Source organism: Microtus pennsylvanicus, chromosome 7 (genome assembly GCF_037038515.1).
Source record: "Microtus pennsylvanicus isolate mMicPen1 chromosome 7, mMicPen1.hap1, whole genome shotgun sequence".
NCBI classification, from domain to species: domain Eukaryota; kingdom Metazoa; phylum Chordata; class Mammalia; order Rodentia; family Cricetidae; genus Microtus; species Microtus pennsylvanicus.
Window position 1 is genome coordinate 77,867,095 of NC_134585.1, and position 111,406 is coordinate 77,978,500.

Consider the following 111,406-nt stretch of genomic DNA (forward strand, 5'->3'; position numbering starts at 1 on the left):
TTGGATAACCCTATGAACACACTCCATTATAAATCAAGACACCTGCATGCATAGAGATCAGAGTCCCCATGTATAATATTTTCCAGGAAGATGGGAGAAGACATTAGTAGGACAAGGAGCTGAATCACAGGTCCATGGCCTGAAGAAGGCAATGTTTAAGTTCATGCAGATTGAAATTTTAATGGGGCATTTCCAAACTTTAATAGTTGGCACTGACAACATAATAACATAATGACAACTAAGGATTATGTAGAGCAGTAACTTTAAGAATGGAATTTTATGATGATGGGTAATCTACAGATATCAAAAGTGTTTTAATGATTTATCTCTAACCATAAACTTATACCATTCCTTTCCTCTTATTAGCAACTATATTTGAAATCCTGTTGACTTTTCCCCAAGCAAAGTAAAGATTATTTTCCCATATTTTTGACCAACTCTTAGTACTAAGGACTATATATAAACTATATCCCAACTACCAGAAGTGCAAAGTAAGTGCTAACAGCTTGTAAAGGGACTGAGAACTTTTGGGGGGGGTTGGTTCAATGGGCAAAATGCTAGCTGTGCCAACATATGGATGTAAATTCAGATCCCAGCATCCTCAAAGCAAACTAGACATTGTAGTACATACCTGTAACCCTAGCAATGAAGTTGGGGAAAGATAGAGAGGAGTACCCTTGGGGTCTACTAGCCAGCTGGCCTAGTCAACAGATGGGCTCTGGGTTCACTGAGAGACCCTGTTTCAAAAGTAATATGGAAAACACAGTCATATTGTTTACTGGAAGTAGATATGACCAGAGATAATTATATTATGCAAATTAAATCAGTCTCAAAAGACAAATTTATGTTTTATTTGATATACACGTCCTGCCTATTTATAGAGACATTAATTTAAGTATGTCTAATGACACAAAAGATAGAGTGAAACTATCTAGAGAAACAATGGGGACTAGTGGAAGGAGGAGGATGAGGAGAAGGGAAGAAGGTACTGGGGTATGCTAAACAACAAGATATGATTATATGAAAATATCCCCCTTTGATAGAGCACCAGGTGTAATGAATCTATGCAATGAATATCATGAAAACCATTTGTGATCAACAAAGAAAAATTTTAAAATATGCATTCTGACAACTCCATCTTAAGAATTCAAATAAATCAACCTAGAAGAAAAGTGTAAAGCACTAAACTCATTATATTTGTTACTCCTTGGTTGCTGCAACAAAATATCCGGCAAAAGCAACTGAAGGAGAGAAGGGTTTATTTTGGCTTTCATTCTGTTATTACTGTCCTTCACAGCAGGGATATTATGGCAGCAGGAGTTTTAGGAAGCTGACCATGTTGCATCCACAGAGAGGAGACTGAGAGATGAACCCTGGTGGTCCAATCAATTTCTCCTTTTTATTCAGACAGAAACTCCAGCTCATGAAATTGTCTGTCCACTGTTAGTGTAGTCCTCACATCTTCATTAACCCAATCTAGAAACTCCCTCACAGACATGCCTGGAGGTGTGTCTCTTGGATAATTCCATATCTTGTCAAAGTAATAATCAATATGACCAACTGTCACACTATATTAGGATAAACAAGATCACCTGAATTATATCTTCTTAACATGCATTTATAGATTACAAATATCTAAAAGCTAATTTTCTGCATCCAGAAGGCTTTCTTTTAATGCACATGCAAAGAAGAAATAATATGAATTCAACAGAGATTCTTTCAGAAAATATGAGTAGGCATTTCCTAATTTATTTCATGACAATAACATTGTTTTCATGCCAAAGTCAGTTTTAAAGCAGTACAAATCAGAAAAATGAAAATGAACATTTTTAATAAACTGAGATGCAAAACTCCATGAAAAAATATTAGCCAACAAAATCCAGGAATATAATGAAATGGTTTACTTACATCAGGCAGGGTTTATCCTAAGGTAAAATGGCTGAAGAAACACATATAATTTATTACACTGAAAGTTTAAGAAAACAAAATGAAATGGTGGCTTCCTTAAACAGCTACATAATAATTCTGACACAGCATGCAAATCCAGATTCAATAAGAAAGTCTGTTTCAAAAAATAAGTTGGCCAACAATCAAGGAATAGATACCCAATGTTGATGTCTGGCCCCATTATGCACACATAGACATGCTTACAAGAAATACATGGACCACAGATTTTACACACGCACACACACACACACACACACACACACACACACACACACACCCCTCATCTCAGTTAACAAATAAAATCTGAACTTCAACTATTTCAATATGCTAACAATGAGCAACCATAAATCAAAATTTACAAAACAGTAACTACAGGAAAGGTAAGATATTTATCTGTAAATTTAACAACACATATATGATCTCTATGTTGAAAATTAAACTAAAAACAGAGATTTGCAGAAAAACTCATATTGCACAAATCTCAGAAAGGGACACCACACCTGAAGTATGGCAAACACGGCACTGGCCTTGAAATTCTTCCCCATTTCCTCTGCTTATAGGTAAGCCTTGAGATTATATCCCTAAAATTTGCCCCCCAAAGTCTATTCCCTTATTTAATTACTTCCTCCTCCTGAGACTTACTGCCAAGGGTCAACTCTCAAAATATTGAAAACCAGCAATCAAAAGCTCCTACTGGCTCACCTAAATGGAGAAAGTACCTGCCCCAGATGTTCTCAAGGATACAAATCGAGACATTACATTTTTAAATATCAGCACATAGTTAGGAACAATGTTGTCCACATATGTGATGAGTCTGATGGGCAGGAATAATCAGTCTCATTTCCTATAATGTAGAGTTCTCCATTCTTTCAAAAGTGTTCAAATTTTTAGCAAGGGAATGATTTGTGGACACTGCTGATGGTTAAAACTGTGAACACCCTCAATTATAAATCAAGACAACTACATGGAGATCAGAGTACCCATATATAATATCCTCAGGAAGATGGAAGAAGATATTATAAGGACAAGGAGCCAAATCACAACTCCATGGACTGAAGAAGGAAATTTTTAAATTAATTTTTATTGAGCTTTACATTTTTATCTGTTCCCCTCCCTGCCTCTCCCCTCCCCTGAAGAAGGCAATGTTTAAATTCATGCATTTAAATTGTAATGGGACAGTTCCAAACTTTAACAGTTGGCACTGGATACATAATAAAATGATGACAACTAAGGATTGCATAGATCAGTAACCTTAAAGATGGTTTTCTATGATGATGGGTAATCTATAGATATAAAAAGTGTTTTAATAATTTATCTGTAACCATAAATGTACACTATTCCTTTCCTAATAGCAGCTATATTTGAAATCCTCATGATTTTGCATTCTGATGACTCCATCAAAATAACCTAACAATTCAGATAAATCAACTAATTCTTCCAAAAACTATAAAGCACTAAACTCATTATATTTGTTACTCCTTGGTTGCTGCAACAACAAACATGGCAAAAGCAAGTGAAGGAAGAAAGGGTTTATTTTGGTTTACATTCTGACATTACTGTTCATCACAGCAAGAATATCAAGGTGGAATGAATGTGATGAAGCTGGTAATTTTGTATTCACAGAGAGGAGACAGTGAGATAAACACTGGTAGTCCAATCAATTTCCCCTTTATCCAGCTCATGAAATTGTCTGTCCACAGTTAAGGTAGTCCTCCTACATCCATTAAATTAGAAACTCCCTCACAGGCATGCCTAGATGTGTGTCTCTTCGGTGATTCCAGATCTTGTCAAGGTAATCATCAATATGACCAATTGTTACACTCTTTTAGGATAAACAAGGTCACCTGAATTATATCTGTTCAAGCAATTTGATATATAGTTTAAAAATATCTAAAAGATACTTTTCTGCATCCAGAAGGCTTTCTTTTACCACACATGTGAAGAAGAAATAATATGAATTCTACAGAGAAAACATTCCCAACCTAAAGAAGGATATTCCTATGAAGGTACAAGAAGCATACAGAACACCGGATAGACTGGATAAAAAAAAAAAAACAACAGCCCCTCACCTTATAATAATCAAAACACAAAACATACAGAATAAAGAATATATAAAGGTAAACTTATCAGAATTACACCTGACTTATCTATGGAAACCATGAAAGCCAGAAGGTCTTGGGTAGATGTGCTGCAGAAACTAAAAGACCATGGATGCAAGCCCAGACTACTATACCCAGCCAAGCTGTCTTTCACCATCAATGGAGAAAATAAGGTATTCCAGGATAAAAACAAGTTAAACAATATGTATCTACAAACCCAGCCTTACAAAAAGTAATATAAGGAAAGTCACAACTCAGGGAACCCAACAACACCCACAATAACTCAGACATCTAACAACCCTCCACCAGCACAACTCAAAGAAGGTAACACAAAAACTGTACCACCAAAAAATAACTGGAGTTAACAATCACTGGTCATCAATATCACTTAATATCAATGGACTCTATTCACCTACAAAAAGGCACAGATTAAGAGAATGGATGCAAAAACAGGATCCAACATTCTGCTGCTTACAAGAAACACACCTCAACCACAAAGACAGACATTTACTCAGAGTAAAGGGTTGGGAAAAGGTTTATCAAATCAAATGGATGGTAGAAACAAGTGTGTGTGGCTATTCTGATATCTAACAAAATTGACTTCAGACTAAAATCAATCAGGAGATGGAGGGGGACACTTTATACTCATGAAAGTAACAATTCATAAGGATGAAGTCTCAATCCTGAATATCTATGCCCCTAATATAAAAGCACCCACATATGTAAAAGAAACATTACTAGAACTCAAAACACACATCAAACCCCACACACTTCAACACTCCTCTCTCACCAATGGACAGGTCAACCAGACAGAAACCTAACAGGGAAATAAGAGAATTAACAGAGGTAATAAATCAAATGGACTTAACAGACATCTATAGAACATTCCATCCAAATAGGAAAGAATATACCTTCTTCTCAGCATCTCATGGAACCTTCTCAAAAATTGATCACTGAGCTCCCAAGGTCCAAATGAGGAGCAGATAAAAGGAGAACATGAGCAAGGAAGTCAGGACCACGAGGAGTGTACCCACCCACTGAGACAGTGGGGCTGATCTATTGAAAGCTCACCAAGGCCAGCTGGACTGGGAATAAAAAAGCATGGGATAAAACTGGACTCTCTGCAGCCCCAAAACTTTTGTTTCTTGGGAAACTATTAAAAGATATTATAGATGATGGTGACCAGTCATTTGGGATGTATAAAAACACAAAGAAATTGATAAACCTTCAGAGGTACGAATGGCCCTGCCTTTAAAATGGTTAACTGAGAAACCAATATCGGTTAAACAGTGGCCTCTAGCTAACCAAAAGCTGCAGGCTTTAGAACAGCTGGCACTGGAGCAACTAGATGCTTGAGATATTGAAGAACCTATCAGCACTTTGAATTCTCCTGTATTTATTGTTAAAAAGAATCTTGAAAATGGAGAATGGTGATAGATCTTACAGCTACCAACAAGGTTATTCAACCTATGGGCCCTTTACAATCTGGAATCCCTCTGCCTTCTCTTTTACCAAAGGGATGGAGTCTCATAGTTACTGATTTAAGGGATTGTTTCTTCACTATACCTTTACAAGAAAAGGATAGAGAAAATTTTGCCTTCAGTGTGCCTACTTATAACAATTCCCATCTTACTACGAGATATAAATGGATTATCCTTCCACAAGGAATGCTCAATAGCCTCACCCTGTGCCAATACTCTGTTAGCCATCCATTGGAATTAATATTTAAGCAATTTCTAACTCTATAGTCTACCATTACATGGATGACATTTTGTTATCTGATTCAAATCTAGATACTTTGGAAAGGATGTTTGAAGAAGTAAAGAAAGTTTGGAATAAATGGGGAATACAAATTGCTCCTGAAAAGATGCAAAGAGGAGATTTTGTTAATTACCTAGGTTACAGAAAAAGTTTGCAGAATATTAGAACACAAAAGACACAAATTAGGAGAGACTAGTTGCAGACTCTTAATGACTTTCCAGTGTATGACAGGCTGTTTGGGATAACACCTGATCTAATAATTCATTTAACAAAATCCTTAGTTGTTGATAAAGACTTGAATAGTCCCAGAGAATTAACAGCTGAAGCAGAAAAGGAATTGACAGTTGTTGAGGAGAAACTACCAGAGGCACATGTGAATAGGGTGAATCCAAATCTTAAGTGTATTCTAGTCATACTGCCTTCTAGAATCTTTAACAACTTCAAGAATCTGTAGAACATGGCATTTAAATAACTTAGGGTTCTATTGACATGAGACATGATTGCTCTTGACAGTACCAATCTATTCCTGAGAGAATATTGAACACCAATGACACTCCACTTGGAGTTTTGTTTTTTTTTTTTTTTTTTTTGCTTCTTAGCACAATTGGCCTTTTGGCAAAGAACTGTCCATAACTCAACCACTGACAAAATACATGGTATCTGTAAATGGATAAGCAGGACAAATGGAAAAAGACTGTCAAATCTTGCCAAGACAGGGTAAGATTGTTCTGAAAATTTTCCTGCCTCTGAAAATTGTCTGTTAGTTACTCTAGGCCTTAGCCAAATTTGATTGCTTCAGCATTACAGATGAGACTTTGGGCTATTGCTCAGGTAGCTAATTGTCTCTGTTACATATTGCTCGCTTTGGAAGCGGTTTGATTGCACTTCCTGCCTACTCAAGCAATATTATCTTCTTTCTCAGGCCTTCAATGCGGTTGAATTAGATGGTCATAGTTACTACCCTCTTATGATCTAATCAAGCCATTTCCAATACAAGAGTTAGACTCCTTAGGATAGAATGTTTATTAAAACATTTAGCATACATTCTGTGATTAATATTGTTTATGCTGGTTGTAATTCTAATCGTATACTTGATATCTGTTCCTAGTGTATATAGTTTTGTATTGGGTTTGGAACTCTCTTATTTAAACAAAAAGGGAAGGTGTTGTGGGAGCACATTCCACTCCTTCAGCCAATAGCATTTAAGATACCAGCTTACTTGAGCATGGTCTCTTATAATATAAATGGAGCTGTAAAGCATGTGCTTGATCTCTTTCTTTCAGCTCTCTTTTCCAGCTGTGGGATTCAATTGCTTTACCAGCAGAGGATTGTGATCTCTGAGTTTACCCTTAAAGAAATAGCCTTCTATTCTGAGTTAGTGTGGGATTTCTTTTAAACATCCTTCTTCTGTTATTAGCTGATGACAAATTGTTTTTCTAATTTTCATCGTAGCATTCATTGAACATGGTCCTGTGTCATAGGAGGATATTTTTATATATGCATATCTTGTATATTTAGCATATCCTCATACCAACTAATCTTATCTTAATTCTTCCTCCTTTAGTAGTCCTCCTTGTGTCCCTATACATTAGTTCTACTTGATTCACTTTGACTTTCATGTCACATAAACAAAATAATTTTATGTCTCTATAAGCTGTCAGGAGGTATATATTAAAGAAAAAATATATTTGCATTTCTCAGACTGATTTAATTTCCTTAATGTGATTTTCCCTGGTTGCATCCACTTTCAACAAACAGCATCACTTCATCCTCTATTGCTCTCTACTTATTTTAGAGACAGAGTCTCTGAGAATGGATAGTGTAGATATGATAAGCTAGAAAGGTAGATTATTGAATCAACTCTAAAAAGAAATGAGGGTATAGATATGAAAAGATAAGGTAGATTATTTAATCTGCTTTTAAAAAGAAAGCACTAGTTTTACATATTTTATATATTTGATTGGTCTTTTCTTTACTATATACAAATTTTTGTATATTGATACAAATTTGAGATTAATTTTTAAAAAACATACAGTACATACATTTCTACTCTGGTTCAAGGTATTGTACTTTTACAGCTCATTTAACAAGGTAATACAAACTCCTTGTCCTTGATAGTTTTTATTACTAATTATATAGGAAATACAAGTTAGTAATTAGTCATATATTATAATCAAATTTGTAGTCATATTAGATACATCTACAACATCAAACAAAGACATATCTTAAATAGACAAATAATCTTCAAACACTTCAGAGATCTACAAAATACAGCAGTTTAGATATTTTTATAATGTAGATTATTTTTATGACTATGAAACATGTCTGCTCCTTGCAACACCAATCTACTTAAGAGAAGATAATGAACATTGAAGAAACACCATATGGACTTCACTTTCTTCGTGGCAAAAGTATGCCATTGGGCAAGAAAATACCCTTACAATGATTAATGACATAATGCTACCGAAATTGGACAAGCAGGGCACAAAAGAGAATAACTACACAACCTGTTCATGATGGGACAAAATTCTTCAAAAATACTGCTTTACAGAAAAGTCTCTCAAATATTCTAGACCTCTAGCCTAAAGATAGATACACCAAATGTTGAAAAGGAACCTTGGATATGTTTAGGCAGCCAGTTGTTTGTTTCATTTCTACATTTTTGGAAGTCAATTGCTTGCAGTTCTTGCTTACTCATTTAATATTATCTCATTCTTGGGTCTCTAATAGAGTTAAAGATTAGGTAGTTCTAGTTATAATTTTCCTTGTTTACCAGACTAAGAAAAGAAACCCACTAAATAGGCATAAAGTGTAAAGTATTGAGAGACATTAAAAGATAATTTGATAATGCAAATTGGAATAGAAAATTAATTAGGCACAACCTTTTGGACTCATCAAAAAAGGATAAATATGGAGTATTTTCTCTGAATTTGTCAAATACAACTAAACTAAACATTATTTATGTATTGATTACATATATATTGTTTATAATTATTGTACTTATTGCATATATTTTTCTTATATTATATATAGCCTTCTTTTATATTTTGGATAAAAAGCAGAAATACAGCAGCATTTTTGTGTGTTTTAATAAATAAACCTTGCCTGAAGATCAGAGAGCAAAGCAGCCACACTAGTCAGCCATACAGCCAGGGAGTGGTGGCACACACCTTTAATCTCTGCAGCCACATCAGTTATAGAGGCTGGGTGGTGGTGATGTATGCCTTTGATATGAACACTAGAGAGGGATATAAAATGGTAGGAGAGAGGTCTCACTCTAAGTCCCAGTCTGAGGATTCATGGATGCAGGGTCACCATTACAGTCTGGGGTAGAGGTAAGAACCAGTGGCTGAATGCATTGCTTATCTGATCTTCAGATAATGCCTCTATTTCTGTGTGCTTATTATTATTGCTACAGATAGTGCATCCTGTTGCCTAGGCTGGCTGGCTAGTGAGTCCCAAGGATTCTCCTGTATACCCCTGCCCCAAACTCAGTTCTGGGCTTCTAGGTGTGCACCACCATTTCTGGTTTGTTATGTGGGTGCTGGAATCTGAATTGAAGTCCTTATGTTTGTACAGCAAGCACTTAATTTTAGCCACTGAGACACTACCTACAGGTTTGTAATCTTTTTAAGAGAACTTCACCACTTACTTTGCAAATTGGCAGTTTGGATACAGTTTATCTATACCACACAGTACTAATAGTTGATCAAAATCTGGAAAATAATCTTTATTCTGCTTAGGAAAAAAATAAATAGGATTTCAAGTACAGATTCCAATGATAGGAAAATATTAATGTAAGTTTAGTTTGCATTCCCATCAGCACTGTGTACAGTCTGCAACCTCACTGTTGTCACCTGCTTCTGCATGGCAGAAGTTCTTACCAGGCTGATGATGTCACTCTGTGCAGGTTCAGTTGCCAGTACCTCTTTTTGGAACAAGAAGAAATTTTAAACAAAAAATCAGGAAACAGAACAAACAACAGGATAAAATGAGGAATATTAAGATGAAAAATAATTTTGATTATTCCATGATATGAAAAGTCTAAGTACACTGGCTTCCTCCCCTGCTTTCTCAGGGCAGAATCTTACAGATATGGGTCAGACCATCTCACATTCAGAACAAAGTATAATCCAAAATAATAGAGATGGAAAAGTCTAAGAACATATGTTCTTTGTACAATGAAGTACAAGTTTTGGATGTCACTGCCATTTCTGTAGATCTGCAGGAAGTGCTTTGAAGTAACCACAGTGAGGGTACATATGCCATACTTAGTAATAGAATTAGTTTTCAATATAATGCTTGAGAGAGTCTTCATAGAAATCATATAATTGTACTGTGAATGGATTTTCAGGTCTTTTGAAGAGATGAAATTAAAATGTCCACCTCTCCAAATGCTCATATGTTTGGACATTGGTAATCATCTGCTGATGCTGTTTTGGGAGGTTATGAAACAGTGGGAGATGGGGCCTAGCCTAGGACATAGAACTGGGAAGGGAGGAGGCTGCAGACTTGTAGCCCAGCCAGGCCCTTTCATATCCCTGTCAACTGAGATATGAGCCAGCATATGTTATGCGATCCCACAGCATTTCCTGATACCAACCTCCCCTCATATGATGGACTGTATGTCCTCAGACCATGACCCCAAGTCAACCTTTCTGTAAGTTACTTCTTGGCAGATATGTTGTCATCATGATAAGAAATGTAATTAACTCAGAAAATTGGTACCAAGAAATATATCCTTGCTGTGGTTTCCTGAAATCTGACCTGGTTTGTTAGACCAGAGTATAAGACTTTCAAGTTGCAGGTCAATGAAACACTGGAACACCAGAAACAGAGCACTGTTTGAACTATTATGAAGGGAGTAGGGAAGACCAGAAGGCAATAAGTATGTAGATGTAGAGACTGATTTTCAGGGAACTATGATGCATCAGGAAGACGCAGAGGCTGTAGTGGTGTGACCAGTGTATGAAGCAGAAGAGACCAACTGTCCTGGTTAGGTGATCCTTTGGTTGAGATAGGAGAACAAGCTTCCACAGCTTTGCCATAGGCTCAGTCCACTTCAGCTTCTATTATTTCCATCTGGAGAGTAAAGAGAGGCTATTTCTGCGACAGAACAACGTGTCCCACAGGGTCTTCATCAGCATCCGGCTACAGCCATTCTCACCTGTGTTGTAGCTTCACTTCTGTATCCGAGGAAGATATCTAGCAAATAAAGAGATGAAAACTGCATAATGCCATGAGTCACAAAGAATAAAATGTGCTATCGCTGCACACCCAGAAAATGAGAAAAGGCAGACATTATCTGGTGTGATTATCTGGAAAGAATACAAATATGTTCAAACATAAAACTGCATGGTGGTGTTTATTGATGTTGTCACTCAATGCTCATGAAAATGACCGAGAAAAAACTTGTACATAGTGAAATGAAGGTTGATGCAAGATTTTGTAGGAACTGTTTATTGTATTTTTGAAAGGGTTCCACTGGGTAACCCTGGATGTCTAGGAATTACTATGCAGAATGGTCTGCCCTCAGATTCACGTAGATTCTCCTGCTTCTGCCCCCCAAGTACTGATATTAAATGAGGGTGCCAAAATACCCAGTCGACAGACCTTTACATGATAGCTAAAAATAAAACATGAGCAAGGTACAAGGACCCACATGAGGAGTCCTAACTGTTAGCCTGAGTCAGGAAGAAAAGTAGGCATGACCATCTTTGACAACACATTCAGGCCCCTGAAAAAACAAAATAAAAAGTAAGAGTAGAAAAGGAGAAAAAAGAGAGAGAAATAATATCACTATATTGGTCCAATTTAAGTGTTGAATGGGGATATGATCATAGTGAAATCCTATAAAGAATTATTCATAGAAAAGATGAATAATCAACAACTACCCATAACTTATAAACTGTTCTTGAAAGTGTAATGCTGAGAGCTGGTCTGTGGTCAGTTCATATAAAACATCATAAAAGGATGACAGTCACCTATTTTTTAAATATCTATCTATCTATCTATCTATCTATCTATCTATCTATCTATCTATCTATCTATCTATCTATCTATCATCTATCTATCTATCATCTACCTTTTATAGTTTACATCCAGGCCTTAGTTTCTTCTCCTCTCAGGCCCTTTTGCACCCTATTGATTCCCGTAGTAAATTCACTCATCCTTAGTTTATGATTAGGAAAGGGGAGGCCTCCCATGAGTATAAGCAAATCATGGCATGTCAAATTCCAGTAAAATTGTTCTGACTGTTAGGAGTCCATACGAGAGAACCAAGTTACACAACTGTAACATATATGCAAAGTGCCTATGTCAGTGTCATACAGGTTCACTGGATGTTGGTTCAGTCTCTGTGAGCCCTTATGTACCCAGGTTAGTTAATTCTGTGAGTTTTTCTGTGGTGCACTTGACTCATAGAGGCTTCATCCAGTAACTGATGGAAACAGTTAGATTTACAGCCAAACATTTGGTGGAGCTCAGAGAATCCTGCAGGAGATAGGAGAAAGGATTTTAAAGGAAAGTAACCATTGATGGGCAGAACAGAGACTATACATCCTGAAAAGGAGCAAGAATAAACTAAAGCACTGATTATGTCCTGGTATGATCCCAGTATTGTGAGCTGAGTGGGCCTATCATGGTTATTGGACTCTCCATGATAACCTGAGTCAACATCCTTAAAAAAATCCTTTCTCATTAGCTATGTCAGTGCATGCTTTTAGGCTATTAATTCTGTGCTTCTGAAGGGTGTATAATAATATAGCCTATAAAGTCAGGCACAATCCTTTTTATTTTATATAGAAAGAATTCTACATGAGGTGTTTCTGTTTTATATTATCTAGAATGCTCATTTTCAAAGAGTATGAATTTTCAAAAGAAAATTTAGGCAAAACACTAGTGACAGCAACCTAGAGATGTTCATGATGTTATACATGTTGTACTCTTTGACATTTCTCCCCATAGGTTTGGCATGTAAGTAACTTTGTCCAGTATGCACAATCCCTGGTTTCCAAACCCAATAACACATTAATAAATCAGTGTGGAATAGATATCTGTTATTCTAGAACATGAGAGGTAGAAAAAGGAAGATCCAAAGTTCAAAGTCATCCTATACTATATAGCTTTTTTGAAGCCAGCCTGGGATATGGGAGACTATGATTCAAAAAAATTAGAAACAGAGAGAGAAGAGAGGAAATGTGTCCAGAAGAAGCACATAAATCAATTTTGAAATTGAAGAATATTTTGATACTTAATACCATCACATTTTACATGCTCAATAAAAGCCTAACAGTATGTGTTGACCTCTAGGTACATTGCCTCTATTTGGTATCATGAACATTATGAAGACAGTATATATATGCTAACTATAAAGAAAGTGAGGCACAGGGACATCAAAGCTGGTAAGAGCACACTCGTTCTTATGCTTGCTGTGTCAGCATCTCCCTCTAGTGATGAATATTCTTGACCCACATAGGAACTTAAAAGAGTCCCTGACAGCATGGTGGGTTAGACATCCGTCTTGCTCCCCATTTTGGTGTCAAGATCTTTCATATTATTTTTTCAGACCCGTTGTCTCACTCCTTGAAGCACACAGGAGAATGAAGAAGACAGACAATTGTCTACAGAGAGAGCACATCTATACTTGGAAGGACTCTGTCTTTCAGGTTTACCAATCCCTTCATTTGGTGAGGAATTCAGCATCTAGTTATCCCTTCCCTTAACACCACAGTCTTTTATCTTCCTGATTCTTAGCCTCTCTCTATTTGGAAACACCTCTGAAAAGACTTACCAATGTCATGTATATATGCTGGTATGGTGCAATAGACTTGTAGTCACTGTACTTGGTGTGTTAAGGCAGGGTTCTATTAGTTCAAGACATAAATTTATGTCTCTATAAATGGAAATAGGCATGATGTGTATATCAAAGAAAACACACATTTGTCTTCCTGAGAATGAGTTAATTTGCATAGTATAATTATCTCTGGTCACATCTACAGTAAACAACATGACTGTGTTTTCAATTATTCTCCATATTACTTTTGAAACAGGGTCTCTCAATGAACCCAGAGCCCATCTGTTGACTAGGATAACTAGCTAGTAGACCTCAAGGATCCTCCTATCTACCCTTCCCCAACTTCAGTGATAGGCTTACAGGTATGTACTACAGTGTCTAGTTTGCTTTGTGGGTGCTGGGATCTGAATTTACATCCATATGTTGGCACAGCAAGCATTTTGCCCATTGAACCAAATCCTGCAAAAGTTCTCAATCCATTTAAAAGTGGTTAACCACTTACTTTTCACTTTTGGTGTTTGGGATATGGTTTCTATATAGTACAAAGAGCTGATTAAAATATGCATAAATAATTTTTATTCTGCTTGGAGAAAAATCAGTGGGATTTCAAATATAGCTGCTAATAAGAGGAAAGGAATAGTGTAAGTTTATGGTTACAGATAGATCATTAAAACACCTTTTATATCTATAGATTATCCATCATCATAGTATTCCCTTAATAAAGTTACTGATATACATAATATTCAGTTGTCATCATTTTGTTATGTAGCCAGTGCCAACTGTTAAAGTTTGTAAATGTCCTATTACAATTTAAAGGCATAAACTTAAACATTGCCCTCTTCAGAGGAGGGTAGAGGCTGGGACAGGAAAAAAGAAAAATGTATAGTTCATTAAAAATCAGTAAAAAAATTCCCTTCTTCACTCCATGGACCTGTGATCCAGTTCCTTGTCCTGCTAGTGTCTTCTTCCATCTTCTTGTGTATATTATATATTGGAACTCTGATGTCCATGCAGTTGTCTTGATTTATAATGGAGTGTGTTCATAGGGTTAGCCATCACTAGTGTCCACAAATCATTTCCTTGCTGAAAGTTTGAACTCTTTGGATATAATAGAGAACTGTACATTGTAGGAGATGAGACTTACTATTCCTGTCCTTCAGACTCATCACATCTGTGAACAACATTGTTCCTAATTATGCACCAATATTTAAAAATGTGAAAAGTGTCAATTTGTATCCTTGAGATCATCTAGGGAAGGTACTTTCTCCTGAGCAATGCTGTTGATATATCTCTTGTGGTAAACACATCATTGGCATCCTTGGAGCACAATCATATTTGAAGATAAACATGATTTCAATTATAAAAATGGACATTTTTGCATATTTTTAGATTATTGTTTCAACTGAAGTGACTCTCATTCCCAATTCAGCTCTGCTTTGACTGGCAGAATGACACAACTCTTTAGGCCTTCAGCTTATGACACATTTGTTTTGCTTTTCATTTTGCAGTCTTTTATATTTCTCCCATAGGTCTGCGTATTTCTGAAAAGTAACAAGTAGAAACAATGAATCATTACACTGATTTGATCCTTATGTTCTGTGCAATTTTAATAATTTTTCTTATTAATTCCTTAAAATTTTCTTAAGGCCTAATTTGTATCATGATTTAAACATGTTTTTATTTATGAGTAAATTATACTGTTCAGACTTTCGCTTTTGCTTTTCCTTTATGGATGTTTTTAGCCTCTTCTTCAAATTATGTCTTTGTTTGGGCAGCTGTGGTCACAGTTCTTGTGGGTTCTTTTAACTAATAAACAGTTTCACTGATGAAATTTAGTTACCAGTATAGATTTTTCTTCATCAGTTGTCTATATCCTCTTTAATCTTAATCATGTGCTTGTCTTCAAATTTAATTATTAAAAACTTTAAATACCTCCCTACTCAAGCCTTGTATAAACATGCAGCACAGGAATCAATTCTGAATATCTAACTAAGGCTCTGAATCTTAGTGTAAGAAATGGAGCCTGGGGTGGGGGCATGGCTGGGTCAGAAATATGCCTGCTAGAACCCCAGGTATTCATGAAAGAGCTAAAAATATCACTGTTCTCTAATATCAGACATGGAAGGCAGATATAGGCAAATCCTTGAAACTTAGCAGCCAGTGGCCAACAAGATTAGCCCCATCAGTGAGCTTGAGATTCAGTAAGAGACCATCTCAAAAACTACAGTAGAGGGTGATGGAGGAAATTGGAAGTAGATCTCTGGCCTTCACATCCATGTGCGCAGATGAACAAGCACTAACATGCACACACATGTGTGCACTCAGAGAAAGAAAATAGAGAGGAGGGATGGGAAGGAGAAATTTAGTGTAAACTCCCACAGATTGGCAGAAGGGTGAAGATGATTGGTAAGAAAATCAGTGTCCCATTCTGATGACAATGAATTCTACCTCCAACTCACAACTGAACAGAAATTGAAAACAAAGTATAGGATAAAGGAAGGACAGACACTCATGTAGTTGTGAGCTTTGAGGAGTTCCTTTCCTCATTATCTCTCTCTTAGGAATAAACTCATAACAGGTGAGACAGAAAAACTACCTTTGCAGATGACACTACGGGAAAAAACAGCCTAGTATGTTGTATGTCTTTTATAAATAGTGATTTTGAGGCAAGGACTATTGCCCTTGTGGATTGTAAAATTCCTGTATAGCTGAGGATGATTTGGACCTTTTGATCCTCTTGCCACTACTACCAAAAGTACTAAGATTATGTATTTTTTTGTGGATGTATTTTTTCTTTTTTTAAATTGATTTTTATTGAGTGCTACATTTTTCTCTGCTCCCCACCCTGCCTCTCCCCTCCCCACTTCAAACCTCCCCCAACGTCCCCATGCTCCCAATTTACTCAGGAGATCTTGTCTTTTTCTACTTCCCAAATGGATTAGATCTATTTAAGTCTCTCTTAGTGTCCTCATTGTTGTCTAAGTTCTCTGGGATTGTGGTTTGTAGGCTGGTTTTCTTTGCTTTTTGTTTAAAAACCACCTATGAGTGAGTATATGTGATAATTGTCTTTCTGTGTCTGGGTTACCTTTCTCAAAATAATGTTTTCTAGCTCCATCCATTTTCTTGCAAAATTCAAGATGTTGTCATTTTTTTCTGCTACGTAGTACTCAGTTTGTGTAAATGTACCATATTTTCCTTATCCATTCTTTGGTCGAGGGGCATTTAGGTTGTTTCCAGGTTCTGGCTATGACAAACAAAGCTGCTATGAACATAGTTGAGCATATGTCCTTGTGGCATAATTGAGCATCTTTTGGATATATACCCCAAAGTGGTGTTACTGGGTCTTGAGGAAGGTTGTTTCCCAATTTTTTGAGAAATTGCCACACTGACATCTAAAGGAGTTCTACCAGCTTGCATCCCCACCAGATATGCAAAAGAGTAAACAGAGAACTCTCAACAGAGGAATCTAAAAATGACTGAAAGACACTTAAGGAAATGTTTAACATCCTTAGTCATCAAAGAAATACAAATCAAAATAACTCTGAGATTCCATCTTACACCTGTAAGAATGGCCAAGATCAAAAACACTGATGACAAGTTATGCTGGAGAGGCTGTGGAGAAAAGGAAAATATTGTGTACTTTTTAACCTTAAGGATACCTGTGCTTCTTTCTTCTACATAATAGGATACAGTTCTTGGTTCATAGAAGTCTTAAGAAAGAAATAAAGCACAAGGGGCATAGTTGCCATAATACAACATATATATTCCTAAATGACTTAGTGTTATGCCATTACTTAATGATCACTTCATCACCAGACACGGGCAACAGACAATCAACCAGATCTTTAGCAATTAACAGAACATGGGATCAGGCTTGGTCAGCCTTTAGGCTTCAGTAAATTTCTTGATGAACAGAAATGGAGAGAACAGGAGTCTGGTTAGATGGCTCAGTGATAAAGAGTGTGTTATAGACTGAAATTCAGTTCCAAGCATCCAAGACAGGAGGCTCACAAACACCTATAACTAGGTCTAGGGGATCTGACTTCCTCTCTCGCCCTTTACATGTATTACGTGCTCATGTGCAAATGTACACACATACCAACACACACACACTTTAATGTATTTTTAAAATGAAAAGAGCACTAAAGGTAAAGCAGTTTAAATACCGCTTTCATTTGCTCCTCCAACATATGGACCTTTCTATTTGCCAGCATCTCAAGAATATGTTTCATGAACTCCTCATTACTCTTCTCTTTCTGTTGCAGTAGAAACTGTTCCTTCTTCTGGTAAGTTTCTCTCATCTTGGCCTGTTCCTTCTTGAAATTCTCAGTCAACTCTGTCAACTCCTTCTCATGACTCTTCTCTTTCTCTTGAAGCAACTGTTCATACTTCTGTAACTTTTCTTTCAATTCAGACTTTTCCTTCTCCATCTTCTCAGTCAGCTCTTTCAACACCTTCTCATGACTCTCCTCTTTCTCTTGCAGCAACTGTTCCTGCTTTTGTTGCTTTTCTCTCAACTCGGCCTTTTCCTTCTCTGTCTTCTTAGTCAAATGTTTCATCTCTTTCTCATGACTCTTCTCTTTCTCTTGCAGCAACTGTTCCTGTTTCTGTTGCTTTTCTCTCATCTGGGCCTCTCTCTTCCCCAATATCTCAGCCAACTGTTTCATGAGTTCCTCATGACTCTTCTCTTTCTGTTGCAGCAACTTTTCATTTCTCTGTTGCAGTTCTCTAGTCTCAGCCTGTTCCTTCTCCAACTTCTCAGTCAGCTGTTTCAACTCTTTCTCACGACTCTTCTCTTTCTGTTGCAGCAACTTTTCATTTCTCTGTTGCAGTTCTCTAGTCTCAGCCTGTTCCTTCTCCAACTTCTCAGTCAGCTGTTTCAACTCTTTCTCACGACTCTTCTCTTTCTGTTGCAGCAACTGTTCATACTTCTGTTGCATTTCTCTAATCTCAGTATGTTCCTTCTCTATCTTCTTATTTAACTGTTTCATGTATTCCTCATGACTCTTCTCTTTCTTTTGCAGCAACTGTTCATACTCCTGTTTCATTTCCTCTTGCATTTTTGCTACAGCTTTGGAGGCTTCAGCTCTCACATGCTCCACTGAAAGGAAATTGAGAGGGAAGATGTAAATGCACCATGTGATGCTCTCTTCCTCACCTGATCCATTGTTACTGCTGATGTCATAGTAATACTGTGCCTGATACTAGCCGTTTAGACACGGCATTATTCTTTAGGTCTTCTTCAAGGTCCCAGGTTTACAAGTAATCTAAACATTCCACAGCTTTTGGGAGCAGTTAGCCCTTTAACTTGTGCCTTACCTTCAATCTCCTTTTCCTTTTCTGTCAGAGTCTGGTCTGCCTGTAGAATTGCATCACCTACTTCTTCCTTTGACTGCAAAAAATTCCGCAGAACATCTTCAGCCTTCAAGTTCAGAGAACATGAAGTTAACAGCAGGAATGACTGGAAACTTTTGTGCCTGTCTCCCTATATCCATTTCCTCTAGTCACACCTCTTGTTTTTAAAATTCCCAGGCACACAAAGGGGCAACACGGTTCAGGTTGAACCCCACTAAGAAATTCTTTTATGGGAGGCCTGTGTTGGACAAAAATTATGGTCCTTCTAGACTGTGGGCTCTAACTTTGGAGTTAGTGGTGCTATGGAGATAAATAGAGTGAGTTTGTTGTAGCTTTATAAAGAACAAGTAAATCTGAGGACATGAGAAAAGGCAGTATCGTTAGATCCCAGTTAGCAACATGAAGTCCATTTTGTCCCTGGCCAGTCTGCCCTAATCTGTTATCTACTATTTACTGAGGCTGACCTGCAATCCCAAACTCCCTTGCACAGGTGTCTATAATAATGCTATACCACATATATTTTATCCCTTTATGATTGATTGGTTCTGGCACCAGTGGCAAATACAAACCCACAGGACTTTCTGATAGACTGAAAGCATGCCCCCATGGAAGGTCCCAACCTGTTTCTTCCAATATTACATTATGATTGGATGGGACTCAGGAACTGTCTCTTTCTGGTTTTCCTTCATTAAACCTGACTGTTGCCCCTGTCTTGGTTACATTGTATGGATGCTGATATGGCTCCCTGATATGTCAGATTTTTAAATAAATATTTGGCCTGATCAAACACAGCCATTTTGGTGAATTATTTTCAGATTCATAGACCCTAACATTTGGAGCCTTTTCCATTAGCTCATGGTCCCCTGGCTCGAGTCTCTGGCTTGGTTGACTTCTCCTGACTCATGTAGCAATATCCAGAGGTAAACACTAAAGGTTTTGTGGTCTGTGGCATCTTCTACTAGGACCCACAAGAGAGGAGACTAGGTGAAATATTGCTTCTGAAGTCAGAGGGAGAAGAGAGTAATCTTATCTCCTCTTTGGGCCTCCAGGAGTTGGGAGTGTCTGGGACATCTGGTTTCTGAAATTCAGCCAAAAAGGTGACTGATCCACCTAGGTCTAAAGAGAACCATGTTGTAGTACAACCCTTGGACTCCATTGTTTCACTGTGGTCTCTCTGTTTCTGTCAAGTCAGACTCTTGATTTCACTTTGTATACTCACTATTGGTACCCTCTCTTACTTCGAGATCTTGTGGCAAACTCCATCTTTGGGTCAAAATTCTCCCTTGTCTTATAGACCTTGTCTTATGGAACTTTTATGACTTCAACAGGAAAGCCCAGGTATTGGAAGATTCTGTCTCCCCCCAGAAAGTGCCACATAGTCTGTGACCTCCAGTGACTGACTTTTGGAGTCAACTGACCTCCCAAGGACACTTTTAAGCTCTCTATTTCTCTTGCAGTCCACACAATAGTTTTTGGCAGCCCAGACCACCCTGACCAAATGCTGTATGTAGTGTACTTCTGGGTGCTCCTCTTGGAAGATACCCCCCAAAGAAGCTCCAGTTCCATCTGCGAAGTTAATTGGAGGGAATCCATACTGTCTTCCCTGATTAACCTTGGGCTCCTATATTACCTTCCTTTGGGGAGTACTCCCTTTAACTTCCTTATGAGTATATTCATAAATGGGGAACATAGAGAATGTCCTGGTTCTCTCCCCCACTGGGGCTTCTTGAAGATTATGGTAGAAATGACCCTGATATTAAGGACTGTAATTAATTAAATCTGGGGTAGAAGCTTACCATCATGGCATCATAGTCAGTGGAGAGTCTCTTGAGAAGTCCCCAAAGATCCTCACAGATAGGTAACAAATGCTCATCTCATGCACTATCAGGCTTTACTGCTAAAATGACATAAAATAATCTTTTCCCAACCGTCCATATTCAATCCATTCTCCATGCTGTCTGACAGCGTGGGAGAGTCCCTTCATGACTGTATAGACATACTATCCTGCTTCCAGAATATTAGGACCAACCTGACTGATGTGCCAGGACAGAAGTTTGCAAGGACTGCTCTAATTACTTTGAGAAAGACACTAAGAACTGAAGTCCTCCTGTTTACACTTCAACTCAAAAGGCAGAACTGATTGCATTGACTATGGCTCTAAATCTGAGAAAAGTAAAAAGGATTAATGTTTTTACTAGCAGCTGCTATGCTTTTGTAATGTTCAATGTCTATGGGGCTGTAGGGTAAAATGTTCAGTCAGTAAAATTGACCCTGACCCTGAATTCAGAGACAATGATATAAACACACCTGGGACCTGAAACAGAATCAATAAAAGAAATCCAAAGTGGCCCGGAAACCACAGCCAGTGAAAGAAACACATCATAGCAATGAACAGAGAACCAAATTTTAAAAAATACACTTTTCTGTGAAACAAAAACCAAATAATTATACTCTAAGCCTGAAAATAGAGCCAAAGAAACACACTTTTGTGTTGGAAATGGAACCAACGAAAGAAACCCACTGTAGCCCTGAAATTAGAGCCTAAAGGCCAAAATGGACCAGTGGAACAAATACAAACTGGTCATGATACTAGAGCCAAATCCGTCCCTGACCAACTGAGCATAAAACCTTCCAATACCTGTGCAGGAAAAACAATCAATCCCTGAGGCAAAAACAAACAAACAAAACAAACAAACAAACAAAAAAAACCCAACCAATACCTGAGGACAAAATCAAGTCCACTCTGAGCTTTTTCAAGCTCAAGGGGATCAAAATCTGACCAATTCTCTCCCTGAAAATCTCCCTGGAAAGCTCTGCCTCTAAAGAATCCTAAATATCCCCTGTGCCTGTTCAGTAGTCAGAAGCCCTTCTCCAAGCTGGCAGAGCAGCCACTCTCCTGGGTTCCTTCTTCCCAAATATACCTCAACAATGAGATTTGGGGTAAATAACTTATTTCCCGGGAGTGGAGAAGAATCTCTGCTGGCAAATGCTCTCTAGGAGCAGAGAATCAATGGACCTCTCTGCTAGGAAAATCCCTTAGGGAAATGGAGCAGAAGTAACAAGTTTTGCAGGCACTGGAGCAGAATGCTACATTTCTGCTTTGGTTCCTTCCTTAGCAGAGTGAAGCAGAAGTAACAACTGGGCCAGAGTTGAGAAGAAAGCACCCTCACTGGTGGGAAACTCCCTTAGGGGAGTTGAGCAGAGCTCTGTTATAGGGGCCCTCTCTTAGAGATAAGAAGGATTTTCACATTCTGTGGGGAGCCCAACGCCCATCAGAATCCAACTTCAGGTATCATCTGTCTTCCCAACAAGTCAGGATTTCTTTCTTCTCACAATTGTAGGATTCCTGGATACCTTCCATTTACAAATATAGGTATGGTCTGTCTTCCTGTAAAGTCAGTATGCCTGTCTTTAAGAGCTGAAGTTGGTATCCAGGATACCTTCCCTTCACACCTTCAGGTATAGCCTGATTTCCCACAAGTCGATATACTTTTCCTCCCAGGGCTATAACTCTTTCAGGTGTAACCTGACTTCTAACAGTTGGGATATCTTTTCCTCCAGAACAGTAACGTTTGTATGTATAAACTGACTTCCTGACAAGTCAAAATACCTTTCCCTCCAGGGCTGTAACTCTTGCAGGTATAGCCTGACTTTTAACAATCAGGGTATCTTTCCCTCTAGTGGTGTAGAGGTTTAACACTTGCAATGGCCATATACAGAGAAAAGGTCCTCCTTGGTGCAAATGGTAAATCAATCAAAAACAGGGAAGTAATTCTTGATCTCCTAGATGCTTTCTGGAATCTGGTATATCAGGCCGCTAGGGAAGTGGCCCAACTGACTCTGACCTCAACAATGATCCTGCTGTTGGCTCCAACACTACCAGAACTGCCTACATATTTAATTAGCCATGATGACTTTTTCCACAGATGGGTTAACTAAACGGGGATAGTTCAACAGATGCAAACTCTGGGAAGGGCTTTAATCAAACAGCTCATGAGAGCACCCATCTTGGTAAAACAGAATTATTCATGTTGTTATCTAAAATCTATCTCCTTTTCCCCTAAATTTTATGCTTTAAGACATTGTTTCAAGATGTCTGGCCTGCCAGGATACCCATTCTGGACCATGGCAACACCAGGAGCACAGTAAATAGGAAAGAAGTATGGTGCAGGAGTCTTGGAAAATAGACTTCATTTGAGGTAAGGCCCAGGCCCTATGGGTTTAGATATCTGCTAGTACTGGTGGGAGGCTTCTTGGGTTGGGCAGAAGCTTTTACAGTAATAAGAGAGGCTGCTTACACAGTAGCCAGAAGAAGCTGATATAGGAGATCATCTACAGGTTTCGAATACATACTGCACAAATATCAGAAACTGGACCAGCTTTAGTATCTCAGATTATACAGGAATTGTCTAGGACTTTGTGGATAAATTGGAAACAACATTGTGCATATCATCCCCAGAACTCAAAACAGGTAGAAAGAATGAATTGAACCTTAAAGGAGACCTTCACGAAACCTTGAGACTCACACGGGCCGGATGGCAATCTTCCCCTTTGCTGTTCTTTGGGTGATAAATACTCCTTAGAAGTTGACCCCTATGAGATTATATTTGGGATCTCCCCTTGTGTCCTAGCTTAGATATGTAATCTTATATTACATAAGTTGATAGAGGCCTGCAGCTTACCCAAGACGGGTTATGTCTCCTGGTATGGCACATATATGGGCTTCCTCCATGCCCCAAAAACCTCAGAGCTGCAAGACAGGAGACTTCATCTGGGACAGATATCACCAGAAGGAGCCTTGTATCTTCTCTGGAAGTTACCCCACACTCTTATCCTGATTACCCCATCAGCTGTGAATGTGGATAAAATTAGGTCCTGTGTATATCACTCCAACTTAAAGCCAGTTACAAAAGGACAAGCAAGCAAAGACAAAATCAAAAGGTGTACTGTATGATTCCACCCACAGGACCCATTAGAGCTAAAATTCATTTCTTTCTGACTTTCCTTTTCTCCACAATGGGATTGATAAATGCCAACAACCCATATATGTCAATCCCAATGTTATGGGGGAACAATGCTGCTTGTATGCTAACCAGAGGGGAGTGATCACAGACATTCTGAGCTTAGTTAGACAAAGATTAATGAAACGGGAACAAACCCAATCAGTTGCAAGGGGATTTTTCAAATCCCTTTTCAGGGGGACCCATGGATCACTACCCATGGATAACAGTTATAATTCTAGTAATCATGCTATGTGCAACTTCCCTGCTAAACTCTATCTCCTGCTTCATTCAAAAGAGGATAAATACAGTTGGGCTCCTAGTCCTGGGGGTTTAGTATGATCACTTACAGGACTTGCATTTCTGCTCTCAATGGTAACCCACTCAAAGAGGGGGGAATCATAAATGGTGTAGGAGGCCCTTCTGTATTTGTATTGCTTTCATTTGTTATTAAAGAAATTGCCTTGACCTAGTTGATAGGGCAGAACTAAGGTAGGTGGGGAAGAAAGCAGAGACAGGCAGATGCCATGGTTCTCCTGCCTGAAACGGATGCTGGTTAGACTCATGCTGGCAAGTCACAGTCAAGTGGCGATACACATTAATGGAGATGGGTTAAACTAATGTGTGAGAGTTAGCCAATAAGAGACTAGAGATAATGGGCTAGGTAGTGATTTAATTAATACAATTTCTGTGTGATTATTTCGGGTATAAGCTAGCTGGGCAGCCAGAAAAAAGGGGCCCGCTTTCAACTACAGTTAAATCCTAGAGAGTCGCATGAATTCCATTTTTACCCCCAGGCCATTCTTTCCTGAGCTGTTACATACGGTTTTTGAGGCTGAATTTAAACTTCAAACTCCCTTGAACAGATGTGTAGAATAAAGCTATACCACAAACATTCCACCCCCTTCTGAATGGTTGGCCAAATATAAACCACAGGACTACCTGATAGGCTGAAAGTGTACTGCCATGGAAAGTCCCCAGCTGTTTCTCCCCATATTCCATTATGGTACTCGGGAGCTGTCTCTTTCTGATTGTTTTCATTAAGATTGACTGCTGTTCACCAAGGGATCTAGATACTGAAACTTGACTCCTTTCTGATTTATCACCTTTTAAAGTAAGTTTTTGGCTTGCTAGAACCCTGTCTTTGTGGTAGGTAACTCTCAGATTCTCAGACCACAAGAGTACGGGGCTGGGGAAGACTGATAGATAAAGAGACATGGATGACAGACCTGATTGTCTTTTAAAGCTAATTTGAAGCCCACACTGATGAATTGTAAGTTTTGTTTTTAAATCCTTTGCAAGACAAGGAGACCAGCTGAAACACAGGCTGATAGTCATACTGGTGGATAATGTGATTGCTATGAACTCAAGTGTTAAGTGAGTGCATTGTCTCTGATGAGTAAGCAGGACATATCCAGTGTCACAACCTTCACATATGTAATGTTGAAAAAGCATATGCCTGGAATGCAGACCCTCTCATCATGATGCTTGGGGTCACTCTGCCTTCTCATAGAGGTCAGCAACTTCCCAGAACATACATGTAATCTTTCTTACCTGAATCCCCTTTTGGGGTTCTTCATAATACATTTTCTTCAACTCCTGTATCTTCTTGATAAAAAGACGATATCCCCCTGGTTTATAATAAATTCCCTGTTTCACATCTTCTTCTAGTGGACTGAAAATATCTTGCAGCAGTGTTACGCAGCGATCTACAGATTCCTGTACATTCTTCTTGAGGAATTCCTCTAGCTTTTTTTCTAAAATAGTCTTTGATGTAAAAATGAAAAGAAAATAATTAAGAAGGGAAAGAAACCCGAGTTTACCAGATTTTGACTGACATCATTATTGCTCCTTGAATATAGAGTTCAGATCAGAGATTTGCACCTTTAAAGATAAACTGCTCTTTTCAGACTGGGCCAGAGGTGCCACATGGCTACATGAAATAAACGTGATTCAAAGTTCATTTGCCTCTAATATGTCCCACTTTTTTTCTTTTCGTTTAGATATTAAATTAGTCAACTTACACTGGGCATGAAACTTCATCAGATACACTAATTATTTCTCAGTACTTAACAAACAGAGAATGTTACTAGCTTATATTGAAAGGACAGATATTCTCTGTTCAGTTCAGTGCCCCATTTTTTAATTGGGTTAATTAGCATTTTAAAGTCTAGTTTCTTGAGTTCTCTATATATTTTGGAGATCAGACCTTTGTCTGTTGCGGGGTTGGTGAAGATCTTCTCCCAGTCAGTAGGTTGCCTTTGTGTCTTAGTGACAGTGTCCTTTGCTTTACAGAAGCTTCTCAGTTTTAGTAGGTCCCATTTATTCAATGTTGCCCTTAATGCTTGTGCTTCTGGGGTTATACCTTTGGATGTTCACCTTCCTAGATATGGACGGAGGGGGGAGGACCTAGGACTTACCACGGGGCAGGGAACCCTGACTGCTCTTTGGACTGGAGAGGGAGGGGGAGAGGAGTGGGGAGAAGGGGAGAGGGGTGGGAGGAGGGGGAGAAGAGTGGGAGGAGGGGGAGAAGAGTGGGAGGAGGGGGAGGGAAAGGGGAGGCTGGGAGGAGGTGGAAATTTGTTTTTTTTCCTTTATTCTTTTATCAATAAAAAAATAATCAAAAAAAAAAAGAAAAAGAGGAACTGGATAAATGGAAAAAAAAAAGAAAGGACAGATATTTCACAACTTTGATTCTATGATAATCCCTTTGTCCAATTTAGTATGATTATCAAAGGGTGGATGTTACTACTTTAAAATCTAGGAACAGCTGCCTTCCTCCAGCATCAATTTCATTTATCCATAGCATTTTGCCTTCAAAAATCTACTTCCAGGTAACCTTGAGAGGAAAATTACCTCTAGTTGTGTTAGGAATACTTGATTAATGTCTTTGAAGGAATTTTGCATGAAAATCTTGATGGCTTCTTTCTCACTGGCCCTGTGCACACCAGTCAGCTCCTGGAGGGTCTCTGTAGGCAGCTGCAACTTCTGGCTCATCTGCTCATCATAGTGAGCAATGGCTTTTTGCACTGCAGCCGTATTCTCTGTCTGGGACAAAGCCAGGACAGCATTCTCCATACAGAGCTGACTCTCACTGCTGATGGCGTTGACATAGGTTATCACCAAACTCTCTAGTCCTACAATCAGGAAACAGTTGAAAACTTTTGGTACAGATGGCTGAAGACAACACTATTACATGTAATTTTGGATATGCCACTCCTTGATGCCTTAAGCCAACAGTGTCCTTATAATCATTTGGAAGAACAATAGACAGAAACATCTCAGTCTCTACCTAAGACTGATGGGATTAGAACTTCTCTGTACAAAGATCCACTGATGAGATGTATGGGCCCCCAAAGGCTAAGCTTGCTCAGTAAAGATTACATGTTTTTTTGTCTATTCAATGTTTGTGTCCATTTTAATGAAAGCACCATGAGAACATGCTCCATACCTTTTTCATGTTTGTCTGTGTTACCAGCCCTGTCCATACTAAGCATTTTATTCCAATTCAGGAATAAAACCTGTCCTCACAAACAGAAAATTTTCATCCAGATGACTAGAATAAATTTCTTTATTAGTATAAATAAACATACTATTTGTGCTAATGTGACAGCGACTAGTTCTGTGTGAATTTTATTGACAGAGTCAATAAGACAAAAAAAGATAGTCTACTGAATGGATAAAGAGCTTCATCAACCACAAATCAGACAGAAAACTGATCTCCAAAATGTATGAACTTAAGAAATTAGACACAAAAATTCCAAATAACCCAATTAGAGAAAATGGTCTACAGAACTAAGCAGAGCCTTCTCACCAGAAGTATCTCAAATATCTTAAAGCCATTTAAAGTTATGTTCAACAACCTTAGCCATCAGGAAAATGAAAATCAAAATAACCTTGAGATACCTTCTTACACCAGTCAGAATTGCTAAGATCAAAACACCAATGATAGCTTATGCTGGAGAGGATGTGGAGTAAGGGGAACACTCATCCATTGCTGATAGAAATGCAAACTTGTACAACCACTTTGGAAATCCGTATGGTGGTTTCTCAGAAAATTCCAAACCAACCTACCTCAGGATCCAGTAATACCGCTGTTGGGTTTATACCCAAAAGATGCTCAATCATACTACAAAAGCATTTGTTCAACTATGTTCATAGCAGCATTATTTGTAATAGCCAGAACCTGAAAACAACCTAGATGCCCCTCAATGAAAGAATTGATAAAGAAAATGTGGCATATCTACACATTAGAGTACTACTCAGAGTAAAAAACAGTGACATCTTGAATTTTGTATGCACATGTATAGAACTAGAAAACACCATCCTGAGGGAGGTAACCCAGACCCAGACAGATGAATATGGTATGTACTCACTCATAAGTGGATACTAGCTATAAACAAAAGATATTGAGCCTATAGTTCATGATCCTAAAGAAGCTAAGTAACAAGGTGAACACTAAGACAAACATATACATCAGCCTGGAAAGTCAAAATAGACAAGAACATCTGAAAAAACTGGGAACATAGGGGAGGGGGGAGAGGGAGGGTAGAAGTAGAAGATGCAGGAAGAAGGGAAGGGGCAAGGAGAACTTAAGAGAATGGGAGAGTTGAGATGGAGGAATGACAGAAATAAGAGCAAAAAAGAGATATTTTGATTGGAAGGAGCCGTTATTGCTTAGTAAGTTATGGAATAGTAAGAAACCTTGCTATAGAGAAATTTTCAGGAATCCACAATGCTAAGACTCTAAGCAATAGAGAGGGTATCTGAACTGGCCTTGCCCTGTAGTCAGACTGATGAATATCTTACAAATGGCCAAAAGACACTTAAGTTCAGGCTCAACCTCCTTAGCGATCAGGGAAATGCAAATCAAAACAACTTTGAGATACCATCTTACACATGTCAGAATGGCTAAAATCAAAAACACCAATGATAGCCTTTGCTGGAGAGGATGTGGAGGAAGGGGAACACTCATCCATTGCTGGTGGGAATGCAAACTTGTGCAACCACTCTGGAAATCAGTGTGGCAGTTTCTCAGGAAATTCAGGATCAACCTACCGCAGGATCCAGCAATACTACTCTTGGGAATATACCCAAGAGATGCCCTATCATATGACAAAAGCATTTGTTCAACTATGTTCATAGCAGCATTATTTGTAATAGCCAGAACTTGGAAACAACCTAGATGTCCCTCAAAGGAAGAATGGATAAAAAAAATGTGGATTATATACGCATTAGAGTACTACTCAGCGGTAAAAAACAATGATATCTTGAATTTTGCATGCAAATGGATGGAAATAGAAAACACTATCCTGAGTGAGGTAACCCAGACCCAAAAATATGAATATGGTATGTACTCACTCATAAGCAGATTCTAGCCATAAATAAAAGACATTGATTGTATAATTCATGATCCTAGAGAAGCTAAATAAGAAGGTGAACCCAAAGAAAAACATATGGTTATCCTTCTGGATGTTGGAAGTAGACAAGATTGCCAGGCAAAAATTGGGAACTTGGGGGTGGGGTGGGGTGGTGGTAAGGGGAAATGGGGAGAGAAAAGTGAGAAGGGGAAGATGGGGAGAGCTTGAGGGAATGGGATGGTTGGGATGGAGGAGAGGTGGATGTGAGAGCAGGGAAGTAGATATCTTAATTAAGGGAGCCATTTCAGGGTTGGCAAGAGTCTTGACTCTAGAGGGGTTCCCAGGTGTCCAAGGAGATGTCCCTAGCTAGTTCCTTGGGCAGCTGACGAGAAGGAGCCTGAAATGGTCATATCCTATTGCCATACTGATAAATATCTTGCATAGAACCTTCATCTGGCGATGGATGGAGATAGAGACAGAGACCCACATTGGAACACTGGACTGAGCTCCCAAGGTCCAAATGAAGAGCAGAAGGAGGGAGAAGATGAGCAAGGAAGTCAGGACCGCGAGGGGTGCACCCACCCACTGAGACTTTGGGGCTGATCTCATGGGAGCTCTCCAAGGCCAGTTGAACTGGGACTGATGGAGCATGTGATCAAACCGGACTCTCTGAACGTGGCGGACAATGAGTGCTGACTGAGAAGCCAAGGACAATGGCACTGGGTTTTGATCCTACTGTATGTACTGGCTTTGCGGGAGCCTAGCCTGTTTGGATGCTCACCTTCCTAGACCTGGGTGGAGGGGGGAGGACCTTGGACTTCCCACAGGGCAGGGAACCCTGACTGCTCTTTAGACTGGAGAGGAAGGGGGAGAGGAAGTGGGGGGATGGGGGAGGGAAATGGGAGAAGGTGGAAATTTTTAATAATAATAATAAAAAAAGAAAAAAATATCATCATAGAACCTTCATCTAGCAACTGATATAAACAGATCGGAGCAATAGACTGAGCTCCCAAAGTCCAGCTCAAGAGTGGGAGGATTGAGAATATGAGCTATGTGGTCAATACCATGATGGGGACACCCACTGAAACAGTCTACCTGAGCTAATGGGAGCTCACCAATACCAGCCAGACTGGGAAGTAACAAGTATCGGATGAACATTTTCCCTGAATATGTTTGATGGTTTCATGGCTGGGACAGAGTCAGGGACTACTGGAATTGGTGCCAGGATTTATCCCTAGAGCTTTTACTAGCTTTTTGGAAACTTATTCTCTTTGGATACCTTGCTCAGTCTAGATATAGCAGGGAGGGCCTTGGACCTTCCCCAAAGCAATGTGCCCTACCCTCTCTGAGGAGTAGATGGGGGTGGTGTGGGAAGGTAGGTAGACGGAATGGGAAGAGGAGAGGGAGTAGGAACTGGGATAGGTATGTTAAATGAGAAAAGACAGTTTAAAAATATATTTTAAAAATGTTTAAAAGAGTCATACCTGTTTATTCTGTCTATTGAATGTAGGTTCAGTTTTCTAGCATAATTTGAAAGGCTTTATTTCTTTTGCCCTATATATTTTTATTCAAAAAGAAAAATTGATAGACAAATACTATTGTAAATGCTAGTATCATCTCAGCTTAGTACTACAGTGCAGATAGGTGTACGTTTTTTCAAAGCTGAAGAAGGTCATTGCCATCTCATGATACTGTGGCCTACACAGTGAGCAGAAGGACTTGGAAGAGACTCACGTGGTCCATTGACCCTGATGCCTCCTGAGAGCATTTTAACCTTTGAACAGCTGAACACATAGGAGCAGAACTCTGTCACTTGTTCCACAAAGTCTGGGTCAAAGTCTTCATCCTGCAGCGATTCCAGCTTGCCAAGTTGCCTACCATTTGCTGGTCGTTCAAACACAAAGCATTTCTTCTTTGGGAAGAGCCTCTGGATACAGAGCCGAGGCAAATTTAATTCTTTTTCTTTATTTCTTTGGCAAGTACCTAGATGGAACAAATCAGGATTTTCAGTCAAGATAAAGAAGGGGAGTGTACAATTTTAAATGTGGTCATGGGTTCTTTTATAATTCTAGCATGTTGTAAGCTTAGGCAGGAGGATTATAAAATAAGGCCAGCCTGGGTCAGACAGTGAAAACACAAAACAAACAAAAAGAAAGAACGAGCTGCCCGGTGATGGTGGCACACGCCACGCCTTTAATCCCAGCACTCGGGAGGCAGAGGCAGGTGGATCTCTGTGAGTTCGAGACCAGCCTGGTCTACAGAGCTAGTTCCAGAAAGAATGAGAGAAAGAAAAACAGAAAGGTAGTGGTGGTGTTTAAGAATTTTCAGTCTAGGAATGGCTGAATGCTCTGTTAGGCTTCTCAGGAAAGGGGGCTTCATTCTCAGTATTCAAGCCATTTAGTGTAATTGAACTGTGTGCAAAGACTATGTAAACCCTCAAGTACAGCGTCATTTCATTTCAAAGACATCTGGCAGCACAACAGCTGCTTGGTGCCCACACTGTTCAACAGTTGAACTAGGATTCTGGTAACACTTACTCTAGCTTTTGAAATCCATCTTCATGTGTACCATATTTTCTGTTTCAATATAAAAACAAGTCTGAAGTAAAGAGATCAAACTAATCACTGTAAAGGAAAAGGTAATGAACAAATAAATTTGTTCCTAGTACAAAAGAGAAAATGTTTGAATCAATCTATTAAATCATATATTAAACACTAGTTCTTAGGAATCATTAGCAAAAAAATAGATACTGTAGGTGCAAGAAAATTATAGACAGAAAAATCTGAATTCTTGTGGGTTTAATGATCATACTCATTTAGCAGTTGTAAGTCTCTTACCATATATGGGTCTCAGGGAATGCTCTAGGTATTCATCTGGGGAGGCGGGTTTTCCATCTACTTTCAGCTCAAGAGTAAAATCCATCAGAGTCCACACGAAATCCGGGAAAAAGCTCACAAACTCATCTGAAACGTCCACCTCATGCTGGTCAGATGAGGATCTTGTTCTGATTCTGTCTGTCAGCTCTGTCACATAGCTGAACAGATAATTAAGGAAAACCCCAGAAACAATCAGAGCACCAACCACAGCTCCATTGTCAACATCCTGTATTAGTTCCACATCTTACTTGAGCCTAGCCCCAAACCTTCATTTGTTTTGTTTGTAACCTCAGAATGAACATTGTAGCTATATGTACATGAGATATTTTTATATTCTGTGCTTCATTAATCAAGAACCAGAGTCATGGAGCTGGTTTAGGAGGCTAGGTCACCCCACTTGCCCTGTCAGGTGCTGTTCTGACCCTCAGAAAGGATACTGCAGCTGGTCCAGGGCCTGCTGGTTGATGGCTCCCATGCTGTTGTACACAAAGGTGCTGCTTAGAAGTACAGCCAGGGCAAAGATCCAGCAGTCGTTCTGGTTGTCACCCTGGAAGTAAGATCACACATGACTAAGGAATATGTCTTGTTCTTATATCACTTTCCAGATTAGTAATGCTAAAATATATTAACCCCATTAGAGAGGATTTTATTCTTAAAAACATTAAACCCTCTATGAACTTTGTACCTATGCAAGGTACAAAACCAAACAAAAATGCAGCAATAAACCTACATACAATGTCCACAGCATTAAAAGGTGAATGTTGATTTGGTTTGTGATTCTTTTTCAATGATTCTCACTAGTCCTGCTTTGTTCATTGTTAGTGTTTCAATACTACAACCTACCACACTTCTTTTTTAGAGTCACTTTGTACTATTTCCCTCATCTTTTTGGTTGAAGATAAATATATGTCATTTAAATAAAAAAGAAAATGATGAAGTCAAACACTTCTTCAAAAATTATGGAAACAGTGAGAAGGCTTGGTGTGTATAGAAAGCTTGCTGCCCAACCTTAGAGTCTGAGTTCAAACCCAAGAAATCTCATGGTGGAAAATAGAACTGAGCCTACATGTTATTCTCTAACCTCCACATGGGTATATTGGCACATGCACCACGGCACATGCAACACACATGCAGACACACGCTCTCTCTCTCTCTCTCACACACACACATAAAGTAAATAAATTTTTTAATGCAGCATATTCAACAGTGTAGAATATTCAAAGATGGGGGATGAATTGCACACTGAGCCCTCAATCCTTACTTTCTCAACATCGCCCAGGACCTCAGTGTCAAGCAGAACTAGAGTGGAGCCTTCCTTCTGGGGATGAGGTAAACACCACATCCAGATCCCTTTGGTGTGAGACTGCACTGTGGAGCCCAGAGAGAAGCCTGAAAATCAGAAAGTTAAAGAGACATTAGACTTGTGGAAACAAGTGCTTCAAGAAAGTGATACTAAAATTAGCATAATCAAACTGCAAAGATGACTCAGTGGTTAGGTGTGCCTTCTACTCTTGCACAGGGCAGAGTTAAGTTCTCAGCATCTACAAAGCAGGTCACAACTATCTATAACGCCAGTTTTCGGGAAACTTATTCACCCTTCTAATATCTGTGAATGCCAACATGCACACATGACATACAGACAAAATACTCATACATATACATACTCATACATCTAAAAATTAAAATAAATAAATATTTTTTGAATAATCCACAAAGAAGGTTGGGAGAATTAATTTAACCAAAGCTAGTACTTATCATACAATCAGGGACATAGCAGAAATTCAATTTTCAGATATTCAGTCCCAAGACTTCCAGGCTTGTATCAAGGTTCCTCAGAAAATGTTAAACAGGATCAGTGCATCATGTGCTTCTCCTGATCTTGCTGTTTGTGAGGCTGTAACAGAAGGAACCTTGAAGCAGTGTCCACAAGCTGACATTGTCTATAAAGTTCACCACATGCCCTGCCCACTGAAAATGGAACTACAGGGTTGTTGTTTGCCCTGCTGGGGTCCAGTTTTGCTATGCCATGCTCTTTCCTTCCCGTTCCCATAAACACTGAAAACTGGTAAATTTGTTCTGTACCATTGCATACTACAGATAAATAACTTAAAATTTTATTTTGCAAAAGCTCACAGGCAGATGGTTGCTTGATTCTCATATGAGACTGGCTGTTATTGTCCATAGTGAAAACTCTGAGACAATAAGGACTTTCAAAGGCTGACAAACTGCATTTTGTAGCCAGGAGCAAAATGCTATATTTTGAATGTAAAATGTACTTCACAGGTTCATGTGTTTGCATACTTAATTCCCAGTTAGTGGAACTGTGTGGAAGCATTAGGAGGTAGGACCTTCCTGGGAGGGAGCAGGCCTTTGAATATTATAACACTGGATTTGCTTGTAGCCCTCTGATCAGGCATAAATAAGACACAAGCTCCTTCCACTATACATACAGCCACAAAGTCCTGTCTCCCCTACCATAGTTGTCTGATATCCCCTTAACTGTGAGCAAAGTAAATCCACTTTCCTTACATTGCTACTGTCAGTCATTTGATCAGTGATGAGACTGATAGAACACCTGCGAGTCTGGTCTCAGACAGGTGTCTCTCTAGCCGTCCTCATGTCTGCATCATTCAGAGTGCCCAGCTGTCTTCTCCACAGCTGAATAGATAAGGCAGTGGTAGACACACTTTATCACTGAGCCTCAAAAGCAAGAAAACTTTGACACACGTTCTCACAGTGACAGACTTTAAAGGTATCATGCTAAGTGAAAGAACCAGTAACGAAAAATACCATATTTTATATAACCTACTATTCCTAGGACAGTAATATTTATAGATATAGTACATAGAATATTGGTATGGGTTGGGGAAAGAGCTACTTCTAGAGATGCATGGTGGAGACACAAATGTATAATTTTTTTTATGCCACAGAAAATGCCATAAATAAAATGCCATACATCAAAGAAAATGCCATATATAAAATCAGTCATAAAAATAAATGCTATATAAAATACACTAATAAAAAAGTCAATACAGTGTGGGTGCATCCCTCGCTGAGACAATGGGGATGTTGTACTGAGAACTCACCAAGGCCAGCTGGCCTGGGTCTGAAAAAACCTGGGATAAAACTGGACTCACTGAACATAGCGGACAATGAGGACTACTGAGAACTCAAGAACAATGGCAATGGGTTTTTGATCTTACTGCACGTACTGGCTTTGTGGGAGCCTAGGCAGTTTGGATGCTCACCCCACTAGACCTGGATGGAGGTGGGTGGTCCTTGGACTTCCCACACGGCAGAGAACCCTGATTGCTCTTTGGGCTGATGAGGGAGCGGGACTTGATTGTGGGAAGGGGAGGGAAATGGGAGGCGGCGGTGGGGAAGAGACAGAAATCTTTAATAAATAAATAAATTTAAAAAAGTCAATACATAAGCTAAAGATAATTTTTTTTAATCTTAAATACTTTTAGAAAATTGCTGTTATATAGGAAGATGTATCAATTACTTAAAGCTAATTAACACATAGATAATGTTTACTACTGCCTTTCTCCATATAGTAAGTAAAACAGTTGTAGTTTAAGAAGGTAAATAGAAACTAAATGTGGTGATGCAGGACTGTAATCATCTCTCAGAAGGCCACGGCAAGATCATGAGTTCAAGATCAGCCCTGATTACATACTGAGCTAAAGACCTGCTTGGACTATATAGCATGACCTTGTCTCAAAAATGAAAGCAAAGAGACAAAGCAACAACAACAAAAAGAACCCAACAGCAAACTGCAAGCAGAAGATTAAATTCTTCACCCTGTCATGCAGGAAGCAGACAACGTCAGTGTGCTCTTGGACCCAGCACAGCTGTGCTCGTGGCCCTCACCTGATTTCTTCCCAGCCAGCTTGTTCATCAAGTAGGATTTGCCTGTGCGGTAGAAGCCCACAATGGCCACCACTACCACAGGCTGTTCGATGTTAGACAGGATCTCTAGAGCTTCCTGGTTGGCTACCAGTTGTCCATTTACATTCTCAATGAGGCACACAGGGCCTGGCATATTGACTTCTGAAGTCATTGTGCTTGCTTTTCCTAGAGGGAAAAATAAGATTTACTAGAATCAGCCCTTTTAACTCAGAAGATAGAGATATAAAATCCTTTGAATAATACAACAATGCTGTGTGCATCAGAGACATAGATGAAGGAGAACCTATATAATCTTAGAGTCCTATAGAATATTATTAAAGATTTCATTAATAATTTAACAGGCACAACATCCTGCTCTTCTAGGAACACAAATATTCCTATTAATTTTACATAGAAAACTTACATTATTAAAGATTTTTAACTAGACATCAAATGGAAATAAGAATCAGATTTAGAGAAAAGATTTTCTATTACAGTTACATATAATTAATTAAATATTCATTTGTTTACCATTATAATGAATAAAGAATTGAATTTCATTTTTTCATGCATATCTTTATGATAATTTCTGGAGGTCATAAAATATATTCATTCTAACTACTCTAGTAGTTATACTCATGTTGTGGGCATGTGTCTCTACCCACAGAATAAATTACATAACCAACATGAAACTATATAAAATTATACATTTATTTTGGGTGTTTTCTTTTTTTAGTTTTTTTTTAGGTTTTTTTTTTTTTTCAAAATTTAAGACAATAAGTGACAGTGACTCTTCCAAGGACATGTTTCACAAGAAAAGTGAACTGAAAAACAGCTACACAACAAATGAGTCTATATGCAGAGAAGGTTTTAGAGCAACAATACAAATACAGGATATTGTAGAAAGCAACTGATAAATACCTTCAGTGCATAGGCAGGATGCAAGATCAACTCAAAAAAATCAGTAGCTCTCCTATACAAAAAGGATAAAGAAGCTGAGAGGGAAATCAGAGAAACATCAGCTTTCACAATAGCCACAAATCACATAAAATATCTTGGGTAACACTATCAAAGGACATGAAAGTGCCATTTGACAAGAACTTTATGTCTTTGAAGAAAGAAATTGAAGAAGATACCAGAAAATGGAAAGGTATCCAATGTTCTTGGATCTGAAGTTCAACATAGTAAAAATGGTAATCTTACCAAAGGCAAACTATAGATTCAATGCAATCCCCATCAAAATACCAACACAATTCTTCACAGACATTGAAAGAATGATACTCAACTTCATATGGAAAACAAGAAACCAATGATAGCCAAAACAATCCTGTACAATAAAGGAACTGCTGGAGGCATTACCATCCTTGACTTAAAGCTCTATTACAGAGCTACAGTAATGAAAACAGCTTGGTATTGGCATAATAACAGAGACGTTGACCAATAGAATTGAATTGAAGACCCAGATATTAATTCACACACCTATGAACACCTGATTTTTGACTAAGAAGAAAAAAAGATACAATGGAAAAAAGAAAGAATCTTCAACAAATGGTGCTGACATAACTGGATGTCAACCTGTAGAAGAATATAAATAGATCCATATCTGTCACCATGCACAGAACTCAATTCCAAATGGATTAAAGGCTTCAATATAAATCCAACCACACTGAACCTGATAGAGGAGAAACTGGGAAGTAACATTCAATACATGGGCACAGGAGACCACTTCCTAAATATAACCCCAGTAGCCCAGACAATAAGAGCATCAATAAAATAAATGGGACTTCCTGAAACTGAGAAGCTTATGTAAAGCAAAGGACACAGTCAATAAGACAAAAAGGCAGCCTACTGAATGGTAAAAAATCTTCACCAACCCCACATCAGACAAAGGACTGATCTCCAAAATATATAAAGAACTCAAGAAATTAGACATTAACATTCTAAATAACCCAATTAAAAAGTGGAGTCCTGAACTAAATGGAGAGTTCACAGCAGAAGAATTTCAAATGGCCAAAAGATACTTAAGGACATGTTCTTCTTCCTTAGCTATCAGGGAAATCCAAATCAAAGAAAACAACTTTGAGATACCATCTTACACCTGCCAGAATGGCTAAGATCAAAAACACTGATGACAGCTTATGCTGGAAAGGTTGTGGAGTAAGGGGGATACTCATCCATTGCTGGTCGGAATGGAAACTTGTGCAACCACTTTGGAAATCAGTGTGGCAGTTTCTCAGAAAACTTGGAATCAACCTTCCTCAAGATCCAGCAATTCCACTCTTGGGAATATATCCAAAAAGATGCCAGTCATACTAAGAGCATTTGTTCAACTCTGTTCATAGCAGCATTATTTGTAATATCCAGAACTTGGAAGCAACCTAGATGCCCCTCAACTGAAGAATGGATAAATAAAGTGTGGTACATCTACCCATTAGAGTGCTACTCAGCAGTAAAAAATAATGACATCTTGAATTTTGCATGCAAATGGATGGAATTAGAAAACATTATCTTGAGTGAGATAACCCAGATCCAAAGAAAACCGAATATGCTATATACCCACTCATAAGTGGATACTAGTCATAAACAAAGGGTAATGAGCCTATAGTTCAGGATCCTAGAGAAACTAAGTAATAAGATGAACCCAAAGAAAAACATATATAGACCTACCTGAAAATTGGAATCAGAAAAAAATTTGGGAGTAGAGGTGGAGGGGGCAGAAGGAAGGGGAGATGGGAGGTTGTGGAGAACTTGAGGGAATGGGATAGTCACAGATATGAGAGCAAGGAAAGAGATATCTTGATTGAGGGAGCCATTATGGAGTTAGCAAGAAAGCTGGCTGTAGGAAAATGCCCAAGAACCCACAGGGATGACCCTAGCTAAGACCCTATCAATAGAGTAGAGGGTAACTGACCTTACCCTCTAGTCAGACTGATGATTATCTTAAATATCACCATAGAACCTTCATCCAACAACAGATGGGAAACAGAGGCAATGACCCACATTGGAGCACTGGACTTAGCGCCCAAGATGCAGATGAAGAGTGGAAGGAGTGAGAGTATGAGCAAAAAATTCAAGACCATGAGGGGTTCATTCACTGAAACAGTTTGCTTGAGCTCACCAACTCCAACTGGACTGGGCGTGAATGAGCATAGGAACAACCAAGCCCCTCTGAAGAGGGTAGACAGCTGGGGAAGACTGAGGGGCCACTGATAGTGGCACTTGGATGTGTCTCTACTGCATATACCGGCTTCATGGGATACTGTTCTCTTTGGATCTAAACCTTGCTCAACCTAGATGTAGTAAGGAGGGCCTTGGACTTTCCACAGGGTGGGGTCCATGGCACTCCCTTAGGGTTGGAATCTGTGGAGGGAAAAGGAAGGGACTGGGAGGAGGAAGGAGTGGGAATTTGGACTGGTATTTTTTAAAGTAATAATAGATAAAGAAAGAAAGAAAAAAACAATAAAAAGAGACATCAAAAAGAAGTATATGCATATAAAGAACAAACCAGTCTTTCCACTGAAGGAGGAACATCACTTGAGCCAAGATAAGATGTGTGAGTGTCACTGCCTGTTGGGATCAATGAGTCCTGGCCTTCAGCTGCTTTTCCCTCCTAGAACCTTCTAATATAAGTTACTAGAAGTTGTGCCTAGTTAGAGGATTAGATGAAGGGATTATCACCTGTTGACCATTGACTGCAGTGTATTTAAGTCTACATGGTGTTAATAAAGAGGGGCTTTTGTTATCAGTGTTAAAAGGTCTGTGTGTCAGTCTGTCTCTGCGTCTGTATTCTCAACCCCTTGCCCGAAGCTCTCCAACTGAGTTCTAGCACACAGAGCGCAGACACGGGGGCGCAGTGTGCGGCAACTGCCCATTCTTCCTCTTTCACTCTAGGGTTCAGCTGTGAGCAGAGGTTCCCAGAAAACAGTCATAACTGTGTCAATGAACTTAGAAGACTGACAAACAGACTGACTAGAATTCATGTTATGGTGGGGAGCTGGAATGTTGTAAAGTCTAGAGCCAGATTTTCCTGGCTTATCTTTAGCTGCCTCCATAGCCATTTCTTACATCAGAAGGCCTGTAGCAAACTCCCCATTTGCCATAATCTACCTGTTTCATTTTGCCACTAATGTATTTTAAAAGTACCTTGAGCTATGACTTTCTTCGTTCTTTTACAAGAGAATCTTTAATAAACGTGCCAAGCTGGACCAAGTTGTGTGTGGTAAATTGAGCTAGTGTTCCTGGCCCATTGATCATTCAGCTCTTGAATAGACCATATATCTTATTCCCTTGAATTGTTCTTACATCAACACATTTCCTCTATTTGTTCTTCACCCAAGTGGTGGCTGTTTACCCTGCATCTCTTTCTGTTTCCCGTCATGAAAATCAGACACAAGCTGCCTTTTCAGTAGGAGTGGGAAGGCATCGGCTCTGCTCCATCACTGACAGTAGTTGTTTAACTGTGCCATCAGCAGAGACAGAGTGAGCACAGAGAAAGACAATTCCAGTGCATTTCTATGGTTTAGAAGGTCCTTCTGTTTATGTGTTGCTTTCAATGGTTAATCAATAAAGAAACTGCTTGGCCTGATAGGTCAGAATTTAGGTAGGTGTAGAAGACAGATATGAATTCCGGGAGGAAGGAAGCAGAGTCAGAGATATCCACCAAGGAGATGCCAGGTCAGACATGCTAAATCTTTCCCGGTAAGCCACGACTTCATGGTGAACACAGATTAATAGAAATGGGTTAAATCAAGATGTGAGAGTTAGCCAAAAGGAGGCTAGAGCTAATGGTCAAACTGTTTTAATTAACAGTTTTTGTGTGATTATTTAAGATGTAAGCTAGCCAGGGTGGCGGGACAAAGGACCTGTGCTCCCTGTAACATTTCTAACCCCTGGTAAAGCCTCATAACTGCAGATCCCTAACTCAATGCAACCCAGTAGTGGCCCGCAGAGACTGGCTTCCCTGATAAGATCACCCTAGGTTCATCTGCTGTTGTGTCACAGCCTATGTCCAGGAGCAGCCTTTTCTAATCACAGCAGTTATAAAGAAAATCAATTAACCCACAAAAATGCCATCTCATTCCTTCCCACGATGGTCATCCCATGCTCTAGAGCAGAACTCCCCAAATCTAGCAAGAGCAAACGTCCCTTCTTACCTCCTCTTTCTGCTCAGCGCAGGTGGACAGCCTCTGCCACTTGTCTTTTATTTCCTCCTGCAATCTTGTGACACTTCCTGGATTTCCCCTACTGAGCAAATGTTGGAAAGCCCTGTGACCTTTGTAGTGGGTTGAAGTACTAGAAACTGAAACCATGGAAGTAAACTGACAAAATGGTACAAAGGTTTCAGGCTGTGTTAGTTGTATGGTTTATCAGCATTTCCCAATCAGAACCTTCAGTATTCAGTTCAAAGAGACCTCAAAGTCATTTGTTGTTTAAAAACTTTTACATGTGATATAAAATATATGTGATTATTTTGAGATTTGTGACAGTTGGAAAAGCTTAGATGAGGAGTATGTATATAATAATTTCAAAGTCTAATTTCTGTAAATAATGTTACAGGTCCCTTACTCAATATCCTTCTGTAGGCTTTTAGTTGTTCCACAGTCTTCTCATTGAGCTCTCATCCTGGGAAATTTTCTCATTTTTTTTTTTATCTGAGCACAAACCTAGCATCTTGCTAAGACATTTGAGCCAGGTTTTTGAGTGTAGGTATAACATACCTTGGTCTCAGCAACTCAGAAAGTTTTGTAGACTTCAGATTAGAAGCCTGGCAAACATCAGTTCCCAGAGTTCTGAAAATTATTTCTGGGAGAATGATCTTTCCCTATGAAATAACCTGTGGGTTTTAGTTTTCCATTTTTATCCTCTTTTTCATCTTGGTTGTACCATTCAGTCTCTCTCAGGCAACAGTAGTTCACGGTATGTCCTCAGAATATCAATATGCCCCTCTGGTCTTATGGTTATTTGCAGGAAGCCAGGCCACTTGCTCAGTTACCTCTTCTCTCAGTGGAGTCTCTTTTTGATCTCCTTGGCAGTGGAGGAGAACAATTCATAGGGGAATCCAAAAAGCCTCTGGAAGGGATCAGATTATCTCTTTGTTCTGAATGTCCTCCTCTGTAGTAATAAGGGTGGCGGGGCTGTGTCCCAAACACCCCAGCCGCCTGCCCGGCTAGCTCAGTCGGTATAGCATGAGACTCTTAATCTCAGGGTCGTGGGTTCGAGCCCCACGTTGGGCGCCATTTGTAGTAATAAGGGCGGCGGGCTGCGTCCCCAACACCCCAGCCACCTGCCTGCTAGCTTATGCCCCGAAATAATTACACACAAACTGTATTCATTTAAACACTGCTTTGGCCCATTTCTATCTAGCCTCTTCTAGGCTAATTCTCACATATTAATTTAGCCCATTTCTAATCATCTGTGAGCACCGGTCTTACAGGGAAAGATTCAGCATGTCTGACCTGGCGGCTTGCTTCATCGCGTGCCTCTGCCCAGGAGCCGGGAGCATGGCATCTCTCTCTGAGGCGTTCGCTCTGGAGAGGAGAGCTGTCGAGTCTGACCTCACTTCCTTTTCCTCCCAGCGTTCTGTTCTGTTTACTCCTCCTACCTATCTTCTAACCAATTAAATGGGCCAAGGCAGTTCCTTTATTAGCCAATGACCTTCCTCCATCACTCCTCCCCCATTGGTGAGAAGCCCTCTTTGTTTATCAGTCATATAGTGGACATGCATGGTAGTAAAAGAATACTGGTTGTCTGTATGTACACTGGTGGAATTTCATTTTCCCCATTTGAGAGCCTGGATCAGACAGATCATTTTTAACCTCTGGGCTGTGGAACCTGACTTGAACCAAAATGATTTTGGTTGAAATTACTACTGCAGCTCCCATGAACTTTCATCTTTCACCTTGTGACAGTCACACATGAACACCTTCAAGTTGGCATCAGTGGAGAGGATAGAAGGTCTGACGGTGGTGATCAAACCAGATCGAGCATGGTGCGGGATAGCCTCAAACTGGGTCACACAGGCAGTAGATAGCCAGAATTTTGCAATCCTTTGAGAAGGGCCTCAACTGTGTCATAGAGTATTATGTGTATAAGATCAAGATCCAGTGACAAAATTAACTTCATTTCTGTTGTTGTTGTTTTTGCGGGTTTTTGTTTGTTACATTTTCTTTTTGTTTTTGGTTATTGGACTAGCCATAGCTGCCACAGTTCTTAGACAGGTGGGCCATCCTGTGGCAACAGTGTCTAAATCATTTAGACCAGTGTGCCACAGGACAATTCCATGGCCAGAATGCACATTTTAAAAATTTTCTTTGTTGATCACAAAAGTTTTCATGGTATTCATTGCATATATTCATTACACATGGTATTGTATAATAGGAGGATATTTTCATAATCATATCTTTTGTTAAGCATACCCAAGTAACCCACTTCCTTTCTGCTCATCCTCCTCCTCCCGCTGGTCCCCATTGTTTCTTTAGATATTTTTACTTTATCTTTTGTGTCATTATGCATACATAAATTTATGTCTCTATAGACAGGCAAGTGTGTATATCAAAGAAAACATACATTTGTCTTTCTGAGACTGATTTAATTTGCATAATATAATTATCTCTGGTCACATCTATGTCCAGTAAACAACATAATTGTGTTTTATTGGTCTCCATGTTACCTTTGGAACAGGGTCTCTAAGTGAACCCAGAGCACATCTGTTGACTAGGCTGACTGGCTAGTAGACCCCAAGGATCCTCCTTTCTACCCTTCCCCAACTTCATTGCTAGGCTTGCAGGTATGTACTACAGTGTCTAGTTTGCTTTGTGGGTGATGGCTCCGAATTTCATCCTCATGTTTGCACTGCAAGAATTTTGTCCATTGAACCAAAACCCGCAGTAGTTCTCAATCCCTTTAAAAGCTGTTAACCTCTTACATTGCACTTCTGGTAGTGGGGATATAGTTTATATATAGTCTGTAGTACTAAGAGCACATCAAAAATACAGGAAAATAATTTTTATTCTGCTTGAGGAAAAATCAACAGGATTTCAAATATAACTGTTAGTAACAGGAAAGGAATAGTGTAAGATTATGGTTACAGATAAATCATTAAAACACTTTTGATTTCTACAGATTACCCATCATCAAAAATTCCATCCTTACAGTTACTGCTCCTCATAATCCTTAGTTGTCATGTTATTATGTAGCCAGTGCCTGCTGTTAAAGTTTGAAAATGTCCCATTAAAATTTCAATCTGCATGATCTTAAAGATTACCTTCTTCAGGCCATGGATCTGTGATCCAGCTCTTTATCATGCTAATTATTTCTCCCATCTTCCTGTGAATATTATATGCAGGGACTCTAATCTCCATGCAATTGTCTTGATTTATAATGGAGTGTGTTCATAGGGTTAACCATCATCAGTATCCATAAATCACGCCCTAGCTAAAAGTTTGAACACTTTTGATATAATAGAGAACTCTGCATTGTAGGAAATCAGACTGACTATTCCTGCCCTTCAGACTCATCACATCTGTGGACAACATTGGTCCTAATTATGTGTCAATATTTAAAAATGTAATAAGTATCAATTTGTATCCTTGAGAGAATCTAGGAAAGGTACTTTCTCCCGAGTAATGCTGTCTGTACCTCTCTTGTGGTAAGAACATGACTGGCATCATATTTGGAGACAAACGTGATTTCAATGTTCACACTGAACACCTTTGCCTATTTTTAGTTTATTTTTTCAACTGAAGTGACTCTCATTCCCAATTCAGCTCTGCTTTGAATGGCAGAATGATATCACTCTTTAGGCCTTCAGTTTATGACAAAATCGCCTGTGCTTTGCCTTTTATCTTGCATTCTTTTATATTTCTCCAATAGGTCTGTACATTTCTGAAAACTAACAAGTAGAGACAATGAATCATTACACTGAGGTGATCCTTATGTTCTATGCAATTTTCATAATTTTTCTTATTTATTTCTTAACATTTTCTCAAGGCCTAATTTTTATTATAATTTAAACATGTTTTTATTCATGAGTAAATTTTAATGTTTAGAGATTTGCTTTTGTTTTTCCTTTTTGGAAATTTCTAGCCTCCTCCTCCTTTTCAAATTATGCTTTTTCTTGGGCAGCTGTGGTCACATTTCTTGGGAATTCCTTTAGGTAAGAAAATGTTTCACTGATGAACTTTAGTTCCAGTATTGATTTTTTTCTTCATCAGTTTTCTAATATTGCTGTAATCTTAATCATGTGATTATCTTCAAATTTTAACATTATAAATGTTTATGCACCTCCCTACTCAAACCTTGTATAAACATACAGCACAGGAATCAATTCTGAATATCTAACTAAGACTCTGAATCTTAGTGTAAGAAATGGAATCTGGGGTGGGGGTATGGCTGAGTCAGGAATATGCCTTCAAAAATCCCAGGTTTATGTTAGAGTTATATACAGCACTGTCTGTAATACCAGGCATGGATGGCAAATAGAGGTAAATCCTTGATACTTAGCCAGTGACCAGCAAGATTAGCCCCATCAGTTAGCTTGAGGTTCAATAAGAGACCATCTCAAAAAATACAGAAGAGGGTAATGGAGGAAACTGGAGATAGTTCTCTGACCTTCACATACATGTGTGCAGATTAAGAAGCACTAACATGCACATGCATGTGTATAGTCAGAGAAAGAAAAAAAAATTAGTGTAAACTTAAAGAATATTGCTAGAAGGGTGACAGATGATTGGTAAGAAAATCAGTGTCCCATTATGAAGAGAATAAATTCTACCTCTAACTCACAACTGAACAGAAATTGAGAACAAAGTATAGGAAGGACAGACATCTGTCCTGCAGCTGTGAGCACTGAGGAGTTCCTTTCCTCATAAACTCTCTTTTAGGAATAAACTCATACCAGGTGAGACAGAAAAACTACCTTTGCAGATCCCACTATGGGAAAAGTAGCCTAATCTGTTGTCTGTTTCTTATCAATAGTGATTTTTGAGGCAGGGGCTATTGCCCTGGTGCATTTTCATTTCTCTGTATAGCTGAGGATGCTTTTGACATTTTGATCCCCCTGCCTCTACTACCAAAAGTACTAAGATTTTATATTTTTTTAATCCTAAGTGAACCTGTGATTCTTTCTTCTACATAATAGGAATATAGTTATTGGTTCATAAATCTTAAGAAAGAAATAAAGATATAACACAAACAGCATAGCTGTCATAAAGCAACATATATATTCCTAAATGACTTAGTATGATGCCATTGATCACTTCATCACCAGACATGGGCAATAGACAATCAACCAGATAGTTAGGAATTAAAAGCACAGGGGAGCAGGTTTGGTCAGTCTTTAGGCTTAAATAATTTCTTAATGAACATAAATGGAGAAAACAGGAGTCTGTATAGATGGCTCGGTGATAAAGAGTGTGTTACAGACTGGATTTCAGGTACAAACATCCAAGTCAGTTGGCTCACAAGCGCCTATACCTCTAGGTCCAGGAGATCCGACTTCTTCTTTGGCCCTTTACACATATTACATGCACATGTATACACACAAACACACACACAGGCATATGTACACACACTTCAAACTATTTTTAAATAAAAAGAAGAATTTAAAGTGGTGCAATTTAAATACCTCATCTTTGTAATTTATTTGCTTCTCTACTATCTTCATAACCCATTTCACGTTCTCATTACTCTTCTCTTTCTGTTGCAGCAACTGTTCGTACTTCTGTTCCATTTCTCTCCTCTTGGCCTGTTCTTTCTCTACCTTTTTAGTCAACTTTTTCACGAGTTCCTTATGACTCTTCTCTTTCTGTTGCAGTAACTGTTCATTTTTCTGTTGCATTTCTCTTCTCTGGGCCTGTTCTTTCTCTACTTTCTCAGTCAACTTTTTCACAAGCTCCTCGTGACTCTTCTCCTCCTGTTGCAGCAACTGTTCATTTCTCTTTTGCATTTCTCTCATCTGGGTACATTCCTTCTCTAATTTCTCAGTCAACTGTTTCATGTGTTCCTTGTAACTCTTCTCTTTCTTTTGCAGCAACTGTTCATACTCCTGTTGCATTTCCTCCTTCATTTTTGTTGTAGCCTGTGCAGTTTCAGCTCTCACATGTTCCACTAGGAAGAAAATCAAGAAGGAAGATGTAAATGCACCATGTGTTGCATTCTTCCTCACATGCTTCAATGTTACTGCTGACATCATAATACTACACAGCTTTGTTCTTTTTGCTCAGCTTCAAGGTACCAAGTTTACAAGTAATTCAAACATTCTGCAGCTTTAGAGGGCTGTTAGCCCTTTAACTTGTGCCTCACCTTCAGTCTCCTTTTCCTTTTCTGTCAGAGTCTGGTCTGCCTGTAGAATTGCATCACTCATTTCCTCATAGGATTGCAAAAATTTCCGCAGAACTTCTTCAGCCTTCAAGTTCAGAGAACATGAAGTTAACAGCAGGAATGACTGAAAACTTTTGTGCCTGTCTCCATATATCCATTTCCTCTAGTCACACCTCTTGGTGCTAAGATTCCCAGGCACACAAAGGAGCACATGGTTCAGGTTGGACCCCAGCAAGAAATTCTTTTATTGGAGGCCTGTGTTGGACAAAAAGGATGATCCTTCTAGACCGTGGGCTCTAACTTTGGAGTTAATGGTGCTGTGGAGATAAATTGGGTGAGTTTGCTGAAGCTTTCATTAAGAACAAATAAATCTGAGGTAATGAGAAAAGATAGTAGTAATTTTAGATTCTAGCAGCATAAAGTCCTTTTAACCCCTGGCCAGTCTGTCCTAAACTGTTATCCACTATCTCCTGAGGCTGAGCTGTAACCCCAAACCCTCTTGCACAGATGTCTATAATAAGGCTATACCACAAATATTCCATTCCTTTCTGATTGATTAGTTCCAGTACCAGTCACAAACACAAGCCACAGGACTCCATGATAGACCGAAAGCATGCTCCCATGGAAGGTCTCAACCTGTTTCTTCCAATATTACATTATGATTGGATGGGACTCAGGAACTGTCTCTTTCTAGTTTTCCCCATTAAAACTGACTGTTGCCCCTGTCTTAGGTACATTGTAAGGATGCCTCTCTGATATATCAGGCTTTTAAATAATTTTTGACCTGCTCAAACCCTGCCTTCTTGGTGGATTATTTTCAGATTCATAGACCTTAACATTTGGGGTTTTGTCTGTTATCTGATGGTCCACTGGCTCGAGTCTCTGGCTTGGTTGAGTGCTACTGACCCATGAAGTAATCTCCAGAGGTAATCACTAGAGGTTTTGTGGCCTGTAGATTCTTTTACTAGGACCTAAGAGAGAAGAGACTGGTTGAAATATTGCTCCTGAAGTCAGAGGAAAAAGAGAGTCAAATCATCCCCTTTTTGAGCCTCCATGTTTGGTAGTGTCTGAGACATCTGGTTTCTGGAATTCACCCAAAGAGGTGACTGATCTAATTAGGTCTGAGCAGGACAATATTCTACTAACACACTTGTCTCCCTGGACTCCATCTGTGTCACTGTGGTCTCTCTGTCTACTCAGACTCTTGATTTCACTTTGTATACTCACTTTTTTTTAGTCTTTTTTCTTACTTTAAGATCACGGAGAAAACTCCATCTTTGGGCCCTAATTCTATCCTAGACCTTGTCTTAGAACACATTAAAGGTTTCTAGAAGATCCAGGAATCAGGAGACCCTGTTTCCCCTAGAAAACTCCAGCTCTATCACCTCGAGTGGCTGACTTTTGGGGTCAACTGACCTCCCAAGGGCACCTTTAACCTGTCTATTTCTCTTGCAGTTCACACAGGAGTTTTTGGCAGCCCAGCTCTCCCTGACCAAATGCCTTAGGCAGTGGCCTGTGTGCTCCTCTTGGAAGACACCCCTCAAAATTACTCCAATCTCACCTGTGAGGAGGGAATCCCTACTGTCTGCCCTATTAAACCTCAGGCTCCTGTCTTACCTCCTCTGAGGAAGATTCATTCTCTCTTCCTTATGAGTGTATTCAAAAAATGGGGACCTCAGAGGCTATCTGGGTTCTCTCACACTGCTCAAGCTCCCCCCCCCATCCCACCTTCCCTCTACTCAAAAGCTGCTAGGGTTGAGGACAAGCTGGCATCCTCCCCCAACTCTGTTTCCCCTTCCTCTCTCCCTGACACCCACTCTAGGACACCTTACAAGCTCACCTATGGATGTCTGGGACCCATGTTCCTGTCCTTGCTGGAGGCCCTTCCCATACAGGGGATCAAACAAGGGGGAAACAGTACCTGGAACCTTATTGGGTTTCCAATCCCTTCATGCTTAGTCACATTTATCATTGGAAAAAAGATTCTCCCATTCTCCTATAAGGCCCAAGGCTTCCCTGTTGGAAACACTTTTTCACACTTACCAACACACCTGGGATGACCATTAGCTGTTTCAGCTAATCCTCTTTGCTTATTGATAAGGGGAAATAATTTCAAGGGACACTAGGAAACTGGTCCTTGGAGATGATGGCAACTGACCACTATACCCACAGTCTTTCCAGCAGCCCTCTCTTTTCTCTGGCCCAGCTGGGACCCAAAATTATGTTGTGGTAAGGAGTACCTGAGGGTCTGTCTCCAGACTCTATTGGGTGATCTCTGGGTGGATGCAAAGTGCCCCATAAATTTGTCTAAAATCAGTCAGGTAAAACAGAAAAACAATGAATCCCCAACTGCTTCCCTGGGATTGTATTGGTTGATGGGAGTGTATCTTGTCTATTCTATAAACCCAGAGCAGAAGAGAATAGGGTTATCAATGTAACTTTTATGACTTAGTCTGCACTTCACATTAGAAAAATAAGCTTCAGAAATTGCAGGTATTTGAGGGAGAAAATCTCTCAAAGTGGAAATAGCCACCAGAGTATACAACAATCTGGAGGACCAGGATGATAGGAAGCCTTGGAATAATGCTGAAGTAATGTTGGCCACAATAAATGAGGACCCAAGCTGAAAGACCTGACAGGCCCAGGGGATGTCAGATTAAGGAGGCAAGTCCTTACAAGATTGAAGACCCATTGGGGACAGACTCCTGCTTAAAAAAAAAATCAGTGTGTTATTTGTAAGGAGTTTGGACATGGGCACAGCAAGTGACCCAATTGGTAAGAAAAAAAAATCTCCACCAAAGTTCCCAAACTTGAGGAAGACTGAGGAGATCAGGGTTTGGTCTCCCTCCCTGGAACCAGAGTAACTCTCAAAGTGGAGGCAAAGTTTGTAGACTTCCTAATAGGCAGAGAGCTTCAGATATCCCTCCTAAGGAAGCCAGGGGTCCACTAACCACCCAACAGACTTTGATCCAAAGAGCCATGGCTACCAAGATTTAGCCAAGAACAACTGCAAGAATGGTCAATCTAGGTAGAAGCACAGTAACTCATTCCTTCATAGAGACCCCCAAATGCCTTCATTGCTTCCTGGGGTGAGATTTACTACACAAATTGAGAGCTCAGATTATCTATAAAGCTGATATCACAAACATAGACTTGCCTTGGGAGAAGGTTCCAAACTCTGGAATCTTTGTTACTCCCCCTTCAGGGAAGAATACCTCCTTGATCTCCAAGAGCGGGAAGTTCTAAAATGCCAAGTGAATCCCTTATTGAAGGACCTTCACTTCTGTAGTGAAGCCCCCACTACTGTAGGCAGAGAATAACCTGCCTGGATTACTACAGCACCTACCCCTAATCACAGTGCCACTAAAGTCAAGGGTTTCACTTTCTGGGGATAAACAGCATCAGGACTCACATTGACTGTCTTAAGGAGGTGGGTATTTTGGTCCCCTGCCAATCTCCCTGGAGCAACCCACTCCTCACAGTCAGAAAACCTGGAGCCAATGATTTCAGGACCTCTTGCTTATCCTATTAAACCCAGAAAAGAAGATCTCTACAGTCTGGGACCTGAAGGACATCTTTTTTAGCATCTGTGTGTTTAGGCAGGAACAGCCGCTGTTTGCTTGTCCAAGCTCAAAGGGATCAAAATTTGACCAAATCTCTATCTGAAAAATCTCCCTAGAAAGCTCCATCTCTACAAAATCCTATATAGACCCTATGCCTGTTCAGTTGGCAGCTGCCCTTATCCAAGCTGGCAGAGCAGCCACTCTCCTGCATTCCTCCTTCCCAAATACACCTCTTGAATGAGTTTTGGGGTAAAGACCTTATTTTTAAAATATTCTCTTTGCAGAGTGGAGCAGAGAAGCAATGGACCTCTCTGCTAGGAAAATCCCTAAGGGAAGTGGAGCAGAATAACAACTTTTTGCAGGAGCTGTTTCAGATTGCTACATTTCTGCAGGGGTGCCTCCCTTAGCATAGCGAAGCAGAAGTAACAACTTGGGCCAGAATTGAGAAGAAAGGGCCCTCATTGTTGGGAAACTTCCTTAGGGGAGTGGAGCAGAGTTCAGCTGCAGTGGCCTTCTCTCAGAGAGGAAAAGGATTGTCACATCCTGTGGGGAGACCAAACCTACCCCCACCAGAACCCAGCTTCAGGTATAGTCTGACTTTCCAACAAGTTGGGATATCTTTCTTCTCACAGTTGTAGAATTACCAGATACCTTTCCTTCACAAATGTAGGTATAGCCTGACTTCCTGTCAAGTCAGTATAGCTATTTCTCAGAGATGTAGTTGGTATCTTGGATACATTCCCTTCACAGCTTCAGGTAAAGTCTGACTTCCCAAAAAGTCAGGATAGTTTTCAGGTAACTCTTTCAGGTGTAACTTGACTTCCACCAGTCGGGATATCTTTCCTTCGAGAATAGTAAAATTTGCAGGTATAACCTGACTTCCTGAAACGTCAAAATACCTTTCCCTCCAGGGCTGTAACTCTTGCAGGTATAGCCTGACTTTCAACATTTAGAATATCTTTCCCTCTAGAAGTATAACACTTGTAGTGTCCATAAACAGAGAAATGTTTAAATGGTAAATCAATCAAAAACAGGCAAGAAATTCTTGATCTCCTAGATGCCCTCTGGAATCTGAGATAGCTGGCCACTAGGGAAGTGGCCCAACTGACTCTGACCTTAACAATGCTCCTGCTGTTGGCTCCAACATTACCAGAACTGCCTACATATTTAATTGGGGATGATGACTTTTCCCAGGGATGGCCTAATGGATTAACTAAACAGAGATAGTCCAACAGATGCATAGACCTACCCCCTGACCCTGGAAAGGGCTTTAATCAAACAGCTTCGTGAGAGTCCCATCTTAGTAAAACAAAATTATTCACATTGTTGTCTAAAAGTTATCACATTCCTTCCCTAAATTTTATGCTTTGAGACATTGTTCCCAGATGTCTGGCCTGCCAGGCTACCCACAGTGGACCACAGCAGCACCAGGAGCACAGTAATAGGAAAAGATGTATGGTGCTGGAGTCTTGGAAAATAGAGTTCATTGAGGTAAGGCCCAGGCCCAATGAACTTAGATATCTGCTAGTACTGGTAGGAGCCTTCTTGGTTTGGGCAGAAGCTTTCATAGCAAAAGGAGAGACAGCTTCCACAGTGGCAAAAAAAAAGCTGCTATTGGAGGTCATCTACAATTTCGAGTACACACTGCACCAATCTCAGACAATGTGCCAACTTTCGAGTATCAGATTATTCACGAATTGTCTAAGACTTTGGGGATAAATTTTAAACTCCATTTTGTGTATCATCCCCAGAACTCAAAGCAGGTAGAAAGAATGAATTGAACCTTAAAGGAGCCCCTGATGAAACCTTGAGACTGGCAAGGACTGGATGGCAATTTTCCCCTTTGCTGTCATTTGGGTTATAAATACTCCTTAGGAGTTGACTGCCTGTGAGATTATATTTGGAATCCCTCTGTCCTAGGATCAAATCTGAGGCCCTACCTGAGATATCTTATCTTACTTTGCTTAAGTTGGTATAGGCCCTGCAGCTCACACAAGATGGGCTATGCCCTCTGCTATGGCACATATATGAGCTTCCCCACCCCCTTCCCAAAGCCTAAGAGCTACAAACCAGGAGACTTCATCTGAAACAAACATCACCAGAAGGAGCCTTGCATCCTCTCTGGATGGTGTCCCACACTGTTATCCTGACCACCCCATCAGCTAAGAAAGTGGATAAAATTAAATCCTGTGTATGTCACTCCAACTTAAAGCCAGTTACAGAAGGACAAGCCAACAAAGACAAAAACAAAAGGTGTACTGTATGACTCCACCCACTGGACCCACTAAAGCTAAGATTCATTTCTATCTGACTTTCCTGGTCTACATAATGGGATTGATATATGCCAACAACCCACATATGTCAGTCTAATGTTATAGGAGAACAATTCTGCTTGTATGCTAACCATAGGGGAGTCATCACAGACAGTCTGATCTTAGTCAGACAAAGGAAAGAGAACATACCCAATCAGTTGCACGGAGCTGATTTAAATCCCTTTTCAACTAGTCACCATGGATATTTACCCTGATTAGAGGAATGATTATAATTCCAGTAATCATACTATGTACAACTTCCCTGCTAAACTCTCTCCTGCTTCATTCAAGAGGATAATTGCAGTTAATCTTCTAGTCCTGGGGGTACAGTATGGCCACTTACAGGACTTGAATTTCTGATATCAATGACTTGATGATCCACTCGAAGGGGGATTTCTTTGGAACTTAATGATTGCAGGAACCAGGCAGGACAGGAAATCCTGACAACAAAGTCCCCTACTGCATCTCCCCATATTACATTACGATACTCAGGAGCTGTCTTTTTCTGATTTTCTCCTTTAAAACTCGATGCTGCACCTCAAAAGATATAGACACTGAAACCTGACTCCTTCTTAATTTATCACCTTTTAAAATAAGTTTTTGGCCTCCTGGAACTCTGTCTTTGTGGTAGGTTATTCTCAGATTCTGAAACCACAACAGTATGGGGCTGGGGAAGAGTGATGAACAAAGAGATATGGATGATAGACAGTCGTCTTTTAAATCTAGTTTGAAGCCCAACCTGATGAATTATAAATTTTGTGTTTGAATCCTTTGTAAGACAACAAGACCAGCTGAAGTGCTGGGTGACAGTCACAAGGGTGGTTAATGTGATTGTCCAGTGTGAACTCAAGTGATAACTGAGTGCACTGTCTCTGATGAATAAGCAGGACATATCCATTGTGACAACCTTCATGTATGTGATATTGACGAAGCATATGCGTGGAATGCAGACCCTCTCACCATGATGCTTGGGGTCAATCTGCAGTCGCAAAGAGGTCAGCAACTTCCCAGAACATACATCTAATCTTGCTTACCTGAATTCCCTTCCTGGGTTCTTCATAATACTTTTTCTTCAACTCCTGTATCTTCTGGATAAAAAGAAGATATCCCCCTGGTTTATAATAAATTCCCTGTTTCACGTCTTCTTGTAGTGGACTGAAAATATCTTGAAGCAGAGCCAAGCAGTGGTCTGAGGATTCCTGTTCATTCTTCTTAAAGAATTCCTTTTGCTTTATTTCTAAATTGGTCTTTGATGTAAAAAAGAAAAAAATAATTAAGAAGGGAAAGCAGCCTGAATTTGCCATATTTTTACTGACATCATTTTTGCTCCTTGAATGTAGAGTTCAGATCAGAGATTTAAATCTTTAGAGATAAACTACTTTTTTTAAGACTGGGCTAGAGATGCCACATGAAATAAATGTGATTCATTGTTCATTTGCCTCTGATAGTTTATGCTTAATTTTTTGTTTTGTTTTGCTTTTGGTTTGAATATTGAATTAGTCAACTGACACTGGGCATTGAGTTAATCAGACACACTAAATACTTCTCTATACTTTACAAAAGGGGAATGTTACCAGCTTATATGGAAAGGACAGATATTTTAAAGCTTTGAGTCTATGATAATCCCTTTTTGCTACTTAGCATGATTATTAAAAAGTAGCTGTTACTATTTTAAATCTAGTAACAGTTGTCTTCCTTCTTCCAGGACCAATTTCATTTCCTCACAGCATGTTGCCTTGCAAAATCTACTTCCAGGTAACCTTGGGAGGACAATTACCTCTAATTGTTTTAGGAATACTTCATTAATGTCTTTGAAGGAATTTTGCCTGAAAGTCATGATGGCTTCTTTCTCACTGGCCCTGTGCAGGTCCAGCAGCTCCTGGAGGGTCTCTGTGGGTAGCTGCAACTTCTGGTTCATCTGCTGGTCATAGTGGGTAATGGCCTTTTGCACTGCAGCTGTATTCTCTGTCTGGGACAAAGCCAGGACAGCATTCTCCATGCAGAGCTGACTCCCACTGCTGATGGCATTGACATAGGTTATCACCAAACTCTCTAGCCCTATAACCAGGAAACAGTTGTCAACATTTGGTACAGATGGATGAAGACAACAGTATTACATATAATTCCAGATATGTCACTCATAGATGCCTTAAACCAACAGTGTCCTCAGCATAATTTGGATGAAGGACAGACAGAAACATCTCAGCCTCTAACTAACTTTGATGGAATAGGAAATTCTCTGTACAAAGTTTTTCCATGAGGTGTGGGACCCCAAATGCTAAGCATGCTGGATAGAGATTACATATGCCTTTGTCTATGAAATGTTTGCATCCATTTTAATGCATGCACCATGAGTACGTGCTCTGTACTTTTTCATGTTTGACTGTGTTACCAGCCCTGTCCATAGTAAGCATTTCATTCCAATTCAGGAGTAAAATCTGTCCTCCCAGACATAAATTCTCCATCCAGATGACTAGAATAAATTTCTTTATTAGTATAAATAAACTTTCTGTATGTGACAATGTGACAATGACTAGCTCTGTGTGGATTTTATTGCATTTATATTTCAATGTTATGAGTCATACTTGTTCATTTGCTGTTGTCTGTTGAATGCCAGTTTAGTCTTCTAGAGTAATTTCCTTTGCCCCCTTTTCTTTTTATCCAACAAGAAAATATGATAGATAAAGCTATTTCAATGCTGGTACCATCTACAGCTTAGCATTACAGTAGAGATAGATTTACATTTCTTCAATGCTAAAGTAAGTCATTTCTATCTCATGATACTGTGGTCTAGACAGTGAGAAGAAGGACTGGGAAGGGACTCACGTGGTCCATTGACCCTGATGCCTCCTGAAAGCGTTTTAACCTTTGAACAGCTGAACACATAGGAGCAGAACTCTGCCACCTGTTCCACAAAGTCTGGGTAGAGGTCTTCATCCTGCAGTGATTCCAGCTTGCCAAGCTGCCTACCCTTTGCTGGTCGTTCAAACACAAAGCATTTCTTCTTTGGGAAGAACCTCTGGATACAAAGCCGAGGCAAATTTAATTCCTTTTCTTTATTTGTTTGGCCAGTACCTGGGTGTAGCAAAAATAGGATTTTTAGCCAGGATGTGGAAGGGGAGTATACATTTTTAAATTTGTTCATGAGATCTATTGTAAAATTTAGGCAGGAGGATTATGAATTAAGACTAGCCTAGGTCAAACAGTGACACCCTGAAAACAAAAAAACAAATAAACAAAAAGAAAAAAAAAACAGAAAAATAGCAGCAATGTTTGTTTTAAGAATTTTCAGTCTAGGAAAAGCTGAATGCTCCTTTAGGCTTCTCAGGAAATGGAGCTTCATTCTCAGTATTTAAGCCTCTCACTGTAGCTGGACTGTGGACAAAGACAATATGTACACCCCTGAGTACAGCGTCATTTCATTTCAAAGACACCTGGCAGCACACCAGCTACATGGGGCCCATACTGTTTCAACCGTTGAACTAGGATGTTAGTAAAATTAATCTAGCCTTTTCAAATCCATCTTCGTATGTACCATATTCTCTGTTTCAATATAAAATAAGTCTGAAGTAAAAAGATCAAATTAATCACTGTAAAGGAAAAGGTAATGAACAAATAAATTTGTTCCTAGTACAAAAGAGAAAATGTTTGAATCAATCTATTAAATCATATGTTAAACACTAGTTCTTAGGAATCATTAGCAAAAAGAAATAGATACTGTAGGTGCAAGAAAATTATAGACAGAAAAATCTGAATTCTTGTGGGTTTAATGGACATACTCATTTATCAGTTGTAAGTCTCATACCATATATGGGCCTCAGGGAATGCTCTAGGTATTCATCTGGGGAGATAGTTTTCCCATCTACTGTCAGGTCAAGAGTAAAGTCCCTCAGCGTCCACACAAAGTCTGGGAAGAAGCTCACAAACTCATCTGAGTCCTCCACCTCTTTCTGGTCAGGTAAGGATCTTGTTCTGATTCTGTCTGTCAGCTCTGTCACATAGCTGAACAGATAATTAAGGAAAACCCCAGAAAGCACCAAGCACAACTCCAGGACCCCCATCCTGTATTCATTCCACATCTTCCTGGATCCTAGCCCAAAGCCTCATTTTTTTCCTAACCTCATGGTGAACATTGTAGCTACATATACATGAAAGGTTTATATGTTTTATAGTTCATTAACCAAGAGTCAGAGTCATGGAGCTGGTTTAGGAGGCTAGGCCACTCCACTTGCTCTGGTGCTGTTCTGAACCTCAGAAAGGATACTGCAGCTGGTCCAGAGCCTGCTGGTTGATGGTTCCCATGCTGTTATAGACAAAGGTGCTGCTTAGAAGTACAGCCAGGGCAAAGATCCAGCAGTCATTCTGGTTGTCACCCTGGAAATAAGATCACACATGACTAAGGAATATGTTTTGTTCTTATGTCACTTTCCAGATCAGTAGTGCTAAAATATATTCACTTTATTAGAGAGGATTTTAGTCGTAAGGACATTCAACCTTTTGTGACTTATGCAAGGTACAAAACAAAACAAGAGAAACAGCAATAAACATACAGCTGCCATCCACAGAACTTGCAAGTTGAGTGTTGCTTTGGTTAGTGATTGTTTTACAATGGTTCTCACTATGCTGCTTTGCTCATTGTTAGTGTTTCAATACCACAAACTACCACATTCCTTTATTTTTTTTTTGAGCCACCTTGTACTATTTCCCTCATCTTTGTTGGCTGAAAATAACTATATGTCATGTAAATAATAAAAGAAAATGATAAAGATCCAATACTTCTTTAAAAATATTGGAAACAGTGAGAAGGCTTGGTATGTATAGAAAGCTTGCTGCCCAGCCTTAGAGTCTGAGTTGAAACCCCAGAAAGCTCATGGTGAAAGGAGAACCGACCCTACATGTTCTCCTCTAACTTCCACATGGGCATTGTAGCACATGCACCACGGCATATGCAACACAACACAGACCCAGGCGCAAGCATGCACGTGCACACACACACACACACACACACAATAAAGCTTTTAAAGCAGCATAGACAAGAGTATAAAATATTCAAAGATGAGGGGCTGAATTGTACCCTGAGCCCTCAATCCTTACTTTCTCAACATCTCCCAGACCCTCAGTGTCAAGCAGAACTAGAGTGGAGCCTTCCTTCTGGGGATGAGGTAAACACCACATCCAGATCCCTTTGGTGTGAGACTGCACTGTGGAACCCAGAGAGAAGCCTGAAAATCAGAAAGGTAAAGAGACATTAGACTTGTGGAAATAGGTGCTTCAAGGAAGTGATAATAAAATTAGCATAATCAAACCTGAAAGATGACTCAGTGGTTAAGTTTGCCTTCTACTCTTGCACAGGGCAGAGTTAAGTTCTCAGCATCTACATAGCAGGTCACAACTATCTATCACCCAGTTCCAGGGAAGCTTATGTGCCCTTCTAACACCTGTGAATGCCAGGCATGCACATGGCACATGGACAAAATACTCGTATATACACATACTCATACATCTAAAAATTAAAATAAATAAATCTTTTTTGAATACTCAGCATAATGAAGGTTGAGAGAATTAATTGCATCCAATGCTAATGCTTATCATACACTCAGAGTCATAGCAGAAATTCAATTTTCAGATATACAGTCCCAAGACCTCCAGGCTTGCTTCAAGGCTCCTCATAAAATGAGTAGCAGAGTCAGTCTCTCATGTGCATGTCCTGAACTTGCTGTGTGTGAGGCTGTAACAGCAGGAACCTTGAAAGCAGTGTCCACAAGCTGATGATGTCTAGAAAAGTTCACCACATGCCGGGCATACTGCACATGGAACAACAGGGTTGTTTGCCATGCTGGGTTCAGTCTTGCTATGCCAGGCTCTTTCCTTCCTCTTCCCCTAAACACTGGAAACCAGAAAATTTGTTCTGTACCATTTCATATTACTCATACGAAAATTAAATTTATTTTTCCAAAGCTTACAGACAAATAGTTGCCTGAATCTCAACAGATTGGTTGTTGTTTATTGTGAAACTCTAATACAATGTGGATTCTCAAAGTTTGATGAACTGTCGTCTTGTAACCAGGAGTAAAATGTTATGTTTTGAATATAAAATGTTCTTCACAGGTTCATGTGTTTGAACACTTAACCCCAATTACTGGCCTTATGTTAGTACATGTAGAAGCATTAGGAAGTAGGACATGGTTGGGAGATAGCAGGCCTTTGAATGTTATAACACTGGTCTTGTTTGTGGCCCTCTGCTCTTTTCTTCCTGGTCTGTCTTCAAAACCCACAAGCTCCTTCCACTATACCTACAGCCACAAAGTCCTGTCTCCTACCACAGTTGATTGATATCCTTTCAACTGTGAGCAGAGAAAATCCTCCTTCCTTACATTGCTGCTGTCAGTCATTTGATCAGTGATGAGACTGATACAACCTAGAAAACCTGAGAGCCTGGTCTCAGACAGGTGTCTCACTAGCTGTCTTCATTTCAGCATCATTCAGCTGTTTTGTCTACAGGGAAATGGATAAGGCAATGTTAAGATTACTTTATCACTGAAATTCAAAACTGAAGAAAATTTTGACTCACATTTTCATAGAGACAAACTTTGAATGTATTGTGTTAAGTGAAAGAACACATAACAAAAATACTATATTTTGTAAAAGTTCACTCACATGGCATTCCTAGGACAGTAATATTTGTAGATATAGCACAGAGAAGAATGGTATGGGTTGAGAAAAGAGCTACTTCTTGAAATGGTTGGTGAAGTCACGGTTGTATAATTTTTTTTAATGCAACAGAAATAGATAAATAAAAGCAGTCATAAAGATACATATTCTATAATTTACAATAACAAAAATCAATAAATAAGCTAAAGAAAGACTTTTTAACCTTAAAGATCACAAAAATTGCTGTTGCACAGGAACATATATCAGTACTTTAAAGCTAATTAACACTTATATGATCTTCATTACTGCATTTCTTCATCTAATAAATAAAACAGTTGTTGTTTAAGAAGGTAAATAGGAACTAAATGTGGTGATGCAGGACTGTAATCATCTCTCAGAAGGCCACGACAAGATCATGAGTTCAAGATCAGCCCTGATTACATACTGAGCTAAAGACCTGCTTGGACTATATAGCATGACCTTGTCTCAAAATCGAAAGCAAAGTGACAAAGCAACAACAAAAAGAACCCAACAGCAAACTGCAAGCAGAAGATTAAATTCTTCACCCTGTCATGCAGGAAGCAGACAATGTCAGTGTGCTCTTGGACCAAGCACAGCTGTGCTCGTGGCCCTCACCTGATTTCTTCCCAGCCAGCTTGTTCATCAAGTAGGATTTGCCTGTGCGGTAGAAGCCCACAATGGCCACCACTACCACAGGCTGTTCGATGTTAGACAGGATCTCTAGAGCTTCCTGGTTGACTATCAGTTGTCCATTTACATTCTCAATGAGGCACATAGGGCTTGGCATAAAGCCCTCTGAAGTCATTGTGCTTGCTTTTCCTTAGAGAGAAAAATAAGATTAATTAGAATGAGCCCTCTATACTCAGAAGGTAGAGCAATAAAATCCTTTAAATAACACAATTCTGTATGCATCAGAGACATAGATGAAGGAGAACCCATATAAGTTTAGAATATTATAGAATATTATTAAAGATTTCATTTATAATTTAACAGAAACAACATCCTGCTGTTCTCACAATGCAAATACTCCAAATAATTTTGCAAAGAAAACTTTCCTTATTAAAGATTTTAACCAAACATCATAAGGCAAACAGAAGCAGATTTAGATAAATGATTTTGCAGTTGTATATAATCAATTAAATATTCATTTGTTCATTTGTTTACCATTATAATGAATAAAAAATCCAGGAATTGTGTTTCATGTATATCTTTATGATAATTTCTGGAGATTATAAAGTATATTTATTCTACCTATCCTAACAGTTATACTCATGTTGTGAGCATGAGTCTCTACCCATGGAATAAATTGCATAACCAACATGAAACTACATAAGGTTAATCATTTATTTTGGGTGTTTTCTTTGTTTTTTAGCATTTTTCCCCCAAAATTTATTTTAAAAAAAGTGACAGTGACTCTTCAAATGACATGTTCCTAAGAAAAGAGAACTGAAAAACGCCAATACAACAAAGGAGGCTAAATGCAGAAAAGATTTGAGAGGAACAATACAAATACTGCATATTGTAGAAAACAATGGTAATGTAAATAACAAGAGATCAGGGAACTGTTCAAGACCACTAGACAGGAAGTAGTTCTAATAATTCTATCCTGCCATTCTCCTTTAGATTTTCTGTGTAGTTTTCATTTGGCAAAGAAAGGAAAAAGCAAAGAAGAGGAAAAGAAGCACTGGTAATCAGAGACTAGGAGTTGACCAGGCAGAACAAAGCTATCAGGAAGACTGTGATGAGTGAGAAAGGTGACTGGATTGAAATTCTGGATTCCGGGAGGCAGGAACAATTGCCTGAGGGCTTGGCAGTGGGGACAAGGTAAGCAGAGTTTGTTCTCAGACTTCTGTGCCCAGGGTTCTTGTAAGAAAGCCCTTCACTACAGTCTAGAGGCAGATCCTGCAGGACAGGGTTAAGAAGTACATGGGCTTTTTCAGACCCAGTCCAGCTGGCCTTGGTGAGTTCCCGATAGAACATCCCCATTGTCTCAGTGTGTGGGTGCAGAAAGCATGGGATAAAATCCGACTCTGAACATAGCGGACAATGAGGACTGCTGAGAAGTGAAGAACAATGGCACTGGGTTTTGATCTTACTGCACATACTGGCTTTGTGGGAGCCTAGGCTGTTTGAATATTCACCTTACTAGACCTGAAAGGAAGTGGGAGGTCCTTGGACTACCCACAGGGCAGGGAACCCTGACTGCTCTTTGGGCTAAGGAGAGAGGGGGAGGGAAATGGGAAGTGGTGGCAGGGAGGAGACAGAAATATTTAATAAATAAATAAATAAAAAATAATAAAAAAAAAGAAGTACATGGGCATGAGGAATAAGCCTGTCTTTCTACTGAAGAAGGAAGTTCACTTGAGCCAAGATCACATGTGTGAGTGTCACGGCCCATCCTTCATCTTTCACTCTGGGGTCCAGCTGTGACCAGAGGTTCCCAGAAAACAGTCACAACTGTGTCAATGAACCTAGAAGGCTGACAGACTGACTGACTAGAATTCATGCTATGGTGGGGAGCTGGAATGTTGTAAAGTCTAGAGCCAGATTTTCCTGGGTTATCTTTAGCTGCCTCCATAGCCATTTCTTACATCAGTAGGACTGTAGCAAACTCCCCATTTGCCATGATCTACCTGTTTCGTGTTGCCACCAATGTATTTTAAAAGTACCTTGATCTATGACTTTCTTCAGTCTGTTACTAGAGAATCTTTAATAAACTTGCCAAGCTGGACCAAGTTGTCTGTGCTAAATTGAGCCCATTGATCATTCAGCTCTTGAATAGACCATATATCTTATTTCCTTGAATTGTTCTTACATCAACACATTTCCTCTATTTGTTCTTCACCCAAGTGGTGGCTGTTTACCCTGCATCTCTTTCTGTTTCCCGTCATGAAAATCAGACACAAGCAGCCTTTTCAGTAGGAGTGGGAAGGCATCGGCTCTGCTCCATCACTGACAGTAGTTGTTTAACTGTGCCATCAGCAGAGACAGAGTGAGCACAGAGTAAGACAATTCCAGTGCATTTCTAACCCCTGGTCAAGCCTCACATCTGCTGGTCCCTAATTCAATGTATTCCAATAGTGACCTTACAGACTGGCTTCCCTGATAAGATCACCCAGGGTTCACCCGCTGCTGTGCCACAGCCCATGTCCAGGAGCAGCTGTTTCTAATCACAGTAGTTCTAAAGAAAAATCAATTAACCCACAAAAATGTCATCTCATTCCTTCCCACGACGGTGGCACCATGTTCTAGAGCAGAACTCCCCAAACCTAGCAAGGGCAAATGTCCCTTCTTACCTGCTCTTTCTGCTCAGCGCAGGTGGACAGCCTCTGCCACTTGTCTTTAATTTCCTCCTGCAATCTTGTGAGGCTTTCTGGATTTTCCCTACTGAGCAAATGCTGAAAAGCCCTGTGACCTTTGTAGTGGGTTGAAGTACTAGAAACTGAAACCATGGGAGTAAACTGACAAAATGGTACAAAGGTTTCTGTAGGCTGTGTTAGTGTATGGTTTGCCAGCTTTCCCAACAGAACTTTCAGTATATGTTTTAAACAGCTCTCAAAGTCATTTTTTGTTTAAAAAATTTTCCATGAGATATAAAATATATATGCAATAATTTTCAAATTTGTGACTAGATGGAAAAGCTTAGATAAGGTGTATGTGTATAATAATTTCAAAGTCTAATTTCTAAAAATAATGTTAAAGGTCCCTGAGTAAATATATTTCTGTGGGTTTTTATTAGTTGTTCCACAGTCTTCTATTTGAGCTTTTCTCCTGGGAAAGGGGTCTCAGTTTTGTTTTTACGTGACCACAAAACTGGCATCTGGCTAAGACATTTGAGCCAGGGTTTTGAGTGTAGGTATAACATACCTTGGTCTGAGCTACTCAGAAAATTTTGTGGACTCCAAATGAGCAGCCTGGCAAGCATCAGTTCCCAGAGTTCTGGAAATTGTTTCTGGGGGAATAATCTATCCCTATGAACTAACCTGTGTGTTTTGGTTTTCCATTTATCCCCATTTTTTTCCTCTTTTCCATCTTGGTTGTACCATGGAGCCTTTCTCACTAGTTCAGGGTATGACATCAGAATATCAATAGACCCCTCTGGTCTTATGGTCATTTGCCAGGCAACCAGGCCAGTTGCTCAGTTACCTCTTGTCTCAGTGGAGTCTCTCTTTTTTTTAATCTCTATCACAGTGGAGGAGAACAATTCATAGGGGATTCCAAAAAGCCTCTGGAAGGGATCAGATTATATCTTTGTTCTGAATGTCCTTCCCTCAGAAGTGAGAAGCCCTCTTTGTCTAAATCATATCAATTCATGGTAGTAAAAGAATACTGGTTGTCTGTGTACCATGGTGGAATTTCCTTTCTCCCATTTGAGAGCCTGGATCAGACAGATCAGTTCTAACATCTGAGCTATGGAACATGAATTGAACATAAATGATTTTGGTTGAAATTACTACTGCAGCTCCCATGAACCTGGTTTCATCTTTCATCTTGTGACAGTCACACATGAATGAATACCTTCAATCTGGCATCACTCTAGAGGGTAGAAGGTCTTAATGATGTTGGGTTTCTCAAACAGATTGAGCATGGTGCAGGAGTAACCTCTGACTTGGTGATCTGGTCACACAGGAAACAAATAGCCAGAATTTTGGAATCCTTGAGAAGGGCCTCAACTGTGTCATAGAGTATCATGTGTATAAGACCAAGATCCAGAGACAAAATTAACTTCATTTCTGTTGTTGTTGTTTTTGCGGGTTTTTGTTTGTTACTTTTTCTTTTTCTTTTTGGTTATTAGACTAGCCATAGCTACCACAGTTCTTAGACAGGTGGGCCATCTTGTGGCAACAGTGTCTAAATCATTTAGACCAGTGTGCCACAGGGCATTTCCATGGATGGCCCCAATGTTTTGGTTAAAACCCCTTTTGTGATGTCTTTTGTTTCATGGACAAACAGATGAAAGGGATTTGAGGCATCTGTGAGTGCTAGTGCTGGGGCTGAAGTCAGAACTGTTTTATAAGCCTCAAATGTTGTTTCTCGAGTCTTAGTCCGGTCTAGGAGCTCAGGGAAACCCTCTCCCTTGTGCTCATGTACAAAGGGCTTGTTTTTCCTGCAAACTCTGGTATCCAGAGCCAGCAATACCCAGCTGTATCTAAAAGTCTAAAACTATCTCTTTGTCTTTGGAGTTGGGACATGAAGGACTGTAGCCATCCTACTCTGAGACATGCTCCCCTTGCTGCCTCTCAACTGGTGGCCAAGATAGGTAGCCTCTGACATACAAAGTTCTTAGCTGATGATCTGCAGCCCAAGGTCTGTAACTCTTGTCCCAGTCCCTGGGTAGTTCTATTATAATCACTTTCCTAGGAAACCTCTGAGGGAAGAGCAGACGGTCAGCATTTGGAGTCTCATCAAACATGACTGAACAAATTCATTAAGTCCTATGGCAACCCAGTTCCTGTAAGTTGCCCACTGTAACCTTCCTCTGGATCTGTCCTTTTAAAAGCAAAGATGGCTCGAATTACTTCTGCTAATGGGAGACTGCAGAATGCATCTTTCAGATCCAAGACAGTGTATACCTGCTTCTCTGGAGGAATAAGACTCATGAGAATTACAGGTCCCAGGCTTCTTAACATACAGAAAAGAAGTATTTTAGGGTGACTGGCAGGACACCAGGATACCTCTTTCTTCAAGCCAGGAAATATGAACTTCATTTGCTCTGGGACAATGGTTTGTACTCTGTAAATTGTATTCAATAAAATGCTGATTGGCCAGGAACCAGAAAGGATGTAGAGGCAGGACAATGAGAACAGGAGAATTCTGGGAAGAGAAAGATTCAGTCTGCAATCATCATCCAGACATAGAGGAAGCAATATGTGTCTTCCTTAACAAAAGAGGTACCAAGACCCGTGGCTAAAACAGACAAGAATTATGAGCTAATATAAGTTATAAGAGTTAATAAGAAGTGTTAATAATAGCTACTAGGCTATTCAGTTTGTGATTGAAGTAGACCTCTGTGTGTTTATTTAGGACTAAACGGATGTGGGTAGCATGGCTAACTTAGAGGAACTGGGAAGGACAGAAAGCCCAGTCATCATTAATTTTCCCTTTTTTTCTATTCATTATGTATGTTTCTGTATTTCTCGTCAGAGAAGTGCAGTGCCTTTCAGCTTGTTCAAAAGATCTTGTCTCAATCAGTTCTCTGCTGGTAAACACCTTTTGATCTACTTCTAGCAATGAGGACTTACTTATGTCTTTAAATTTTTCTAACTTTTGTAACTTTTTTCTAGTATTTGTGTCTACCTGGGTGACAAAAAGGGAAACTGTTTCAGCAGCTTTCTTTAAACCCTCTAAAAAAGGTCTTGTAAGAATTGTTTAAAGTCTCCGTGGTCTTTGTTAGACTGATAACAACAACTCTTGTGTCTAGACTTCCTTTTTAGTCAGCATCCTTTTTTCCCTCATCCCATTGCAGTTTCTCTTGTTTTTTTCAGAGAAACTTAAATTTTGCATTTTCCCAGTGTATGAATTAGTGGTTGAAAAGGTCACAAAAATTAAAAAGAAGGATTAAATCATTTCTTTTTCTTCCTGTGGCTGGTTAGAGCAGGCAGTGATCTTGACAATCTATTTCCCCTCCTTGTGCCTTCTACTGCGTGCACGCCCCTGTGTACATTATACTGTGTGCATCTAATGTATGATGACCCTGTGTGCATTTCCTTGTATGCATTCATGTGTGCATGCCACTGTGTGATGCCCCTAAGTGCATTCCCCTGTGTGCATGCAATTGTGTGCCTTCCACTGTGTGCATTCCACTGTGTGCATGCCCCTGTGTGTCTTCTACTGCATGCATGCCCCTATGTGATGTGGGGCCCTCAATGAGATTCTCAACCTCTCCCTCACTGCATATAGGAAGCAGTACAGTTTGGGATCCTGACAGGATTCAAGCAACAAAACAAGCAACAGCTCTGGAGTGATACAGGCAGAGGTTTTTTTTTGTTGTTTGTTTGTTTGTTTCTCTGGGTGATCTGGAAAAGCCAAAATGATTAGGATCTCAAAAGATGGATATGGGTCTTAAGTCTAGGAGTAGAGTCTCACACTATAAAATTGCTGTTTAATACTGGGATATGAAACTGTAGAAACACATAGAAAGACACACAGACACAGTAAAGACAACCAGGGGTGGTCATCACACACTGACAAACCTGAAGCTTCTAGTGGGTATCCAGTGACATCTCACATTATTCCTGGGCACGGAATCAACACTTGCATCCAACTGTTTGTATATGTACAAACAGAAGGCACCTTAACCAGACCTACCTCTGAGGTGACAGCCCAGGCTACTTTCTCATTTGTTCCTTTTGGAGGTAAAGATGTCAGACTCCTGTGAGGCTTTAGGCAGCAGTTGATCAAAGGAGTCGTGGGGACCTTGAACACCCAATATATTGAGTACCCCTAGGACTGTCTTGATTACTACACTTTTCCCTGCTCTGAGACCCACATAACTTGGGGGTTTGGACTTTGGGGATATGCATGAGACCCCCTGAAATGCTGTGTGGTATCCACCAGAGAACACCACTTGGGTATAATTTTAAGCCAATAGGAAGTCTTTATTAGCTGTCCTGCAGCTACACTGGGTATTCAGGATCTCAGTGTATTGTTAAGCCTTTCTCAAGGTAAACTTTTAAACTTGAAATTTATATTCTGAGATAATATCCTTCAGTTTTAAAGAAGAATTAGCCTTAAGTGGAACTACAGAAGCCAAAAAGCATTTAGACTTTCCCAAAACTATGGACTTTGATGTTTTCATTTTGGCTGGTGGTATAGTCTGTGTGCTGAATTTAACAGCCTAAATGGTACTTACATCATGGAGTCAGTTGTGCTAAGGTCTGGGACCCGTTACATTATTTTCAAAAAGTAGACTTAAAAAGATTATATACTTTCTCCTCAACCATGTCTTTCCAACTAGCCCAAAAATCTGAAAATTATCACGTATATTTCATATCATATGAAAAAGTTTTTAAACAACAAATATCCTTGAGATCTCTTTGAACTGAATACTGAAGGTTCTGGTTAGAAAATGCTGATAATCCATACCACATACACAACCTACTGAAACCTTTCCACCATTTGTCAATTTACTTCTGTGGTTTCGGTTTCTAGTACTTCAACCCACTACAAAGGTCACAGGGCTTTTCAACATTTGCTCAGTAGGGGTAATCCAGAAAGCCTCACAAGATTGCAGGAGGAAATAAAAGACAAGTGGCAGAGGCTGTTCATCTGCGCTGAGCAGCAAGCGCAGGTAAGAAGGGACATTTGCTCTTGCTAGGTTTGGGGAGCTCTAATCTGAAATAAAGGGCCATCACCCTGGTCTGGGATCACCTGGTATTTATGTGGTTTAATTTATTTTCTTTATAACTACTGTGCTTAGAACAGCTGCTTCTGAACATGGGCTATGGCATAGCAGCGGGTGAACCCTGGATGATATTACCAGGGCAGCCAGTCTCTGAAGGCTACTACTAGGTTGCATTGAGTTATGGACCAGCGAGTGTGAGGCTTGCCCAGGAGTTATAAATGCACTGAAATTGTCTTTCTCTGTGCTCACTCTGTCTCTGCTGATGGCACAGTTCAACGACTATGGTCAGTGATTGAGCAGAGCTGATGCCTTCCTATCCCTACTGAAAAGGCTGCTTGTGTCTGATTTTCATGAGGGGAAACAGAATGAGATTCAAGATAAAAAGCCACAAAGAAGAACAAATAGAGGAAATGTGTTGATGTAAGAACGTCTCAAGGGAATAAGATATATGGTCTATTTGAGAGCTGAATTATCGATGGGCCAGGAACACTAGCTCAATTTACCACACACACTTTGTTCCAGCTAGAAGGTCTCTTAAAGTTTCTCTAGTAAAAGAATGAAGAAAGTCATAGCTCAAGGTACTTTTAAAATACATTGGTGGCAACATGAAACAGGTAGATCATGGCAAATGGGGAGTTTGCTACAGTCCTTCTGATGTAAGAAATGGCTATGGAGGCAGCTAAAGATAACCCAGGAAAATCTGGCTCTAGACTTTACAACATTCCAGCTCCCCACCATAACATGAATTCGAGTCAGTCAGTCTGTCAGCCTTCTAGGTTCATTGACACAGTTGTGACTGTTTTCTGGGAACCTTTGGTCACAGCTGGACCTCAGAATAAAGATGAAGGATGGGCAGTGACACTCACACATATGATCTTGGCTCAAGTGAACTTCATCCTCCAGTAGAAAGACAAACTTATTCCTCATGTCCTTGTACTTCTTAACCCTGCCCTGCAGGATCTGCCCCTAGACTGTAGTGAAGGGCTTTCTTACAAGAACCCTGGACACACAAATCTGAGACCAACGTCTGCTTACCTTGTCCCGAGATCCAGGACCTCAAGCTGTTGTCCTTGCCTCCTGGAGACCAGAATTCCACCCAGGCACCATTCTCTCTTATCACAGTCTTCCTGACAGCTTTGTTCTGCGTGGTCAGCTCCTAGTCTCTGGTTCTCAGTGTTTCTCTTCCTCCTCTTTTCATTGCTCCTTTCTCTGCCAAATGAGAACTACACAGAAAATAAAGGAGAGTGGCAGGAAGTAATTCTTTGAACCAATTCCTGTCTAGTGGTTTTGACTAGCTCCCTGATTTCTTGTTAGTTACATTACAGTTGCTTTCTACAATATTCAGTATTTGCATTGTTGCTCTCAACCCTGCTCTTCATTTATATTCATTTGTTGTGTAGATGTTTCTCAGTTCTTTTCTCTTGTGCAAAATGTTCTTAGAAGAGTCACTGTCACATATTTTAATAAATTTTGAAAAAAAAAAACCTAAAAAACAAAAAAAATACCCAAAATAAATGAATAACCTTATGTAGTTTCATGTCGGTTTTGTAATTTATTCTGTGGGTAGAGACTCAGGCCCACAACATGAGTATAACTACTAGCATAGGTAGAATGAATATATTTTATGATCTCCAGAAATTATCATAAAGATATGCATAAAACCCATAAAGTATTAATTCCTGGGTTTCTTTATTCACTATAATGGTAAACAAATGAATATTTAATTGATTATATGCAGCTTCAATATAAGATAATTTTTCTATACCTGCTTCTGTTTTCCATTTGATGTCTAGTTTATAATCCTTAATAAGGAGAAGTTTTATATGCGAAATTAATTGGAATATTTGTGTTGTGAGCATTAGAATTTTGCTTCTGTTAAATTATAAATGAAATCTATAATAATATTCTATAAGATTCTAAAATTATGTAGGTTCTACTTCATCTATGTCTCTGACACACACAGCATTGTTGTATTATTTAAAGGATTTCATATCTCTATCTTCTGAGTTTAAAGGGCTGATTCTATTTAATCTTATTTTTCCCTCTAGGAAAAGCAAGCACAATGACTTCAGAAACCTATATGCCAAGCCCTGTGTGCCTTATTGAGAACATAAATGGGCAACTGGAGGCTAACCAGGAAGCTCTAGAGATCCTGTCTAACATCAAACAGCCTGTGATAGTGGTGGCCATTGTGGGCTTCTACCGCACAGGCAAATCCTACTTGATGAACAAGCTGGCTGGGAAGAAATCAGGTGAGAGACACCAACACAGCTGTGCTGGGTCCCAAGACTCACATTTTCTACTTCCATACAACAGGGTGAAGAACTTAATCTTCTGGTTGCAGTTTGCTGTTGGGTTCTTTTTACTGTTGTTGCTTTGTCTATTTGCTTTTGTTTTTGAGACAAGATCATGCTCCAAGAAGATCTTTGGTTCAATATGTAGTCAGGTCTGATCTTGAACTCATGATTGTCTTTACCTTGGCTTCCTGAGAGTTGATTACAGTCCTGCCTCACCACATCTAATTCCTAGTTTACCTTCTAAAACCACAACAGTTTTATTTAGTAGATGGAGAAAGGCAGTAATAAAGATCATTTACATGTTAATAAATCTTCATGTACAACAGCAAATTTCTAGTGGTCTTTAAGGTTAAAAAAGTCTATCTTTAGTTTATGTATTGATATTTATTGTTTAGATTATATAACATTTATCTTTATGCCTGCTTTTATGTATATAAGTCTGTGGCATGTATCTCCACCATCCATCTCTAGAAGTAGCTCTTTTCACAACCCATACCACTATTCTATATGCTATATCTACAAATATTACTGTCCTAGGAATGCCATATGAGTGACTTGGACAAAATATGGTATTTTTGTAACTTGTTCTTTCACTTAGCATGATACATTCAAAGTTTGCCACTGTGAGAACATGAGCCAAAGTTTTCTTGCTTTTGAGGCTCAGTGATAAAGTGTGTCTACCACTGCCTTATCTATTCAGCTGTGGAGAAGACAGCTGGGCACTCTGAATGATGCAGACATGAGGACGGCTAGAGAGACACCTGTCTGAGACCAGACTCTCAGGTGTTCTGTCAGTCACATCACTGATCAAATGACTGACAGTAGCAATGTAAGGAAAGTGGATTTACTTTGCTCACAGTTAAGGGGATATCAGACAACTATAGCAGGGGAGACAGTACTTATGTATAGTGGATGGAGCTTGTGGCTTATTCATGCCTGATCAGAGCGCCACAATCAAATCCATCTTTATAACATTCACTTTATAACATTCAAAGGCCTACTCTCTCCCAGCCAAGTCCTACATCCTAATGCTCCCACATGTCCCGACAAACTAACTGGGAATCAAGTATTCAAACACATGAACCTGTGAGGAACATTTTACATTCAAAACATAGCATTTTGCTCCTGGTCAAATTAATGCAGTTAGTCAGACTTTAAAAGTCCCCATTGTCTTAGAGTTTTCACAATGGACAACAACATCCGGTCTCATATGAGAATCACGCAACCACTTGTTTGTGAACTTTTGCAAAATAAAATTTTAAATTACTTATCTGAAATATGCAATGTTACAGAATAAATTTTCCAATTTCCAGTGTTTAGGGGAAGAGGAAGGAAAAAGCATGCCATAGCCAGACTTGCCCAGCAAACAACAACCCTGTAGTTCCATGTGCAGTATGAGGGCATGATGTGGATATTTCCAGACAACGTCAGCTTGTGGACCCTGCTTTCAAAGTTACTGCTGTTACAGCCACACACACACCAAGTTCAGGAAATGCACATGAGAACTGACCCTGCTACACATTTTCTGAGGAACCTTGATGCAAGCCAATAGGACTTGGGAATGTGTATCTGAAAATCCAATTTCAGCTATGTCTCTGGTATTGTGATAAATACTAGCTTTGGGTTTAATTAATTCTCCCAGGCTTCATTGTGCTGTTTATTCAAAAAAGATTTATTTATTTCAATTTTTAGATGTACGAGTATGTGTACTTATGAGTATTTTGTCTGTGTGCCATGTGCATGCCTGGCATTCACAGGTGTTAGAAGGGCACATAAGCTTCCCTGTGACCTGCTATGTAGGTGCTGTGAACTGAACTCTGCCCTGTGCAAGAGTAGAAGGCACAACTAATCACTGAGTCATCTTTACAATTTGAGTATGCTAATTTTAGTATCACTTTGTTTTTTTTAGAATTTTTTTCTTTTTCGTTGAGAAAAGGAAAAAAAAAGTTTCTGCCTCCTCTCAGCCTCCCATTTCCCTCCCCCTCCTCACACTCTTCTCCCCTCCCCTCACTCCTCACCCCCTCCTTCTCCAGTCCAAAGAGCAGTCAGGGTTCCCTGCCCTGTGGTAAGTCCTAGGTCCTCCCCCCTCCATCCATGTCTAGGAAGGTGAACATGCAAACTGGCTAGGCTCCCACAAAGCCAGAACATGAAGTAGGATCAAAAACCCCGTGCCATTGTCCTTGGCTTCTCATCAGCCCTCATTGTTCGCCATGTTCAGAGAGTCCGGTTTTATCCGATGCTTTTTCAGTCACAGTCCAGCTGGCCTTGGTGAGCTCCCAATAGATCAGCCCCACTGTCTCAGTGGGTGGGTGCACCCCTCGTGGTCCTGACTTCCTTGCTCATCTTCTCCCTCCTTCTGCTCCTCATTAGGACCTTGGGAGCTCAGTCCAGTGCTCCAGTGTGGGTCTCTGTCTCTATCTCCATCCATCACCAGATGAAGGTTCTATGGTGATATGAAAGATATTCATCAGTATTGCTATAGGATAGGATCATTTCAGGTTCCCTATCCTCAGCTGCCCAAGGAACTAACTGGGAACATCACCTTGGGCTCCTGGGAGCCACTCTAGGTTCAAGTCTCTTGCCAACCCAAAGGTGGCTGGCTCCCTTAACTAAGAATTGTGCTTCCGTGCTCCCCTATCCAACCTTCCTTTATCCCAATCACCCTGTTTCCCCAAGTTCCCCCCTTCCTCCCCTTCTCATTTTTCTCTCCCCATCTCCCCCTAACCCATCCCACCCCACCCCCAAGATCCCAATTTTCTCCCCGGCAATTTTGTCTACTTCCCATAGCCAAGGGGATAACTATATGTTTTTTCTTGGGTTCACCTTCTTATTTAGCTTCTTTAGGTTCACCAATTGTAGACTCCGTGACCTTTATTTATGGCTAGAAACCAATTATGAGTGAGTACATCCCATGTTCATCTTTTTGGGTCTGGGTTACCTCACTCAGGATAGTGTTTTCTATTTCCATCCACTTGCATGCAAAATTCGAGAAGTCATTGTTTTTTACCGCAGCATAGTACTCTAATGTGTATATATTCCACAATTTCTTCATCTATTCTTCCATTGAAGGGCATCTAGGTTGTTTCCAGGTTCTGGCTATTACAAATAATACTGCTATGAACATAGTTGAACAAATGCTCTTGTCATAAGATAGGGCATCTTTTGGGTATATTCCCAAGAGTGGTATTGCTGGGTCCAGGGGTAGGTTGATCCCGAATTTCCTGAGAAACCGAAACACTGATTTCCAAAGTGGTTGCACAAGATTGCATTCCCACCAGCAATGGATGAGGGTACCCCTTCCTCCACAGTCTCTCCAGCAAAGGCTATCATTGGTGTTTTTTATTTTAGCCATTCTGACAGGTGTAAGATGATATCTCAAAGTTGTTTTGATTTGCATTTCCCTGATCACTAAGGAGGTTGAGCATGACCTTAAGTGTCTTTTGGCCACTTGAACTTCCTCTGCTGAGAATTCTCTGTTCAGTTCAGTGCCCCATTTTTTAATTGGGTAAATTAGCATTTTAAAGTCTAGTTTCCTGAGTTCTTTATATATTTTGGAGATCAGACCTTGTCTGTTGCGGGGTTGGTGAAGATCTTCTCCCAGTTAGTAGGTTGCCTTTTTGTCTTGGTGACAGTGTCCTTTGCTTTACAGAAGCTTCTCAGTTTTAGTAGGTCCCATTTATTCAATGTTGCCCTTAATGTCTGTGCTGTTGGGGTTACACATAGGAAGCAATCTCCTGTGCCCATCTGTTGTAGGGTACTTCCCACTTTCTCTTCTATTAGGTCCAATGTGTTCTGACTGATGTTGAGGTCTTTAATCCATTTGGACTTGAGTTTTGTGCATGGTGATAGATATGGGTCTATTTTCATTCTTCTACAGGTTGACATCCAGTTATGCCAGCACCATTTGTTGAAGATGCTTTCTTTCTTCCACTGTATACTTTTGGCTCCTTTATCAAAAATGAGGTGTTCATAGGTTTGTGGGTTAAAATTCGGGTCTTCTATATGATTCCATTGGTCGACTTCTCTGTTTTTATGCCAGTACCACACTGTTTTCATCACTGTAGCTCTGTAATAGAGTTTGAAGTCAGGGATGGTAATGCCTCCAGACAATCCTTTATTGTATAGGATTGTTTTGGCTATCCTGGGTTTTTTGTTTTTCCATATAAAGCTGATTATTGTCCTTTCAAGATCTGTGAAGAATTTTGATGGGACCTTGGTGGGGATTGCATTGAATCTATAAATTGCCTTTGGTAGAATTGCCATTTTTACTATGTTGATCCTCCCAATTCAAGAGCAAGGGAGGTCCTTCCATTTTCTGGTATCCTCTTCAATTTCTTTCTTCAATGCCTTAAAGTTCTTGTCAAATAGATCTTTCACTTCCTTGGTTAGAGTTACCCCAAGATATTTTGTGCTGTTTGTGGCTATCGTGAAAGGTGAAGCTTCTCTGATTTCCCTCTCTGCTTCCATATCCTTTGTGTATAAGAGGGCGACTGATTTTTTGGAGTTGATCTTGTATCCTGCCACATTACTAAAGGTGTTTATCAGCTGTAAAAGTTCTTTGGTGGAGTTTTGGGGGTCACTTATGTACACTATCATATCATCTGCAAATAGCGAAAATTTAACTTCTTCCTTTCTAATTCGAGTCCCCTTGATCCCATTATGTTGTCTTATTGCTAGAATTTCAAGCACTATATTGAAGAGGTATGGCGAGAGTGGACAGCCTTGTCGTGTTCCTGAGTTTAGTGGGATGGCTTTGAGCTTCTCTCCGTTCAATTTGATGTTAGCTGTCGGCTTGCTGTATATAGCTTTTATTATATTTAGGTATGACCCTTGTATCCCTAGTCTCTCCAATACTTTTACATAAAGGGATGTTGAATTTTGTCAAAAGCTTTTTCAGCATCTAATGAAATGATCATATGTTTTTTTTCTTTTAGTTTATTTATATGATGGATTACATTGATAGATTTTCGTATGTTGAACCAGCCCTGCATCTCTGGGATGAAGCCTACTTGATCATAATGGATAATTTTCCTAATGTGTTCTTAGATTCGGTTTGCCAGTATTTTGTTGAGGATTTTTGCTTCAATGTTCATGAGTGAGATTGGCCTGTAATTCTCTTTCCTGGTTGAGTCTTTGTGTGGTTTTGGTATCAGAGTAACTGTAGCTTCATAAAAGGAATTTGGTAATGACTCTTCTCTTTCTATATTGTGAAATACATTAAGGAGTATATGTATTAGGTCTTCTTGGAAGTTCTGGTAGAATTCCGCAATGAAACCATCTGGTCCTGGGCTTTTTTTGGTAGGGAGGTTTTTGATAACAGCTTCTAATTCTTCGTGACTAACAGGTCTATTTAGATTGTTCACCTGGTCCTGGTTTAACTTTGGTATATGGTATTTATCTAAAAAAGTGTCCATTTCTTTCACATTTTCCAGTTTTGTGGCATACAGGCTTTTGTAGTAAGATCTAATGATTCTCTGAATTTCCTCTGTGTCTGTGGTTATGTCCCCCTTTTCATTTCTAATCTTATTAATTTGCATATTCTCTCTCTGCCGTTTGATTAGTTTGTATAGGGGTTTGTCAATCTTGTTGATTTTCTCCAGGAACCAGCTTTTTGTTTCATTGATTCTTTGGATTGTTTTATGTGTTTCTATTTTGTTGATTTCAGCCCTCAGTTTGATTATTTCCAGTCTTCTACTCCTCCTAGGTGAGTCTGCTTCTTTTTTTTCTAGAGCTTTCAGGTGGGCTGTTAAGTCTCCAATGTGTGCTTTCTCAGTTTTCTTTAACTGGGCACTTAGTGCTATGAACTTTCCTCTCAGGACTGCTTTCATAATGTCCCATAAGTTTGAGTATGTTGTTTCTTTATTTTCATTGAATTCCAGGAAGACTTCAATTTCTTTCTTTATTTCTTCCTTGATCCAGGTGTGGTTCAGTAGTTGACTGTGCAGTTTCCATGAGTTTGTAGGCTTTCTGAGGGTAGCATTGTTGTTGATTTCTAACTTTAATCCATGGTGATCTGATAAGAGACAGGTGGTTACTAATATTTTTTTGTAACTGTGGAGCTTTGCTTTGCTACCGAGTATGTGGTCAATTTTCGAGAAGGTTCCATGAGCTGCAGAGAAGAAGGTATATTCTTTCCTCTTTGGGTGGAATATTCTATAGATGTCTGTTAAGTCCAATTGATTCATTATCTCCATTAATTCTCTAATTTCTCTGTTAGGTTTCTGTCTGATTGACCTGTCCATTGGTGAGCGAGGAGTGTTGAAGTCTCCTACTATTAGTGTGTGCGGTTTGATGGCTGCCTTGAGTTTTAGTAATGTTTCTTTTACGTACCTGGGTGCTTTTATATTAAGGGCATAGATATTCAGGATTGAGACTTCATCCTGATGAATTGTTCCTGTTATGAGTATAAAATGTCCCTCTCCATCTCTTCTGATTGATTTAAGTTTGAACTCAACTTTGTTAGAAATTAGTGTGGCCACACCTGCTTGTTTCTTAGGTCCATTTGCTTGATAAGCCTTTTCCCAGCCCTTTACTCTGAGTAGGTGCCTGTCTTTGTGGTTGAGGTGTGTTTCTTGTAAACAGCAGAATATTGGATCCTGTTTTCGTATCCAATCTCTTAGCCTGTGCCTTTTTATAGGTGAGTTGAGTCCATTGACATTAAGTGATATTAATGACCAGTGGTTGTTAACTCCGGTCACTTTTTTAGTAGTATAGTTTGTGTGTTTCCCTTCTTTGAGTTGCGTTGGTGATGGGTCTCTAGATGTCTGAGTTATTGTGGTCATTGTTGGACTCGCTGGTTAGTAATTTTCCTTCTATTACTTTCTGTAAGGCTGGATTTGTGGCTGCGTATTGTTTAAATTTGTTTTTATCCTGGAAAATTTTATTTTCTCCATTTATAGTGAACGAAAGCTTGGCTGGGTACAGTAGTCTGGGCTTTCATCCATGGTCTTTTAGTTTTGCAGTACATCTATCCAGGACCTTCTGGCTTTCATGGTTTCCATAGAGAAGTCATGTGTAAGTCTGATAGGTTTACCTTTATAAGTAACTTGGCCTTTTTCCTTTGCTGCTCTTAATATTCTTTCTTTATTCTGTATGCTTTGTGTTTTGATTATATATGGTGTGGGGATGTTTTTTTTTTTATCTAGCCTATTCGGTGTTCTGTATGCTTCTTGAACATTCATAGGTACATCTTTCTTTAGGTTGGGAAAGTTTTCTTCTATAATTTTATTAAATATATTTTCTGGACCATTGAGCTGCACTTCTTCTCCATCTTCTACTCCAATTATTCTTAGGTTTGGTCTTTTTATTGTGTCCCATATTTCCTGAATGTTTTGTGATGAGAGTTTGTTGGACTTGCTGTTTTCTTTGATCAGTGCGTTTATTTTCTCTAGGTTATCTTCAGAATCTGAGATTCTTTCTTCTATCTCTTGTATTCTGCTGGTTATGCTTGTTTCTGTAGTCTCTGTTCATTTACCTAGATTTTCCATGTCCAGCCGACCCTCTGTTTGTGTTTTCTTCTTTGCCTCCATTTCAGTTTTCAAGTCTTGAACTGTTTCCATTATCTGCTTGATTGTTTTTCCTTGGTTTCCTAGGGTATCATTCACTGATTTACTCAATTCCTCGAACTTTCTGTTATACTTCTCATCCATTTCTATAAGGGCATTTTTTACATGCTGTTTAAGGGTGTCAATCAGTTTCATGAAGTCAATTTTTTCTACTTCTTCTTGATTAAGGTGTTCATGTCCTCCTGTTGTGAGGTCGCTGGCTTCTGGTGGTTTCATGTTTTTTTTCAGATTGTTGGGTGAATTCTTGCATTGGTGCCTGCCCATCTCTTCCTCTCAATACTCCCCTATGGACCTTCTTTTATAGGATCAGGTCTCCTTGCCCACTGATGTAGCTTCCCAGTGATATCACTCCCCAGTGATGGCTCTCCTGGTGCCCAGATCGGATCTCCGTGCTGCTTGGGTAGCTCGTAAACAAAGGGCCTACCTTGCTTGCTGCAGGCAGGCTATTGAGACAAAGGAACTACCGCCCTCCCAGTTGTCCCCCCCCCCCCCCCGATTCGGATTCGGTCCCAGCACCCAAGTAGGCTCTAGTATCACTTTCTTGAAGCACTTGTTTCTACAAGTCTAATGCCTCTTTACCTTTCTGCTTTTCAGGCTTCTCTCTGGGCTCCACAGTGCAGTCTCACACCAAAGGGATCTGGATGTGGTGTTTACCTCATCCCCAGAAGGAAGGCTCCACTCTAGTTCTGCTTGACACTGAGGGTCTGGGAGATGTTGAGAAAGTAAGGATTGAGGGCTCAGGGTACAATTCAGCCCCTCATCTTTGAATATTTTACTATGCTGCTTTAAAAACTTTATTTTGTGTGTGTGTGTGTGCTTGCATGCTTGCGCCTGGGTCTGTGTTGTGTTGCATGTGCCATGGTGCATGTGCTACAATGCCCATGTGGAGGTTAGAGGACAACATGTAGGGTCAGTTCTCTTTTTCACCATGAGATTTCTGGGGTTTCAACTCAGACTCTAAGGCTGGGCAGCAAGCTTTCTATACATATCAAGCCTTCTCACTGTTTCCATATTTTTGAAGAAGTTTTTAAATTTCATCATTTTTTTAATTTACATGGCATATAGTTATGTTCAAACAGCAAAGATGAGAAAATAGTACAAGTTGACTCTAAAAAAGGAATGTGGTAGTTTGTGGTATTGAAACACTAACAATGAGCAAAGCAGGACTAGTGAGAATCATTGAGAAAGAATCACAAACCAAATTAACATTCATCCTTTAATGCTGTGGACGGCATCTATAGGTTTATTGCTGTTTCTCTTTTTTTGTTTGTACCTTGCATAGGTCACAAAAAATTGAATGTCCTTACGATGAAAATCCTCTCTAATAAAGTGAATATATTTTAGCACTACTGATCTGGAAAGTAACATAAGAACAAAACATAATCCTTGCCCATGTATGTTCGTACTTCCAGGGTGACAACCAGAACGACTGCTGGATCTTTGCCCTGGCTGTACTTCTAAGCAGCACCTTTGTGTACAACAGCATGGGAGCCATCAACCAGCAGGCCATGGACCGGCTGCAGTATCCTTTCTGAGGTCCAAAACAGCACCAGAATGAGTGGGGTGACCTAGTCTCCTAAACCAGCTCCATGACTCTGGTTCTTGGTTAATGAAGCACAAAACATAAAAAACATCTCATGTGTATATAGCTACAGTGTTCTTCCAGAGGTTTGGAACAAACAAATGAAGGTTTGGGGCTAGGCTCAAGGAAGATGTGGAACTACTATGGGATGTTGACTCTGGATCTGTGGTTGGTGCTCTGGTTGTTTCCGGGGCTTTCCTTAATTATCTGTTCAGCTATGTGACAGAGCTAACAGACAGAATCAGAAAAAGATCCTCATCTGACCAGCATGAGGTGGACGTTTCAGATGAATTTGTGAGCTTCTTCCCGGATTTCGTGTGGGCTCTGAGGGACTTCACTCTTGAACTGAGAGTAGATGGAAAATGCATCTCCCCAGATGAATACTTAGAGCATTCCCTGAGGCCCATATATGGTAAGAGACTTACAACTGATAAATGAGTATGATCATTAAATATGAGAATTTAGATTTTTCTGTCTATAATTTTCTTGCACCTACAGTCTATCTATTTCTTCTTGCTAATAATTCCTAAGAACTAGTGTTTAATATATGATTTAATAGATTAACTCAAACATTCTCTTTTGTACTAGGAACAAATTTATTTGTTCATTATCTTTTCCTTTGCAGTGATTAATTTGATCTCGTTACTTCAGATTTGTTTTTATATTGAAACAGAGAATATGGTATGTATGAAAATGTATTTTAAAAAGCTAGAGTAAGTGTTATCAGCATCCTAAGTGTACTGTTGAAACAGTGTGGGCCCCAAGCAGCTGGTGTGCTGCCAGGAATCTTTGAAATGAAATGATGCTGTACATGAGGGTTTACATATTTTATTTGCACACAGTTCTATTACACTAAGTGAGTTGAATACTGAGAATGAGCCCCTTTTCCTGAGAAGCCTAACAAAGCATTCGGCAATTGCTAGACTGAAAATCTTTAACGTAAACATCACTGCTACTTTTCTATTTTTCTTTTCTCTTTCCTTCTTTTTGTTTGTTTTGTGTTTTCAGGGTCTCACTGTCTGACTCAGGCTGACTTTAATATATAATCCTCCTACCTATGCTTACAACAAGCTAGGATTAGAAAAGATCACATGACCAAATTTAAAATTGTACACTTCCTTTCAATATCCAGACTGAAAATCCCGTTTTTGCTCCATCTAGGTACTGGCCAAACAAATAAAGAAAAAGAATTAAATTTGCCTCGACTCTGTATCCAAAAATTCTTCCCAAAGAAGAAATGCTTTGTGTTTGAACGACCAGCAAATGGTAGGCAGCTTGGCAAGCTGGAATCGCTGCAGGATCAAGACCTTGACCCAGACTTTCTGGAACAAGTGGCAGGGTTCTGTTCCTACATGCTCAAGTGTTCAAAGGTTAAAACGCTTTCAGGAGGCATCAGGGTCAATGGACCACGTGAGTGTCTTTCTAGTCTTTCTCCTCACAGTGTAGGCCATAGTATCAGGAGATAGCAACGATCTACCTCAGCTTTGAAGAAATGTAAACTTATGTGAACTGTAGTACTAAGCTGTACATGATACTAGCATTTATAATAGTTTTTGTCTATCAGATTTTCCTGTTGGATAAAAAGAAAAGAGGCAAAAGAAAAAACATTTTAAATTACACTAGAAAACTGAACCTGTGTTCAACAGACAGAGTATTAAAAATATGACTCTTTAAAAATTTTTTATATCTACTTTTATGCTTTGCAAACTATCTTTTTTCATTTTACATACCAATTCCAGTTATCACTCCCTCCCCTCCTCCTATTCTCTCCTCCTACCTCCCTACCCCACCCCCATCTTCTCTTCAGAGAGGGTAAGGCACATTGCTTTGGAGAAGGTTCAAGGCCTTCCCTAATATATGTAGGCTGAGCAAGGTATCCAAAGAAATACTTTCTCAAAAAGCCAGTACAAGCAGTAGGGATAAATCCTGGTGCCAATTCCAGTGGTCCCTCAGTCTGCCCCAGCCATGCAATTGTCAGCCACATTTAGAGGGACTAGTTTCATCCTATGCTTGTTCCCTCTCAGTTCGGCTGCTGGTGAAGAGCTCCCATTAGCTCAGGTAGGCTGTTTCAGTGGTGTCCCCATCATGATCTTGATCACTCTGCTCATATTCTTATTCCTCCCACTCATCAATGGAACTTGTGAAGCTCAGTCTAGTGCTCCTAGGCAGGTCTCTGCCTCTGTTTCCATCAGTTGCTGGATGAAGGTTTTATGGTGATATTTAAGATATTCATCAGTCTGACTACAGGGCAAAGCCAGTTCAGGCACCCTCTCATCTATTGCTTAGGTTCTTAGCTGGGGTCATCTTTTTGGATACTTGAGAATTTCTTTATAGCTAGATTTTTTACTAACCCCATAATGTCTCCCTCAATCTCTTTCCTTGCTCTCATTTCTCTCACTCCTCCATCTCAACTCTCCCATTCCCTCAAGTTCTCCTTGACCCTCCCTTTCTCCCCTCCTCTTCCTTTTCTACCTTCTCTTCTCCCCCACCTCTATGTTCCCAATTTTGTCAAGTCTTCTTTTCCATTTTGACTTTCTAGGTGGATGTATATATGTTTTTCTTAGGGTTTACCTTGTTTCTTAGCATTTTTAGGATCATGAACTATAGGCTGAATATCTTTTGTTTATAACTAGTATCCATTTATGAGTGAGTACATACCATATTTATCTTTCTGGGTCCGGGTTACCTCTCCCAGGATGGTGTTTTCTAGTTCCATCATTTGCATGCAAAATTCAAGATGTGATTTTTTTTTTACCACTGAGTAGTACTCTAATATATAAATGTACCACACTTTCTTTATCCATTCTTCTAAATGATGGGCATCTAGGTTGTTTCCAGGTTCTGGCTATTAGAAATAATGCTGCTACGGACATAGTTGAACAGATATCTTTGTAGTTTGATTGAGCATCTTTTGGGTATATACACAAGAGTAGTATAGTTGGACCCTGAGGTAGGTTGATTCCCAGTTTTCTGAGAAACAGCCACACTGATTTCCAAAGTGATTGTACAAGTTTGCATCCTCATTTGCAATGGATAAGTGCTCCCCTTACTCACATCCTCTATAGAATAAGCTATCATTGGTGTTTTTGATTTAGCCAGTCTGGCAGGTGTACGATTATATCTCAGAGTTGTTTTGATTTGCATTTCCCTGTTGGATAAGGTTGTTGAACATATCCTTAACTGTCAGCCATTTGACATACTTCTGGTGAAAATTCTCTGCTTAGTTCTGTATCCCATTTTTAAAAGTGGGTTATTTGGAATTTTGGTATCTAATTTCTTGAGTTCTTATATATTTTGGAGATCAGTCCTCTGTCTGGAGTGTAGTTGGTGAAGATCTTTCTTCATTCAGTAGGCTGTCTTTTTTTTTTGTCTTATTGACTCTGTCGTTTGCTGTACAGATTGTTCTCAGTTTCAGGATGCCCATTTATTTTATTGATGCTCTTATTGTCTGTGCTACTGGAGTTTTATTTAGGAAATGGTCTCCTGTGCCCATGCATTGGAGGCTTATCACTTTCTTTTTTATCAGGTTCAGTGTGGTTGGATTTATATTGGGGTCTTTAATCCATTTAGACTTGAGTTTTGGGAATAGATAAGTTTCTATTTTCATTCTTCTACATGTTGACATCCAGTTATCTCAGCACCATTTGTTGAAGATACTTTCTTTAATCCACTGTATAACTTTAGTTTCTTTGTCAAAAATCAGGTGTTCATAGGTGTGTGGATTGAAATCTGAATCTTTGATTTGATTCCATTGGTCAGCCTCTCTGTTTTAATGCCATTACCAAGGTGTTTTCATTATCATAGCTCTCTACTAGGGCTTGATATCAGGGATGGTGATACCTCCAGAAGTTCATTTATTGTACAGGATTATTTTGGCTATTCTGGGCTTTTTGGTTTTCAATAAAAAGTTGATTACTGTTTTTTCAAGGTCTGTGAAGAATTGTGTTGGGAATTTGAAGGAGATTGCATTGAATCTATAGTTTGTTTATGGTAGGCTTGCCATTTTTAATATGTTGATTCTCCCTATAGAGAACATGGGAGGTCTTTCCATTTTCTGGTATCCTCTTCAACTTTTCTCTTCGAAGTCTTAAAGTTTATGCCAAATAGGCCTTTCACTTCTTTGATTAATGTTACTTCAAGATATTTTATGTTATTTGTGGCTATTGTGAGAGGTGATGTTTCTCTGATTTCTTTCTCAACCTATTTATTGTTTGTCTATAGGAGTGCTACTGATTTTTTTTTTTTTGAGTTGATCTTGTATCCTGCTACATTACTGAAGGTAATTATTACCTGTAAGAATTACCTGGTAGCTTTGGGGGTCACTTATATATGCTATCATGTAATCTGCAAATAACAAAAGCTTGGCTTCTTCCTTTCCAATTTGAATTCCCTTGATCTCCTTTTGTTGGCTTATTGCTATAGCCAGAACTTTAAGAACTGTGCTGAAGATATAGGGAGTGGAGAGCCTTGTTTTATTCCTGATTTTGGTGGAATTGCTTTGAGTTTCTCTCAATTTAATTTGATGTTGGCTAAAGGATTGCTGTATGTTGCTTTTATTATATTTAGATATGTTCCTTGTATTCCTGATCTCTCCAAGATTTTTATCTTGAAGGGGTATTGGATTTTGTCAAATGCTTTTTCAGCATCTAATGAGATGATTATAGGGTTTTTTTCTTTCGGTTTATTTATATGATGGATTACATTGATAGATTTTTGTATATTTTACCACCCGTGCATCTCTAGGATAAAACTGACTTGATCTTGATGATTTTTTGATGTTTTCTTAGATTCAATTTCCCAGTATTTTATTGAGTATTTTTGCATCTATGTTCATGAGTGAGATTGGTCTGTAATTCTCTTTCTTGGTTGAGTCTTTTTGTGGTTTCACTATCAGGGTAATAGTCTCATAAAATGTTTGGCAATGTTCCTTCTGTTTCTATTATGTGTAACATTTTGAGGAGTATAGGTTTGAGCTCTTCTTGGAAGTTCTGGTAGAATTCTGCACTAAAACCATCCAGGCCTGTTTTTTTTTTTTTATTAGGAAGCTTTTGATGACATCTTCTGTGTCCTTAAAGGTTATAGGTCTATTTAAATTGTTCAACTGGTCCTGATTTAATTTTGATATAGGGTATCTATCTAGAAAATTGTATGTTTCTTTTACATTTTCCAATTTTGTGGAATATAGGTTTTTGTAATATGACCTAACGATTCTCTCTGCACTCCCTCAGTGTCTATTGCTCTGTCCCCCCTTTCATTTCTAATTTGGATGCTTTCTTTCTGCCTTTTGATTAGTTTGGATAATGGTTTGTCTATTTTATTGACTTTTTTCAAAGAACCAGCTCTTTGTCTCATTGATTCTTTGTATTGTTTTTATTGTTTCTATTTTATATATTTAAGCCCTCAATTTGATTATTTCCTGTCTTATACTCCTCCTGGGTAAGTCTGTTTCTTTTTGTTCTAGAGATTTGGGTATGTTGTTAAGTTACTAGTATGAGATTTCTCCATTTTCTTTATGAGGGCACTTAGTACTATAAAATTTCCTCTTACACTGCTTTCATTGTCCCATAGGTTTGGGTACATGATGTATTTATTTTCATTGAATTCTAGGAAATTTTTCATTTCTTTCTTTATTTCGTCCTTGACCCAGGTGTGGTTCAATAGTTAACACTTCAATTTCCATGAGTTTGTAGGCTTTCTTAGAGTAGTGATTTTTTTTGTTGTTTTCTGTTTTTAATTCTAACTTTAAACCATGGTGTTCCAATAAGATACAGGGAGTTATTCCTTTTTCTTTTGTATCTGTGGAGGTTTACTTTGTTACCGAGTTTGTGGTCAATTTTAGAGATGGTTCCATGAGGTACTGAGGAGAAGGTATGTTCCTTTGTGTTCAATTGGAATGTTTTATAGAAGTCTGTTAAGTCCATTTGAGTCAAGACATTTGTTAGTTCTCTTATTTCTTTGATAAGTTTCTCTCTGGTGGACCTGTCCATTGGCAAGAGTGGAGTGTTGAAGTCTCCTACTATTAAGATTTGATGTGTGATTTAAGCTTTAGTAATGTTTCTTTTACATATGTGGGTGCTCATATTAGGGGCATAGATATTCAGGATTGAGATTTCATCTTGATCAATTGTTCCTGTGATGAGTATAATGTGTCCTTTTCCATCTTTTCTAATTGATTTTAGTTTGAAATCTATTTTGTTAAATATTAGGATAACTGCACCCACTTGTTCCTTAGGTTCATTTGGTTGGAAAAACCTTTTCCCACACCTTTACTCTGAGGTGATGCCTGTCTTTGAGGTTGCAGTGTGTTTCTTGTATACAGCAGAAGGCTAGATCCTCTTTTCATATCCATTCTCTTAGACTGTGTCTTTTTATAGATGAATTGAGTCCATTGATAATAAGAGATATTAGTGACCAGTGACTTCTAATTCCTGTTATTTTTCGGTGGTAATGATTCTGTGCTTCCCTTTTTTTGGGGGGGGTTTCCTGGTGGGAGGCTATCTGTTTCTTGTTTTTAGTGGGTGCAATTAGCTTTCTTGTGTTGGGGGTTTCCTTCTAGTACTTTTTGTAGGGCTGTGTTTGTGGATATGTATTGTTTAAATATGGTTTTCTCCATTGATGGTGAATGAAAGTTTTGCTGGGTATCGTAGTTTTGGCTTGCATTTGTGGTTTCCTAGTGTCTGCACATCTGTCCAGGACCTTCTTGCCTTCATGGTTTCTATTGAGAAGTCAGGTGTAATTCTGATAAGTTTACCTTTATATGTTACTGGACCTTTTCCTTTTGTAGCCATTAGTATTCTTTCTTTATTCTGTATGATTTACATTTTGATTATTATATGGTGAGGGGATTTTTTTTGATCCAGTCTATTTGGCCATTCTCTTTGGTGTTCTATAAGCTTCTTGTACCTTCATAGGGATAGTTTTCTTTAGGTTTGGAAAGTTTTCTTCTTTTTGTATTTTGTTGAATATATTTTCATGCCTTTGAGTTAGAGTTTTTCTCCTGCTTCTATCATTATTATTCTTAGGTTTGGTCTTTTCATAGTATCCCAGATTTCCTGGAACTTTTTTGTGTTAGTATTTTGTGAATCTAATGTTTTCTTTGACCAGTGATTCAATTTCCTCTATAGTATCGTCAAGATCTGAGATTTTCTCTCCCATCTTGGTACTCTGTTGGTTATAGTTGCCTCTGTAATTCCTGTTCCTTTACCCAGATTTTTCCTAACCAGAATTCTGTCCATTTGTGTTTTCTTTATTGCCTCTATTTCGGTTTTCATGTCCTGAACTGTTTGGTTCACCTCTTTGATTGCTTTTTCTTTTTCTAGGGTTTTTTTTTTTGAGGGATTTATTAATTTCTCCCAAGTTTTTGTCTTTTCCTCCATTTCTTTAAGAGTTTTTCATTTCCTCTGTAAAGTCTCCATCATCATCATAAAGTTACATTTAAAATGATATTCTTCTGCTTCTTCTAGGTTAGGAAAATCAAGTCTTCCTCTTGTGTGACCATTGGCTTCTGTTTTTACCATGTTGCTTTTTAGGTTGTTGGACATACTCTGAATTGGTTCGTACCCAGCTCTTCCTTCAGCTGATGCTCCAGTGTCTTTGCTTCTTGGTCAGATCTTTGCAGTGGCTTTCTGACTCTTTGGAAATTGTTCTTGGTCTGATCTCTAGGTCAATATCTGTGTCTCGGGGAGCCACAGAGGTCTCTCTTAACCTGCTCTCTTTGTCTTCTCTTCTGGTTCACTCTCTTTGTCCACTCTGTGGAGTCACAGCTTATGCTTTAGACTTCCTCTATTGGTCCTCTATTTTGGCCCTCCGTGCACTGTAGCAAGCTGTGTTTCAGAGTTCCACTGAGGTTGCAGCAGGTTAGACAAGTTTGGGGGCAGCTACTAGCTTGCAGAGTCCGGCGGATGGGAGTGGCTATTTGGGGCAACCTCATGCAAGAAACTCTCCTGCTGGCTGGCTAGAGAAGCCAAGGCAGTTGGGAAAGGGGCCAGGGGTTTTGCAGTGGTGGTCCTAGAGGGTGGAGTGTCCTGTCATGTGGCTGCTAACTCACCTTCTGGCCCTCTGTGTATTATAGCAAGCTGTTTCTCAGAGTTACACCAAGGTTGTAGGGGGATATGCAAGTTTGGGGGTGGGATGGGGCTAGTAGCTTGCTGGGTCCCACAAGTATGGCTCTTAACATTGAAATGTAAGTTCAGTAAAATCCACACAGAACTAGTTATTGTCACATTATCACATATGGAATGTTTATTTATACTAATGAAAACATTTATTCTTGTTAACTGGATGAAAAAATATTGAATGGAGGGCAGGTATTACTCCTGAATTGGAATGAAATGCTTACTATGGACAGGGCTAATAACACAGTCAAACATGAAAAAGGTATGGAGCACTTTCTCATGGAGCTTGCATTAAAATGGACACAAACATTGCCTAGACAAAGAAACATATCATCTTCATCTAACATGCTTAGCCTTTGGGTTCCCACACACCTCATGAAAGGATCTTTGTACAGAGAAGTTCTAATCCCATCAGTGTTAGGTAGAGACTGAGATTATCCGGTCTGTCATTCTTCCAAATGAAACTAAGGATACTATTGGTTTAAGGCATCAAGGAGTGGCACATCCAAAATTACATGTATGAGTGTTGTCTTCATACATCTGTACCAAATGTTGTCAACTGTTTTCTGGTTGTAGGATTAGTGAGTTTGGTGATAACCTATGTCAATGCCATCAGCAGTGGGAGTCAGCTCTGCATGGAGAATGCTGTCCTCGCTTTGTCCCAGGCAGAGAATACGGCTGCAGTGCAAAAAGCCATTGCTCACTATGTCCAGCAGATGAGCCAGAAATTGCAGTGGCCCACAGAGACTCTCCAGGAGCTGACTGATGTGCACAGGGCCAGTGAGAAAGAAGCCATCAAGATTTTCATGCAAAATTCCTTCAAAGACATCAATCAAGTGTTCCTAACACAACTAGAGGTAATTTTCCTCTCAAAGTCACCTGGAAGTAGATTTTTGAAGGTAAAATGCTATGGAAAAATGAATTCTCTGCTGGAGGAAGGCAGCTGTTCCTAGATTTTAAAGTAGTTACAGATGCCCTTTCTTAATCACGCTAATAGGAGAAAATGGATTATCAAAGACTCAAAGTTGTAAAATATCTGTCCTTTCCATACAAGCTAGTAACATTCTTCCTTTGTTAAGTACAGAGAAGTAATTAGTGTTTCTGATCAAGCTTCATGCCCAGTGTCAGTTGATTAATTCAATATCCAAACCGAAAGTGAAAAAAAAGCGTAAACTATTAGAGGCAAATGGCATTGAATCGTATTTATTTCATGTGAAATCTCTGGCCCAGACTGAAAAAAAAAGCAGTTTATCTCTAAAAATGTAAATCTCTGCTCTGAATTCTACATTCAAGGAGCAAAAATTATGCCAGTAAAAATCTGGCAAACTCAGGCTTCTTTCTCTTCTTAATAATTTCTTTTTGTTCTTACGTCAAAGACCAGTTTAGAAAAAAAGCTAGAGGAATTCCTTAAGAAGAATGTGCAAGAATCCTCAGATCGCTGCTTAGCACTGCTTCAAGATATTTTCAGCCCACTAGAAGAAGATGTGAAACAGGGAGTTTATTCTAAACCAGGGGGATATCATCTTTTTATGCAGAAGATACAGGAGTTGAAGAAAAAGTATTATGAAGAACCCAAGAAGGGGATTCAGGTAAGCAAGATTAGATGTATGTTCTGGGAAGTTGCTGACCTCTTTGAGACTGCAGATTGACCCCAAGCAGCGTAGTGAGAAGGTCTCCATTCCAGGCATATGCTTCTTTAACATTTTTTAAGTGAAGGTTGTCACACTGGATATGTTCTGCCTACTCATCAGAGACAATGCACTCATTTAACATGAGTTTACATAGAACGATCACATTAACCACCAGTGTGATTATCACCATGTGTTTCAGCTGGACTCTTTGTCTTGCAAAGGATTCAAAAACAAAACTTATAATTCATCAATGTGAGCTGCAAACTCGCTTTAAAAGACAATCAGGTTTATCATCCATACCTCTTTGTCTATCACTTCCCCAGCCCCGTACTATTCTAGCAAGACAAAAACTTATTTGAAAACTGATAAATCAAGGAGTCAGGTTTCAGTATGTAGATCCCTTAGGGAGAATCACTCAGATTTAAAGAAGAAAATCAGAAACAGACAGCTCCTTAGTATCATAATGTAATATTCGGAGAAACAGTTGGGTAATTTCCATGGTGGTACACTTTCAACCTATCAGGTAGTCCTGTGGTTTATTTTTGGCCCCAGTGTGGGGGCCAACCAATCAGAAGGGGAGGAATGTTCATGGTATAGCTTTATTCTAGACTTCTGCTCCAGGAGTTTGGGGTTTCACTTTAGCCTCAAAAATTGTGTGTATCAGCTCAGGGAAGAATGGCCTGGAAAAAAATGGAATTCACGCTACTAACTAGCTAACATTTCCCCCTCTTCAAATGGGTCATCAAATCATGTCCTTTAAGTGGCCGTACTAAACCCCCAGGACTAGGATTTTAACTGCATTATCCTCTTTTGAATGAAGCAGGAGATAGAGTTTAGCAGGGAGGTTGCACATGGCATGATTACTAGAATTATACTATTCCTGTTATCAGGGTAGTGATCCCTGGTGACCAGTTGCAAAGGGATTCAAACCAGCTCCATGAAACTGATTGGGTTTGTTCCCTTTCCCTTCTTTTTTTTTTTGTCTAACTAGGCTCAGACTGTGCCTGATCACTCCCCTGTGGGTAGCATACAAGCAGCATTGTTCCCCCATAACATTGGGATTGACATATGTTGGTTGTTGGCTATCGATACCATTATAGAGAACAGGAAAGTCAGATAGAAATGAATTGTAGCTTTCTTTATTGTGGATGGAGTCATAATATACACCTTTTGTTTTTGTCTTTGCTGGCTTGTCCTACTGTAACTCATTTTATGTTGGAGTGATGTACACAGAACTTAATTTTATCCTCTTTCACAGCTGATAGGGTGTTCAGGATAACAGTGTGGGGTAACTTCCAGAAAGGATGCAAGGCTCCTCCTACTGATGTCTGTCCCAGGTGAAGTCTCCTGGCTTGTAGCTCTGAAGTTTTGGGGGCTAGAGGATTCTCATATATGTGCCATAGCAGGGGGCATAACCCATCTTGGGTAGGCTGCAGGGCCTGTCTCAACTTAAGCAAAGTAAGGTTTGGTATCTCACTGGGACCTCAGATTTGATGCTATGACAGGGGATCCCAAATATAATCTCATAGGGGGTCAACTCCTAAGGAGTATTTATAACCAAAAGAACAGCAAAGGGGAAGATTGCCATCCAGTCCTTGCTAGTCTCAAGTTTTCGTGAAGGTCTCCTTTAAGGTGCCATTCATTCTTTCTACCTGCTTTGAGTTCTGGAAATGATATGCACAATGTTGTTTACAATTTATCCACAAAGACTTAGACAATTCCTGTATAATCTGAGATACAAAAGCTGGTCCGTTTTGTGCATTGTGAAAGGGAAACCTGTAGATGATATATTATAGCAGCTTTTTTTTTTTTTGCCAGTGTGGAAGCTGCCTCTCCTTTTGCTGTAAAATCTTCTGCCCAACCCAAGAAGGCTCCTACCCATACCAGCAGATATCTAAGTCCATAGGGCCTGGGCCTTACCTCAAATGAACTCTATTTTCCAAGACTCCAGCAGCACAATTTTTCCCCTTTCCTGTGCTCCTGGTCCTGCTCTGGTCCAGTGTGGGCAGCCTGGCTTCTGGAAACAATTAAAGCATAGAATTTAGGGACAGAATGAGATAACTTTTAAACCACAATGTGAATAATTTTGTTTTACCAAGATGGGTGTTCTCACAAAGCTGTTTGTTTAAAGCCCTTCTCAGAATCTGGGATAGGTTTATGCATCTGTTGCAACATGACTGTTTAGTCAACCCAATGGGCCATCTCTGGAAAAAGTCATTAAATAGGTAGGCAGTTCTGGTAGGATTGGAATCAACAGCAGGAGCATTATTAAGGGTGGAGTCCACTTCCCTAGTGTCCGGCTATCTCAGATTCCATAGGGCATCTAGGAGATCAAAAATTTCTTGCCTGTTTTTGATTGATTTACCTTTTGCACTAAGGAGGATATTTTTTCTGTATATGGCCCCTGCAAGTGTTAAACCTCTACACCACTAGAGGGAAAGATAACCTGACTACTGAAAGTCGGGTAATACCTGGAAGAGTTACAACCCTAGAGGGAAAGGTATCCTGACTTGTCCGGAAGTCAGGTTATAACTGCAAATGTTACTGTTCTAGAGGGAAATATATCCTGACTATTAGAAGTCAGGGTACACCTGAAAGATTTACATACCTGAAGGGAAAAGTGCATCCTGACTTGTGTGAAGTCCTGATATACCTGCAAGTTTTACTCTGGAGGCAAAGGTATCCTGACTGTTGGGAAGTCAAGCTATACCTGAAGTTGTGAAGAGAAGGTATCCTGGATAGCAACTACAGCTCTAAGAGAAAGGTATCCTGGCTTGACAGGAAGTCAGGCTATACCTACATTTGTGAATGGAAGGTATCTGGAAATCCTGCAACTGTCAGGTAAAGGTATCCTGACTTGTCGGAAAGTCAGACTGTACCTGAAGTTGGGTTCTGGTGGATGTTGGTTTCCACACAGGATGTGACAATCCTTTTCCTCTCCCAGAGAACTTACAGCTGAACTCTGCTCCCCTCCCCTAAGGGAGTTTCCCAGCAGTGAGGGCCCTTTCTTCTCAACTCTGGCCCAGCTATTACTTCTTCTGCTTCACTCTGCTAAGGGAGGAACCACTGCAGAAATGTAAAAGTAAAATGTAAATGTAAAAAGTCTTTTACAGTGCCTGCCAAAAGCTGGTACTTCTGCACCACTTCCCTAAGGGATTTTCCTAGCAAAGAGGTCCATTGCTCCTCTGCCCCACTATGCAAACTGCATTTGAAAGCAGAGATTCTACTCCACCGCAGGGAAAGAAGAGTTTCACCCTAAAACTCCTTCAATAGGTATATTTGGGAAGGAGGAATCCAGGAGAGTGGCTGCCCTGCCAGCATGGAGAAGGGCAGCTGTCAACTGAACAGGCACAGGGCCGATATAGAATTTCTTAGAGGCAGAGTTTTCCAGGGAGATTTTCAGATAGAGAATTGGCCAGATTTTGATCCCCTTGAGCTTGAACAAATTCAGTGACTAGTTTTTGTGCCCATGTATTGGTTGGTTTTCTGCTCAGAAATTGGTTGATTTTATGCTCAGTTGGTCAGAGACAGATTTGGCATTAGTTTCAGGGCCAATGTGGGTTTCTTTCACTGGTCTGTTTTCAGGACCAAAGTGTTTTTCTTTGGCTCTATTTTCAGGCTCAGAGTAAAATTATTTGGTTTTTGTTTCAGGCCAAAGGTATATTTTTAAAAACTGGTTCTTTGTTCATTGCTACTGTGTGTTCCTTTCACTGGCTCTGGTTTCAGGGCCATGTTGTGTTTCTTTTATTGGTTCTGGTTTCAGGTCCCAGGTACGTTTCTTCCCTGACCCTGAATTCAAGGTCAGGGTGGATTTCTTTGGCTGAACATTTTACTTTAGAGCCCCATGCACATGAAACATTAAAAAAAAAGAGCATAGCAGTTGCCAGTAAAAACATTAATCCTTGCTTTTGTCTGTGGGGTCCTTGGACTTTCAGGAGTCCCTGTTACTATGTTGAGGAGATCCATCTAGACTGGTGAGTGTGTGCCATCTGGGGGTGGGGCAGATGGTCTGAGAAAGGAAAACAGGGCCCCTCCAGCTCCTGCTGCAGGGGCTTCTTTGTTCCACATGACCCTGCCTCCCCCAAGCCTATTGTCTGCAAGGTCCTTGGCCCAGAAACAGTTCCTGCTCCTGCACTGAGGAGATCCACCCAGAGAGTCAGTCACAGCAAAGATTGGACCAAGATGCCAAGACTCTCTTGGCTGCATTTGAAGTAAGAGATGGACATGCGCCAATGCAAGAATTCCTCCAACAACCTGAAAGGCAACATGATATCACCAGAGTCCAGGGATCACACAACAAGAAGACTTGAACACTCTATTGCAGAAGAAGTAGAAGAAATTGACTTTAAATGTAACATTATGAAAATAATAGAAGACCTTAAACAGGATGTAAAAAACTGCTTTAAAGAAATGGAGAAAACAAACAAAAAGGTTGAAGAATGAATAAATCTCTCAGAGATAACCAAGAAAACAAAGAAAAAGCAATCAAACAGGTAATGGGGAAAGTTCAAGACTTGAAAAATGAAATGGAGGCAATGAAGAAAACACAAACCAAGGGAAGACAAAATATGGAAAATCTGGGTAAACAAACAGGAACTACAGAGACAAGTATAACCAAAAGAATACAGGATATATAAGAAAGAATCTTAGATGCTGAAGATACTATAGAGGAAATAAACTCATTGATTAAAGAAATAACAAATCCAACAAATTCTTAACTCAAAACATCCAGGAAATCTGGGACACCATGAAAAGACCAAACCTAAGAATAATAGGGGTTGAAGAAGGAGAAGAACTACAGCTCAAAGGCCCAGAAAACATATTCAACAAAATTATAGAGGAAAACTTTCCCAACCTAAAGAAGGATATTACTATGAAGGTACAAGAAGCATACAGAACACCAAATAGACTGGATCAAAAAAATCCCCTTACCCTATAATAATCAAAATGTAAAACATACAGAATATAGAAAGAATATTAAAAGCTGCAAAGGAAAATGGTCAAGTAACATATAAAGGGAAACCTATCAGAATTATAGCTGACTTCTCAATGGAAACCATGAAAGCCAGAAGGTCTTGGATATATGTGCTGCAGACACCAAGAGACCACAGATGCAAGCCCAGACTATTATACCCAGCAAAGCTTGCATTCACCATCAATGGAGAAAACAAAATATTCCAGGACAAAAACAGATTTAAACAATATGTAGCCACAAACCCAACCTTACAAAAAATACGGAAAACCACAAACCAAAAAAGCCAGCAACACACATAATAGCACAGGCATCTGAGAACCCTCCACCAGCACAACTCAAAGAAGGGAAACACACAAACACTAACACCAAAAAAAAATAACCAGAGTTAACAACCACTGGTCATTAATATCACTTAATACCAATGGACTCAATTCACCTATAAAAAGGCATAGGTTAAGAGAATGGATACGAAAACAGGATCCAACATTCTGCTGTTTATAAGAAACACACCTCAACCTCAAAGACAGACACAACCTTAGAGTTAAAGGTTGGAAAAAGGTTTTCCAATCAAAGGGACCAAAGAAATAAGCGGGTGTGGCTATACTAATATCCAACAAAATTGATTTCAAACTAAAATCAATCAGAAGAGATGGAGATGGACACTTTATACTCATAACAGGAACAATTCATCAGGACGAAGTCTCAATCCTGAATATATACACCCCTGATATAAAAGCACCCACATATGTAAAAGAAACATTACTAGAACTCAAAGCTCACATCAAATCCCACACTTTAATAGTAGGAGATTTCAACACTCCTCTCTCACCAATGGACAAGTCAACCAGACAGGAATTCAACAGAGAAATAAGAGAACTAACAGATGTAATGAACCAAATGGACTTAACAGACATCTATAGAACATTCCACCCAAACAGAAAAGAATATACCTTCTTCTCAGCATCTCATGGAACCTTCTAAAAAATTGATCACATAATCAGTAACAAAGAAAAAATCCACAGATACAAAAAATTGTAGTAATCACCTGTGTACTATTGGATCACCACGGAATAAAGTTAGAATTCAATAAAAGTTCTACCCCGAGAAAGCCTACAAACTCATGGAAACTGAACAGTCAACTACTGAACCACATCTGGATCAAGGAAGAAATAAAGAAAGAAATTAAAGTCTTCCTTGAATTCAATGAAAAAGACACAAAACATACCCAAACCTATGGGACACTATGAAAGCAGTTCATAACACTAAGTGCCCACATAAAGAAAACAGAAAGAACTCACATTAGAGACTTAACAGCACACCTGAAAGCTTTAGAAAAAAAACAGACTCAACCAGGAGGAGTAGAAGACTGGAAATAATCAAACTGAGGGCTAAAATCAAGAAAATAGAAACACAGAAAATAATCCAAAGATCCAATGAAACGCAAAAGCTGGTTCTTGGAGAAAATCAACAAGATTGACAAACCCCTATACAAACTGCAAAAGGCAGAAAGAGAACACGCAAAGATCAGAAATGAAAAGGTGGACATAGCCACAGACACAGAGGAAATTTGGTGAATCCTCAGATCTTACTACAAAAGCTTGTATGCCACAAAATTGGAAAATGTGAAAGAAATGGATTTTTTTAGATAAGTACCATATACCAAAATTAAGTCAAGACCAGGTGAACAATTTAAATAGATCTGTAAGTCTAGAAAAATTAGAAGCTGTCATCAAAAACCTCCCTACCAAAAAAGCCCAGGATCAGATGGTTTCAATACAGAATTCTACCAGAACTTCCAAGAAGAGCTAATACCTATACTCTTTAATGTTTCACAAAATAGAAACAGAAGAGTCATTGCCAAACTCCTTTTATGAAGCTACAGTTACCCTGATACCGAAACCACACAAAGACTCAAACAAGAAAGAGAATTACAGACCAATCTCACTCATGAATATCGATGCAAAAATTCTCAATAAAATACTGGCAAACTGAATCCAAGAACACATCAAAAAATTATCCATTATGATCAAGTAGGTTTCATCCCAGAGATGCAGGTTCAACATACAAAAATGTATCAATGTAATCCATCATAAATACAAATACAAAGAAAAATACATATGATCATTTCATTAGATGCTGAAAAAGCATTTGACAAAATTCAACACCCCTTTTTGATAAAGGTCTTGGACAGACTAGGGATACAAGGCTCATACCTAAATATAATGGAAGCAATATACAGCAAGATGACAGCTAACATCAAATTTAATGGAATGAAACTTAAAGCCATTCCACTAAAATGAGTAACAAGACAAGGCTGTCCAGTCTCTCCATACTTCTTCAGTATAGTGCTGGAAGTTCTAGCAATAGCAATAAGACAACATATGGAGATCAAGGGAGTTCGAATTGGAAAGAAAGAAGTCAAACTTTCATTATTTGCAGATGATATGATAGTGTACATAAGCGACCCCAAAAACTCTACCAAAGAACTCCCACAGCTGATAAACACCTTTAGTAATGTGGCTGGATACAAGATCAACTCCAAAAAAATCAGTAACCCTCCTATACACAAAGAACAAAGAAGCAGAGAGAGAAATCACAGAAATATCACCTTTCATGATAGCCACAAATAGCATAAAGTATCTTGGGGTAACTCTAACCAAGGAAGTGAAAGGTCTATTTGACAAGAACTTTTAGTCTTTGAAAAAAGAAATTGAAGAGGATACCAAAAAATAGAAGGATCTCTCATGCTCGTGGATTGATAGAATCAACATAGTAAAAATGGCAATTCTACCAAAAGCAATCTATATATTCAATGTAATCCCCCTCAAAATCCCCAAAAAAATTCTTCAGAGACCTAGAGAGAAAAATAATCAACTTTGTATGGAAAAACAAAAAACCCAGAATAGCCAAAACAATCCTACACAGTAAAAGTACGCATTACCATCCTAGACTTCAAACTCTGTTACAGAGCTACAGTAATGAAAACAGCCTGGTATTGGCATAAAAACAGAGATGTTGACCAATGAAATCGAATGAAGACCTGGATATTAATCCACAAACTGATGAACACCTGATTTTCGACTAATTTAAAATTATACAAGAGAAAAAAAAAGCATCTTTAACAAATAGTGCTGGCATAACTGGATGTCAACCTGTAGAAGAATGAAAACAGATCCATATCTACCACCATGCACAAAACTCAAGTCCAAATGGTTTAAAGACCTCAATATAAATCTGACTACACTGAATCTGATAGAAGAGAAAGTGGGAAGTAGTCTGACACATGGGCACAGGAGATCACTTCCTATGTAGAACCCCAGTAGCACAGACAATAAGAGCAACAATGAATAAATGGGACCTCCTGAAACTAAGAAGGTTCTGTAAAGCAAAGGACACTGTAATTAAGAAAAAAAGGCAGCCTACTGAATGAGAGATCTTCACCAACCCCACATCAGAAAAAGGTCTGATCTCCAAAATACATAAAGAACTCAAGAAACTAGACATTAAAATTCTAATTAACTCAATTAAAAAAAAATGGGGTACTGAACTGAGCAGAGAATTCTCAACAGAAGAAATTTAAATGGCCAAAAGACACTTAAGGTCATGTTCAACGTCCTTAGCCATCAGGGAAATGCAAATAAAAACAACTTTAAGATATCTTCTTACACATGCCAGAATGGCTAAAATCAAAAACACCAATGCTAGCCTATGCTGGAGAGGATGTGGAGTAAGGGAAACATTCATCCATTGTTGGTGGGAATTCAAACTTGTGCAACCACTTTGGAAATCAGTGTGGTGGTTTCTCAGGAAACTGGGAGTCAACCTACCTCAGGATCCAGCAATATCACTCTTGGGAATATACCCAAGAGATACCCAATCATACTACAAAAGGATTTGTTCAGTTATGTTCATAGCAGCACTATTTGTAATAGCCAGAACCTGGAAACAACCTAGATGCCCCACAATGGAAGAATGGATAAAGAAGGTGTGGCACATATACACTTTAGAGTTCTACTCAGTGGTAAAAAACAATGACATCTTGACTTTTGCATGCAAATGGATAGAAATAGAAAATACTTTACTGAGTGAGATAACACAGATCCAAAAAGATGAATACGGTATGTACTCACTCATAAACGGATCCTAGCCATAAACAAAGGACATTGAGCCTATAATTCGTGATCCTAGAGAAGCTAAATAAGAAGGTGAACCCAAAGAAAAACATATAATTATCCTCCTGGATATTGGAAGTAGACAAGATCGCTGGACAAAAGTGGGGAGCACAAGGGTAGGGTGGGGTGGGGGAACGGGGCGATGGGGAGAGAGAAGGGAAAAGGAGAATTGGGGAGAGCTTGGGGGAATGGGATGGTTGAAGTGGAGGAAGAGTGGATATGGGAGCAGGGAAGAAGACATCTTAATTAAGGGAGCCATTTTAGGGTTGGCAAGAGACTTGGTTCTAAAGGGGTTCCCAGGTGTCCAAGGAGATGTCCCCAGCTAGGTCCTTGGGAAGCCAAAGAGAGGGTGCCTGAACTGGCCTTCTCCCGTAGCCACACTGATGAATATCTTGCATATCACCATAGAACCTTCATCCAGCAATGGATGGAGATAGAGGCAGAGACCCACATTGGAGCAATGGACTGAGCTCCCAAGGTCCAGATGAAGAACAGAAGGAAGGAGAACATGAGAAAAAAAATTATGACCACGAGGGGTGTGCCCACCCACTGAGATGGTGCATCTGATCTAATGGGAGCTCACCAAGGCCAGTTGGACTGGGACTGATGGAGCATGTGATCAGACCAGACTCTCTGAATGTGGCTGACAGTGAGAGCTGACTGAGAAGCCAATGATAATGGCACTGGGTTTTGATTCTACTGCATGTACTGGCTTTTTGGAGCTTAGTCTGTTTGGATGCACACCTTTCTAGACCTGGATGGAGGGGGAAGGGCCTTGGACTTCCCACAGGGCAAGGCACCCTGACTTCTCATAGGACTGGAGAGGGAGGGGGAGAGTGAAGGGGAGAGTGGGAGGGAAATGGGAGGAGGAGGGACGGTGGAAATTTTTAATAAATAAATAAATTAATTAAAAAATAATACGTTTTCATTTTTTAAGGGTTAGGACCAGAATCAATGCAATCAGTTCTGACTTTTGGGTGAAAGTGCCCACAGGAGGACTTGGGTCCATAGTATCTTTCTCAAAATTATTATAGCAGTCCCTGCTAACTTCTGTCCTGGGACATCAGTCAGGTTGTTCCTAATGTTCTGGAAGCTGGATACTATGTCAATACAGTCATGAAGGCATGCCCGCACACTGTCAGGCAGCATTGAGAATAGATTGAATACGGATGGTTGGGAAAAGGTTATTTTAGGTCAGTTTAGCAGTAAAGCCTGATAGTAAGTGAGACGAGCATTTGTTACCTATCTGTGAGGAGCTATGGGGACTCCTCAAGAGACTCTCCACTGCATGTGGGGCCACAATGATAAGCTTCTGTCCCAGATTTAATTTATCAGAGTCATTAGTAAGCAGGGCCATTGCCACCATGATCTTCAAGCAGCCCCAGTGGAAGAGATAACTGAGACAATCTGAGTTCCCCATTTATTGAATATACTCATAAAGAAGAGAGAGGGAGTCTTCCCCAAAGGAAGTTAAGATAGGAGCCCAAGGTTTTCCAGGGAAGACAGTAGGGGTTGTCTCCAATTAACTTTACAGGTGGAACTGGAGTTTCTTTGGGGGTTATCTTCCAAGAGGAGCACCCAGCAGTCCACTCTATAAGGTCAGGGTTGTCTGGGCTGCCAAACGATTGTGAGGATTGTAAGAGAAATAGAGGTTAAAGGTGCCCTTGGGAGGTCAGTTGACTCCAACAGTCAGTCACTGGAGGTGACAGACCATGTGGAGCTTTCTGTGGAAGAATAAATCTCCAGATACCTGTGCTTTCTTCTTGAAGTCTTAAAAGTGCTATAAGACAAGGTGTAGGGGAGAATTTTGGGCCAAAATGTAGTTTGCTCCATGATCTTGATGTAAGAGAGAAGACCAATAGTGAGTATACAAAGTGAAATCAAAAGTCTGACTTGACAGAGAGACCACAGTGACACAGATGGAGTCCAGAGAGACAAGGGTTTTAGTAGAACATGGTTCTGTTCAGACCTAGGCGGGGCAAATGCCTTTTTGGCTGAATTCCAGAAACCAGATGTCCCAGATACTCTCAACTACTGGAGGACAAAGAAGAGGATGAGATGACTCTGTTCTCCCTCTGACTTCATCCAGTCTCTTCTCTCTTGGGTCCTAGTAAAAGATGCCACAGACCACAAAACCTCTATTGCTTACTTCTGGAGATTACTACATGGGTCTGGAACAGTCAGCTGAGCCAAAGACTTGAACCAGTGGACCATCAAATAATGGACAAGGCCCCAATATTACGGTCCATAATTCTGAAAATAATTCACCAGAAAGGCAGGGTTTGTGCAGTCCAAAAAATTATTTAAAAATATGATATATCAGGGAGGTGTGCAGTTTCAGCATCCATAAAATGTAACCAAGACAGCGTCAGCAGTCAGTTTTAATGGGGAAAAACCAGAAAGAGACAGTTCCTGAGTCCTACCAATCATAACATAATATTGGAAGAAAGAGTTTGGGACTTTCCTTACTAGCATGCTTTCAGTCTATCATGGAGTCCTCTGGTTTGTGTTTGTGATTGCTGTTGGAACCAATCAACCATAAAGGGATGGCATATTTGTAATTTAGCCTTATTATAGACACCTGTGCAAGGGAGTTTGGGATTGCAGGTCAGCCTCAGGAAACAGTGGATAAAGCTTAGAGCAGACTGATCAGGGACAAAACAGACTTCATGCTGCTAACTAGGATCTAACAATACTACCGCCTTTTCTCATTACCTCAGGTTTATTTGTTCTTTATGAAAGCTACAACAGACTCACCCTATTTATCTCACAGAACCATTACCTCCAAAGTTAGAACCCTCAGTCTAGAATAATCATCCTTTTTGTTCAACATAGGCCTCCAATAATATAATTTCTAAGTGGGGTCCAACCTGAACCATGTGTCCATTTTTGTGCTTGAGAATCTTAGCAACAAGAGGTGTGACAAGAGGAAAGGGATATAGGTAGACAGGCACAAAAGTTGTCAGTCATTCCTGCTGCTAACATCATGTTTTCTAAATTTGTAGGCTGAAAAAATTCTACAGATATATTTGCAGTCAAAGGAAGAAGTGAGTAATGCCATTCTACAGACAGACCAGACTCTGACAAAAATGGAAAAGGAGATTGAAGGTAAGGCACAAGATAAAGGACTACGTGCCTCAAAAGCTCTGGGATGTTTAGATTAGTAGTAAAACTAGGATCTTGAAGCAGACCTAAAATAACAAAGCTATGTCTCACTATCTAGTATCAGACATGATAGTACTATAATGTCAGCAGCAACAATGAAAGCAGGTGAGAAAGAGAGGATCACATGCTGCATTTACATTTTCCTTCTTGATTTCCTTCCCAGTGGAACATGTGAGAGCTGAAGCCACCAATGCTGCAGCAAAAATGCAGGAGGAAATGCAACAGAAGTATGAACAGTTACTGCAAGAGAAAGAGAGGAGCCATGAGAAGGAGTTGAAAGAGTTGACTGTGAAGATGAAGAAGGAACAGGCTGAGACTAGAAAAATACAACAGAATTATGAACAGTTGCTGCAACAGAAAATGAAGAGTCACCAGGAGCACATGAAGCAGCTGACTGAGATGTTGGAGAAGGAACAGGCTGAGATGAAAGAAATGCAACAGAAGTCTGAACAGTTGCTGGAAGTAAAAGAGAAGAGTGAAGAGAAGGAGATGAAAGATCTGACTGAGAAGATGGAGAAGGTGCAAGCAGAGATGAAAGAAATGCAACAGAGGTATGAACAGGTGCTGCAAGAGAAAGAGAAGAGTCATGAGAAGGATTTGAAAGAGCTGACTGAGAAAATGATGAAGGAACAGGCCGAGATGAGAGAAATGCAACAGAAGAAAGAGCATTTGCTGCAAGAGAGAGAGAAGAGTCACGAGGAGCTCATGAAACAGCTGACTGAGAAGATGGAGAATGAACAGGCCCAGATGAGAGAAATGCAACAGGATTATGAACAGTTGCTGCAAGAGAAAAATACGAGTCATGAGAAGGAGATTAAATATCTGAGTGAGAAGATGGAGAAGGAACAGGCTGAGACTAGAGAAATGCAAGAGAAGTACGAACAGTTGCTGCAAGAGAAAGAGAAGAGTCATGAGAAGGAGATTAAATATCTGAGTGAGAAGATGGAGAAGGAACAGGCTGAGACTAGAGAAATGCAAGAGAAGTACGAACAGTTGCTGCAAGAGAAAGAGAAGAGTCATGAGAAGGAGATTAAATATCTGAGTGAGAAGATGGAGAAGGAACAGGCTGAGACTAGAGAAATGCAAGAGAAGTATGAACAGTTGCTGCAAGAGAAAGAGAAGAGTCACCAGGAGCACACAAAACCGCTGACTGAGATGTTGCAGAAGGAACAGGACCAGAACATAGAAATGCAACAAAAGAATGAACAGTTGTTGCAACAGAAAGATATGAGTCATGAGGAGTTGAAAAAGCTGACTGAGAAGGAGAAGAAACAGGCCAAGATGAGAGAAATGCAACAGAAGAAAGTACAGTTGCTACTAGAGAAAGAGAAGAGTCATGAGAAGGAGATGAAAGAGTTGACTGCGAAGATAGAGAAGGAACAGGCCCAGATGAGAGAAATGCAACAAAAGTATGAACAGGTGCTGCATGAGAATAAGAAGAGTCATGAGAAGGAGTTGAAACAGCTGACTGAGAAGATGGAGAAGGAACAGACCCCGATGAGAGAAATGCAACAGAAGTATGAAAAGTTGCTGCAAGAGAAAGAGAAGAGTTGTGAGAAAGAGTTGAAAGAGCTGGCTGAGAAGATGGAGAAGGAACAGGCAGAGACTAGAGAAATGCAAAATTATTATGAACAGTTTCTGCAAGATAACGATAAGTGTCGTGAGAATGGGCTGAAAGAGCTGACTGAGAAGATGGAGAAGGAACAGGCTGAGATTAGAGAAATGCAAGAGAAGTATGAAGAGTTGCTGCAACAGAAAGAAAAGAGTCAACAGGAGCACACAAAACAGCTGACTGAGATGTTGGAGATGGAACAGGCCAAGATTGGAGAAATGCAAGAGAAGTATGAACAGTTGCTGCAACAGAAAAAGAAGAGTATTGAGGAGTTCATGAAATATGTTATTGAGATGCTGGAAAAGCATAAGGTATAGAAGTTAGAGTAGGAAACAAAAGAAGTACTTAAATTGCATTACTTCCAAAATTCTTTTCATTTAAAAATTCATTAAAGTGTCTGTGTGTGTTTGTGTATGTGTTTGTCTGTGCATGTAATATATGTAAAGGGCAAAACAGGAAGTCATATCCCCTAACCTAGTGTTATAGGTGTTTGTGGGTCACCTATCATGGATGCTTGGAATGGAATTCCAGTCTGTAACATACTCTTTACTGCTGAGCTATCTATCCAGACTACTGTTTTCTTTTCTTCTGTTCATCAAAATTTTATTGAAGCCTAAAGACTGACCAAGCCTGATCTCATGGGCTGTTAATTCCTAAATATCTGGTTGTCTGTTGCCCATGTCTGGTGATGAAGTGATCATTAAGTAATGGCATAACACTAAGTCATTTAGGAATATATATGTTGTATTATGGCAACTATGTCCTTTGTGCTTTATTTCTTTCTTAAGACTTCCATGAACCAAGAACTGTATCCTATTATGTAGAAGAAAGAAGGACAGGTTCACTTAAGATTAAAAAAATATACAATCTTAGTACCTTTGTTAGCAAAGGCAGAAGGATCAAAATGTCAAAATCATCCTCAGCTAAATAGAGAATTCAAAATCCACCAGGGCAATAGCCCCTGCCTCAAAAATCAATATATATATATATATATATATATATATATATATATATATATATATATATATATATATAACATACAACAGATTAGGCTGTTTTTCCCATAATGGGATCTGCAAAGGTAGGTTTTCCATCTCACCTGGTATGAGTTTATCCCTAAGAGAGAGTTCATGAGGAAAGAAACTCCTCCATGTTCACAACTACATGAATGTCTGTCTGTCCTTCCTTTATCCTATACTTAGTTCTCAATTTATGTTCAGTTGTGGGATAGAGATAGAATTTATTTTCTTCAGAATGGGACACTAATTTTCTTACCAATCATCTGTCACTCTTCTACCAATTTGTGGAAGTTTACACTAAATTTCTCCTTCCCACCCCTCCTCTCTCTTTTTCTTTCTCTGAGTGCACACATTTGTGTGCATGTTTGTGCTTCTTCATCTGTGCACATGGATGTGAAGGTGAGAGAACTACCTCCAATATCCTTCATCACCTTAGACTTTTTTATTAGTATTTTTTAGTAATACTTAGACTTAGTATTTTTTGAAATGATCTCTTACTGAACCTCAGGCTCACTGGTAGGGATAGTCTTGCTGGTCACTGACCGCTAAGTTTCAAGGATTTGCCTACATCTGCATTCCATGCCTGGTATTACAGAACAGTACTGTATATAGCTCTTACATGAATACCTGGGGTTCTAGCAAGCATATTCCTGACTCAGCCATGACCCCACCTCAGACTCAATTTCTTATACTAAGATTCAGAGCCTTAGTTAGATATTCAGAATTCATTCCTGTGCTGCATGTTTATACAAGGTTTGAGTAGGGAGGTGTATTAAAGTCTATAATGGTAAAATTTCAAGACAAGTGATTAAGATTACAGAGGTTATAGACAACTGATGAAAAAATCAATACTGATAATGAAAGTTCATCAGCAAAACTGTTTCTTAGCTAAAGGAACCCCCAAGAAATATGACCACAGCTGTCCAAGAAAAGGCATAATTTGAGGAGGAGGCTAAAAAATTCCCAAAAGGAAAAGCAAAAGCAAACCTCTAAACATTAAATTTTACTCATGAATAAAAACATGTTTAAATTGTAATAAAAATTAGGTCATAAGAAAATTTTAAGAGATTAATAAGAAAAAATATTAAAATTGCATAAAACCTAAGAATCAAGTCAGTGTAATGATTCATTGTCGTTACTTTTCAGAAATATACAGAACTATGGGAGATATATAAAAGATTGCAAAATGAAAGGCAAAACACAGGCACATGTGTCATAAGCTGAAGGCCTAAAGAGTGATATCATTCTGCCATTCAAAGCAGAGCTGAATTGGGAATGAGAGTCACTTCAGTTGAAAAGTGAACTACAAATATGCAAAGATGTTTGGTGTGATAATTGAAATCAGGTTTGTCTTCAAATATGATTGTGTACCAAGGATGCCAGTGCTGTCTTCACAACAAGAGACGCAACAACAACATTGCTCAAAAGAAAATACCTTACTCATATAATCTCAAGGATACAAATTGACACTTATCACATTTTTAAATATTGGCACATAATTAGGAACAATGTTGTCCACAGATGTGATGAATCTGTAGGGCAGGAATAGTCAGTCTCATTTCCTACAATGTAGAGTTCTCCATTCTATAAAAACTGTTCAAACATTCAGCAAGGGCATGATTTGTGGACACTGGTAATGTATAACTTTATGAACACATTCCATTGTAAATCAAGACAGATGCATGGAGATCAGAGTCCCCATATATAATATCCACAGGAAAATGAAAGAAGACATTGGCAGGACAAGGAGCTGAATCCCAGGTCTATGGCCTGAAGAAGGGAATATTTAAGTTCACGCATATTGAAAGTGTAATCAGACATTTCCAAACTTGAACAGATGACACTGGCTACATAATAACATGATGACAACTTAGGATTATGTAGATCAGTACCTTTAAAGATGGAATTTTATGATGGCCAGTGCTTTATAGATATCAAAAGTTTTTTTTAATGATTTATCTGTAACCATAAACTTACATTATTCCTTTCCTATTATTACCTGCTATTTTTAAAATCCTGGTGATTTTTCCCCAAGCATAATAAAGATTATTTTTCCATATTTTTTGACCAGCTCTTAGTACTATGGACTATATATAAACTTTATCCCAACTACTAGAACCACAAAGTAAGTGTTTAACAGCTTTTAAAGAGATTGAGAACTTTTGTTGGGTTTGGTTCAATGGGCAAAATACTTGCTGTACCAACATATGCATGTAAATTCAGATCACAGTACCCACAAAGCAAACTTGACATTATAGTACATACCTATAAGCCTAGCACTGAAGTTGGGGAAGGGTAGATAGGAAGATCCTTAAGGTCGATTAGCCAGTCAGCCTAGTCAACAGATGGGCCATGGGTTGACTGAGTGACCCTGTTTCAAAAGTAATACAGAGAAAAATTGAGAACACAGTCATGTTGTTTACTGGAAGTAGATGTGACCAGAAATAATTATATTATACATATTAAAAGTCTCGGAAAACAAATGCATGTTTTCTTTGATATACACATCCTGCCTGTTTATAGAGGCCTAAATTTATGTATGTATAATGATACAGAAGATAAACTGAAACTATCCAGAGAAACAATGGGGACTATGGAAGGAAGAGGATGAGGAGAAGGGGAGGAATACTGGGGTATGCTAAACAACAAGATATGATTATATGAAAACATTCTCCTATGATAAAACACTATGTGTAATAAATATATGCAATGAATATCATAAAACCCATTTGTGATCAACAAAGGAAAAATTTAAAATATGTATTCTAACAACTCCATCTAAATAACTTAACAATTCAAGTAAATTAACTAATTGGTTGCTACAGAATACCTGGAAAAAGCAATTGAAGAAAGGAATGATTTATTTTGGCTTATGCTCTGACATGACTGTCCATCACAGCAAGGAAATCATGGTGGCAGGTGTATGAGGAAGCTGGTAATTTTGTATCCACAGAGAGGAGATAGAGAGATGTACCCTGGTGGTACAATCAATTTCTTCTTTTTATTTAGCTATAAACTCCAGCTCATGAAACGTCTGTCCACAGTTAGGATAGTCCTCACACTTTTATTAACCCAATTTAGAAACTCCCTCACAAACATGCCTGAATGTGTGTCTCCTCGGTGATTCCAGATCTTGTCATGGTAATAATCAATATGACCAAATGTCACACTCTTTTAGGATAAACAAGATCACCTGAATTATATCTGCTCAAGAAATTTGATTTATAGTTTAAAAATATCAAAAAGCTACTTTTCTGCATCAAGAAGACTTTCTTTTACTGCACATGTAAAGAAGAAATAATAGGAATTCTACAGAGTTTCTTTTGGAAAATACAAGAGGAAGCATTTCCTAATTTAGTCCAGGTGAGAAACATTGTCTTCTTGCCAAAGTCAGTTATAAAACATTACAAATCAGAAAAATAACAGATTAACATGCTTCATGAACTTAGACACATAGCTCTATGAGAAAATATTAGCCAACAAAATCCAGGAATGTAATGAAATAGTTTACTTACATTAGGCTGGGTTTATCCAAAGGAAAGATGGCTGGAGCAAGAACATATGATTTACTACACTGAAAGCTAAAGAAAACAAAATGAAATGGTGGCTTCCTCAAACAGCTACATAGTAATTCTGACACAGCACCCATGAGCAATGAAACAGTCCCCAGGGCAGTGCAAGTCTCCTCTCTTATTTCATTTAACTGGGGATTTGGGGTTTGGATATGGTTGCAAGTTGTTGCTGTGGTTTTGTTTTGATATAGGGTCTTTTTACACTGCCCAGACTATAAATAAACTTACATCAGTTCTTCATTCTTCACTTTCCAGGTATGCACCATCACAACATGCCAGATGTCAACTTCGTTAATGAAATAAAGGGTAGCTACAAAAAGCCTTCATCAGCCGGGCGGTGGTGGAGCACGCCTTTAATCCCAGCACTTGGGATGCAGAGGCAGGCGGATCTCTGTGAGTTCGAGACCAGCCTGGTCTACAAGAGCTAGTTCCAGGACAGGCTCCAAAGCCACAGAGAAACCCTGTCTCGAAAAACCAAAAAAATAAAAAAAAGCCTTCATCAGCATCATACTTACTGTGACAGTAAATGTTTGCCTCTCTGACCTAGGGAAAATCCTAGGGCGTCCATTCTCACCACTCACATTCAACCTGACACTGGATTCTAGAGGCACGTGGATCAGAAAGGATAAAATAACGCAGTTTTTGTTTGCAGACAATATGAATGTGAAAATCCCAGGGAATCCAAAAATGTATTCTGACAACCAATCAGTGAGTTCCCAAATTTATGAATCCATATTCCCTGAGTTTGCCAAATCTGTGAATCCAGTTTCAATGAAGAAGTCTGTTTCAAAAAATAAGGTGGACAACAATCAAGAAATAGATGCCAAATGTTGACCTCTGATCTCCTTATACAAACATACACATGCTTACAGGAAACATGTAGAGCACACTTTTTATACAGACACACACATACACACACACACACACAACCCTCACTATGTCAGGCAACAAATAAAATCTGAACTTCATTTATTTTGATATGCAAACAATGAACAAACAGAAATCAAAATTTACAAAACAATAACTAGAGAAAAGGGCAAAATATTTATCTGTAAATTTAACTAGATATATAGGATCTCTATGTTCAAATTTAATCTAACAACAGAGATTTGCAGAAAAACTCATGATCCTTAAATCTCAGAATAAACTTGAAGGGATGCCACAAACCAAAATGTGGCAAACCTGGCGCTGGCAGGCCTTGAACGTCTCACACATTTCCTTTGCTTAGCTAAAAGCCTTAAGATTATATCCCTAAAGCTAGCCCCCAAAGTCTATTCCCTTATGTGACCACTTCCTCCTCCTGTGGCTTACTGCCAAGGTCTAACTCTCAAAATATTGAAAACCAGCAATCAAAAGCCCCTCCTGGCTCACCCTATTTACCTTCCCAATCAAAATTAAACACCTCATCCTAAATGGGGTTTCTCTTTACCTTTATAAAATCCATTTGCCCATGGGCCATGTCTGTCTCCTCTTTATCCAGAGGCCATATTTTGTCATCATCATTCTCCCCCAATAAATGTCCCTGGCCCCTCTCCATTGCCACTCTTCTCCCTCTCCCTATTTCCTTCCCCTTCTCCCTAGTCTTCTATCTCCAGTCTTTGTCTCTTATTCCCTGACCTTTGTCTCTTCAGAGCAAATAAATCTTTGTGCTGAGAATGTGGATTTGGGTTATCCTACAATACTAACACATAATTCTTACTGAGCACTCAGTCTCTGTGAAGGTCATTCAGGTCCTCTTTCTATAGTTAGCAATTTCTAAAGCAGTGGTACAACAGTAACAAAGGTGTGTTCCCCACATTGGGCAAGGTGCCAGTGGACACTAAAACATGTATAATGGCACATATCAGCCATTTATCCCAATAGAAAGGAAAGAAAAGTGACCACAAATTCTTAGGGTCAAACACTCACTTACCATTCACATACATTCCCCAGGGCTTCACTCATAGAGGAAAGCACAGAAGGGAGGAGAGCCTAAAAGAAATGACAAACACTCTCACATTTTATTACAGAGATCATCCCAGTTTAGGTCAGAAACAGTCTCTCATAGACAACCAGATATGTCTAAGCTAGAGGGGTTATTTATTATGAACTCTTGGCCAGCCTGTCACCGGTGGCACATACCTTTAATCACAGCACTCAGAAGGCAGAGGCAGGCGGATCTCTGTGAGTTTGAGGCCAGGCTGGTCTACAAGAGCTAGTTCCATGACAGGCTCTAAAACTACAGAGGAACCCCATTTCAAAAAAAAAAAAACAAAACAAAAACAAAACAAAAAAGACCTTTTGGCTAAACTCCAATGATATTTGGGAAGTTGGTACTGAATGGATGCTTTAGTAGTTAAGAGCACTGGCTGTTCTTCCAAAAGTCCTACATTTGATTCCCAGCATCTATGTAGTGGCTTACAATTATCCCTAAGTGTAGTTCCAGGGAATCTGATGTCTTCTTCTGATATCCCATGAGCACCTGACATGTACATGGTGCACATACACACATACATGCATGCAAGCAGAAAAACCACTTTACACATAAAATTAATTAATTTTAAAAGAATTGAGAAGTAGCTAACAGTTTAACCATGAAAAAAGACAGTAAAGAAGTATCCATAGAAAATCAGAGGCTCTTTTTTCTCTTTTTTGATTTTGGAAGGAGCTCTTTTATCACCAACACAAGATGTTATCATATGTACTTTGTAAGTTTTAACCACATTTCATCACCAGAAAAGCAGTGAAGAAAAAGAAACAAAAAGAGAGGAGTGCAAAAGAGGGAACAGAAGATAGGAAGTATGAAAACTTACCAACTCTATCCAAACATATTTTTAATGATATGTCTCCTACTCAACAACATTACCTCAATCAAAGTCCAACTAGATATATTAAATTCAGATATCAAACTGCATCATCTGGTGGCTATCACTTTCATCACTAACTGTGAATGTTCAATTGGTGGTGCATATTCCCCTAATACAGAAGAAGATCCATTCTTCTGGAGCCTGTCAATTTTGTTGTTGTTCACCATAGCACCATTGGAGCCTAAACAGGATGGGAGGCTCCTTCTGTCTATGTGCTGTCTTTATTGGTTATTGAAGAAATTGAAGAACCTATAGCAAGGCAGAACTTAGGTAGGCAGGGAAAGCTAGGCTGAATGCTGAGAAAAAGAAGGATGGAGTCAGAGAGAAGCCATGGAGCCATCAGAGTCAGACATGACAAAACTGGTAAGCCACTGACATGTGTCAATATACAGATTAATGAAAATGGGTTTAATTAAGATGGAAGATGCCACGCCCATGATGACAACACGTATGTGACAGAATGTTTCAGTGGTGGAGGTCGATGTCAGGTGAGGGGTCTGAGCTTCCTGGAGCTGTGCCCCCGGTAGTCCCCTGAAGGCGTAAGTCACAAACAATGCCACAC

General features: G+C 39.4%; 3 protein-coding genes across 5 annotated transcripts; 1 reads left to right on the plus strand and 2 right to left on the minus strand.

Annotated features, from left to right (window-relative positions):
• Positions 1 to 14,189: 14,189 nt before the first annotated feature.
• LOC142854840 (guanylate-binding protein 1-like) lies at positions 14,190 to 41,317 on the minus strand. Of its 2 annotated transcripts, XM_075981180.1 has the most exons (12): positions 41,238 to 41,317; positions 37,006 to 37,057; positions 36,067 to 36,270; positions 33,455 to 33,582; positions 32,631 to 32,740; positions 32,155 to 32,351; positions 31,052 to 31,300; positions 26,814 to 27,094; positions 25,512 to 25,724; positions 18,922 to 19,024; positions 17,769 to 18,703; positions 14,190 to 15,143 (listed from the first exon to the last, which is right to left on the minus strand). In XM_075981180.1, exons 3-12 carry the CDS (start codon positions 36,254 to 36,256, stop codon positions 15,072 to 15,074), a joined length of 2,478 nt encoding a protein of 825 aa, XP_075837295.1. In that variant the 5' UTR covers positions 36,257 to 36,270; positions 37,006 to 37,057; positions 41,238 to 41,317; the 3' UTR covers positions 14,190 to 15,071. The 2 variants fall into 2 exon arrangements, with proteins under 2 accessions (XP_075837295.1, XP_075837296.1); XM_075981181.1 differs by lacking the exons at positions 33,455 to 33,582; positions 37,006 to 37,057; positions 41,238 to 41,317 and having other exon boundaries at positions 36,067 to 36,136.
• Positions 41,318 to 44,101: 2,784 nt separating this feature from the next.
• Positions 44,102 to 63,334, minus strand: LOC142854841 (guanylate-binding protein 1-like). The gene is made up of 10 exons (XM_075981182.1): positions 63,247 to 63,334; positions 60,566 to 60,769; positions 58,373 to 58,500; positions 57,543 to 57,652; positions 57,084 to 57,280; positions 56,105 to 56,353; positions 55,056 to 55,336; positions 54,313 to 54,525; positions 47,386 to 47,488; positions 44,102 to 47,190 (listed from the first exon to the last, which is right to left on the minus strand). The coding sequence occupies exons 2-10, from the start codon at positions 60,753 to 60,755 to the stop codon at positions 46,604 to 46,606; spliced, it is 2,058 nt and encodes a 685-aa protein (XP_075837297.1). The 5' UTR covers positions 60,756 to 60,769; positions 63,247 to 63,334; the 3' UTR covers positions 44,102 to 46,603.
• A 4,856-nt stretch (positions 63,335 to 68,190) lies between these two features.
• Positions 68,191 to 104,298, plus strand: LOC142854842 (uncharacterized). Of its 2 annotated transcripts, XM_075981183.1 has the most exons (10): positions 68,191 to 68,240; positions 70,343 to 70,546; positions 78,751 to 78,878; positions 79,569 to 79,678; positions 79,954 to 80,150; positions 80,900 to 81,148; positions 88,429 to 88,709; positions 89,229 to 89,441; positions 101,636 to 101,738; positions 101,959 to 104,298. In XM_075981183.1, exons 2-10 carry the CDS (start codon positions 70,357 to 70,359, stop codon positions 103,722 to 103,724), a joined length of 3,237 nt encoding a protein of 1,078 aa, XP_075837298.1. In that variant the 5' UTR covers positions 68,191 to 68,240; positions 70,343 to 70,356; the 3' UTR covers positions 103,725 to 104,298. The 2 variants fall into 2 exon arrangements, with proteins under 2 accessions (XP_075837298.1, XP_075837300.1); XM_075981185.1 differs by lacking the exons at positions 68,191 to 68,240; positions 78,751 to 78,878 and having other exon boundaries at positions 70,462 to 70,546.
• Positions 104,299 to 111,406: the final 7,108 nt, after the last annotated feature.

What these genes read in the sequence shown, in the direction of transcription:
- LOC142854840 (XM_075981180.1), bottom strand. Translation starts at nt 36,256, where the DNA reads ATGACTTCAGAAGTCAATATGCCAGGCCCTGTGTGCCTCATTGAGAAT. An exon ending in TCCTGGGCGATGTTGAGAAA is followed by an intron (nt 32,741 to 33,454) that starts GTAAGGATTGAG and finishes TCTTACTTCCAG; the next exon opens with GGTGACAACCAGAACGACTG. An exon ending in TATTCCTAACACAACTAGAG is followed by an intron (nt 25,725 to 26,813) that starts GTAATTTTCCTC and finishes TTTACATCAAAG; the next exon opens with ACTATTTTAGAAAAAAAGCT.
- LOC142854841 (XM_075981182.1), bottom strand. Translation starts at nt 60,755, where the DNA reads ATGACTTCAGAGGGCTTTATGCCAAGCCCTATGTGCCTCATTGAGAAT. An exon ending in CAGGCTCTGGACCAGCTGCA is followed by an intron (nt 57,281 to 57,542) that starts GTATCCTTTCTG and finishes TTATCTGTTCAG; the next exon opens with CTATGTGACAGAGCTGACAG. An exon ending in AAAGGAAAAGGAGACTGAAG is followed by an intron (nt 47,191 to 47,385) that starts GTGAGGCACAAG and finishes TTTTCTTCCTAG; the next exon opens with TGGAACATGTGAGAGCTGAA.
- LOC142854842 (XM_075981183.1), top strand. Translation starts at nt 70,357, where the DNA reads ATGACTTCAGAAACCTATATGCCAAGCCCTGTGTGCCTTATTGAGAAC. An exon ending in GTCTGGGAGATGTTGAGAAA is followed by an intron (nt 78,879 to 79,568) that starts GTAAGGATTGAG and finishes TCGTACTTCCAG; the next exon opens with GGTGACAACCAGAACGACTG. An exon ending in CAGGCCATGGACCGGCTGCA is followed by an intron (nt 79,679 to 79,953) that starts GTATCCTTTCTG and finishes TTATCTGTTCAG; the next exon opens with CTATGTGACAGAGCTAACAG.